The sequence below is a fragment of the Acipenser ruthenus genome, chromosome 7, assembly GCF_902713425.1.
Source record: "Acipenser ruthenus chromosome 7, fAciRut3.2 maternal haplotype, whole genome shotgun sequence".
In the NCBI taxonomy this organism is placed as follows: domain Eukaryota; kingdom Metazoa; phylum Chordata; class Actinopteri; order Acipenseriformes; family Acipenseridae; genus Acipenser; species Acipenser ruthenus.
The window spans coordinates 32638184-32782362 of record NC_081195.1 but is presented as its reverse complement, the minus strand read 5'-3'; the positions used below and the strand labels follow the sequence as shown (position 1 = coordinate 32782362).

Sequence of the window (144179 nt, the reverse complement as noted above, 5' to 3'; positions counted from 1 at the left end):
GCTCAGTGGTCGATGCTCGATGCTTCGGCGCTCGGTGCTCGACGCTCGGTGCAAGTTCCATCAGCGCTTGGTGCTCGGTGCTCGACGCTCGGTGCTCGACGCTCGACGCTTCGGCGCTCGAAGCTCGGTGCTCGGCGCTTGGCGCCTAGACGCACGCACCCTCGGCGCTTGATGCATGCACCTCGGTGCTCGACGCTTCGGTGCTCGACGCTCGGTGCTCGACGCTTCGGCGCTCGACGCTTCGGCGCCTCGACGCTCGACGCACGCACCTCGGTGCTCGACACTTCGGTGCTCGACGCACGCACCCTCGACGCTCGACACACGCACCTCGGCGCTTGACGCGGCGGCGCTCGACGCACGCACTTCAGGTGCTCGACGCTTGGTGTCCGACGCTTCAGCGTTCGACGCACGTACCTCAGCGTTTGACGCGGCAGTGCTCAACGCACGCACTTCAGTGCTCGACGTCAGTGCTAGACGCTTCGGCGTTCCACCATGTCTGGGTTCCAGCGTTGCGTGACCTGCCAGGCCAAGTTGCCTGCCAGCGACCCTCATGAGGACTGCGTCGCATGCTTGGGGCCGGACCATGCCGCATCTGCCCTGGCAGATAGGGCATACTGCCAGCTATGTGCGGGGTTTCAGACACGCACCCTTCGCCAGAGAGCTAGGAAGGCGGTTGGAGGTCGTTCCCCATCCTCGGGCTCGTCCCACACCGTCTCGGCCCCACCGTCTTCTGTCGTGTCGCTGCCGGCGACGTCTCAGCTCCCTCGCAGCCCATCCTCCCAGCTTACAGCTGGTCAGAGGTCTCCAGTCAGGCATGCTCGGGAACGTTCCCGCAGTCCCTCCTCTCGCGGGGCGCACCCCCGTTGGGAGTCTCGATCCAGATCTCGATCGCCTCGCCGGAGAAGGCACTCTCGCTCCCCTCGAAGGGGTAGGCGTTACCAGGACACATCTGGGGTGACTGAGCTCACCTCCAAGATGTCACAGTTCATGGAGCTCATGATGGGACAGCAATCCCTCCTCATGACCCTAGCGAATGTGGCGCCTCGGGCCCCAGAGCTAGTAACCGGACCCATAGCTAGTCAGCCGATGGTTCCTCCACCAGTGCCTCACGGCCAACCCCAGGAAGTAGAGTGGGACGCCGATGCTGTCTCAAGGGACGCATCTGACGCAGACCCGCTCTTTGAAGACACAGAGCCTGAGGTGGCATCCCAGCACTCTGGGCAGGACGACCCTGAAGTGCTGGATACTAATGACCCTATCTGGTCAGTGGTGGAGAGGGCAGCCCGTCACTTAGGCGTGGACTGGCCTGCGTTAGAGCCAACACGATGCTCTCTATTTGAGTTGCCATCGGCTCCGCCCCTTCAGTCCAGGATGCTCCCGGCATTCCCGGATTTTATTAAGGAGGTGCAGTCCACCTGGAGAGCCCCGGCCTCCGCCCCTGCAACTTCTCGCAAGGCTTCGGCTTTCACCATGCACGGGGCGAGCGAAGCTGGGTTAGCGTCCTTTCCGCCAGTGGGCGCCGCGTTAGCCGCGCTAGTAAAGGCGCCGACATTATCGGGGCTGGCTAAGGACCCCTCCTGCCCTAACAGGCAGTGTAGGACTACGGAGGCCCACCTGAAAAAGGGTTATGCCGCGGCTACAGAGGCAGTTAGGCTGTCTAACGTGGCCAGCCTCCTGATGGTCTACCAGGCGGCGCTGATTCGCGATCTGCCTGAGTCCCCATCTGTTGGACTTAGGACCGAGCTGGGTGCAGTTGCGCAGCTTTTGGTTAAGCTGGCTCAGCTGAATGCGCGAGCACAGGGCAGGAGCATTGCTTCCCTTGTGGTGGCAAGAGGCAGCTCTGGCTCTCGCAGGCCAGGGTACAGGAGCCTGATAAGGCCCCATTGCTAGATGCTCCTATATCCCCGGGGCACACGTTTGGCCCAGCGGTGGAGGAGATGCTGCAACGCTCTGTCAAGGCACGTGAGGCGTCGCAGCAGTTGGCAAAGATGTGGCCAAGCAAATCCTTCCAGCCAAGACGGCCACAGGAGCGCCAGTGGCGCAGGGCACCGCCGCAGCAGCAAGCGCACCCACAGGGCAGTAAAACCGCCCCTTTGGGGGTTTCAGCACGCAGCCAACCCGCGTTTGCAAGACCGCAGCGCGGAGGGTGGCGCCCTAGAGGAGGTAGCAGACCGCGTCCTCGTGGCTCTGGCCAGGCCCCTCGTGAGCGAGCGCAGCCTAAGCAGCCCTGAGAAACCCCGGCAGCCGTTAACCCACCCCTACACTGTTCCACAGCTCCTGTTCTGGCAACAATGCACCAACGACATCTGGGTGCGCAAAACTATACTCACCGGGTACACCCTTCAATTCTGGTTAAACCCCCCCCCCTTCAGGGGAGTGGTGGTAACTGCAGTGAAGGACTCGGTTCAGTCCTCAGCTCTAAATGCAGAAATACAGGCATTGCTCAAGAAGCGTGCCATTCAACTAGTAGACCCTGCTCTGACTGACCAGATGCATACTTTCACGTTCACATCTGTCTGGGTCACAGGAAGTACCTACGATTCGCATTTCAGAGCAGGGTCTACGAGTTTTGTGTCCTGCCATTCGGCCTGTCTCTAGCTCCTCGAACCTTTTCGAAGTGTATGGATGCCATTTTAGCCCCCTTGCGGGCTCAAGGCGTCTGACTGCTGAACTATCTGGACGACTGGCTCGTTTGCGCGCAGTCAAAGGAGCAGTTGGCAAAGCACACAGTGATGGTTACAGACCATCTTCAGCGGCTAGGTCTGAAGGTCAATTCAGAAAAGAGCCGCCTTGTGCCGAGCCAACAGACCGAATTCTTGGGTCTGGATCTGGACTCTGTGTCCATGGAAGCGACCCTGTCGACACAAAGAGTTGCCTCGCTGGAGCGGTGTCTCTCCCTATTCAGGTTGAGAGAAACAGTCAGCATGGAGCTGTGTCAGCGCATGCTGGGGTTGATGGCTGCCGCCTCGCAAGCCCTTCCTTTGGGCTTACTACACCAGAGAACTCTGCAGGCCTGGTTCAATGCCTTCGCGTTGCATCCGTGGAGAGACAAACACCGCAGGTTGAGGGTATCCCGAACCTGCTGGGAAGCACTGCGCTGGTGGAAAGTTCCGTCGAACATCCGTCAGGGCGTACGCTTGGGTCCCATCTTCCGAAGGGAGGTTATTACGACCGACGCTTCCAACCAGGGTTGGGGAGCAGTCTGGAATGGGTCGGGGACTCGCGGAGTGTGGTCCGGACCCTGGAGGTCGGCCCACATCAATGCTCTGGAACGCAAAGCGGTGGACCTCGCCCTTCGGCACTTCTTGCCAGTGCTTCTAGGCAAGCACGTGTAGTGGCGTATATCAACCGCCAGGGCGGCTTGCGGTCCCCCGGTCTTCACCGGATGGTAACACGGCTGTTGCTTTGGGCACAACCGCGTTTAGCCTCTCTGCGTGCGGTTCACCTACCGGGCAGAGTCAATTACGCAGCGGATCTCCTGTCCAGAGGAGGTCCTCTTGCAGGCGAATGGCGTCTTCACCCTCGGGTGGTGGAGCGCATTTGGGACTGGTTCGGCACAGCGCAAGTCGATCTCTTCGCTTCGCGAGAGACCACGCACTGTCCCCTATGGTTCTCGGTGAAGGACCTCGACAGCCCCCTAGGAGTCGATGCACTGGCTCACGAATGGCCGCCAGGGCTCCTGTACGCATTTCCACCGATTCCGATGCTCCCTGCCTTCTTGGAGAAGGTCAGGGTAGAGCAAGCGACAGTGATCCTGATCGCTCCTCGGTGGCCTCGGAGGATATGGTTCCCGAGTCTAGTACAGTTGTTGCACGGTCGCCCGAGGGAGCTCCATCTGCGAGCGGACCTGTTGTCCCAAGCCCAAGGAGGGCTATGGCACCCAAACCCCAAACTCATGCAGTTATGGGCTTGGCCCCTGAACGGGAGCGCCTGTCAGCCTTAGGGCTTTTGACGGCGGTTATATCCACCATTCAGAGTGCGAGAGCGCCCTCTACTCGGTCGCAATATGTGTATAAGTGGCAATTGTTTCAGAGTTGGTGTCTGGCTGAGGGCCATGACCCAGTCTCCTGCCCTATGGCAGTGATATTACAGTTTCTGCAGAAGCTGCTAGATGAGGGAAAGTCTCCCTCTACACTTAAAGTGTATTTGGCCGCTATTTCGGCTTGCCATGTACGCATTGACGGGTTATCACCTGGTTGCCATTTTCTGGCATCTCAGTTCCTAAAGGGCGCAAGACGCTTGCGGCCTCCAAGGTCGACCAGTTTACCGTCATGGAGCCTTGATGTGGTGCTAGAAGCCCTTACCAAGGCACCGTTCGAGCCTCTCCACAGTGTGGATATGAAGTTCGTGTCTATTAAGACTGCGTTTTTGCTGTCAGTGGTATCAGCAAAACGTGTGGGCGAGTTACATGCACTTTCGGGGCATTCATCATGTACTCGTTTCGCAGGAGACGGTTCTAAGGTCTCCATGCGTCCAAATCCGGCCTTTTTACCCAAGGTCATATCCCCGTTTCACATGAACCAACCAGTCGAGTTGATGGCGTTCCATCCTCCTCCTTTTTCTTCCCCAGAGGAAGAGCGGTTACACATGCTCTGCCCTGTGCGGGCATTGAGGTGTTATATTGACCGCACAAAGACTGTGAGGCAAACAGAACAGCTGTTCAAATGCCATGGTTCTAAAACTTTGGGTCAGCCGTTGTCTAAGCAACGCCTTTCTCATTGGATAGTGGATGCTATTCAGTTAGCATATGATTCTATGGGCCTTCCGCCACCAGGGCAGTTGAAGGCACATTCCACTAGGGGTATGGCAACATCCTGGGCCCTCTTTAGAGGGGTGCCGATGTCTGACATTTGCGCTGCAGCCAGTTGGGTTACACCGCATACATTTACGAGATTTTACCGGTTAAATGTTCTGGAATCCTCTGCTCCATCATTTGGAGCATCTGTGTTGCACTCTATGACGCCTCAGGTTGCGGACGTGTAGAGTGGTTGACAATATGGTGTGACTATTCCACCTTGGGACAGGTGTCATTGCGAGCATAGACGCTGAGGCGCAGCTCCGCATATGTGTAGATGTACTGCCTACGCAGTTGCGTTATGACGTAAGTCTGTCCTACTGCCGAGAATCCTCCCTCGCGACGGCTTGGGTACACTGTTCCCATACCTTGATGGTTATTTTCGACTTGAAAGGGAACGATAGGTTGCGGATGCAACCCCGGTTCCCTGAAAGAGAAAATAACCATCAAGCTGCGAGGTCGCTCTGGAGGCCTTCACGGCCTGAAGGGCAAAAGAGGAAGTGACTCTCCGCGCGTTGCGTATAGTAAGCTCCCAGGGGGGCAGGCTTAATCGGCAGCTTGCGTGGAGGCCTATCGGCAGCTTTGACATAAAGCTCAGCCAATCACTACTGCCTGACGGCAATGTCCCATACCTTGATGGTTATTTTCTCTTTCAGGGAACCGGGGTTGCATCCGCAACCTATCGTTTTTCCACATCACCCGCAGTACCCTTTCTGGCCTGAGTCCTGGAGGCACTGTCGTCCGGTTCTGACACCACGTGTCACAAAGACGGCCGGAGTGGGTGGCGTCAGACCAGATCCAGGAAATAAAACGACAGAGACTTGGGGTTTTGGTGAAGCTCACGCGCTCAGCATTTAATAATTAAACAGAATAGGAAATAAAAGGTTTTAAACACAAAACAGGAAACATGACACGGCACTTCACGCCAAAATAAAGAGACAAACAAAACGGACTATACAGTAAACAGACAGACACACAAACAAACACGGTGAGTTTTAAATAAACAAGTATCGTGCTGGTCCTACCAGCACGTAATAGCAATTGATATTTAAACTTTTATTTCTCCTTCTCTCTCACCCGTTCTCCACTCTCGAACACCCAACCCCGAGTGAATGAAACGTGCATCTATATATACTGTTGTGCTTGGATTCAATTACTAATTAATTATTCACTTGAATCCCAGCACGTGAATTAATTCTGTGCAACCCCGTGCTCACATACTATACTTTAAATGCATGTGCAGTGATGTGCAATCCCGTGCCTAAATACAAATATACAATTTAAATCACACGTGAAACACAGACCCGTTTATATCCCGTGTACCAATCTCTAAACACCAACATTAACACACGCAACATACACCATATAACACACACATGCACACAGGGGCGGGGCACATTGCCACACCATGCAATGCAAAAGGCTGCTCGATATTGATCTCTAAATTACAAGCCTCTGACCAATGGTAGTAAGGAGAACATTAACTCCAGATGCTGAGCTTTAAACAAGAAGTGGTTGTCAGTGTTAAATAGTACTATATGAATGCGTGCCTCACTCTTACTGTTCTGTACGTTCAATCCTGTGCACTTAAAACAGGATCCCAGGATATGCTGTTCTGGGCAAACACCTGGTTGGTTTTAATTTTGTATGGTTACATATATCTTACTTTTAGAAGAATAGGAGACTCTTAGACCAGACAACCCATCTCGAAACACACAGTCTCTAATCTGGAATTGATTTTAGTAATTACTAACATTTTACCAGCGTGATTTATAGCGGATTCTACAGTATTTTTTAACAGCTTCAATGAAGATTTTAAGATTGTATTTATATTTAATATCATTATATCATCTACATTTACTGTATAAGGCAAAAATGAATTACATGAGAAGCCTGTAGACATAGAAATAATGGAAAGATGTCAGATTGATATGAGGCTCTATTGATTGTTAAAAGGCATGACCTGCATATTAAGCTGTCTTTTGATCTTCGCCTTCTATGTGAACCCCCTCACATAGTCCTAATTGCTGCTTCCAACACACAGATGGTGAACATACCTGTTTCTTTGTAGGTCAAAAGCAGAGCACGGTGGCTTTTTAGTTATAAAACAGGGGAACGCTATGGGGTAACCCATTTAAAATAAATGATCAAGAAAATGATATCTCTAAACAATTCATTTTGCTCAATTGTCTGCCCAATTCGAAAGCCCCAATTTGCATGTTCCCTCACTGCTGCAACCTTTTTAACATTTAGCAGGACTGCAGATCACCCAACGACCGCTCACTTTAAAGAATCACATGTACGTAACCCAGCAGACATGCTTCCGTATATACAGACCCACCTACAGCGCCTATTTTCAAGACTCCCCCCATGATGTCATATAGAAGAGAAAAGAATATAAGAGAATATGTGGTACACTGTGCTATTCATCCTTCGGGGGAACCTTCGAAAGGCACATATCCATGTAATAGACCACGATGTAATACCTGTAAATATATTCATTCTGAAACAGAGATTAGAGGCATTAAATCTTCATTCATGAACATTTTACATGTACATCTAAAGCAGTGGTCCTCAAAGTGGTGCCCATGGGCAAATTCGTGCCTGCGAAGCCAGGCCATCGTGCCCGCGGCAGCTGTTCTTAAATTATGGGTCGTGAACACATTTCTGGCGGGTCGTAGCGTGGGATCATAAATAAAGCTTTAAACACGTTTTCCAACAAAAGCGTCACAGCAGTCTGTTGACAGTGCTGCTCGCTATGCTGAGCTTGTACGTACTCGACTTGTTTTTTTTTTCCTGAAGGGCCTCTGCGATACGATCAACCAACTGAATATCTGCATTTTCTCTGCGGTAGCACAAACAGAAGTTTGCTGGGTGGGGCATAAACTGTGTCTGTTTCAGTTGCAGGTACTGACGGTAAGTTTAACCAATAGGAGAGTCAAATATCTGCCAAGCTGTCCAAACATAAGCAAGCACAGTATTCTGCATGAAAATTGGCGAGTAAGTAGCCAATAGGAAAGTGAAAGATCTGACAGCTGTCCAATCATTCGTGAGCAGAAGCTGGATGTTAATATGCCGTCTAAACACTGAATTTCGCCGAATGTTATTGAGAAAAATAATACATTTCAGTATTTCGAATTTAATTTTCTATCTATATATTTTTTTAATTTCAACAGGCATGGGAAATGCCGTAGTAGATTTAGTTACGAATCCACTTTCTCTGAATAATTGTACTGGAGATGAGCGATCTTTAAACGGAATTTTGTCAAATTGAAACATAGCGAGACGCTATCTATCCTCTTTTACTTTAGTTTATTCATGGTTATCTGTGTAAACATAATATTTAAAAATATTTGCATTGCGTATTTTATATAAATTATTTAAAGAATAAGCGCAGCACACACAATTACTGTCTGAGACTTGGCCTTATCAGAGTGAGCCAAGAATAACTCCCACTAAATCTCTGGGTAAAATGTATTATTTTTCTCATATATATATATATATATATAAATAAATAATGTCGGGGGAAGGCAGTTTAAGATAAGAACCTATGCAATAGTCAGCATGCCCGCAAACAGCCAAGTAAGATCAATTTATGCCCTTGCCCAAATTCCTTTGAGGACCGCTGATCTAAAGGAATAGCTTACTGCATTATCTGAAAGAAATGCAATAAATTGTATTTTGGGGAAACTAAACAGCGTTTAGCAGACCGGTTTGTAGAACACTTAAGAAGCATTCACATTAACACCACTGCATTTCCAGTAGCCCGTCACTTCAACAGTGATGATCACTCTGCTGAAGACATCACAGTCTGTGTGATCAAGCAGTGCTATGGAACAAATGTTGCTCGGAAACAAAAGGAACGCGAGTTTATTTCAAACTCGGAACTTTGGAACCCCTGGGAATGAACATTCTATTCTAATAATCATGACACCATGCACAGAATTTTTGTATAATTACAAATCTTGAATAATAGAAGTATATAATATATTTACTGCACTGTGTTAACTTTTTTTAAAAATTTTTAAACAGCTGAAGAAGGGCTTTTACCCGAAATTTCCTGAAAATAAAATATTTTTTAATCTTTTAAACTTTTTGTGTACATTTTTGAAAAATCTTTTCTTCCCTATATCTTCAGTTTTGTACACTGCATATATATATATACACATACATATATAAACATATACACATACATACATATATGCAATGTATATACACAAGTATTATAAATTGTAATGAGGTAGAAAACCAGTATTCATATTAAGTCCTTTGTTTTTTGAGTCCAGGAATTTTATAAATTTAAGTTCCCAAGTTCTCCTGTCTTGTGTGTTTTTGAAATTGCCCTTTAAAACAAGAACCGTCAGATTATGCAGAGAATGGTTCGGCATGTTGAAATGGTTGCCAATAGGAGTGCTCTACTCTCGTGTAATGGAAATCATGAAGATCTGGATACGTCCAGTGACTGCTGTGAATAGTGCAGCTGGCAACAAGGGAAAGACCTTGTGACAGCCTGGAGAGACAGCTGACAGGAGGAAAGAGACCCCATTGGGGCTGGTAAGGGTTAGCTACCCTTGTCGGCAGTATCCAGCTCTGTGTTTACAGGATGCTGGAGACACCCGCCCAAGGCTTCTAAGAAATTAAAGAGAAAAATACCCCTAGAGTCTGCGAGAGCGGGGGCGGAAGATGACTCAACGTTGGACAACACGGTTAACGACTTAGGAACGGAAACGGATATGAGTATGGAGAGTACTTCACAAAAGACTAGTTCAAGATCTGCAGTTAACAAAGACATGGAACTCCAGGTTTGTGTCTGCGGCTGGAGCAAGGTGACAACGGTCAGGGGTTTGAAGATTCATCAAGGGAGAATGAAATGCTTGAGGGAGAAGGGACAAGGGCCTCGCATTGATCAGTACTTCTTACGAAGTCAGTCAAGTCAGTCGAATGAAATCCAGCGACAGGAAGCAAACCACAGTTCGCAGGATATCAGCACCCCTGTCATAGATGTGAGGAGGACTTGCATGGACACAGTTAGTGATGAACCTAATGATCCTTGTGAACCCGGTCAGACAAACCAGCATAAGAGAGAAAAGAACCTCAACGGGCACAAGCCTGGAGTTAAATGGCCAAGAGCTTGTGAGAAAACTGCATGGGACACAGTAAACACAGATCTCTGCGTTGCATTGGAAAGATTAAGTGGAACAGTTGAAAAGAAGCTGGATAAATTTGGGGACATCATCTACGCATATGGAAGTGAGAGGTTTGGAGTTGAAAAAAGGAAGGAAAAAGTACAAACTATTCCTGGAAAGTCTAGACGGCAGCAGGAGATTGAACGCTTAGTTAGAGAAAGGAGACAGCTGAGGAACCAATGGAGAAGAGCAGAACAAAGTCAGAAGGAGGGACTCAATCTCTTACAAAGGGTCATAAAAGATAAGCTTGCAACATTGCGCAGAGCTGAGCGTCTACGGAAACGCTACAAAAAGAAGGAGCGTGCGAGAGCGAACTTTTATAAAGACCCATTCAAATTTGTAAAGAAGTTATTCACCAGTGAGAAGAATGGCACACTAAAAGCATCTAAGGTTGAGCTGGAGAGATATTTGGAGGAAACACATACAGATTCAAAAAGGCAGGAGCCTATGTCAGTTCCGTCAGACATCCCACCTATCAATCCACCAGAATACCAAATGGAGGACTGTGCACCTAAGTGGAAAGAAATAGAGCAAGCTGTGAAAAAAGCAAGGGCTTCATCATCTCCAGGGCCTAATGGAGTTCCGTACAGAGTGTACAAGAGTGCTTCAGGAGTTCTACGAATTCTGTGGAAATTGATGAAAGTGGCATGGGAAAAACAGGTTACCAAGAGCATGGCGCCGAGCAGGTGGAGTCTTTATACCTAAAGATAAAGATTCTACAAGCATCAGTCAGTTTCGTCCCATTTCCCTATTAAACGTAGAAGGCAAGATTTTCTTCAGCATTATTGCTCAGAGATTGTCAGCTTACCTATTAAAGAACTGCTTCATTGACACTTCAATACAAAAAGCGGGCATTCCAGGTTTCCCAGGTTGCTTAGAACACATCAATGTGATCTGGCAACAAATTCAATCAGCTAAAAAGGAGAGGAAGGAGCTCCATGTGACATTCCTGGATTTGGCTAATGCATATGGTTCAGTGCCACATGAACTACTTTGGGCAGCATTTGATTTTTTCAGTGTACCGATGACAATAACAAATTTAGTGAAAGCCTATTTTGGAGATTTGCAATTCAGTTTTTCAACTTCAGAATTCAGCACTACATGGCAATGCCTAGAGGTTGGAATAATGGCAGGATGCACCATTTCTCCACTGGCTTTTACCATGGCAATGGAAGTAATCATTAGGGCATCAAAATGGGTAGTAGGAGGAGAGCGCTTGGCTTCTGGAATGCGACTACCACCAATTCGAGCATACATGGATGACATGACAACCATGACTACAACAGTAGCCTGCACTAATCGATTATTGGGCAAATTAACCAATAACATTGAATGGGCACGAATGCAATTCAAGCCCACTAAATCAAGGAGCATCTCTATAATTAAAGGCAAAGTAGTAGATAAAACATTCTTCATTAATGGTGAGGCAATACCAACAGTGTCTGAGAAGCCAGTGAAGAGTCTTGGGAGATGGTACGACGGGGATCTAAAGGACACAGTTCATGTGGGAGAAGTTAGACAACAAGCAGTGGAAGGGTTGAAGAGCATAGACAGCTGCGCTCTACCAGGTAAACTAAAACTCTGGTGCTTTCAGTTTGGTCTACTGCCGAGGTTGCTGTGGCCACTGACTGTGTACGAGGTTTCTTTGACAACAGTAGAGAAGCTGGAAGCTTTAATCAGTTCATACATCAGGAAATGGTTGGGAGTTCCACGCTGCCTCAGCAGAGTGGGACTTTATGGTAAAGGAATACTGCAGCTACCAGTCTCTGCTCTAACCGAGGAGTTTAAGTGCGCCAAGGTCAGACTGGAAATGACATTAGTAGAGTCACGCGATAAATGCGTAAGGGAGGCAGCACCTGTGTTGAAAACTGGAAGAAAGTGGGCGGCAAAGAAAGCTGTGGAAGATGCAAAGGCTGCCCTTCGAATTGGTGATATCATGGGGCAAGTTCAGCATGGAAGAGGGGGTCTTGGTTTCAGTTCAACTGCTCCTACATGGCACAAGGCGGCCCCAGCTCAAAGGAGGAAGATGGTAGTCAACGAGGTGCAAAAGCAGGAGGAGAGGATGAGGTGTATAAAGGCCATTTCCCAGGCCAAACAGGGAGAATGGATGAGATGGGAGAGTGTGGAACAACGCAAGATTGGCTGGCAAGACCTATGGTCAATGGAACAGAGCAGGATCAGTTTCCTCATCAGGTCAACATATGATGTTCTCCCATCACCACAGAACCTAAACCTCTGGGTAGGAGAGGATCCCTCATGTCCTTTGTGTTCATCACCTGCAACATTAAGGCACATTTTGACAGGATGTAAGGTGGCTCTTAGCCAAGGACGGTTTACTTGGCGCCATGACCAGGTGCTGCAATGTTTGGCCTTAGCATTGGAAGACAAGCGTAACATGACCAATAAGTTGCCACCTGTTCCATCAAAACATTACACACAAAAGACAACATTCCTCCGCCCAGGAGAGCAACCACCAAGAAAAGGTGTTAAAACCAATCCTCGCCCAGGACAACTGGAAGCTGCTAGAGACTGGAATATGCTGGCAGATGTTGGTCAACGGCTTATTTTTCCACCTGAGATTGCCACCACTAACCTTCGACCAGATATTGTCTTGTGGTCTGGATCAGCACGCCTTGTTCACCTGGTAGAGTTAACAGTGCCATGGGAGGATGCTGTAGATGAGGCGTATGAGAGGAAGAAACTGCGGTATGCTCAACTAGCCACTGAAGCGGAACAGCGAGGATGGAGAGTTCGGGTTTACCCAGTGGAAGTGGGTTGTCGAGGATTTGTGGCACACTCTACAACCCGGTTTCTCAGAGACGTCGGATTCAGTGGCCAAGAGTTGCGTCGCACAGTGAAGAACTTATCTGAAGCAGCAGAGAGGAGCAGCAACTGGCTGTGGTTGAGACGGAAAGATTCTGGCTGGGGACAGGTAAGTAAGCTGGGCTGAGTTGAGTGGGGGACGGAGGGGGGTGATGCTGGGACGCCAGAATCACCGTCGAGCCCTCTTGAGGTGTCGTGGGCTAGTCGACGAAACACTGAGGATGGAAGGTGCCCACTTGAAAACCCCAGAGATGTACCCTACTTAGCTCAATCCAGACGGTTGTCATGCTGATGCGCTGGGGAGGCCGCACTTTGGTTGATCCCCGGAGCCAGCATCGCAGCCGTTGTGTGTGCTGATGCGCCAGGGAGGCAAAATAAGCTGATCCCTGGAGCCAGCATTACACTTCAGCCATTAACACCAGACAGAAGGATATCTACATCATCATATGGAAGGAAACGTAAATGGAGGGAGACACATATGGATCACATTAGTTTACTGTAAAGCTACGTCTTAGTTGGTGCTTATCTTGGCGAGAGCCGAGTTCAAATCAGCATGAAGTTTTAACATCTACTCTCGTGTAATGGAAATCTGGTAATTTTGTTGCTGATGGTGTGTCTGTGTAGATTCATCCTTGTCCGAAGATGTTGTTTGGTTTCTCCTCAGAGCATTTGCTACATTTAATCATGTAGATTAGATTTTTGAATCTGCAGGTAAATGATCCTTTTATCTCCAGTTTCCCTTGTGCTGTGAGGATGGTATTCTGTGTAGAGATATGGGGACAGGTTGTGCATTGTTGGTATTGCAGGGTTTAGTTCCATTGTGTGCATTGTTAAGGTCAGTTGGTAGTTTGCTCCGGATGGTAAGCTGGGATAGGTTAGGTGGTTGTCTGTAGGATAGGAGAGGTGTTTCCAAGAAAATATTGGAGAGGGTGAAATCTTCAGCTAAAATTGGGTGTAATTCTTGGATGATTTTGTGGAGAGGTTGTAGGGATGGATTGTACGTAACAACTAAGGGTACTCTAGTAGATACAGATTTTACTTTGTATTCCAACAATTTTTCTCTTGGTATCCTGATGGCACGTTTCATTTCTTTGTCAATCTGTTTTGGAGAATATTCTTGTTGGATGAAAGTATCACTAAGTCTGCAAAGATGTTTCTGTCAATAGTTTCAGAGCAGTCCTGATGGTAGTGAATATCTTGACTGTAAATGACAGATTTGTTTGTGTGATGTGGATGGAAACTAGAGATGTGTAGGTATTTATGGCTATCAGTGGGGTTTTCTGTAGATGGACAAAGTGATATTGCTGTTTTTGATGGTTATTGTCATGTCTAAGAATTGTATCGTTTCTTTTGAATAATTCATTGTCAGTTCAATGGTGGGATGGTAATTATTGAGCATGGTTGAATTGGTGTAATGAGGCCTCACTTTTTGTCCAGATAATAAATATGTTGTCTATGTATCTTAAGTAAAATTGTGGTTTGTAGGGATGTTGCTCTAGAAATTCTTTTTCCAAATTGGCTATGAAGAGATTAGCGTATTGTGGTGCCATTCTGGTCCCCATAGCTGTTCCCATGATCTGTTGCTAATATTTGTTTTAAAGGTGGAATAGTTGTGCGTATGAATACATTTAATTAGTTTGCCAATGATGTGAGGGGGAACTTTAAGATCGTTGGCATCTTTTTCTAAGAATTTTAGACAGGCTGATATATCATCGTGATGAGGGATGTTGGTATACAAGGCCTTTACATCCATAGTAACTAGTATAGAATTTTGGGGTGGTTGGCCAAGTTTTTTTAGGAAGTGTGTAGTGTCCTGGATGAAACTATCTGTTTTTGTCACCAATGACTTAAGTAAGGATTCTATAAATTCAGAGATTCCTTCTGCAAGTGCTCCTATGCCAGACACAATGGGTCGTCCTGGATTAATGGGTTTGTGGATTTTGGGAAGTAAGTAAAAAGTATCTGCCCTAGTTGTTTCAGGTATGAGATTTTGCAAAGTATATTGAGTGTCATCTGGCACTGATTTTATGATGGTAGTTAGTTTTTTTAATATATTCTTTAGGAGGATCTTCTAAACGTTCTTCATAATAGAGTTCAATGGGAAACACTTCACTCACGTTTCCCGTCCTTGTTTCCTCCCATTAACCACAACAAAGGAACCGACCACGGCGTCACGCCCCCCCCCTAAAGTACCCTAAGCCCTGCCCCCTTCCGATAGCTAGTTCAATCACGTCTCCTCCAATTCATGACTGTAACTCCGCTCACCGTATTAGGGCGAGGACTCCTGGTACCGTGAAATGGCCCCCTTCCTGAATGGCCGGCTTCTGACTGTCGAGAGGGAGATTCAAATTCATTCGCTGTCTGTCACAGGGATCTTTTGATGTCAAGTGAGAAAAAAATCCAGCCCCATTGGCAAAATTCCTTACTGTTAGGCAATAAATGATATCCTGATTAAATGTGTGTGTGTGTGTGTGTGTGTGTGTGTGTGATCATATATTCATAGTGTCTACATCCGTGAGTCGTTATGACAAGCTCATGATGTCAGAAATAGGGTTTAACCGTGTATAAATTTTGAAGATCGAACTTTCTTTAGAATTAAAGTGGACAAAAGAGCTTTGAGATAAGCTTAACATATATAGAGAAGCTTGTTTCTTTGCACAGGCCTTGACTTAATTAAAAGCTTTTTTTCTTCTCAAATTATTTGGAACAGGCTGAAAAGAAGATAAAGCATTTTTTCTGCCAGTTCAAGTCTTGGAAGGATGGCCCTGGATTGTAAATCAAGAGGAGGAAAGAAGCTATAAACTAAGAGAAGACTCCAGTTTATAGAACATTTTATAGATCTTGTCTGTAAGTTATTTTTTTCTTCATGTTACTATAAAGTGCCTATAGAAAGTCTACACCCCCTTGAACTTTTTTCACATTTTGTTGTGTCAGTGCCTCAGAGTTTCATGCATTTAAATGAGGATGTTTTCCACTTATCTACACACCATACTCCACACTGTTAAGGGGAAAAAAGTTGTTATTGGGAAAAAGATTATATTAAAAATACAAAACTGAAAGATCATAATTGGATAAGTCTGCACCCCCCTGAGTTAATACTTGGTGGAAGCACCTTTGGCAGCAATTACAGCTTTGCACACCTAGATTTGGCAATATTTGACCATTCTTTACAAAACTGTTCAAACTCTGTCAAGTTCCTTGGGGAGCGTTGATGGACAGCAATCTTCAAGTCATGCCACAAATTTTCGATTGGATTTAGGTCAGGGCTCTGACTGGGCCACTCAAGGACATTTACCTTTTTGTTCCTTAGTCACTCCAGTGTAGATTTTGCTGTGTGCTTTGGGTCATTGTCATGCTGAAAGGTGAACTTCCGTCCCAGTTTCAGGTTTCTTGCAGAGGCCATCAGGTTTTCCTCAATGACTTTTCTGTACTTTGTTCCATTCATTTTGCCTTCTATCCTGACAAGTGCTCCAGTCCCTGCCGATGAGAAACATCCCCATAACATTATGCTGCCACCACCATGTTTCACAGTAGGGATGGTGTTCTTTGGGTGATGCGCTGTGTTGGGTTTGTGCCAAACATAACGCTTTGAATTTAGGCCAAAATGTTACATTTTAGTTTCATGAGACCACAAAACTTTTTGCCACATGGCTACAGAATCACAGTGTTTTTTGCATACTTCAAACGGGATTCAAGGTGGTCTTTCTTGAGTAAAATACAACCAGATTTGTGGAGTGCTTGGTATATTGTTGTCACATGCACACTTTGACCAGTCTTGGCCATAAAAGTCTGTAGCTCTTGCAAAGTTGCCATCAACCTCTTGGTAGCCTCTCTGATCAGTCTCCTTCTTGCTTGGTCATCCAGTTTGGAGGGACGGCCTGATCTAGGCAGGGTCTTGGTGGTGCCATACACCTTCTACTTGTTAATAATCGTCTTGACAGTGCTCCAAGGGATATTCAAAGCCTTTTATATTTTTTATACCCATCCCCTGATATGTGCCTTTCAACAACTTTGTCCCGGAGTCCTTTTGAAAGCTCCTTGGTGCTCATGGTTGAGCCTTTGCTTTGAAATGCACTACCCAGCAGAGGGAACCTACAGGAACTGCTGAATTTATCCTGAAATCATGTGAATCACTACAATTTAACACAGGTGGAGGACATTTAACTTGGTGTGTGATTTTGAAGGCGACTGGTTACACCTGAGCTAATTTAGGATTGCTATTACAAGAGGGGTGGACATTTATCCAGCTAAGCTATTTCAGTTTTTATTTTTAATTAATTTTCTACAAATTTCTAGAATATTTTTTTCACTTGGAAGTTGTGGGGTAGGATGTGTAGATAAATGAAAAAATATATATATATTTTGATGCATTTTAATTCCAGTCTATAAGGCAAAAAAAGGTGAACATTTTGAAAGGGGGTGTAGACTTTCTATAGGCACTGTATATATATATATATTTGAAAGGAGGTGTAACTGCAGTGTAAAAAATGAATACAAATGAAAAAAGGAAACCGTTTTTTTTTTGGATGTACACAAAAGGTTTACATGATTAAAAAATAATTTATTTCAGGACGTTTCGGACAACAGCCCTTCTCAGCTGTGTAGAAAGAAAAGTAAGCAGAATAACAAGTTAACTGCACTGTGTTAACTTTTCTTCCTATGGAGAAGGGCTTTTATCCACAACATGCTGAAATAAATGATTTTTTAATCATTTAAATATTTTGTGTATATCCCAAAACAACTTATATGTGTGTGTGTGTGTGTGTGTGTGTGTGTGTGTGTGTGTGCGCGTGTGTGTGTGTATCTATTCCTAGAGTTTGTTATAATACATTTGAATGGGATTGTTCTAAAATAATGAAATCATATTTAAAACTTGGGTCTTAAAGGTACTTTTATAAAAAATGTTATAGAAGTTAAAAAAAAACAACAACATTTAGTGATAAAAGAAAGAACAAACTTTTAATTTAATGATAATTCAATGACATTGAAGCCCAGGGGAAATTATTTTACATACATTCGAATGTACATTGTATTTGTGGTTACTTAAGACTTGGTATACTTCAAAATGATACATACAAGTACTCTATAATATAAATAAAAATACTTCTTAGTTTAGTTTAAAGGGACATTGCAGGTTATACCAGCTGCCTTTAAAATGTGATTTGAGTTTTCTTTTTAAATGTCAAATAACTTAATTTATGTTTAAAAGCTGACCAGCATGTCAGAGCAACCCAGAAATACCAGAGGTGAAAGTAAAAAAAACTTATGGCAAAATTATTTTTTTAATTGGAAGTTCTCCAATTCAATAAACTCTGCAGTTTCTAAGTGTGAAAACTGGCATAAAGATTCATGACTAGCAGTGAATGCCAAAGGATTTGAATGGGTGTATTAATTTTGACAAAAAATACTAAGCAAAACATGTTCATCTGTAGTTAAGAAAAGTATTAGATATGTTGGACATTAAGATACATAAATATCACTGTATCCCCCCTTAGACATAAATAGATAAAGACAGTCAGGAAGATAGGTACCACTCGTAAATCGTAGAAGCACAACTAATCCTGTATATCAGTAGAAGCAGACATACAGACAGACAGGCTGGCAGGCTGGCCGGCACACAGACGATAAAAGATAATAGCACTGTGTAAGTTGACAGCATTACATTACCTTAGCTTAGCCTTGTCCAAGATCCATGACAGTACCATTAAAGCTAGAAGCTCATCCTGACTGAATACAAACCTGCAGCTGAAAGCCAAAACCACAACATACAGGTATGTATTCTTCTCCCTAGAATACGAAACAGTTTGAGGTAAGCAAAAGGTGAATTGTGGCCAGTAAAAGAGAGTGCAGTCGGCCACAAGGCTACCACTGAAAAGCATCATCTACTTTATTATGGCAATTCCAGCATTAAAACCGAACCCACCAGCAGATATTTTTGTCTGGGTGGCCATTTAACCATGGACTAGAATCCTTCATTTTCTTAACAACTCCCTTGGTAGTAAATACTTGCTACTAACCACTCCAGCAGTTCACTATTCATTGCGAGAAAGTCTCTATTTGCCAAGAGCATTGTCTAAACCAATTAAGGTCCAGCTCTTAATGTACATTCCAATTGGTCTACAACATTGTGGACCATTACGTACCTGCAGGTTTGAACGCTGGCAACTGTGCGTTCGCCAGTGTGTGAAAAAGTAACGACACAATCGGACCTACATTCGGGTATTTGTTTACGGGGGTGATTTGGACAAAATAAGTAAAAAAAGCTGACTGTTTTTGTGCATGCTGTGCTCCGTGCCAAACACAGTAATTTACTACAAATCTAAACCAGCTTTCCTGGCAGATATTAGGCGCCGAGTTCTCTGCCAGGAAAAATAGTTTGTTTTTTACCTGTTTATATTCAGGTAAAGTAGACTGCAGAATGGAATTATATGAAGTATTTTTTTCCAGGTCAATGTGAAAGCATTATTTTCGATGGGAGTTGGAAATTGCAAAAAACAGACAATACAGAAGATGATGGGAGAGGAGAGGTATACGATTGCCTTTACATTACAACCCTAAATAATCTATTCCAACCACTAAACACTTTTAAAATAAGTGCCACTTTAGGAGCTAATTTGTCACCTACTTAACCTATTTATTATACACACATTTTGTTTTTGGTTTTTATATATATATATATATATATATATATATATATATTGTAAACTGGCCGGCACTCACAGTCGTTCGTTGCCCCTTTAAAATACTGACCCAGACACAAGAAATGGATTTTTAACTGCGCTGACACGTTATTTTTAATAAACCAAACACACAAACAGAATAACCAAAACAAACATCTAGCTCTTGCTTGAGCACTAAACTAAAACACCAAACATGAACCTAAACTATAAACAGGACAGCTAAGCTGTTTACCTGTTGCCAAAGAAAACAAAACAAAAGGTTTCACACTACCTTTCTCTTTTGGTACGCCTGCACACACTCGCAAGCGGGCTCTTCACACAGCAGCCCCAAACATACGTGGCTCTAATTTACAATGCTAGCCAGGTGCAGGGGATCATTACTAATTAAACCATTAAACAAATTAAAGCTGTTCTCTTCTGGGAGATGTAGTCCTATTCCCCCAGGGCTACACTATCCCACTATATATATATATATATATATATATATATATATATATATATATATATATATATATATATATATATATATGGGTTGTAGGGAGATATGCAAATAAGGCATTACAAGAGCCAATCAAATCACGTGAAAGTTGCCTAATGGCTTCTACATTCACAGCGTTTTAAAAGTCAAAATACAGTAGCTGCATATATATATATATATATATATATATATATATATATATATATATATATATATATGAAGATGTATAAATACAGAAGACTATAGTACTGTACATATTCCACGAATGAGAATAGCCAAATAACCCGGATGGGGTCGAGTGGGCTGTTTTCCCGGCTAGTCTCATCTGTGAAATAACCACAGGACTCTCTGAACATTCATGCACTATTCTGTTTATGTAACAAGTACTATGTTTAAAAGTATGTTTAAACCTGAATAAATACAAGATAGATTCTAAAATGAGATCCGGTAAGAAAAATATTCATTCAGGACCACCAACTATGAAAAAGTTATTCAATGCTACATATCTCAACACTTGTATAAATATTACTACATCCCTGCATATACATAGATAGATAGATACAGTAGTCAGACAAGTACATAGGTAGCACGCCTTAGAAATACAATCTATTAAGTATCTTAAGAAGTCTTTTTACATCCTGAGTGAGGTTGCATACAGTTCGCAGTTTTTGTAAAAGCGTCCCCAGGTGTCAATGGCTTGGTTTACATGCACTTAGAAATCGACTCTACAGTCATGACTGTGTGACGTTGTCACGTGAATACAGAAACAGCAAAGGATGTCCTTTTGGCAGCACGACTTTAAGGGCAGGGTCCAGGCCCACAAAGAGGGTGGGGAGGTCTGGGAAATTTCCCCGGGGCCCAACGCCCTGAAGGGGCCCTGATGAAGGGGAATTTTTTTTATTAATATATATAAAATATCAAAACAACTTGCCTTGCACAAGACCCTTTGCGTTCCCACCACCACATTAAAAAGAAAAACTCCCGTACTGCACACCAAGCTGATGTGCTTCTGTGGTGTAATGATTGTGTATCCAGGTGCTGTCAAACACTTCCTTTCACACAATGATTTGAACTTTCGTATTTCATATTTTACTACACATATATACCACAGTATATATACTACACATATATACCACAGTATGAATTATTATAATTTTAAGATTTATAATTAGCTCAAAACAACATGGTGCAGCAGTTTGTTAGAAAAATTGTTTTGTGTAAAATAAATAAAGTACTTTCTTCAGCTGGTGGTAAACACAATTAGAGAATGATCCATTATATTGCTTAAAATACAAATATATTTACCAATACAGGCTATTAGTTAAGAGCAGAGATGAGTGGTTTATTTTTGGCACGGGATAAATAAAATAGTGTATAGCAACACCATTAAAATGTAGTTTATGCTAAAAACGTATGTTATTTGATGTTAAGTAAGCTTCCAATTAATGACTATTACACGTGGAGTTTGTACAAAAAAAAAAAAATTATTCAGTTACCTAAAAAAAAAGTTTTAATACTGTAAATAACTTAAACATAACTCAAATCCCTCCCTCCTCCTTCCAAAGCAAAAACCTCTGTTCTGCTATTCAAGAGCCCAAGACAGTACAGTCTCTTATTCAAAAAGAGATTAAAAAAGGATTTATGGTCAGCCAGTTTGCAGTTCCCCCGTTTCCAATATTCAGGATTAACCCCATAGGCATCGCCACTCGGAAAATGTAAGGAAAAAAGTGTCTCCTCATTGACTTGTCAGCACCACAGGGATCAATCACCAGTAGCATCAACTCGCTCTGTCCTCACGATCAATTTTCTCTACAGTATACCATATCAGATTCAATTCATTCAATTAAATTTGCAGGTCGTGGCACCTGGTTAGCAAAATCAAATATATCAGACGCATTTAAAGTAATGCAAATCTATCCTTCTCTTCGCCACCTATTCAGGATATGCTGGGAAAGAAATTCTACTCAGTTACCTTTCGACTGCCGCAGCAGCCCTGAAATATTCAATACTCTCGCAGAGGCGTTATGCTGAATACTTCTCAATTCATATCATGTTCCATTTCTGCTCCACCTACTTGATGATTTCCTCTTGATCTCTCCTTCCTCAGATCCACCAGCAGAAGCGATCACCAATATTAAAAGTTTATTTTCAGAGGTTGGTGTCCCGCTTTCAGAAGAAAAAACAATCAGCCCCCTTCATTCACTGGAATTTCTAGGAATCATACTGGACACAGGTTTGAAGCCATCCTCCCCGTATCTAAACTCAACCATATTTGTTCTCTTATTCAGAACTTTCAGATCAGCCAAACGATCAGGAAATGTGCACTGCTCTCTTTGCTGGGACATTTCAATTTTGCAATTCATATTATCCCCCAGGGACGGACATTTAATGTATATCTCGATTACTTGCTCTTTCATCGACAACAAAAAACTTGGACTCCTATATCAATATTTCATCAGAAGCTAGGAAAGACATTAAATGTGGTCTGCTCTCATACAGCATTGGAAGAGCTTGTCTATATTCTATGATGATTTAATTTCTGCACCTCCCGACCTGGCTTTATTTACGGACGCTTCATTCACGGGATTCAGAGGTTTTTTAAACAATCAATGGTTTTCTAGTGCCTGGCCAATTGAAATTGAAAACCTGCATCTAAAATCCACAGCTCTTCTCGAAATGTACCCAATAGTCACGGCAGCACATCTATGGGGTCATCTTTGGTCAAAGGAATCAATACTTTTCTTTTGTGTTAACAAATCTACAGTTCAATCAATAAAGGCCCTTCCAGTTCACCTCTTATTACGAAATTACTACGATGGTTAATATATCAAATAATTTTCTAATCCAAGCACGCCATCTACCGGACATTTATAATAATGTAGCTGATGCACTTTCTCGTTTCCAGATTTCCAGATTTCACAGTCTGGTCCCTACAGCTCAGCCAACTTCAGCAGTGACACCCCACCTAACTTTCAACTGAACCCAGCTATCAGCGGACTACTCAATACAGCTCAAGCATACATGGCTGCAGCACTCGCTCCTTCCACCAGATCTTCTTATTTCACCGGCTGGACCACCTATTTGACTTTCTGCTCTCAAAGCAGGATTAATGCGACCCCATTCAACCAGGACTGGAATATGGCTTTTATATTACATGCAAATGACTCTTTACAGCTACAATCAAATCCTATCTGTCAGGAATACAATACCAATTTCACTTGATGTCTATTACCTCCGCAACTCTCTTATTAATACCTGCTGTCCGTCTCCTCCTGCGCGGAATCTCTAAGAGCACTCCAACCGCTTCTCCTTCTCGCCTGCCTATCTCTATAGTTATTCTGAGCAATTTGATTTCAATTCTCCGTTAGGCTGCTTTTCTACATTTGATGACTTAACAATGGAACGATATGCCTAACTGCATTTTTTTTGTTTTTTTTAAGATGCTCAGAATATGCAGTTCCTTCTATTGCCAGCTTTCCTATGCTGGGTATTCGCTGTAGCGATCTCACACTCATCCTAGATTCACACTTTATACTATTCATGCACATTTCCAAAACGGATCAGCTTCGGCAAGGTCAATTTATTCAGCTATCAAAAAATTGACTCTCCTCTATGCCCATATGCTTCCATGCAGAAATATATCGCAGAACGCAAATCTATTTTGAATTCTGGCCCCCTGTTCATCGCTTCAAGCGGGACTGTTATATCCAGACATTGGTTCATATCTCATCTGTCTACGTTGGTTCACATCTCATCTGTCTACGTTGGTTTCCAGAGCAGGACTTCCCCCGCAATTCTAGACTCATTTATTCATAATAGGGGCAGCCACATCAGCAGCAAGAGCAAAGATTAACCAGCATATAATTAAAAATATGGGGCGCTGGACCTCATCAGCAGTTGAATCATACATATGTTCTTCCCTGTCTGTGATATCTTCTGCACAATAGTCTATTGCTAGCATGTCCGGAGTGGGGACGACCCTTCTGCTGGGACCACCAAAGGTTTTCCCCCTAAAAGAAAGTTTTTTTTTTCCTTTCCACTGAGCGGAGGGTCTTCACATAGTCAGTAGGGAGACAGTTACTAACCTTCTTTGTTATGTTAAAATGTTTTCTTTCTTTTTTTCTTTCTTTCTTTATGCATTGGCAGTTCTCTTGTTTGTCTGCACATATAGGATTCTTTAGCGGGGAGCCGGGGGTTAGTGATCTCACTTTCTCCAACCTTTGGTTAAGCTCTGCTTCCTTTACCTCTGCAGGAGGGTTCTCCACGAGTCAGAGGGGACCCCCAGCCAAACCCATCCATTTAGCATCTCATGATCTATCACTACCCTCGCTATCTGAGGGGCTAAGCTTATTCTTGCTAAACTTTGCTGTAGGAGCTCTCCCTTCGTAACACAAGGCTCTCTTGTGTTCTATAATTCACCTCATTGAGGGCAGCTCTCCGAGCCCCATTTCTTCCTTCCTTTCAGGTTCTTGAGCCTCTATGTACACCCCCCCCCCCAAGAGACAGGGACCCCTCTCGTAAGTCAGATCACACAAGAGATGGGGATCCCTTGTGTATGTATTCAATCTTTACTAACTCTATGTCCCTGAGGGTGCCGTGCGCCCAGCCTTGGAGGTTGCCTTGCCACGATGTGGTCCTGCCGAGGGCTTGGTCCTAACTGTGGGCGGCTCTCTGAGAAGTCAGGTGACGTCACTAAAGGAGCCTGGCTCCCGCTACTTGAACTGTCTCGGGCACCCTTTATAGCAGGACTACACTCACTTACCAGAATGCATTGGGGTGTGAGTTGAAAAGCCTGAACTGCCCAAACTGTCCTAGTGTACATGGAGTCATATGGTAACCCTACTCAATGGTGACAAACTACACAATGCCCGTCACTGCTCACTCAGGTTTGGTGGGCAGTTCTTTGACCTAATAATTGTATGGCTACAGGCTTGAAACTTGACTAGCCCTGCACCCAGTACTTGTTTAGGTATATTATTGCCTTTAGTAAGTTTCATCAGAATTGGACAAAAGGTTCTCTAGAAAAAATATAATTTAAATGCGATATACAGATAGAGAGTGGGTTGGACAGACAGAAAACTTTTCATACTTTGATACCATCAATAACCTCTCTCTCTCTCTGTCTCTCTCTCTCTCTCTCTCTCTCTCTCTCTCTCTCTCTCTCTCTCTCTCTCTCTCTCTCTCTCTACCTCAATATTCCCCCAGGTGATATACTAAATACATTGTGAAGAAGGTCTTCAGCTAATTTCATCAAAATTGGATAAGCCATTCTCTTGATATATGCAATGTGAGGGCTCCTGTTTATTTACTGTACTACATTTCATTAGGGGCTGTTCTGAAACCCAGGACTGGATGCAGGGTTAGTGTGTCTTTCGGTCACTGGTTTGACTCTGTTAGAAAGATTGAATGTACATAGCTGCTCCTTGATTTAGCTATCCTCTTGCTTAGATTTCAATGAAATGCTTGATCTCTCTCAATTCAGCTATAAACATTTTTGTGTCTACTTGCTATTTGTTGACACAATTCTATGTGAAAAAAACAAGCAGTTATAATGGGAGCTGTCTTTACATTGATAAGAAAAACACCAAATAGTTTTCAAATTAAATTCAAATTAAAACACAAGAAGTATTTTTTTTACATTGGTAAAGTTAGGTTTGGCTGTGTACTGAATAGTTTCTAGATGATTACTGAAGTACTACAGTATGGTTATTGAACCTGAACCTTTACTCAGAAGTTTTGATGCCTAATTTAATTAAAAATGAAAGTTAATAAGATCATGCTGTTTTAATGGCCTTTAAAATGCTCAACCTTTTGAAAATAATTTGCCTTTAATATGGTGACTTCAGGATGATGTGTGAACTGGAAAACAGTTTTTATATTAAGACCAAACTTGCAGCGTTTATGCAGGAATTTCAAGGCTGAAATCAGGATAAAAGATGTCGGTTTGGGGAAAAAATTTGATTTGGAAATTGGAAATGGAGAATAATTCCCAAAACATAAATAATCATTTCCTCCCTCCTAATCAGACTGCAGTGAAAAATCAAGACTTTATAAGTGCAGTGTAATTGAAGCAATTGTAGTTAATTTGTGCTAGTAGAGTATAATGGTTAGTACAGGTCTTTTTTTTCAGTCAGTTTAAACAGTCACTTTAAAGCATATTTGTGAGAAAACCAAGTCATTAACTGTACATGTTTTAATGCTGTCATAAGAATATAATTTTATCCTAAAATATCATTATGTGGTGATTGCTTACTACATTCTTCAATAGCTTAGTATAGATGCAGGCTGTATATAGATTTAGTGGTTTGAACATTACACAATGCTGTATTGTTTCAGTATACTTCAATGTACTTTTCATGCTTACTGTATGCAATAAAACTCAATGTAGTGCTATATTAAAATGGTCCAAAATACTCAATTAAATACAGAAGCTGTAACACTGCAGCATATTTTGTAAAGGCCATATACAGATTGATAAACATGCACAGTGATTGTAGTTCCCCATGCTTTGGTGCCATTGGCTATACTCTTACCATGGTACAGCGAAGTCAGCTCTACCCTACATGGTGGACCTTTTGTTGTGCTCCAATGGCGCCACCTTCTTGCCACTGATTTACCAGCTTGTTTTCCAATGAGCTCCCAGCCAGATGAGAGATGGAGCCAGATCATGCTAACACATTCCAATAAGAGCCCTGCTCAAACCTGCACACCCAGCATGCTTCGAGCCTTGTAATCACTGCTGCTCGAGCTTGAAGAAAGAGCCTTTTCCAAGGCACAACCCAGCTGCTAGGAAGCCACTACTCCAACTACAATTAATAATACTTTAAAAGAAAGCTTTTTTTTCGTTTTCCTTATGTTTGACTAAGAAGTAAGTACTTGGAGTTTGAGTCAAGAACTTTAAGGGAATCAAAATGGTTTGGTTGGGGCCATGCCCCCAAACCTAAGCATCAATAATATAGTCATACTTCTGGGACTGACATTCAGTATGCTTTATTTTATTTCAGACTGGAAACTCTTCTGAGATTTTACATCTTTTTGAGGGAGAAGACAGAATTGGCCAAAAAGTTTTACCGCAAAAAAGTAAGTGGCTTGCTTTATTTCTGTTTCATGTTTGACATTTTGTTTTGGATTCATCAGTGCTAATTGATCTATTTTGTATTCATGTGCCTTAAATATAACATAAACATAGTACTTGCAGTAAACACTGAAACCCTAGAATGACAGACATATGTTGCACAATGAATGTCTACTACAGTATAAGAATGGGTTTAGCAATTCAAACATTAAAAAGTCAATACATCATTGTGTGTAGCTAATACTTTAGGAATGTTATGAGAAAATAGTTATTGCAAGAAAAAAAACATATTGGGTGGGCTTTTTTTACGCACACATATAGAAATTGACATATAGAAAATGCACAAATTAGATACATGTCTACAACGTTCAAGTTTTGGGCAAATGTAGCTTTTAGTAGCATAACAGTGTCATTTATTTTATATTATATATATAAACTTTATTAAAATTAAAATGTGCATTTTTTAGGATACAGGATTCATGATGTACAGTGCAATATGTACAGTATATATACAAGACTTGTTTTTTCTAATTTTTCAGATTTTAAGTTCCAAAATGCTTTGTACTCGAAGATTGTTCCAACAGTGGAGTTTTGCAGTGCTGCTTCTGAGTTCTTCTGTGCCATGTCAAGGAAGACCTATTGATGCTGTCAGCAGCAGAGTGTAAGTCCTAAGAATTATTGCTTAAAACATTATTTTCTATTTTTTAATTGAAATACTACACTACCTGGTGCCTTTTATCATTCTCTACTCCATACAACACAGTGTGAGGATTATATATATATATATATATATATATATATATATATATATATATATATATATATACAGACGTGCTCAAATTTGTTGGTACCCCTCCACAAAAAACGAAGAATGCACAATTTTCTCTGAAATAACTTGAAACTGACAAAAGTAATTGGCATCCACCATTGTTTATTCCATATTTAATAGAAATCAGACTTTGCTTTTGATTTTTTATTCAACATAATATTGTAAATAAGAAAACAAATGAAAATGGCATGGACAAAAATGATGGGACCGCTAACCTAATATTTTGTTGCACAACCTTTAGAGGCAATCACTGCAATCAAATGTTTTCTGTAGCTCTCAATGAGACTTCTGCACCTGTTAACAGGTAGTTTGGCCCACTCTTCCTGAGCAAACTGCTCCAGCTGTCTCAGGTTTGATGGGTGCCTTCTCCAGACTGCAAGTTTCAGCTCTTTCCGTAGATGTTCGATAGGATTCAGATCAGGACTCATAGAAGGCCACTTCAGAATAGTCCAATGTTTTGTTCTTATCCATTCTTGGGTGCTTTTAGCTGTGTGTTTTGGGTCATTATCCTGTTGGAGGACCCATGACCTGCGACTGAGACAGAGCTTTCTGACACTGGGCAGTACGTTTCGCTCCAGAATGCCTTGATAGTCTTGAGATTTCATTGTGCCCTGCACAGATTCAAGGCACCCTGTGCCAGGCGCAGCAAAGCAGCCCCAAAACATAACCGAGCTCCATGTTTCACTGTAGGTATGGTGTTCTTTTCTTTGAAAGCTTCATTTTTTTGTCTGTGAACATAGAGCTGATGTGACTTGCCAAAAAGCTCCAGTTTTGACTCATCTGTCCAAAGGACATTCTCCCAGAAGGATTGTGGCTTGTCAATATGCATTTTAGCAAATTCCAGTCTGGCTTTTTTATGTTTTACTTTCAAAAGTGGAGTCCTCCTGGGTCTTCTTCCATGGAGCCCACTTTCGCTCAAAAAGCGACGGATGGTGCAATCAGAAACTGACGTACCTTCACCTTGGAGTTCAGCTTGTATCTCTTTGGCAGTTATCCTTGGTTCTTTTTCTACCATTTGCACTATCCTTCTGTTCAATCTGGGGTCGATTTTCCTCTTGCGGCCGCGCCCAGGGAGGTTGGCTACAGTTCCATGGACCTTAAACTTCTTAATAATATTTGCAACTGTTGTCACAGGAACATCAAGCTGCTTGGAGATGGTCTTGTAGCCTTTACCTTTACCATGCTTGTCTATTATTTTCTTTCTGATCTCCTCAGACAACTCTCTCCTTTGCTTTCTCTGGTCCATGTTCAGTGTGGTGCACACAATGATACCAAACAGCACAGTGACTAATTTAATTAAACTTTGCATATTATTGTATTTTTGAACAAGTGCAAAACAATGTGAGTGTCTCCAGGTTTTGAACGGCTACTCAATGTTGTATATGCTTGCTGTGTATTCGTTTGCCTGCAGTAATGCTAGAATAGAACCTTCCATGGTGATCCTTAATTTTTTTACTTTAAAGTTTGCAAAGATGCTTTCAAATATATTTTAATAATGATGCTTAAGGTTATAACGTTTGTTTATAAGAATTAACTAGTAGGGGTATATGTTTCAGTTCACGATTCCACATTTGTATTATGCAGTTAGGATGACAGTTTATTGCAAGTTGAACATTGATTTTAAAGCACCCTATTCTGGTTTATTTAAAAAAACTGCTTGCAAACATGTAATAAACGTTTTAATATTTCTGACATCTTAAAATACACCTCAACAGTCATTTTAAAAGTTTAAACAAATATATGTGAAAGCTAAAAGCAGCCACCAAGTGTAGACTTTTCAGATGTGTTTCTCTGCTAGGAATTTCGCAGGTTATTACCTCAGACTGTCTACTAAAAACACAAATAAATTATTTCTTTGTTGAGGAGATGAGTGCTAACCTAGCTAGATTTTGTATTTATTATTTATAGTCTCAAATGTGATGAAAACAAAAGGTGGGCTAAAACTGGACCAATAAAGGTGTACTGTAAATAACTGTCTTACTAGTTTAACTACTGCCTGTAGGAAACACAGTTGTCTACTAATAAAACCAGGTTAGGCTACCATATATCATTTTACAAAGCTATTCAGTGTTTAGGTATCCAATAAGCAATCTGTAGGCTTTGGCATGCTCTCTAATTAGAAAGGAAAGTGAAGTTAGTGTTCAGTATTGGAAATATCTGGGAGTTTTTGAGTCTAACTCACAGTTTAAATTGGGATAGTTAATGAGATTATGCTATAACTATCGATTCTATAAAATGTGCACCTGAAAGACAGTAACATTGCGACAATGCTCAATGACGTTCTCAAAGAGCAAAGCCAAACAATGAAACAACAGCTTGTGGTTCCTGTAATTCTTTCCGTCATTGGTAGATTGTCTGTGATTTTGGGCCCTATTTATTTTCAGTTCAATAAACTTTATTCAGCTGTTTCAGGAGTAAGTTTAACCCTAGATAATGTTTATAATCACTCTTAAAAAAACATTATTCGAAATGTTATGAACAATATTTTTTTTACAAACTGTTTTGATAAATTAAAAACTATTTTGTATGAATTAAGTTCTAGAGTGTTGTCATCGAATCGTAAAAGTAACCAGAACAGTTATTTTATTTAATCAAATCAATACAGTAGTAAATATTGACACCCTATATTAATTTGAATATTAATACATACTTTGCCAAGTAATTTAGAAGTTGCATTACATAGTATTGCTATTTTGTGCTTTTGGTAAAAGTCTTTGAAAAAAGTTTCCTTATTAATAGATCTGGTGAACTGAATCAATATCCTGCATCCTGCGCCACCAAAAGAAAGTGTTGTCCCGGGCCTAAAAAAACAATGTAATATTGTTAGAACACTTGTCCTTTGAAGTTCTGACAATATTTGTTCATGAATTTCTAACTCTACGGTATGATTTTGTCTGCAATCAAATCATACTATAAACTTTAAAACTTTTTTGCTGAACGGTGATATAGTTTGTGTAGAACAGGTTTGCTACAGTGTGCGCTCGATAGACCTCACTGCGGGTCACTCATCATTATGCAGTGCACAAAAGGTTTAGGTATGAATGGAGGTTAATGGCTTTTCAAAAATGTATCACCATATATCTGTCTCTCAAAATCAGAAAAAAAGGGTGAGAAAAGAATAGGAAACAGAACTGAGAAACGAGCAGCTTCTTAAGTATTTTTTAACTCCTGCAAATCAAGCCAAAAACGACTTCCTCTCACAAGGAGAATTTAACAGCAGGTCTGCCTGGTCATATACGCGGTTTTATGTCTCTGTTGGAATCTGACAGTCACTCACAATTCAGGGACAGTCCAGTTCCAAAATGTTATGAGTGACATGTGTCAGTCAAATGACCCAGGTATGTTACCAGAAAAAATAACAGATTTTGAGAGGCAAAATATCATCAAATGTTGTCTGACAAGCATAGTCCTTTAGCACCACGCCATTAGAATATTCATGTTACATTTGTCTGTCACCATCACCTAGTAGAGCAGTTTTTAAAAACAATCTTTAACCCACCTAACTGTATAACAGCATTATATTCTTGACAAAAACTTTTTCAGCTTAAGTGAAGTTCTTCAATTTGACTTGAATTCTAGAGTGGTTTCTGGGTAACTAGAGATTAATTGAAGGTTAAAACAAACTCACGGTGAATGTACATTAAGATTAATAAACAACACAGAACTTGTTTCAGGCAGAAGTGTGGAGTAGTGGTTAGGGTTCTGGACTCTTGACCGAAGGGTCGTTGGTTCAATCCCGGGTGGGGATACTGCTACTGTACCCTTGAGCAAGGTACTTTACCTAGATTGCTCCAGTAAAAACCCAACTGTATAAAGGGGTAATTGTATGTAAAAATAATGTGATAACTTGTAACAATTGTAAGTCGCCCTGGATAAGGGCGTCTGCTAAGAAATTAATAATAATAATAATAATAATAATAATAATAATAACTTTTCAGTGACATTGGGATTTGTGTATTTGTTTGTTAGAATAACTAACAGCAGACATTTAGGCTTCTGATGTATCTGTGCAGAAGAAAACCATGACTCTTTGTTTTTGCTTATTTTATCCAAGTTGCTTTTATAAATCGCTAGGGGGAAATCTTACATATGGTGTATGAGGGTCATATATTTTAATTGTGAGTCTACAGCTCTGGCCAAAATCTAACCAATTTAACAAGAAATTTAACAAGAAAATTTGTACTACTATTATGGCTTCCGGTAGACTTTTACAGTATCATTTTGTAGTTCCTGTGATTATATTTATGATATATTTAAATTATGCTCATATAGGTTTTTTTTGTTTGTTTGTTTGTTTTAATTATGTCTCCAAAAATTCTAGTAATACAAACCTTTTGGTCATAGCTGTATATAATGGTATGATGATGTTCACAGTATATATAAATCATTAGAAAATAGGTTTACTGTATTTTAACCAAGCTGGACATATATCTTCTTCATGAGTGACAAGTAAAATGAGAAAAAAAAAACTAGAAGGGTGTTTACAGGGCAAATCCTGTCAGTGTGTGCTCGCTGGATTGAGGGGGATATACATTTGTGCGTTAATGAGAAAAAATGTCTCACTTTTGTTTTTTTAGGTATAGTGAAACTTAATAAACTGTACATAACAGTAAACTCTCAGTGGTTCAGTATTTAACACAAAGGTGCTAAGGTTAGCTAAACCGTACTATGAAACATTGTGAAGGCCTACTTCTTTATGTCCAATATGTTGTAATCGTTTCAATCTAGTAAAGAACACATTTGACAAATGTATAAAATCTCACATGGAAACGGTTATACAATGGACATGCATATTAAACATAATGTATATCTTTCTTAAACCGACTTAATCAGCACACTATTTAGATTTAGATACAAAATACAGTTACAGAATAAATTAACCAAGCCCAAACAGACACAGAGGAATCAATTCACCTGGCCTGGTGCCCAAGAAGATTATGAGTCACACAAACATTTTGCTTGATCACTTGCCAAGTTTGTTAAAGCTGTGAAAATAAATGAACCAGGAGTTGACTGAAATGACATGTATTGTGGTTTGGTTAATGATAGAAAGCAGAAGTGGAGAGAAACAATTAACTTCAGGTAGGCCAAATGAAGAGACTTTTGTTGGCACACTGCCTTGCCAGGATGTTTCAGTTTTTTTTTTCTTTTAAATAAAAAATTCTGGCCGCAGGGAATGTATAGGGAGAAGTATGAAAGGTTCAATGTGTTATATTACTTTTCAAAGAGGTTTTATCCCTAGTTTTTATAGACGAGGAAGTGACTATTCTACTAAAACTTTAGCATTTTTCTTTTTAAGTGCTGTACATAAAAGTTCATTCATATTTCAATTTCTTCTGAAATATCTAACAATTTTAACCACATGTAAAGCCCAGGTAACAGCAGTGTTTGAAATTACAGTACAGAACTTTTTTCCAAGTTAACCTATTAATAGCCTAATCCAGTTCTTAAAGCATTCTCCAAATTAAAAAAACAGCTAACCCCTAACAAATACATGAATGCAGAACAACTGGGGGTGGGACATTTATTTAAGCAATAGAAACCTTATTCAAGGGAGTTACCATCTAATGCCCATTTTTCCCTTTGCCAACCATATACTGTATCCCTCATAATTGGAGCCTAATTAACTATTAGGCCAAAACAACTATTCCTTCCTCAGGACACAGACATTTCTTTCTATAATTCTGTAACTGATATATATCCTAGATACAGTGTTTCTTTGAGGTACCACATTAGTAGTGTGTAAGTAAATACTTCATCTATCATCTACAGCAGTGGTTTTCAAACTTTTTAGGCCCTGTACCTCTTTCCAAATATAATCTAGTCTACCACATACCCCCATCTAAGATAGGGTCATAATATACCTATGAAAACATATAGTCTTTTCTAATTACTAGATTAAGTACTGTAAATAGAAAACTGCTGTTAAAAACTAACAAAATCAAATGCAATTAGTTAACCATGGATTTTATCATTGAACACTTGAGATGGGACAATGTAAAATGACTTTTAGCAAAATGCTTATGTGTTAAAGTGTTTAGTGCAGTAGCCTGTTTGTGGGCACTCGCTGTATGATATGAACGCACTCAATAGGTCTGGAGTAGGGAATCCAATTCCGGACACTTTTCTCAATCCCAGGATTTAAGGATTGTTTTTTTTTTTAATCCCAGGATTCCACTGTTGTAATAATAATATCATGTTTTTGCTTTCATTAATAATTACTGGTGTGGAGGCGTAGGGTAATGCACTCACATGACAAAGGAGTTCTTCAACCAATTAATTAATAATGAAAAAACACTTACAAGCATTGCAAGTAAAGATAACAGTCATGTCGCTCCAGCTCCAGTACAGAACAAGTGAGTGATTTCACTGTCTAAAGTAGGGCGGCCCAGCTGCCTGCTCAACTCAATAAAGAAAGGGGCTTGTGACCAGGAGGTTTCAGGTTCAATCCCAGCCACTGTCTCACTGTGTGTGACCCTGAGCAAGTCACTTAAACCTCCTTGTGCTCTGTCCTTCGTATGAGACATAAAACAAACAAGGTCCTATTGTAAGTGACTCTGCAGCAGCAATTGTGATGCATAGTTCACACTCAAGTCTTGAAAGTCGATGAATAAAAGCTTTGCTAAATGACTTAATAATAACAACTCAATAATACAGTTATTTAAAAACATAACACGTAGATAAAACACTGAACTGATTAAACTATTAACACTGAACATTCTTTTGATAATTTAAATATGTAAATTAGCCATGTGAGCGCTCAACGCTCACTCACTCAGCAGCCAGCTGGTGTTTATTAACCTTGCCCAACAGAAAGGACGGCTGTGGTTTTATTTGAAAGGAGATTCAACATTGTTGATTTGATTGCTAAGTCACAAAGTACTACGAAGTTGAAAAAAAAAATGTCCAGCATTACAGGATATTTTTTTGCGTACTCCCTGATGAGAGCTTGTGTACCCCAGTTTGAAAACCGCTGATCTACAGCAAAAGTCATTGGTAACATGATGGAATTAGCATGTTCTGCTAGTATTGTGTTCAATAATCTAGGAGACTCGCTCTTCCAACAGTTCTGTATCCATGTCATTAAATGTAGCTTTTGTAACTTCACAACAATTTACAGACTATTCACGGAACAGGAGCAAGGGCTGCGGGAGCACTTTGCCATCCCCCTCAGGAGAGGGTTAGCAGCGAGGATAGACGAGAGAGGAGGGGGAAGAAATATATAACAGACGATAGTGGTATTGACTGCCAGCAAGATATGCTTTGAGGATACCCAGGGAGAGGTGAGATTGCCTTTTGCGTGAACAAAGAAAGACAAAAGTCGTGGTTGAAAGGTGAAATGTTGGGTAGGAGGAGCGGGTGGATGGAGCAAGGGCAGCGTCCATATAGTCTTCAGATGAAGCGAGGAACCTGTGAAGAGATGGAGATGGAGGAGCCGGAACGAGAAGCAGTCACGAGTGTGAAGCAGGGTGGGTGCTGCTGAAGTGGCTCATTGGGGGAGGGAGGGCTGCTGGTTCCAGGCGAGTAATCCTGTTATCAAGCACATCCATGCGGTCAGAAACTGAAGAAACGGCAGTGTTGAGAGGATGAATGAGTTGCAGATGAATGAGCAGATCGGAGAAAGATTCTAGATTAGGTAAAACATCAGTCTGGAGGGTTGAATGAGAAGGAGCAGGATGGGGAGTTCGTGAAATCATCCGTCTGGAGTTAGAGACAGTGGGGCAGGGATATTCACTGAGTTGCCTGGTTCGCTGGACTGATGTTTGTGGAGGAAAGACAAGATTGGTTGAGGTGGATTTTAGAGGTGAGACGATACACTAAGCTCACAATATGATACGTATCACGATACACAAGCCACGATATGATAATATATATATATATATATATATATATATATATATATATATTTGTTTTTTTGTAAGTACTTTCTCTAAAGGATTGTTAATTATTAAAATATTTAATCCTGAAGAAAATTAGTGAATACATTTTATCAACAGGCTTCCAGTTTCTTTTACTCCCACGAGCCAAATACAGGATAACATACTCTAATAACCCAAAACACAAGTTTTATAAATCTGTAGACTCCTAAATGAAAAAAAAGTTGAAATATCTGCCTTGTTCAGTGTTATACGACTCCTATCTTGAAACGACTGTTGGCAGACAAAGTTTCACTTTGTTATTTACCCTTTAGGATGAAATGTTTTTCAGTGGAATGCTCCTATAAAAACCACTAACAATCTATTGTTTACAGTAGCATCTTGGAATTGGTGTCGTTTTTTACACAACACTCTGGGCAACATTCTAAAGTACACACAACACTTTCTGCATTTTTTTTCAATACGATATTTCTTTTTTCTTTTTTCTTTTAAACATTAAATATCTTTGTATTATGCATTCTGCTTGGAGATACGTGTATAAAAACGTGTTATGCTATGACCCAAGGGCCTTGATACTTCCTGAAAGTTTTGTTGAAAAATATTGATGTTTGGGTAAATGCAATGACACCTTTATTCTCAGGGTCTTTATAAGTAACAATGGGCACTTCTCTTGCTTATTTTCTCAAAATAAATATTTATAAATAAAATAGTTATTTATTCCATTATTATCAGTACTGTAATAAGGAAAATAAAATGTACTGATACATTAAGTTCATGAAATAGTATATGCTTATATCCACACATTTATTTTTTTTATCTTGGTTTTCTCCCCAATTTGGAATGCCCAATTATTATTTGTATCCCGGTTCACTGCTGCAACCCCTGGCAACTCAGGAAACGAAGGCTGGGACACGAGTCCTCCAAAAACGTGTTCCTGCCAATCCATCATATTTCGTACTGCAGATCCACAGCGAGGCTACCAGACCTTTTGGTTGCACATTTTAGCTGCACAAAAACCAGGACTGGATGCAAGACAAGTAGAATCCCTTTGACTCTGAAAGGATCACGTATTTATAAAATCAGAAAAGAAACAATACCAATAATACATTGTAATAATAATCCACCAGAGGGCAGTGCACATTTGATTATTTCACTCCAGGTATTTGTTACAGACCGGTTCTAAATTGTCTAACCAATTAAACCTCCATCAAGGTACTAACGTAGTTCACTGGAGTTACACATCCCTGGACAACAGTTTACAGTGGCGCACTGCGAGGGCCCTTCTACACCAGTTATTTATTACAAACATGATTACTTAACTCAAACAATTACATGTTTATTAAGGCATTCCTCTGTTAATTACTTCATTTGTAACCTCTGAAATCTGATGCGGAATGGCCCTCAAGGCTTCGAGTTCTGCACCACTCACTGATTTAGCAGATCTGTTTGGGCTGGATGAAATTCCCTTTTCAATATCGCCACCTGTTGGTGAACAGATATATGTATAGGCTTCAAAAAGAGCATTTGTGAAGTGCCTGCCAGCAGAGGTATCTATTTTCCAACTCCACAACATGTATGGACATATTTTCAAAGCATTTTTAACTCCTATTTCATGACAGAAATAGTAAAAAGTAAAACAGTAATACAACTCAATTAAATAAGCACGAATCATGAGTGGTTTGCTGTAAAGGCTTGTAACATTAACACAACATTTTCTCCTGGAGTAAACGCTTTGAAAATGTGGTCCAAACTGTCAATTGCTTTATTGATCAGCCACTAATTAGAAGAACATTGAAAATCTGTTTACAGGAAACAAACATTATTTGATTTGAATTGATTTTCCGATATCAATTTCTTAACCTTTAGAACAGTAAACTGGAAACAGCTGTTGAACTGGAAGAAGAGTCTCTTGAACCAGCATGACCAGTCCCCAATAAAAAGGTGCAGATCATTGTTTAAAACTCCAACAAAACTAAACCTAATTTGTTTTTAAATCACTTATGAGAAATAAACCAATAGCCTTAAGGATATGTCAGAATTCCAGTACATCTAATATAACTTAATATGTGTTGTTTACCCTGTCGCTTATTGTATTATTATTGTATAGTGTATTCTCGTGAGCACTTTGGGTAGACCAGATGACAGCAAAGCTATCCCATACTAAATATATATATATATATTTTAAATATATTTTTGTAAACATATTATTCATATAAAACTCATAGTCTTTGGGAATGATAAAATATATGGAAAAAAAAATATATATATATATATATATATATATATATATATATATATATATAATGTATGTAACGTTATATAAAATATATTTAACATATTACAAAATTGGCCCGTTTTCATCATGTGGAAAATATATTTACAATGTATTTGCTTAAACATATTTTAAATATAATTTCAGGTAACAATAAATCAATTATATTGTCCATGTATTTTTTAGAAATGTATTATTCAATATATTTACTAAACATGTATTGTATAATGTATTCACAATATATTACATAATGTAAAGTGCCTGGACACTCACCATATTTTGCATGTGTTCCACCAAACAGATATGAAGCAAATAAATAAGAAAGGAATGGAATTCCGCAATTTCACTTAAAAATAACTACTATCTTTAAACATAACGGAATATATAAACATTTTGTAAAAATTCAGTGTATATAAAACACTCAAGTACAAAAATGAAAAGCTTTCAACATATGCTAAAAGGGTGTTTGCATTACAAGAGGTGTTTGGGCTGCTTCTCTGTAGACCTGCTAACATTGTTCTTCTGAAACTATGAGACGTTACAAAAAACTGCTGCTTCCAATTAAAAATTCATTAATAGTTATGGAATTGTTGCTGAAAATAGAGCTATGAAAGTAAAAAAAAAACACTAATAAACTGGAAATACATTTTTACAATTTAATTATTTTTTCATATTGGTGGGCATACAGTTTAAATATAAGGTGACTTAAAGTATGAACAGCCTATTGTGTCCTTGATTGTTATTGACCTCTCTTTTTTTCTTCTAAATACTAGGCTTAGCCCAGTTATTTTTTATGAGGTATCTGTAACACTTCGGTATCTGCAGAAAGATTGATTAACGGCCATATTTGTTCCGTCAAGAATAAACTTATTTACCAAATTAAAATCACAGTGTCTGTGTTTTTATCTGTTGTACATGGATAAACTTATGAAGCCTTCTTGTTTTAAATTTAGTGCTGCCTGACCGTCGCAGTCTCCCATTATATGCAATATATAAATATATTGTTTGAAAACACTGCATACACTTTTAAATATATTAATGTGAATATATTTATTTACAACACATTTTACAATGTATTTTGAATATAATTTAGAAAAATAAAATGTATAAATGTGAATATGTTGATTTACAAAATACATTTATAGTATATTATAAATATATTTAGCAACATTTCATGTTTAAGAAAATATATTATAAATACATTTCAGGTTTAAAAAATATATAATTCCATATATTAAAAATATATTTATTTTCTGTATGGGTAATATGTACAGCTACACATACTAGCTTAGAAATGGTGAAATTAAAAGAAAATAACACATTACATAGTTGATTCTGTTATTAGAAATGTTTTAATTAAAATAACACATTACATAGTCGATTCTATTATCCATGTCTTTAGAATGTTTTGTTAGTGGTAGATACGGGAATGTTCAGAGCTCTGGCATTTTGATTGGGTGAATGTCACTTCCTGTATTAATAAACTAGAGAATAGATGTCATCTTGTGCAAAGTTCTTAAGTTAAAAACACTTTTTTTAACTTAAGTAGTTTGTGAGTACAGTATTCATTTTGTGATTTGTAATAAGTTAATGTGTTGTGTGTTAGGTTTCTAGAACAGAAATCATGTCACACAGTTTGTGCAGCCAGAACGAGATTACATATTGTATAACAATAGAGACACTATACACAACACATTCACTTACAGCATTACTAATAATGTTATTACTTGAAGTTATGGCTATACTGCATTATTTAGCTTGAATCCCAGCAGTTTTACTTGAACAGGGGACTTTTTTAGTCGTTTGCTCCACTTAACTAGAAAATTGTTTTGAAAAATGGCTCAATGTGGAACTCAGCATCTGTGTTGGCAATAGATTTAGTAGTTAGTCAGGAATCATGCCAGCGCTTTCGCTGAAGGTGTTACTGGACATTCTTGATTTATTTTAGTTAGGTGTGTGAATCTGGAACTTTGCTGATTTAAGGTAAATACAATATCTAATAGGGACTGGTTGCTGGCCAGGTTTTTACAAGCGTTGATTACTTTATGTAAAAACACATTGGCACAAGGTGACTCGATGAATTAACACAGTTATCATTGCAGTAATTTAAGGGAGGCGGAGAGCAAGGGGTAATATAATTATCTGGAAAAGTAAGCGTTTCCACACAAACTGAAGGGAAAGTATTCAGACCCATTTGGATCCCCACAGTGGCTATGCATTTCACAAAGCTCTCACAGTAAACTAACAACAAAAATGGAACCAGATTGGTAAGAAAATATTAGACTGTGTGGAAAGCTTGTGAAAGAATATGCACAGTGCTTTTTTCAACGGCTCTGCAATGACAGCAATCTGATTTTGTAATATTTGGCTCTTTAAAACATCAGGATGCATGATGGACTAAAACATAAATATCACAATTTCCACGATATGTCCTTATCTGAACAGTTAAGCCTGTGTCAAAGAGTAGAGTTATTGCTGCAGCTTATACCTAACATGTCATAACATAATGTGATGCCCTGTAGAGAAACAATGCATTTCAATGCTGGCTCTATGCTTTTTACACAAATAGGGCAATAGTGCAGTCTTAGATAAGCTGGATAATAATGTATTTTTTCTGTAGGTCAGTATTGATTGATGTACATCCCTTTCGGTCACAGTTTTTTATTTAAATTTATAGACATTTTGAAACAGTTTGTGAAATTGCCCTGCCAAAACTTTGAAAAAATATATGCATTGTAAAATAGATACAGATGGGAAACATAACATGCAGTGACTGAGTTCTTACTGAACAGTATATATAACGTATTTGTATATTAACATAAAACCAGATAACATAGATTTTCAGTATCAAACAATTTTACTGTATTTGTCTGGATTATAAATGTCCTTTATTCCGGGACTATAAAATTAGTTTTCTGCTTTATTTTTTTTCTCCCTGGTTAAACTGTACCGTAATGATTGTAATAGCAGCTCATTTCAAAATGTTAATACTGTGAAGAAGGCACTGTTGACATGTTACATATCCCATTGCTTTACTGTTATAACACTTTTACCTGAACACAAATTGTAGTAACATGGTTAAAAGGCTATGTGCTTCATTCATGACAAAGTAACTCTTTAGCTTGGTGATTATTGTTACAGCATCTGTGTCAACAAGTACATGCGTTTATATACCGACACAGCATCTATGTCAGTGAGTACAGGCGTTTATATACCGACACAGCATCTATGTCAGTGAGTACAGGCGTTTATATACCGACACAGCATCTATGTCAGTGTGTACAGGCGTTTATATACCGACACAACATCTATGTCAGTGAGTACAGGCGTTTATATACCGACACAGCATCTATGTCAGTGAGTACAGGCGTTTATATACCGACACAGCATCTATGTCAGTGTGTACAGGCGTTTATATACCGGCACAGCATCTATGTCAGTGAGCACAGGCGTTTATATACCGACACAGCATCTATGTCAGTGAGTACAGGCGTTTATATACCGACACAGCATCTATGTCAGTGAGTACAGGCGTTTATATACCGACACAGCATCTATGTCAGTGTGTACAGGCGTTTATATACCGACACAGCATCTATGTCAGTGAGTACAGGCGTTTATATACTGACACAGCATCTATGTCAGTGAGTACAGGCGTTTATATACCGACACAGCATCTATGTCAGTGAGTACAGGCGTTTATATACTGACACAGCATCTATGTCAGTGAGTACAGGCTCCACACAGTCTCCATCTTAATGTACAAAATGACCAGCGAGCTCCACACAGGATTCATCCTCTTCTTCGTTATTTAACTCTGATTGTGTGTCATCCATGTATGTGGGCCTTCTGGTTTTGGTGCTGCTGTTCCACATGTTGATGGCATCTGTGGGTTCAAACTCAGAAATACCTGGACTCTCAAGCTGTACCAACAGTAGATCAGACAAGTGCCTGTCAGTAAGCCTACTCCAGTCATTCTTCACTAACTTCATCTGGGATATTCTGCCTCCACTGAGCTTCCAGGTATATACAGTGCCTATAGAAAGTCTACACCCCCTTGAACTTTTTTCACATTTTGTTGTGTCAGTGCCTCAGAGTTTCATGCATTTAAATGAGGATTTTTTTCCACTTACCTACACACCATACTCCACACTGTTAAGGGGCAAAAAGTTTTTATTGAGAAAAAAATTATATTAAAAATACAAAACTGAAAGATCATAATTGGATAAGTCTCCACCCCCTGAGTTAATACTTGGTGGAAGCATCTTTGGCAGCAATTGCAGCTGTGAGTCTGTTGGGATAGGTCTCTATCAACTTTGCACACCTAGATTTGGCAATATTTGAACATTCTTCTTTACAAAACTGTTCAAGCTCTGTCAAGTTCCTTGGGGAGCGTTGATGGACAGCAATCTTCAAGTCATGCCACACATTTTTGATTGGATTTAGGTCGGGGCTCTGACTGGGCCACTCAAGGACATTTACCTTTTTGTTCCTTAGCCACTCCAGTGTAGCTTTGGCTGTGTGCTTTGGGTCATTGTCATGCTGAAAGGTGAACCTCCGTCCCAGTTTCAGCTTTTTTGCAGAGGGCAGCAGGTTTTCCTCAAGGACTTCTCTGTACTTTGCTCCATTCATTTTCCCTTCTATCCTGACAAGTGCCCCAGTCCCTGCCGAAGAGAAACATCCCCATAACATGATGCTGCCACCACCATGCTTCACAGTAGGGATGGTGTTCTTTGGGTGATGCGCAGTGTTCGGTTTGCGCCAAACATAACGCTTTACATTTAGGCCTAAAAGTTCCATTTTAGTTTCGTCAGACCACAAAACTTCTTGCCACCCTACCATACAGGCCAGATTTGAGGAGTGCTTGGGATATTGTTGTCACATGCACACTTTGACCAGTCTTGGCCATAAAAGCCTGTAGCTCTTGCAAAGTTGCCATTGGCCTCTTGGTAGCCTCTCTGATCAGTCTCCTTGCTCGGTCATCCAGTTTGGAGGGACGGCCTGATCTAGACAGGGTCTTGGTGGTGCCATACACCTTCCACTTCTTAATAATCGTCTTGACCGTGCTCCAAGGGATATTCAAAGCCTTTGATATTTTTTTATACCCATGCCTTTCAACAACTTTGTCCTGGAGTTCTTTTGAAAGCGCCTTGGTGCTCATGGTTGAGCCTTTGCTTTGAAATGCACTACCCAGCAGAGGGAACCTACAGGAACTGCTGAATTTATCCTGAAATCATGTGAATCACTACAATTTAACATAGGTGGAGGCCACTTAACTTGGTGTGTGATTTTGAAGGTGATTGGTTAAACCTGAGCTAATTTAGGATTGCCATTACAAGGGGGTGGATACTTATCCAACCAAGCTATTTCAGTTTTTATTTTTAATTAATTTTCTACACATTTCTAGAATATTTTTTTTACTTGGAAGTTGTGGGGTAGGATGTGTAGATAAATGAATTTTTTTTAATGCATTTTAATTCCAGGCTATAAGGCAACAAAAGGTGAACATTTTGAAAGGGGGTGTAAACTTTCTATAGACACTGTATATATTCAGTATAAGACACTGAAACTACTTCATTAGTTTGTGGCATTAGTTAAAATGCCTGGCCAGGTAACTTCTTAATTATGGTATCTATTTAATTAAGGATTCCCCTTTCTAGAAGGCTGAACTCCCATGAGCCTTTGTTCTTTTTTAACAGGTAGATGGGGAAGGGAGGCAGGTTTTTGTGTTCTGGGTTCCTCCATTTTGTGGATGGCGGTGTGGTTTGTGTGCAGGTATTGAATGGGTTCCAGTTTTTTGTTCAGGATTTTGTTTACAAGAAAATTATATTAAATAAGAACTATGCTACCTTGGAGCATCTCTTGGACAACTGGTTGCTGTTGGACTGCCACTGGAACTACATAATAAGCATCAACAAACAAACAAACAGTCGGGTGAGATCATTCTGGGTTTTTTTTCCATTTTTTGCATTTTTGATTTGGATTTGTTTCTTTTTTGCTCGGTTGGATTACTTGGATTATTTTTTGGACTTGATTTGTTCAGGACATTGTTTTGCATGCCTTACCCTCTACTATTTGTGTGTTTCTTAAATCATTTACGATTCACTTGTGTATAGTTTACTGGTGTGCGTGGCATTAAATTTGTTAATTGAGGACCCTCGTTTTTTTTTATTTTATTCGCTGTCGGCTGAAGCTTTTAGTTTCAAACCGTTACAGAATTGGTGGCCCGTACGGGGACAACTTAAAAAGGCATATTGGAATTACCACCACACCTGTGTTCGATATACTTGAATCCCATCATATTTTTATAAAATGGAGGGTCCAGATAGCATCACCACAAGTCCTCAGGACAGTAGTAGGGGTATGTTAGTGGATCTAGACTTCACAGCTGATCCATTTGTTACACACAGAGCCACTGTAAATGAAGTAACCCAGTTGTTGAGTGGTTTATATGTGATTGAACCTGAGATTGATGCGGAGGTTGAGAATGATGATAATGATGTGTATGTGACTCAGTCTGATTTAGTAAAAGTTAATGATGTTCTAAATAAACACATTACAGAGTTAGAGACTGATTTTACTTCCTTTCAACAAAGTAGCATTAACAGAGAGGAAGGTTTGAGGAAACACCTTGAACAAATGTATAAAGAGCTTGAAAAGTTAGTTTCCACAACCGCTGTTTGATTGTTTCCAGCGTCAGGACATTCGATGGCAGAATCAGCTAATTAAAGTTTCAAGAAAGACTAGTATGCCTAAAATAAGATTTCTTAATTAAGTCCCTGGTCTGGATCTCAGTCCTGATTTTGAAGGCTCATTTGCAGGCTTGTCTATGGCCCCCATGGTGACACAGAAAGTGGATAGAGCTGTAGTTTCAAGTAAACTTCCAATTAAAATTAATTTTCCTGAATTTGGGGAAGGTGAAGGTAAATTAGATGCTGTAAATTACCTTGATCAATGTGATGAGTTTTTAGCATTGAGACCCATGGAAGAGCAGGAAATAATGGCTACCTTGTCTTCAGTTTTAAAAGGACATGCTAAAAGTTGGTGGATTGCTGAGCGACAACATATCCATACCTGGGTCCACTTTAAACCTGCTTTTCTTAAAGCTTTCCTGCCAACTGACTACTCGACCGAGGTTGAAGACTGCCTAAGACAGCGTGTCCAGTTGCCAGCTGAATGTATACGCGATTTTGCTTATGACTACCGCGCGCTGTGTGTGCGCTGGAGACCAGACATAGAGGAACCCGACCTGGTTAGGAGGATTTTAAACAATGCCAACCCTAAGCTCGCTGGGAGTTTTTATGGGACAGTGAAAACTGTGGCTGAGCTGGTCAGAGTTGGAACCATGGTGGAGAGGGACCTGTCTAGTATAAAGGAGTACTGGGCTAAGGTCAATGTACAAACTCCCGGAGAAAAGAAGACCATGAAAGCCCCCACCAAAAGAAAAGCTGAAGTCAATGTGGTTCAGGTTAAAAGACCCAACCCGGTAAAGGAACGTCATTCTCATCTTTCCCTTTTAGTGGTGAAGATTACAGTGCGAGGAGAGCGGAGCCCAGCTCTATTCGACACTGGCAGTACCAAAGGGAAAAGATTAAAAGACTAAATGAACATTTGATCCCATGTGATGAGCTAGCTTTTACACTGGCTGACAGACAGTCTTACAGATCTCTGGGAAGAGTGACAGTTACTTTCGAGTTTCATGGGGGGTTTTGGTCATTAAACATCTTTGTCATGGCTAATCAATATCTGGCATTTCCTTTGGTCTTAGGGCTAGATTTCATGGAGAAAGTACAGCCGCAGCTGGATTTTGCCCACAGGCAGTATGGAGTGAAATGCCAAGATAAACCTAGGGTGAATGTGTATTTTGCAATTCAGAGCAAGCCAAGTACAAAACCTGCTGAATTCAAAGGGAAAGAAATTGGTGAAGTCCAGAGAAGAGATTGTAAATCTTTATCTTCACAGTTGATTTCACAGCCTGCTGAGGTGCAACATCTTCTGGACCAGTGGCCAACTGTTTGTTCCCCACACCTAGGAATGATGACTGTCACCCGACACTCCATTTACACAATCAATGAAGTACCAGTGAGAAGTCGGGCTTACAGAGTATCACCCCTGAAGCGCTCCATCATCCAGCAACATCTTGAAGAGATGATTAAGGATGGGATTATTGAACCATCCTCTTCAGCCTGGTCTTCTCCGGTGGTCTTGGTGGAGAAACGTGGAGGATCATATAGGTTTTGTGTTGATTATCGTCAACTTAATAACAAGACCCATTTTGATGCCTTCCCAATGCCTCGGGTTCATGAGATCTTGGAGTCTCTCCAGGATGGCTCCGTGTTCAGCACTCTTGACTTAAAATCAGGATATTGGCAGGTGGCGATGGATCCGGAAAGCATTCAGAAGACAACATTTATTACTCCTTTTGGTCTCTATCACTTTAAAGTGATGCCCTTTGGGCTGAAGAATGCCGCTGCAACTTTCCAGCTCTTGATGCAGCAGGTGCTTGGTGATTTGAATGGACAGTGTTGCTTTGTATATATAGATGACATCATCATCTACTCCTCCAGCAAAGCTCAACACTACAAAGATCTTTCTCTTGTCCTCGATCGTCTTCACAGTGCCAATCTCACCCTCAATCTGAAGAAGTGCCACTTCCTCAAAGACTCTCTCAACTTCCTTGGACATGTCGTTTCAGGGGAAGGGGTCTCTCCTGATCCTGGAAAAATCAAGTCATTTCGGGACTATCCTGCGCCTTCCAATCTGAAGGAAGTTCAGAGGTTTCTAGGACTTGTGGGATGGTACCATAAGTTCATCCCACATGTTGCTGACCTTTCTGTTCCTTTGAACAACTTAAAAAAGAAGGGTGTATCATGGGAGTGGACTGAAGCCTGTCAGGACAGTTTCAATGCCCTTAGGAAAGCTCTGTTAACACCACCAGTGTTAGCTCAGCCCAACATGGCTCTACTCTTCAGGGTGAGCACGGATGCCAGTGAGGTAGGGCTTGGAGCAGTGCTTTCTCAGCAAAAGAAAGAGTAATTGCCTATGCTTCCCGGATCCTCAATGCAGCTGAGAGTAATTACTCTGCCTCAGAGAAAGAGTGTTTGGCCGTTGTGTGGGCGTTGGAGAAATGGAGGCACTATCTGGAAGGCCAGCAGTTTGAGGTCGTCACTGATCACGCTGCTTTAACTTGGGCCTTTAATACCCCCAAGATGTCATCCAGACTAACCAGATGGACCTTGAGACTCCAGCAATTTTCCTTTACAGTTCACTATCAGAAAGGAAGTCTCAACGTTGTCCCTGATGCCTTATCCAGAGCACCTTGTTCAATATCACCCACGGTAGCTGTCTATGCTGGTAAGAAACAGGACTGCAGCCTAGAACTTCCTACAACCTTAGACCAGATTGCCACTGCTCAGCTCAAAGAGCCATACATTCAAGAAGTAATCTCCAATTTGCACACGTCCACACAAGGTTCTGATAGGATCACCTTCTTACAACAGCAAGGGCTGCTATATAGAAAAGTTCCTGTCTCTGGGATCGGCCACAAGTTCCAGCTAGTGGTACCCCCTGAGCTGATTCCAACATTCCTTCTGTACTTCCATGATAATCCTCTAGGAGGTCATATGGGGCGTCTTAAGACCCTCATAAGAATTCTGGAAGTAGCTTGGTGGCCATCAGTCAGGAAAGACACCTGGCAACACACAAAGGAATGTACCATCTGTCAACAATATAAGCCCTCTAATACTAAACTATCGGGTCTCCTACAATCTACTTCTGTTACAGAACCTGGCGAGATGTTGGGACTTGACCTCATGGGGCCGTTTCCCAAGAGCAAAAAAGGCAACGTCTACCTCCTGGTGGTAGTGGATTACTACACCAAATGGGTTGAGATGTTTCCCCCTAAAAAACAGCAAGACTCCCAAGATCGTCAGTCTCCTTATTCAGGAAATATTTACCAGGTGGAGCACTCCTCGCTATCTTGTTTCGGACCGTGGACCTCAGTTCACAAGCCGCTTGCTAATGGATGTTTGTAAAAACTGGGGAGTAGTACGCAAGTTAACAACCAGTTACCATCCCCAGACTAACTTCACAGAACGCATTAACCGAACTGTGAAGATAATGGTTGCATCCTTTGTTGGTTCACAGCATACTACGTGGGATCAATGGATCGCCGAGTTCAGGTATGCCATTAACTCCGCTAAACAAGAGTCCACCGGCTATACCCCTGCTGAACTGGCATTAGGACGCCACCTTAAAGGACCTCTTGAACGACTAGTAGCTCCAGCTCCATCCACTCCTCAATATGCGCTCTTAGAGAAGCAACAGCAAATAGCACATGAAGTTAGGCGTAATGTAGATAAAGCTCAGGCCAAGCAGGCTTGCCCATCGAAAAAACCTTCAGTTACAGGTCGGTGACATAGTCTGGGTCAGAGCCCATCCTCTTTCTGATGCCTCCGCTCAATACTCCACTAAACTAGCCCCTAAATGGGTAGGGCCGGCTACAATCCTTAAGAAACTTGGTCCAATTAATTATCGTATACAGCTGGACGATCAGAAAACTGATACGGTTAACACAGTTAACCTCAAACCATACTATGGTATGGTAACCCCAGCACCTCAACTGGGGGGGGGACTATGTGGCACTAGCCACACAAGTGTTTAAATAAACACTCCCTTTAGTTAAAATGCCTGGCCAGGTAACTTCTTAATTATGGTTTCTATTTAATTAAGGATTCCCCTTTAAGAAGGATGAACTCCCATGAGCCTTTGTTCTTTTATATACAGGTAGAGGGGGAAGGGAGGCAGGTTTTTGTGTTCTGGGTTCCTCCATTTTGTGGCTGGCGGTGTGGTTTGTGTGCAGGTACTGAATGGGTTTAGTTTTTAGTTCAGGATTTTATTTACAAGAAAATTATATTAAATAAGAACTATACTACCTTGGAGCATCTCTTGGACAACTGGTTGCTGTTGGACTGCCACTGGAACTACATAATACGCATCAACAAACAAACAAACAGTCGGGTGAGATCATTCTGGGTTTTTTTTCCATTTTTTGCATTTTTGATTTGGATTTGTTTCTTTTTTGCTCGGTTGGATTACTTGGATTATTTTTTGGACTTGATTTGTTCAGGACATTGTTTTGCATGCCTTAGCCTCTACTATTTGTGTGTTTCTTAAATCATTTACGATTCACTTGTGTATAGTTTACTGGTGTGTGTGGCATTAAATTTGTTAATTGAGGACCCTCGTTTTTTTATTTTATTCGCTGTCGGCTGAAGCTTTTAGTTTCAAACCGTTACAAGTTATCCTAGTTACTTTGGGCTGAAAGAAGAGGTTGTTTATGTTTTATATTGTTTATAACTCCCATGTGAATTACCTGTAAGTGCAGTAAAGAAAGCATTTGAAACGGGTCCGTTCTGCTTCTATTTCTGAGGTGTCAACACCAGCTGCATGCAAGGCAGACCTTTATGTGTTGCACACAAATGCTGCATGATCCTCTCCAAAATCTGCAAACATTAAATAATCATACAGTAATTTTGAATCAATTACAGGCAGTGGCGACTCGTGGCTTGGAAAACCTGTGCCCCCCTGTGGCAATGTGCCCCGCCCCTGTGTGTATTTTGTGTGTTATGTGTTGTATGTTACGTGCGTGTGTTAATGTTGGTGTATAGAGATTGGTACACGGGATATAAACGGGTCTGTGTTTCATGTGTATTTAAAAATGTAGATTTGTATTTAGGCACGAGGAGGGCACAAATCACTTCACGTGCTGGTTAAATGTAATATGTGAGCACGGGGTTGCACAGAATTAATTCACGTGCTGGGATTCAAGTGAATAATTAATCAGTAATTGAATCCCAGCACAACAGTATATATAGATGCACATTTCTTTCACTCGGGGTTGGGTGTTCGGTGAGTGGAGAACGGGAGAGAGAGAAGGAGAAAATAAAGCAAAGTAAAGTAATTAGAAGTGTTTTCACTCACCGTGTTTGTTCGTCTGTCTGTTTAAGTGTAGTACGTTTTGTTTGTCTTTTTATTTTGGCGTATAGTGCCGTGTCCCGTGTTTTGTGTTAAAACCTTTTATTTTCTGTGCTGTTTATTAAATGCTGAGCGAAACCATTCGCTCAGCTCCACCAAACCACACCTCTCTGTCTGTTTATTTCCTGCTTCTGGTCTGACACCACCCACTCCGGCCGTCTTTGTGACACCCCCCCCAAAGAACTAATGAAACCGCACTCAAACTCGCTGCTTTTAACCATTTTTATGTAAACATTAAGCTAGCTTTCTAACATTACCAGATCTTTCATCACAAACAGTTCTACGCCTGATTGTCACAATCAAGAGAGCTGCAAACAACACTTTACAGGCAAGGGTCTCTTATCGACAGCTGCACCTGCACTCACCTGAGCGTTTGAAATGGAAGTATCGTCAAACTCTCGTGCTGTTAACATTCTGAACTACAGAAGAGTCAGGTTCGGTTTCTGTTGATGTCTCTAGCGTTTGTGGTTTAGCTTTCTTGTTGCAGAAAAACTCTAAATGTAGCTGTCCTTTTGCCATTTTCAAATTCACTCCGTTTTTAGCACATATTTTCTCTGACTGAAAAAGTGAGTGTCTCACACAAGAACAAATTTAACGGTGAAGGGTCTCAGACACTCTTTGGTTATGTTATTAACCCTTTGCGGTCCATTGTCGGACTGGGTCCGACATTGCAATTATTCCTTACAGGTCCTTTGTCCCACTGGGTCCGACATCATTATAACAACGCAATAAACAGGTGTCTAGTCGTTTTTTCTCCGGAAAAAGCCAAGAAAACCATTCAATTGCCGAGTGGGAGCGACAGGAGCCGAGACAAGTCGAAAAAAAAAAAAAAAAGGCGTATCTCATGAATAGTCATACATGGTATCAGGTATCAGATAAACGGGGGCGGACATAAGTAAACAAGTTGGCTGACTGAATCAGTGCACAGAAAACACTGACATTTGCAGAGCTTTTTTGAGATGTTATAGTAATAAAATAATGACTTGGATCGCATTATTGAGGAGTTTGGTGATAAAACGAGTGATCCAGAGATGATCGATCGGTATGTACGACTATTATTTATTTCTGACATAGGTGAACGCTATAGCAAACGAAAGGGTGGGGCGGGGCTGGAGATGCCTAGTGAGTGCTTTGTTGATATGCAGGGCCATTTAAACCCGTTTGACTGTGAAAAAAAATACTTTTAAACAGCGCGTCTAAAATTAACTGCGCGTGTGAAAATTAATTAGACCTGGCGTGCCTGATGCGCGATTAATAAATGGACCGCAAAGGGTTAAGGTTTGAAAGTTTGAAATAAACTGCGCACCTACATATTCTCTACCCACTTACGAAAAACATGAAAATATATATTTTTATTTTTAAATAATAAACCCTGGCAGCAGTGGCGTAGCCAGGTTTTTTTTCCGGGAGGAGGAAGAAATGGTAATTTTTTTAAGGTGAGTAATCACAGTGGTGCAATTGGCAACCCGATTTCTTATTCGTGCATTGACGTTTCATTTTCGAAAAATAAAGAAGAATCTTTTTTTTTCTTTAACATTAGATCCAATAGCCAAATACACTGTTGTGCAAAATAGTTAAAAAAAAAAAAGATTCAGTTTAGAACACTTCCGATTAAAAACAAAAAAGGAAATACAAAGCAAAGGACTTGAACTTTTAATTTCAGATGAGATTTAAATTTCACATTATGATAATAAATAAAAATAACTGATATATATATATATATATATATATATATATATATATATATATATATATATATATATATATATATATATACAGTGCCTTGCAAAAGTATTCAGACCCCTGACCAATTCTCTCATATTACTGAATTACAAATGGTACATTGAAATTTCGTTCTGTTTGACATTTTATTTTAAAACACTGAAACTCAAAATCAATTATTGTAAGGTGACATTGGTTTTATGTTGGGAAATATTTCATTTTTTTATTTTTCTTAAATATCTTGCTTGCGTAAGTATTCAACCCCCACACATTAACATTTGGTAGAGCCACCTTTCGCTGCATTAACAGTTTTAAGTCTTTTGGGGTAAGTATGTACCAGCTTTGCACACAGTGTCAGAGTGATTTCGGCCCATTCTTCTTGGCAGATTTGCTCCAGGTTGTTCAGGTTGGTTGGACGACGCTTGTGGACCGCAATTTTCAAATAATGCCACAGATTCTCAATGGGATTGAGATCAGGACTTTGACTGGGCCACTGTAGGACATTCACCTTTTTGTTCTTGAGCCACTCCAATGTTGCTTTGGCCTTGTGCTTGGGATCATTGTCCTGCTGAAAGGTGAATTTCCCCCCAAGTTTTTTAGCGGACTGAAGCAGGTTCTCTTGCAGTATTTCCCTGTATTTTGGTCCATCCATTCTTCATTCAATTTTAACAAGATGCCCAGTCCCTGCTGATGAGAAGCATCCCCACAGCATGATGTTGCCACCACCATACTTCACTGTAGGGATGGTGTGTCTTGAGGCATGGGCAGTGTTAGGTTTGCGCCACACATAGCGCTTTGAGTTTTGGCCAGAAAACTCTATCTTGGTCTCATCTGACCACAAAACCTTTTCCCACATTGCAGCTGGGTCACTCTCATGCTTTCTGCCAAACTCCAGACATGCTTTCAGATGGTACTTTCTTGCCACCCTCCCATACAGTCGAGTGTTATGCAGAGCTCTTGATATGGTTGACTGGTGCAACATTACTCCACTCCCAGCCACTGAACTCTGTAGCTCCTTCAAAGTGATTGTTGGCCTCTCTGTGGCTTCTCTCACAAGTCTCCTTCTTATTTGAGCGCTGAGTTTTGAGGGACGGCCTTTTCTTGGCAGTGCCTGGGTGGTGTGATGCAGCTTCCACTTCCTGATTATTGATCCAACTGTGCTCACTGGGATATCCAAACACTTGGATATTATTTTGTACCCTTTCCCTAATCTATGCATTTGTATTACTTTATCTCTAACTTCGGTAGAATGCTCTTTGGTCTTCATTTTCCTTCAGATTCACAGCCTGACCAATGATCCTTCAACAGTGGGGTTTTTATCCAGAAAATGTGACAGCAATTTCAATGGTTCACAGGTGGAGGCCAATGGTAAGGTAATTGTGTCCTCGTTAGGGCAATTTCTTTCATCGGTGTAAACTGGGAGCTTCCACAGCACAGGGGTTGAATACTTATGCAAGCAAGATATTTCAGTTTTTTATTTTTCTTAAAAATATTTCCCAACATAAAACCAATGTCACCTTACAATAATTGATTTTGAGTTTCAGTGTTTTAAAATAAAATATCAAACAGAACGAAATTTCAATGTACCATTTGAAATTCAGTAATATGAGAGAATTGGTCAGGGGTCTGAATACTTTTGCAAGGCACTGTATATATTATGCAAGTGCCTTGCATAAGTATTCACCCCCCTTGGACTTTTCCACATTTTGTAGTGTTACAACCTGGAATTAAAATGGATTTAATTTGGATTTTTTGTCACTGATCTACACAAAATAGTCCATAATGTCAAAGTGGGGAAAAAAATCTACATATTTTTCAAAATTATTTACAAATAAAAAACTGAAAAGTCTTGATTGCATAAGTATTCACCCCCTTTGCTGTGACACCCCTAAATAAGCTCTGGTGCAACCAATTGCCTTCAGAAGTCACATAATTAGTTGAATGGAGTCCACCTGTGTGCAATTAAAGTGTCACATGATCTCAGATTAAATACACCTGTTTCTGGAAGGCCACAGAGTTTGTTAGAGAGCATATCTAAACAAACAGCATCATGAAGACCAAGGAGCTATCAAAACAAGTCCGGGGTAAAGTTCTGGAGAAGCACCAATCAGGGTTGGGTTATAAAAAAATATCCCAAACTTTGAACATCCCCCGGAGCACCGTTAAATCCATTATTAAAAAATGGAAAGAATATGGCACAACCACGACTCTGTCTAGAGAAGGCCGTCCACCAAGACTCAGTGACCAGGTAAGGAGGGCATTAGTCAGAGAAGCAACCAAGAGGCCAATGGTAACTCTGAAGGAGCTGGAGAGATCCACAGCTGAGATGGGAGAAACCGTCCATGGGACAACTATAACCCGGACACTCCACAAAGCTGGGCTTTATGGAAGAGTGGCGAGAAGAAAGCCATTGCTGAAAAAACCCATATCAAATCCCATTTGGATTTTGCCAAAAGGCATGTGGGAGACACAGCAAACATGTGGAAAAAGGTTCTCTGGTCTGATTTAATTCCAGGTCGTAACACTACAAAATGTGGAAAAGTCTAAGGGGGGTGAATACTTATGCAAGGCACTGTATATATATATATATATATATATATATATATATATATATATATATATATATATATATATATAAAAAATGTAAGGGTGTTTTTAATATAATCAGTGCGTAAATGAACAGGAGGCCTTACCCGATGTCCTCTATGGTGTTATAGAGGTTTCAGCGGCCTGGGTTTTGGTGTATCAAATTAGCTTGGGAGCACGGTGCCTCCAGGAGAATATGGGTTCCCCTCCTTTCTTATCCAGCTTTTATATAGAAAGGGTTTGTTGCAGCAACACAGTAAATAGTTCACCTTTCAATATTAACTAAACTAAAATAATAACCTGTAGCAATAGTTCAATACATGTATGCATAAAGCTACACAGGTAAGTATTACTAGAATAATAGTATTACTACTATGGTTATACACATTGTACTATCTATGCAAATAACATGACAGTGTTTTACTATAATAATAATGACTGGAATTATTATAGTAACATAGAACTAAGATACCAATAAATGAATCCATTTTCACTTTCAAACGATCAATACACAATTGCTTTGTATTGCTATTCAGTCCATATCCCTCCCACTGTGCACATTTATCTATTGTGTTTAGTTATTGTTTTGTTTTTCGTTGGAGTACTCTTATTTTCCAGGAATGTATATTGTATACAGACATATTTTCCTTTAAACGGGCGATTATGTATTCCAAGTAGATGTATTTTATTAGTGCAACTTCACCACGTAGTATTGGTATAGTTTCATTAAATCGGGTTAATGATAACTCCAGACTAACCTGAGATCTGTTTTTCTACTGCGAGCTTGGGCCCCGCGTCTGCGAATGCTGCTTCTGATACTTCAACGTGACTGTCCTCCTGTGTCTGCGGGCAGGCAACGTGAGCAGTGTGGTTGTATTGCGCTGTACTTTTTGTTGAATCCAGTGATTTATTCAGGAATATATACAGATTTAGGAAACCTGCTAAAGGGTATTTGGAGTGAATAACGTTCCTTCAGTGCCTGATCTGATTTATTTCTTTTATTTGTGTCTTCTGGGAGCTCTGATACATGTGTAATTCTGTCTTGGTTCTCCTTTCTCATTTTCTGTTCGGTTCTCACTCACACAAACCCATGATGCACACCCTCCCTCTGCGTGCTATGCGTCAAATCAAGTAGGTGGAAACGCGGATTCCGCAGCGGTCCTAGAGAGCTCACGTTAAATCAGCTATACTAATAACCCAGTTTGTGTCAACGGGGGTTACATTCTCCCATCTTTAAATGCCTGATGCCCCCATCAGCTTAACTTCCATCAATTTATTGTATTTCACACAATCCCGTGTCCGGCTACACCTGGTAAATCTCTTTAGGATAGTGATCTGGTCTGGCCATGATCCAGTAGGAAGTCCCATGTGCAGGTTTTCTAATGACATGTAGAGGTTAATCTCTAGAAGTACCTGGAGAATCATAAGTGAGACGGACAATCGGCTTCACGTCACAACCACTTCTTCTTGCCTCAGTGAACTCTGGTTCTGAAACTGAGGGAATCCTCCTCTCTTCAGGCTCTGTGTCCTGTGTAGGATCTACATCAACAGGTTCCAAACCACTTTCAGATTCACCATCTAGATGCACGCTAATATATTTAACTTCGGGTCGTACTTCTGTCTCCGCTGGCAAATCTACATCGGTCTCCATCATATCCTCCACTGCAGCATAGGCTTCTTGGCACTTGGGTTCATCACTCCAGGAGAAATCAAAGATTTGAGTGAACTCTTCTTCCTCTGATTCTGCATCAGAACTTGAATTTAACTGTTCAAGCGGAGATTTGTCTTGGCTAGTTTTCCGAGCTTGATCTAACAAACCCCTAGTCACAGATCTAGACACAGGTTTCCTAGTTTCAGTTTCGGGAGGAACTGTTACTAACTGCCCAATAGGTAGTAAGTGATTTCTGTGAAGCACTTTTAACTGTCTTCGACCAGTCTCCTTCTTGAGCCGATAAACAGGTATGTTTGGCAACTTTTCAGTAACCATAAAGGGTTCAGCATTCCATTTGTCACTCAGCTTATTTTTTCCCGGTACACCTAGACTTCTTATCAACACCCGATCCCCAGGAAACAACTCTTGATTTCGGACTCTGAGATCATACCTGGCTTTGTTCTTCTGAGCCATCTTCTGTGCTGACTCAACGGATAGACGGTAAGCATCTTGCAATTCTTGTTTCAGTTTTCTAACATACTGAAGGTAGGTTTCTGTACCAGCGCCATCCGAGCTGTACAACGCAGAAAATTTTTGCAGTATGTTTTGATATCTTTCCTTTGATGGGACCAGTAGAACCGTTGTCTTACCTGGTCCAAAATCTTGTCCACTCCAAAATGTCCACTGTCGTCGTGCATTGCTTTCAGAACAATTTCTCTATATTCCTGGGGTAACACTAGTTGTTGGAGCTGCTGAGGACTCCCCCCTTGAGCACGAGCTTGTCCCATTCCCTCAAAAGGAGCTTGGTGTCAGGATGATCAATCTTTACCCAGTGAGCAGGCTTATCCAGGCTCTTCGCAAGTAACAGTCCTTTTAGGCAGGGTTCAGTTCGTTGAGCTTTCTGCAGATCTCCATGAGTCAGTCGAGGAAGCGATGTTATTTGCAGCTCACAAATGTAGGCATAGGCATCCGGGATTCCAGCAGGGGGTGCTCCAAGGGTATCTACAACCCAAAGATGATTCTCTGTGGCATTCTTCGGTTGCATTTCTACCATTTTATACATGGCCCGGATCCCAGGTGCGGAGATCTCAATCCACTCATCGTCAACTGGTCTGTTAGGGTGAGGCCTTCTTGATAATGCATCTGCATCAATGTTATGGCGTCCGGCACGGTACAAGATTCTAAAGTCATATACTGCTAAGGAAGCAAGCCATCTGTGTCCAGTTGCATCCAATCGGGCTGACTTCAATATATAGGTCAGGGGGTGGTTGTCTGTTCGTATGGTAAACTTGGCTCCATATAGATAGTCGTGGAAACGGTCGACAACTGCCCACCTCAGTGCCAGAAATTCCAATTTGTGAACTGGATAGTGTTTTTCAGAGACTGATAGGCTCCTGCTGGCATATGCTACTGGCCTCAACCCTTCTGGGTACTCTTGATATAGGACGGCTCCAAGTCCCTCTATACATGCATCGACGTGCAGGATATATGGCTTTGTGGAGTCAGCAAATGCGAGTACCGGGGCATTAGTCCGTTTTTCAATTAGGGTTCGGAAAGCATGTTCACAACTTCCTGTCCACCTGTCAGCAAAAGGCTCCTTTTCTTTATAGTACATCCGCTTGGAGTTTGAAAACTTTTTATCCTTTGTAGTAGGTGGATAGCCTTTGGTCAGATCATGGAGCGGCCTACAAATGGAGGAGTAGCCCTGTACAAAGCGTCTGTAATACCCACAGAATCCCCAAAAAATCTGTAATTCCTTCAAATTGTTCGGTCTTGGCCAGGTAGTGAGAGCATCAATTTTGGCAGGGCCTGTGGCGATGCCTTGCTTAGACACTATGTGACCTACATACTTGACGCTGGGTTGGCAGAACTGGCACTTATCCAACTATAGCTTTAGGCCTCGTTCCTGTAAGTGATCTAGCACTTTGAGGAGACGTTCTTCATGCTCTTCAAGTGTCCTTCCAAAAACTATGAGGTCATCCAGATAAACTAAAACCTCCAGGAGATTCATATCACCAACAGTTCTTTCCATTAGCCTTTGGAATGTTGCTGGTGCTCCAGATATTCCTTGCGGCATGCACTGGAACTCACAAAATCCCAAAGGGCAAATGAAAGCCGTTTTCTCCATGTCTTCAGGGCCCATCGGAATTTGGTAGTATCCACTCCGTAAATCAAGGACAGAAAACCAACGGCTTCCTGACAAACAGTCAAGAGAGTCTTCCCCCCGAGGCATGGTATATTGATCAGGTATGGTTCGCTTATTTAAAGTGCGATAATCAATGCACATTCTTACATCCCCATTTTTCTTTCGTGCTACAACAATGGGAGATGCATAAGGGCTTCTAGACTTTCGAATTATGCCAACCCTTTTCAAATCCTGAAGATGTTTGCGGATGTCTTCCACGTCGGCAGGTGCAAGGCGTCTCGATCGCTCTCTCTCAAGCGAATATGATGCTCTACTCTACAAATGGGAACCTGGACTTTAACAGATGTCTTGTGGCACGTCTAAGCAATTCCCCTTCTGATCAGAAGACCATTTGGCAGTCGGTCATCTTCTGGAGCTTCAACTAAGATGAGCTGATTTATTACATCTTCAGCAACTTGGGCTTTTCCTTCAACAAGCTGTACTGTATCAGGGGGTATAGTCACTGGAAGAGAGCCCAGCATCTGGATGGTTCCTATTGGCCCTCTAGCTGTCTGCAAGAGTTCTGTCTCCTTCTTGATGTAAGCGTTGAGGCACAAGGCATGAATCTTTAGTTTCTTGGCATAATTGTCTCCTGCTCGGTCATGACATATGCGAGCCAGTATGCCAAATATTGCTGCATTTGTCCCTATTAAGCAAGGAACACTGTTAGGGGAACCCTTGGAAGGACAGACCAGAGCTAGTGTTTCTAACGGTTGTTGGACTCCCACAACATCTTCAGGGAATTCCATAAATACTGAGATATAGCCCAGATATGGATACTGATCCTCTCCGAGGCCCCAGATAGCACGGCCGGTAAGTGGTTGCAATGGTAGGTGACTGAGGTGCTTCCAGTAGTAATTTTCAAAGATTATTGTCACTTGCGAGCCTGTGTCCAGGATGCCACGGCATAGTTGACCATCTAATCTCACAGTTACTTCAGTTTTAGGGCCACACAGACCAGTAGGCCATTTATTTTCTGGTGCATTTTCCCCAGCAGTAGTTTTCATGCTTAATACTGCTCTTGACTTGGAGTGCACTTTTGAAGACAAGGACCCAGGGCACTCCCTCACTGGGTCCGTCTGTAGTTTTCCGCCTGCTTCCCATACAGTGCTTCAAGACGTTCAGCAACCAACGTAGCATTTCCAGGGTTGACACGCTCCTTTATCTTATGCCCGTCTACTCCACAACGGTAGCAAAAGGATCTGAATTGAGTTCTGACAGCAGTTGGTGAAGGCTGCCCACATCTTTTAGCATGGTTTGGGTGTGTGCCATCTTGTTCTGGCCTTTCTGCTGCATCCTCTCCCCGAGAGAATGCTTGGCGACCTCTGGAGCGGACATCTTGACGGGGTCGGGCTTCTTGATAACGGAGTTGCTGAACAGTCAAGGATGACACTTGCTTTCTAATTTCCTGTAGCTGCTCTACTATATTGAAACTTCTCACATGTGTGAGGAGGCACTTGAAACATGTGACCAAAGATACTCTATTGGTTTGATTTTTTTTGTTCTCCTTTACCCATATCGTCCAAAACGATTTGGTTGTAATTATTGATTTGATATTTTTCTTCTGATCCATTAAAAAACAAGTTGGCTTTATAATTTATTTTTATTTTTATTGAATTATCTCCACTACCCTTACAACACACGTAATTGTGTTAGATCTAATTACATTTGATTGTAATTGTTGGTAACATTGTATTTTGGTGTCCTCATCCATTAAAAAAAATATATAATAAATACATGGAAGGAGTGGATAGGTCAGCCCAGATGCTGGAGCTGTACAATGCGGCAAGGAAGACCATGGCATGGTAGAAGCTTGGCATGTACACAGTCCAGATCTCATTGTACAATGACTATGTAGTGTACATGAGTACGACACCAGAGAATCGGCTCACATTTCTGGACTTTCAGACCAGTGATCTCCAGCTTTGTGTTTGATACACAAGGAGTACCAGAGACTGAAACTGTGGCAAGGCTTAGTGAATGGCATTTTATTCAAACGCTGCCACAGTCTGGGAGAAAAGCCAGGTCACAAAAAAGGTGCTATGTATGTTCCCACAAGGGCATACGGAGGATACATGGTACTACTCTCAATGCTGTCCCTCTCAGCCAGGCTGCTGTTTGGAGAAGTGTTTTGAAAAGTACCACACAGTATATGGCAGTGTTTACATGCAAATTTTAATCGCGCTACTATAGTGCATTCATGACATGTCACGCACAAATGACGCATGATTGTGCTCGTTCCAAAAGTGCACGGCAAAAAAAGTGTGTGACTCAAGTGTCATTACACTTTGGTAAAGCATGGTAAAGTGTGCGCTAATTGGCCTAATTAGTCCCAATAACACAATACCTCCTCCACTTCCCCTATGTAAAAGAGCGCTCTTCTCTAGGATACGGTCTTTCTGTCCTCCTCTATAGCGTAAGTAAGATTTTCCTTATCCCAGTCTTACTAATACAAATCAGTTAACTATCCATCCATCCATTATTATCAATCCACTTCTCCTGATGAGGGTCGTGGCTAAATTACATATAAATTGCATATAGAGATGTTGATTTATACCATTATTTATTCATTTCAGTGTATTATGAACGATGCATGATAACTACTAGATTGTTATGACCAGCATGATTATTATAATAATAATACTACGAATAATGTAGCTTTTTTTCCTGCAGGATGTTTCAAGCTTCCACCCCTTCTGACAGCAGCAACACCAGGTCCGCTGGACGGATGAGGAAACTCGTTCCCCCCTCCAAATTATTGCGGACCTGGGGGTTATGGATGAACTGGATCGACCTCACCAAAGAAATGCCACCATTTTCACCAGTATTACCAGTGCTCTGGTTGAACTTGGTATAAATAGAACGCTCCTGCAGGTACGAGATAAATTCAAGAAACTGAAATATCTGTACCTGCAGGAGAGAAAACGCCTGCAGTCCTGCGGTCGAAGCTCGAGGTCCCAATTTCGGAAATGCACCGGTTAATGGGTGACCGGCCAGTGGCAGTGGCATCGGACCATTTGCTGGATTCCTCATCATTCCACACGTCCTGTGAAATACCAGCCCCATCAATACAATATGGTAACTGCACCAGCCATCATTTACTTTTCTAAACTAAAATATGCTACCGCGGCAAATTTGGCTTGACGTTTGATATTCGTTTGATATTCGACTCAGGCTAACCCGACATGAATGAAAAGGGCTTTATCTCCTCAACCACAGTAGCTAGAGCGTCCAAACCAACTTTAATGTGAAGAAGACCAATTGTGAATTGTTTCACAAACTCTCCTTTACATGTGAATCAAACAAATAAATTGTGAAAAACAATAACATACCGGTTATACGCACACAGCCTACCTGACACGCGTAAAATGGCTTTATCTCCTCCACCACAGAAGCTACAGCGCACAAACCAACTTTAATTTAAAGGATGCCAAATGTGAATTGTTTAGCAGCTTCTGTTTTACATGTACGCCGAATTTCTGCGCACAATACGATTCCTTTCCTGCAAACCCATTGCATGGGACTGAAGGAGTTCTTCCCATACAAGACTCAATCTAGCCAGGGTTTGTCTGCGTCTTCTCCATCCATCCATTTCTGTCGCAACTACGTTGTAAGTAGGCCTATGATTTTATATACCCTTATAACTAATTAGCAAATACACACAAATTATGTATTTATTATATTAACAGCGTTTGTGTAAGTTTCCACATTTTCTGCAGAATTAATTTTAATATTTCAACAAAGTACTTGTGTTTGAAACCAACACATCATGAGTTGTTTTTAATATATTTGTTCCACATTAACACATATGTGTGATTATTGAACACATAATCCTTTTGTTTAGCACATTAACAGTTACGCAGTTGGCTAAGACTAATATATATGGGCGTGTGAAAGGACATCAGTAGAAACATAAGAAAAGCAGTAATGGGAATTGGTGAGTGCTGTCGGTTTTTGTACACATGATACTTCTACCATTTCTAGAACAACTAATTCTCAACAATAATAGTAATAACGATTATTATTTTCTTCTTCTTGGCAGCACGAACCGTTTTAACTGCAAGCCCTTTGCATTCTAGACAGATGGGGGTAACCTTCTCTTCATCGCTGCCTAGCACATAAAGCCTCATGTAAACCCCTATGCATTATTTGAACGATATCCTTTATCGCGCAGCATCTCTTTTCAGCGCATTTGGTGATTTTTAAATAAACCCTCCCATTATTTTATTATTAATGAGGTTGTTTGCATTTGGATGACTAAATTCTCTCTCTAAAATAAACTCTCATGTAAACGTGGAAGCAGAACTGTCATGACCATAAAAGCGCGAGAGATGTGTTGTCACGCGTTTCAGTTTTTGCTTGTAAACTACCCCTATGAGTACTGGAAGGTCTAAAAAAACCTTCAAAACAAACCAGCATAACCAAAGGTAGTAAAAAACACTTGTTTTTATTTCATGCGGCAACATTATCTTGGGGTCCATAAGGATTATGGGTAACAAACCATTGAAGGGAGATGTTATGTTACCTATTTCTAAAATCCTTATTTTGTGCAGATTCAGAAAATATATACTTTTATCAGGGTATCTCGTTCTTTGGTGGTGTACTGGGCACATGAAATCGGGGTGGGTGCTATAGTCTGCATAGTTCAAAGCAGAAAAGTCATGATCTTCAGCAGCAATGTTTAATTTCAAGGCTGCAATGTCTAACTGCTGTGCTTGCTGGATCACCTTTTCAATCACTGGCAAGCTTGAACTCCATCTTGTAATGCAGTCTCTCTGAATCTGTACTGGTTCAGATCCAGGTTCAGCCAGGCACACCTCTGAATAGGCATTCCCAGCACTTTTAAAAAGTGTGGCTGTGGATCGACATCGTTCAGTCACTGCAGATATTTCCTCTAGTAACACTTGCTTTCCTGGACAAAGCAGATTCAGGATCTTTCTGAAAAGATTAAAGGTTATGTCAATAACTTTGAAAAATGTTTTATGCAATATTACTGCTAGACAAACAGTGCCTTTACTATTACAAATAATCATGAAATTGATGCTTAGAATTGTTTTATTTTATAACTTTGGTTAAAAATATTATAGTTATTGCTCAAAATCTGTGTACATTTTAGAAAATGAAACTACAGTACATGTGATTTTAAATAAAAAGTTATGATGAACAAGTTATTCAATACCTTAATAGTCTGATTACTTTTTTACAATGCCAAATTGTCAAACCTAATTGCCTTTAATATGTTTTAAAGTAACCTAAAAACATATTTTAAACTGATATTTTAAAAGGTTCTTAAGTATATGTAAAGTAAAAATAGACAATTGGAAATAAATGTAGCTGTTAAAACAGAGCCAGGACATATTATTTCTGAAGAACTAGTTCATAATAGGTGGGAAAATATAGTATATTGGCAAATTCTTTTAGTAATCTTGAAAATTCTATTATAGAAACTTATAGAACGTAGTTCTCTATAAACCAATGCATTTTACTTTTTGAATAAAGTGCTTTTATTTATGTAAAATTAAACTATTTACACACGTACAGCACTATTTGAGCATTTTCATTTTAATACAGTGTATTATGTATTAAGTAGGGTCTATGTCAATTTGTTTTACTGGTTTTAATAATGCATAATATTTTATTACAAAAATACAATTTTTAAGAACAGGTGTTTTATACCTTTAAGACTTCTTACATAATCTGTAAGTAATACTACAGTGATGTATGTTTTTTTTTAAGAAAGAGAATTAAATTGTGTATACAATCCAAAAAATTCTGAATTTGATTTCATCATCATTTTTGTTATTAAATTAATAACCTTCTAGGCCCTGTGCATATTTGTATATGTGAACTGATATCTGATACCTTATACAGCAGTAATGTAGATGTATTACTTATGAACTAAGATTTTATCTCAACTTACAGTTTGTATATCACTAAGCAAAAATATTTATAAAAAAACAGTGCTCTTTAACTTTAACTTCCAAAATCACAAAATTCTTGTAGCACAGAGCATCAAAAGAGCCTCAGCAGACAAGGGGTTCAATAAATAATTATTTAGAACAAGGGTGCCCAAACTTTAATACCTTGTGGGCCATTTGGCAGGTTAGACTGAAACCGGAGGGCCAAACACTTTTCGAACTTGCTCAGACCAATAACATTGGATTACTACTACTGTCATTTGCAGGTGTAAGGTTATATATTTACTCCATTAAGCTTTTGCATCAATATAAACTCTGCAAGATATTTAAATAATAAAGATACAAATAACAGATATACATATAATCCCCAATGTCTTTTAGCCGTATTCCTAGTGGCTGCAGTTAGTGCTGTGACGCTGTGCCTCTGTCCCAGCTCGTACTGACGTTGCTGCTTTCTTTGCTGCTCCAGCTTTTTTAATCCTGGGGAGCCCGTTAATAAAGTAAAATAGACAATTATTCACACACCCCATTACTCTCTGTCACTCCTCTTATCTCCAAACTTTTCATAGGGCATTCTAAAACACTTAACGTGTTTGAAACCAATCGTTGGAAAACGTCTGACACTTCCCACTGCTAATCAAAAAAAAAGTTTTAAAATGAATAATGAATCCAACTAGTTTAGAGAGAACCAAGCTGTGTAACATGGTATTTTTTTTTTTTTTTTTATGAAAGTCTCATTGTTCACTGAGGTTACGTTTCACTCATGTAATGTACAATGATCACGTCACAACTTTTCTAGGGATCTATCCACCTTCATCCTATTACAACAACAATATAATTTCTTATGAAGTTTTTATTTTACTATGTAAACTACATATACCAGTATTAAAAAAAACACAATCAGCATCAGTATTTTAATATAAGTAGCAGTATTGTTATAACTATAAGAATAAGTATTTCATTTTAATAGTGATACATACCTGTCAATGAGATGTATGAAACTGTTCCTTCGACCTCATGATTTTCTCCACGTCTGGTCTCAGTTGGCTTACGGACAAGCGCAACACATCCTGCAAGTGGGAATCGCTAAGGCTCCCTCTGAGTCGAGACTTGTTCAGTTTCATCAAACTAAACGTTTGTTTGCATATGTAGGTATTTCCAAAAAGAGAGAACATCCTCTGAGTGTGCTTTCTTATGGCTGGGTATTTCTCCAAATAAACATATTTGTAGACGTCTTGGAGGGGAACAGTGCTGTATTTTTCTTTTAAAACCGAGTCACACTGCAATTCAATGAGCTGCATTTGAAGTTCTTCTGGCACATCGTCCACTTTGCAAGAAAATGGATGGGAAAATAATGAAAAATCATTTTCACTTGCACTAAAATCTGAAAAACGGCTTTGAAATTCCTGCAACAGGTCTCTGACGAATACTGCATACTCTGAATTTTTTTCACGTGCAGCGCTGTTTGTACCAGTGTCCACTTCTTTAAGGCTTGAAAAGTGAACGAGATTGCCAGCTTTTAGTTGACGTTCAAGAAGCTGCAGTTTCTGTTCAAAGGCCTTAATGTTGTCATACAGTTGATACACAAGATGGCAAGTCTACTCCTGCTGCCAACCATTGCCGGTGCCCCATCAGTGGTAATCTTTTCCCATGCCAGTCCATATTCATCAATTACCCGTGCCACGCATTCAAACAAATCAGCTCCCTTTGTATGCCCACGAAGGCTCTGCATCCCAGCCAATTCTTGTGTCACTTCAAATTTTTCATTAATGCCCCTTAAGAAAATCAAAAGCTGCACAGTACCGGATATATCAGTGCTCTCGTCAAGAGCAAGAGAGAACTCTGAAAAATCTTTAGCTTTTCTATACACTTGTTGTGAAATGTCATGGGACATGTCTTCAATGCGCCGAGTGACAGTGTTTCTTGATAGGCTGATGTTTGAGAAGAGATCTTTCTTAGCTGGGCATATATTTTCGGTAGGCAATGTAAGGCATTCTTTCACAAATTCGACCGTGGCAAACGGTTTACCACTCTTGCAAATTAACTCGGCAATGCCATAGCTTACACGGGTGACATTTTCCTGCACTTGTGATCCCCTTATAAGCACATCTTGTTGGACATGTAACTTCTTTTTCAGATCACTTGCTTTCTCATTTCGTGCGAGGCCTGTATATTTGCAGTATGACGATGCATGTTTTGTTTCGTAATGTCGTCTAATATTATACTCCTTCATTACAGCAACGGCTTCTTGGCATATTAAACAAACAGCTCTTTCTTTAACTTCGGTAAAAAAATAGCACTCACCCCATTTGTCTTGAAATTGCCTCTTTTCTGTACTCCACTTTCTTTTTTTTGACCAACCACTGTCCATTTTGAAACTATCGTACTCTCGCTCACAATGCACATATGCGCAGCGCGATCTTGCACACTCTGACAACACGTGACATTAGCAGTCAGAGAGATTCTATTGAGAGGCTTGGTGGTTAAAAGAAAATGAAAAGCTACGAGAAGTTTATGAAAAAAGAGAGCATTGTGTTCCAAAACGGAACTAGGTTTTGTTTTGTGTACTGTTTATTTTGTGTATATATTGTTTACCTGCCGAAATAAAAGTTGAGGTACACCCTGTTAAAACTCATTGACTGCGTCTGCTATTGTAAACACAAACCTCACTCATTCACAAAAAAACACTTTAATTTTTTTGTCGTCCACTTTCAAAGCGGAAGCAAGCAAATAGCATTTTTGTGTTATATACTAATAATATACTAATAATGTGCTTTATTCAAAATTAATTTTGTATTTGTACCCTTCCGCAGGCCAAATCAAGTACGACCACGGGCCAAATTTGGCTCGCGGGCCATAGTTTGGGCGGCCCCGATTCAGAAAAATCTTACAGTTTTATCTTAGAATTTGGATTGAATGTTTGACGTTATGGATCCTTATTATAATACCTTTGCTTGTGAGTTGATCTCTCTCCTGGCTTGCCCCTCAGGAGGAGAGCAGTATCAGAGCACCAGTTATTGCATGACAAGGGCCGGTCCTTCCAGGAGCTGCAGAGGCGGATCTGGCTGCAGAACCTTCTCGGTGAGGTGCACACTGCAGAGATCCGGGAGCTGCCCAGCCGTACCACCAACCCCAAGCCAGCGGACAGCACCAAGAACTACCCCATAGGCCTGGGTGTGGAGGAGGAGGGCACTTACCTGCCGCAGGAGACCAACAAATCGCAGATCTACAAGGACCAGCCCATCAAAGCCAATGGCAAGAAGAAGAAGGGCCGGTCAGGGAAACGCCGGGAAAACGACAAAAAGAAAAGGAGAGCGCGCTCAATAAGTCTCCGGGAGCCTGGCAGTGGATACAACCTGGAATGGGCCCCATACTTCAGCCTGGGAGAGCTCTGATGAAGGTAAGCTGCTGACTATGGCCAGAACATTAATGTTTAGTAAAGGTTGTTTTTGGCTGGTTTGTGTGAAAGACATTGAATGTCCATCACTGTGCAGTTAAACGTTTCCATACATTTCCTTCTAAAGATACATGACTATAGAGCAGTCCTCCCTTCCATGTCAGTCCCACCTATTTAGAACTTCACTACACATATAGTGGACTCTATAACGGCTGGTTTCACAGACCCTGATTAGTACTAATCTTGGACTACCTTAACTAAAATAACATTAGGTGCTATAGTCCAAGATGAGAGCTAATCAGGGTCTGTGAAACCAGACTTAAGACTTTTTTCCACTTTACTTTTAGAAAGAGTGTTAAAAGACATTATATTTAACTACTCTGTTGCTTGGTGTTTAGTTTTGTATAAAATAATAGATATTTTACTAATTTAAAAGGGAACATTCTCTCTGAATGTTCAGGGAGAGGTGCACACCCCTAGATAACAAATGCAAAATTGTAATATTATGACTTTTAATAACCCAATAAAATGCTTGAATAAAAAACTTTTAGAATAAGTGCTGGTATGTCACCCTGCTTTACTGAAATTGTGGGACAGGTGAATGACTCTATATCAATTATAGAGAGTCTAATATTTATGGTGTTCTATTGGGTTGTACCTTCTGTGATGTTGCAAAGTTAACCATTTTTATTAGAAATAAAAAGGTTTAGCAAAGAAAGGTAAGGCTAACAACACCTTTTGGTTTTTGGTATTAGGTGATCATCCCGGAATGCTTGCCTTGCATTGTCAAGCTGCTGTCTGTTACTGTGGTATGATTCTCATTTGCATAATTATAACCATCTGCAGGAAGTCTTTGTACTCCACGAATCCTCACAGCCCAAAATTCAAATGTCTTTAAAACAAGGACGAGAATCCTGCAGCAGCCTTGCACAGTATCATAATTTGAACCAGATATGGAGGCACAGTATTGTTTCAGACGTTTGAATGAGTTCAAATGTAGTAAACAGTTTTAATACTGTCATACAGGACCAAACTATAACTCATGGGGGTTTTACATATAGTAAGCACTGCATGCACATATTTTACATTATAGAGAAATATGTGTGTGGCAATTCTCATCAGCAATGTGTCTTTTTTTCTTTTTTTGCTTTGACTGATCCAGTTTCTTGAGCAGCTTTAGTTTTACAACAGCACCATCTTCTGGGACAAAACGGTATTAGCTCCATGTAAGTCATAAGAATATATTTTAAGATCCAACATAAACAAAGGCTAAGATTCAAACCCAATTCCAATCCTAAAACCTCAGGAATTGATTTTATTGGTAAAGCAGTTCAGCTTGTGGTTGCGTGTAATTTGTTTAAACACTGGTGCTCTCCCCTTGCTCAGATACTTAATGATTGTATCAGTGAAAATGGTCAGAATCATAATACATGTATGTGGGCCAGTATGACTGAAAATGTGTTTGAATCACACTTCAAGACAGATTTAAATTCCAATAGAATACACTTGCAACAGTGCTGATGCTCTATACACTAAAGCCACAAACTGAAAGTTTAACATCAATTCTAGTTCACCCCTTATAGAAGTCTGCATGGTAAAATGTAACAAAGTATATTAAACCAATGCATGGGCATGGGTTAAAAAATGCTAACCAATGCACTGACACTACAACTTTTGTATCCTAGTGGACAATAGTAGCAGCTGAGATGGTAGAGTAGTATCACTTGGGTCTTATTTTGATATTTGAACCTGCATAAGTACGATAAACATATAACCTACTTGACTTTTTGAGTCTAACTAACCTACTTGACTTTTTTGAGGATGCAACATTGAAAATGGATAATTGCAAAGCATACAACATGGTTTATTTAGATTTCCAGAAAGCTTTTGACAAAGTCCTGCATAAAAGATTAATTCTCAAACTGAACGCAGTAGGGATTCAAGGAAATGCATGCACATGGATTAGGGAGTGGTTAACAGGTAGAAAACAGAAAGTACTGATTAGAGGAGAAACCTCAAAATGGATTGAGGTAACCAGTGGTGTACCACAGGGATCAGTATTAGGTCCTCTGTTATTCCTAATCTACATTAATGATTTAGACTCTGATATAGTAAGAAAACTCGTTAAATTTGCAGACGACACAAAAATAGGAGGAGTGGCAGACACTGTTGAAGCAGCAAAGGTCATTCAAAATGATCTAGACAGCATTCAAAATTGGGCAGACACACGGCAAATGACATTTAATAGAGAAAAGTGTAAAGTATTGCATGCGGGCAATAAAAATGTGCATTATAAATATCTTATGGGAGATAGTGAAATTGAAGAAGGGAACTATGAAAAAGACCTAGGAGTTTATGTTGACTCAGAAATGTCTTCATCTAGACAATGTGGGGAAGCTCTAAAAAAGGCTAACAAGATGCTTGGATATATTGTGAGAATTTAAATCAAGGGAAGTAATGTTAAAACTCTACAATGCATTAGTAAGACCTCACCTAGAATATTGTGTTCAGTTCTGGTCACCTCGTTACAAAAAGGATATTGCTGCTCTAGAAAGAGTGCAAAGAAGAGCGAACAGAATTATCCCGGGTTTAAAAGGCATGTCGTATGCAGACAGGCTAAAAGAATTGAATCTATTCAGTCTTGAACAAAGAAGACTACGCGGCGATCTGATTCAAACATTCAAAATCCTAAAAGGTATAGACAATGTCAACCCGGGGGACTTCTTTGACTTGAAAAAAGAAACAAGGACCAGGGGTCATAAATGGAGATTAGATAAAGGGGCATTCAGAACAGAAAATAGGAGGCACTTTTTTACACAGAGAATTGTGAGGGTCTGGAACCAACACCCCAGTAATGTTGTTGAAGCTGACACCCTGGGATCCTTCAAGAAGCTGCTTGATGAGATTCTGGGATCAATAAGCTACTAACAACCAAACGAGCAAGATGGGCTGAATGGCCTCCTCTCGTTTATAAACTTTCTTATGTTCTTATGTTCTTATGAACCGTAGCACCCGAGGCAAGGGCCTTGGTTAAAATCATACTTGTAGTTATTTATTTAGGCCTTTTATACGTTGCTTTGACGCAAATAAAAACGCATTTCATGCCTTGTTATGTGCGCACATTAATTCCCAAGTCTCTGGGCTCTTCATAATCTTTACCACCACTGCAGACTTACAGCGACACCGACTCTATTTTTATTAAGAAGTGCGTCTGAATTTTGGCCCTTGTAATAGTACTAGTATGAGGACAGTGTGCTGCTGTATCCGCACCACTGTGCAATATTTGATATTTTAAATGAACTGTTGGTAATGATATGGTCTGCCAATGGTTCTGTTAGGGTTTATATCAGGTAATACGCTGATATTATGACATCTGTATCCATTCTAATGTAAATGGACATTAGTGTTTTCATGATAAATCCACACTGGTAGTTGATGTTTGGTGATGGGACCTAAAATGTCTCCACCTAAGCGTAATCTCTAGGTTTGATCTCCAAAAAAACTACCATATGTGTTTTATAATGAAACAGCCTTAACTGGACTGAGTTTCAGTGGTATTGTTCTTTTAAAAGTGTACCATGGTAAAGGACAACTACCATCAGGTAGATCTACAGAAATTAAGCTGTCTATTATCACATTCTTATTTTTTTCATGGTTATTGAATCCTTGTGCAGTATTGCTTATTTTAAGTAAAATGTTCTTGCTTTGCATCAGTTTTGAATATGAATGCCACCTATAAAGTATCATCTTGTAATATTAATCACATCATAATTATAAACAATATACTGGAGACTGATATTGTTTAAAAGTTGTGCTTACGTTAAAAACTATTTAAAATGAACAAATGGTCCAACAAAAGATTTTATATGGGGGGGAAGAATGTGGTTATATTATTATTATTATTATTATTATTATTATTATTATTATTATTATTATTATTTATTTCTTAGCAGACGCCCTTATCCAGGGTGACTTACAATCGTAAGCAAATACATTTCAAGTGTTACAATACAAGAAACGTTATAGAAACATTTATTTCTGCAAATATACCCTATGGCATTAAAATTAAAACTGCTTCCAGAGGAAATATTTCATTTTTGGTCATCACTTTTTGGCACAATTCCCCTCGTATAGACCCTTACCCTTTGCACAGTAAATGTGCCCATACTTCTACAGAAGGTTTGACATGGTTAACCATGGTATTTTCTGTGACAAACATGTTTAAATTACTCTCTGACAGATAATCAAGGTTTACATTAATATATTTTACTGTATAGGGAGATATTTGTTTGGAAAATACCAGAGTAAAAATGTATTGCATTTTTTCTTTTTTTTTTTTTTTTAGGTATTTGAGTATATTTCGTTGGGAGACCTCAAGAAACCTGTTGCAGTCTTCTGTAATTACTGACCATATGTAAAGTATTAGGGAAAATATTTATTATCTGTACATATTTGAAATGCACCAGAATATTAATTATGATATTAATAAAAACTTTTGCATTGCTCCATTGAGCTGCAGATTTTGGTCTTTTTTGTGAATATTTTTTTTTCCCCACAACTAAGCTGATTATTAATGTCAGATTTTCCATATTTATTTTGTTTGAATGGTGTATTTATTTTGTTAATGGTGCTGCTGACCTATATTTTTGTAACCTAATGCACTTTATATATATATATATATATATATATATATATATATATATATATATATATATATATATATATATATATATATTATATATAGATAGATAGATAGATGACTTTTGTTAATGAACTTATAATAAAGTGTTCTCTTTTTGTGGTTGACTGATGAATATGAAAATAGTATTATCCTTTTTCTGTCTCTCTCCAGCTTCGCTAACAACTTTACAAAAAAACTGATTTTGACACACAATAAATTGTAGTTTTGATTGTGTTTTTTGTGTTCAATTACCAGTGTTGAGGAGTAACGCATAACATGTAACTCATGTAATCTGATTACATTTTTCAGTAACTTGTACTTGTAATGGTTCCTGTCTCAGAGATTAAATGTGGTAATGCATTACATTCTACATGAAAAAGTAAATTGTAACATGGACTATGACTAATGCATAACATGGAAATCAGAAAGTGCTCCAGCAGTGTTAGCCAAACCTTACATGTTACATGAACAAGCTTTTCATATCATCTTGATAAAAAATAGGAGGGAACGAGTGAGTTCGATAGCTGGGTAATAATATTTCACGCTGCAGACTGAACAAACCGAAAAAAAAAAATCTCTGTAAAGTGTAAACTGTGCATGAGAAGTAACTATTTGTAATTGTAACCAGTTACAATTTTTTTCAAAGTAATAAGTTACTGTAAGTTTTTTAACTTCCCCAACACTGTAAATTATCAAGTGCTTCACATTCATATATTTTTTAAATAGTGCATTGACATAGCGATGCAACTTATTGGGCTCTATTCACACTTTGATTCATTACTTATTTAAAGAATGCTTTTTCAAAGTCTGTTTTTATTAATAATAAATTAAGAATGTTCTGGACTGTTTGCGGTTTCGTTAGCAACAGTAAATAACAGTCTCATGGAAATCAAACTTTATTTTATTAAAAACAAAAGCATTATTTTAACAACTCTTGAGTTAAAGCTCTATGAATAGAGCCCACTGTTTCAAACATACAGTACACATTATGACCCATTTCACAAAACCTTAGGAACTGTTTATTATAAGCACTCCTAATAAATCAACAGATGTTACAAATGTGTTTTGTAAGTCATGTGAGAGTGTTTAGAACTGGCCAGAAAAATATTTTGAATGGTGCTGAAGCAACTGGGATAGCTGTGACAATACCCTAGAGTTCCCCTACAGGTCAGCCCTGGATATGTAGTCAGGATAGTTTCCACCATCCTTTATTCTAACTTGGCTGGAGTGATGGACGGGTGTCTCTGGATACCAAAAGATGCAAACCACTCATAAGAAATAATAATTTCAGATTCATCAAACAGACTATATTGAAAACTTTGTTTATCAAATACTTCTAATCAATATATTTTATAGGTTACAAACCGGACATGAAAATGGATGGGGTAAAGTCAACATTAAAGTGTATATATGAAAATGTGTTTAGAATTTGTAAAATGTAAATTATTAAACGCTTGTAGACTACTCATATCCTATTTGTGCTGTCCTTACCGCCCATGGTAACCCTACATTGACAGTGTTATGGTAGGTGGACATATTTATCTCTTAAATGGCTACCAGCTTTGAAAGTTAATGACACAGTTTACACATGTATTGTCCTTTTAAGGCTATACTTCAGAACATTATGGATATTATATTTCTCACCTCATTGACTCCCTGCCTTGATTGCATTGTATTGAGTGCATGTCCAGTCTTACGCACCAAAGAGCTGCAGAGCGGTCATTGCCAAAGTCTCAGATGTGTAATCTGCAAATCAAATGCATAATCATGGTAGCAGACACATTGCTAAAAGTATATAGCCCCTAATAATCTTGTATGACTGTCTTTCTGTGCCAAAAAGAACCTCTATTTGGAATTCTGTAAAGCAGCAGTGACGCCTGTGCGTCTCTATATAAATGAATATGTGCTTCTTTTCTGCCAATAATGCTTTATGTATTGCATGGAAGGGCAAGATGCCCCCCAAGCTCCTATAGCTCCCTATAATGTTAGTATTTAACATTCATGGTGGCTAGCAGCTGTACCCTTTGTTTAGAGGTGACTTCAAAAAATCAAAACTGCATTTTTTATTTGAATTCCTGACACTGCCATAAATTATGAGTTACAGGATGCAAAAGCTCAACTATAACTGATAAATTACAATAGTGAGGGGGGAAAAAACTATTAAAACGACATGTGAAGCTACTTACTCATTAATAGAGTTATACTCAGTGTATGCATTTTACTTGTTACTGGTGCAAATGTCTGAGTGATATGGTGGCATTTTTTTTAGTTTTGGCAACAATATTTAGTTTCAACTGCATTTTATTGACTGAATCATCTGTGAAGGGGGGGTGCAAACTGACAGACTGTGATAAACAATCCTTTTCTGTGTTTAAATTTAAACAGTGCAGTCATTTACTGAAGTCAGGATACAATTGGTGCAAATTAAAGTGCTATTGAGTCTAATCAACTTGCTTTCCCTAGTTTATCTCATTCCCTACAAGTATGCCAAGTCATGAATATCCAACAAGGACAACAAGAGCAATATTTGTTTGACTTTTTGATTGCCTATCTCTCTTGATATATCAAATGAAATATTAAAATATCACTGACACAACTGAGACAGCTGTAGCAAAAGCCTACATTTCTCTTACTGGTTTTACAATAGTTAATGTTTTACAATAGTTTGTCCCTGCTTTACTGTGCTTTCATTATTGCTTTTCCCATAGGTATAAACGTTAAACAGGGTATAGCCTAGTTTTGCTGTCATTCCTTTGAGATGAATATAGGCCTGCAATTTCAGCTCACAAAGCAGTTTGAGTTTGTGGACTTCTTCATTAAAGTCTGGAAACGATGCTGGTGCTTTAGTTTCAGTGGTGCATGAGTGATTTGCAAATGATGCACAGTGTTTACCTTTCTGATGCAATACTGTGCTAAAAGGAATCACTCACATAACCTGTTGTAAAATTACAGGATAAAACCTTTAGCTCTGTGGATCTACAGAAGACGTTTATCACTATAAAGGGATGAAATGGTTTGGTTTTGAATCACTGGGAATTTTCAGCAGAAAACCCTTACTGGTATTTAGTATACAGTTTTTCTTTCTTTTTTATGGAAATAGTTTATTTGTTTTTTGCAAATGTAGAAATGGAAACTGGATACCAGCTGAATATCTTGTAAGACTTGTATGGAAATGTAGCTGAGGTGGCTATTTTACCATCTGCATTTATGTTAAATCAGTATCTTGAGACACAGAAACCACTTTGAGCAGTGCCTGCAATTTGTTTCAGTTTTAAAGTGGACTATGTTTATCTTTTTTAGTATGGTTTAGTATAGTTTATTCTGCTCCCCGGTGAATGCTAGGAATATTTAATATAAATCTATTGGACCATCACTGGGATAGCAGTGTGGAGTAGTGGTTAGGGCTCTGGACTCTTGACCGGAGGGTCGTGGGTTCAATCCCAGATGGAGGACACTGCTGCTGTACCCTTGAGCAAGGTACTTTACCTGGATTGCTCCAGTAAAAACCCAACTGTATAAATGGGTAATTGTATGTAAAAATAATGTGTAAAAAAATATAATTGTATGTAAAAATAATGTGATATCTTGTAACAATTGTAAGTCGTCCTGGATAAGGGTGTCTGCTCAGAAATAAATAATAAATAATAGCAAAACTTTGTTTGACAAATAGTGTTTAATTTCACCTGATAGATACAGTAAAGAGGCAAAAAAACTACAGTGATCATGCAGAGTCTTGTCATTGACTAGGAGCTCATATTCGCTTGTACCTGCGGTGTGATCTTGGGGATTGGGTTCTGCGTCAACCTTCTGGTGTTCCTGCTCTTCGCCAGATACAACTCCTTCCTCAAGAACTGCCTCGACTTGCTCCTGTTGAGCATGGCACTGGCAGACTTCCTTACCCTGCTGCTAGTGCCCTTCACGCTCCAGTCTGCCGTCAGCTACAACTGGTCACTGGGGAACACCTTCTGCAAGATCCACCAGTTCATCCTAGCCTTCTCTCTGGCAGCCAGCACCTATTCCCTTTGTGCCGTCTCCATCGCTAGGGCCATGATCATCATTAAACCCCATCGGCCCCCTGAGATGAACCTGGTCATCTTCATGTTGGTCCTGGTCTGGGCTTTGAGCTTCTTCATTAGTTTCCCCCTCCAGATCTTCGCCACCAAAGAGACAGCAGCCATCAAGAACACCTACTGTCTGCCCACCATCCAGGAACACCACTACCAGTTGATCTTGAGCCTGTTTACTCTCTATTATTTGCTGCCCATGCTGGCGATTGCCTTCAACTACATCCGCCAGGCTCTCTTCCTCCACAAGAGTCCCATGGTGTCCCTGGCCAGCTCCAGGAACAGCCCATCTTGATCTTCCTTGCTGCCGCCACCTTCTCAGTATGCAGGCTTCCAGGCTACGTGCTGGAGCTGTGCATCTATCTAGGACTGTACCGCCACAGACCAGCCTGGGACATGTTCTACTTCATCTGCACCGTCCTCCAGAATCTACACCCTTGTGTAAACCCGGTGCTGTATGTCCTGCTGTCCAAGCGGTATCGGCACAAAAGGGTCAGATGCCTTCTGAACTGCAACAAAACCAAAGTGCAGCCTCACATCATTAGCGTGACAGAGAGCTTGCAGACCAACTGAGCACACCAAAAAAGATTTATGGACAGTACCACACTATTTATTAAACTTAGTACTACGAAGCCTTTAGGTTAAGTAATACAGTGCAACTAGAACTTGAAAATGGTTCCATTTACACCACAGTATCTAACTCATGTATTCTACAGACATGTATGTATGTTCTATGATCAGAAGCATAACTACCGAGTGAATAGCTTCAATGTCTTCAGTCGTTAAAATCATTAATCATTTTAATATACTGTAACCTGTGTAAAGATGCCTTGAGCTTCTAAAGCCTTTTGTAGTATGAAGAAAGCATTGCATTGTCTTGGAAGCATTTGTGTATTTGCCTGTTAAATTCTCTATGCTGTAAAAACATAACTGTTAGCAGGTATTAACTGGTATTAAGCAAAATTTTGTAGAGTCAACTTATGACTGTAAATAAAACAGAGACTTTGATTCAAAGGCTGTACAATTACTTCTATGTACTTTCTTTATAGGGTGCTCTTTACATCCTAACTTTCTGCATTAAAACATGAGTTGTCCAACGTACCTTCTAATAAAGTCCTGCCATTTTAAAATTGCTATATGTATCTAGTATATTTTTGTCTGTATCCTTTGTGTTTTCTTTCCACCCCAATGGTAAGGTAGTAAACCCAGTATCCTAATAGTTTTCAGCAGCAGTAATATTTATTATATTTTTCATTGCCATTACCAGCTTTGCTACTAAAAGACTTGTAAAGGTGCTTGTGGAAGGGTGGTGGGCAATTCACTGACACACACAGGAGACAGAAGTTTTATTTGAAACACCGCACTGGTGTCCAGTTTTATTACTTTTGGGATATTTTTCTTTTAGCCCGCAGAGGGCGCTGTTGTCCATGGCCTGAGTACCGGCAACGGTACACAGGACCACAGGAATACCAATACCAGTAAACAGTAAAACAAACTGGCGCACTCACAGGTGCTCAAACTAATAATGAAAACCAAAGGAAAATAAAACACAGTAATAAAACTACAAAACAAAAGTGCTGCATACGCAGTGCCCCCACTGACGCTAAGCCGGTCAGAACGGGCCTCCGACCTACGCTCAGTTATCCTATAAACTGGGGTGACCAGAGTTCCCCGTATAGCTAAATACGTCCCCTTGGGTACGTAATTATTTCTTTTATTTTTCTTTAAATTATTTTAAGGCAGACTGTCTCCCCCAGCCGGGCTTGCCTGTTCCTTGTTTTACACTGATGTTTTCTGTCAGCATCACTGTATATTCCCCAACATGATCACCCAAATGCACAACCAAGCGCAGTTCTTATGGGTCGAGCAATCTCCCAAGGCCCACCTCTCAGCCACTCAGAGAGCGGGAAAGCCAACACACACCCTCTTCTCCACATCTCCGTGTCATCACCATGACTGACAGGCGGATCCTATGAGACTGCTGCCCTCTTCCTGCAGTACCACGCATGTGCCAGATAGTCAGTCCAGATCTCCCCTGTTACAGTGCTGAATAGCGAAGAACTAGGATACCCTAAAATACAAATAAGCATTAGTGGCTGCCCATGTCATTGTTGGTGACAGCTAGCAAAGCAAAAATACGGGCATATTTTCAAAGCTTTACAATCTTTTATTGATTAATAGGGATAAATTCTATTTATTTAGCAATTTTTTCTCTGAAAGGAAAAAAAAAACAATTCTAAAAAGATATAGAAACAACTTAACGACTTCAAGCCCCTAAATTAAAGGTCTTAGTTGTGTTTATTTCTGGTTTAGTAACTTTATTTGGAGGTTTTCCAATGACGATACGGATCAAATATCTAGAAATATCGAGCCCATAGTGTGGCTCACCTGGTAAAAGTACCACCGCATGGTTTGCACGATGAGTCATACTGTTGAGGAAGTACTGCTTTGCTTTCTGGCTTTGCAAAGTTGATGATCTTTGCTTGGAATTCCACAGGGTGTGCTGGCTCTGGTGCTTCTGTGGGTTAGGGAGGCAAAACCAGTTGGGACTCCGGGGTGTAAAGAAGCAAAGGCTTTGGCGTGCGACTGAAGGCCACCCGCTGACTTTCAGTTTGTGGGGAATTACTGCGATGAGGGAACATAATTGGACACTCTAAATATTTTTATAAAAAACAAGGACACACACTTTAATATTTTTTTAAGTCAAAATACACCAAGTAACATTTCCTGAGCAACTGAAATCGATGTTTGGATTATGTCAACTTCAGGCCTTACTGCTTTAATGTCATGTCTGGCAACATTCAAGAGCTATCTCAATGGTTCCAGTCAGTTTTATTGCAAAAACCATTGAATGTTTGTATGAAAAACAAATGGACATCTGTGTGACAGAATGAAGGCAGATTGGTTTGTAGCACAAATACTGTAGCAACCGCAGACACAGCAACAGAGACACAGAAACTTCTGTGTTTGTATTTGAATCAATCCCGTTACATTGCTTTTTTCAGTGTGGTTGCTGAGGGAAGAATTGGTGTGCACACAAAGCTCAAAGGATATCAGTCAATAGGAGAATCAGCTGATTGATTATTGACAGGAAATAAAAACAGTGATGTGGTGGGGATAATGAAATGACCCAGGAAGACCATTTAAAAGTATGGCTTGCCAACAGAGATTTATTTAACCTAGTGTAGCACCAGATATCATGTTTATTACATTCAAATACATGTTTGCTAAAAAATATGCAGTTTCTTTCAAAACTGCAAATTTGAAACATATCTAATGAATGTAAGTGCACTAGAGAAAATGCAAATAGAGATAAAGTAAATTGTTTTTTTGTGAACTCTAATCAATAATTCCACTGAATTCTTCTTAAAATAGTCATATATATATATAAGAAAAGCAATTGAAATGTAATATGCCGTTTTGAAAGAAACACATTTTAGCAAACATGAATTTTCATTTTAAACACGATTTCTGGAATTACACTAGGTTAGAAATCTGTTTGCACGCCATAGACTTTTAGAATGTCTTGTCCTTCCTGGGTCATTTCACTTGCAGGGTGAAATTGTCTCCATCCCCTTTGACCAATCAGCTGCTTCACCTAATGACTGATAACCAGTAACATGCCAGCCAGTAACATGCTTTGACAGAGAAGACATTGCTGGGGTGAAATGACTTGCAAACAGAAATTTCTTTAATCTAGAGTAGTATCAGATATCATGTTCTATCACCTGTATTTAAAAACTGCACATGTGAGACCTTTGTAACTAATGAAAGTGCAAAATGGGTAAGATTAATGGATTTTGTTGTTAGCCACAATTACTTTATCCTCCTCAACTTGATGTGAGCTGATCCACATCAGAATGGGGCTCTTATTGTCATTGAACAAGGGTTTCTCTTATGGTGTATGCATATTTTCCTACCATATTTTTGTGTATTGTATCAAGCACAAGAAAAGAAGAAAACTAAGGAGAAGAGATTTCAGCAGGTTTGCTGGGTTTGTTTTATTTCTCCAAGCTCTACACCCCAGGAGGCCAATTCCATGTTTTCTTAAAAAATACAGAGAAAAGCAAATCAGATCAGAGAGTGTAATTCTAATCGAATTATCTTTTTAAAAAAGGTGGGGGAAAATGAAACAAAATCCTTTTTGTAAATATTGACTTTAAGGCCTGAATTAAATCAAAATGATAGCTCTGCTATAAGTAAGCCTGTGATGTCGCCCCCATAATAGGAGAATATTGTTTTAAATTTAAGATTCTTCTGAGATGAATTGGCCATCAAATTACTATTTTGTCAAAATTAGTTAAAAAAAAAAAAAGTTTTTCAGGAATACCCAACATCTCTGAACCAACATCTGTACACTTCTGATGGAATTCCCCAAAACAAAAAACCGAACCTAATTTGTTTACATGGAACTTCTGCCCATGCATGTTAATTAGCGGGATTCACTATTAATCGTACTACCAAAGTTATGTGTAAACGGGGAATTCTAGAGGAATGGCATGTTCTATAGCATGTAAACACAATACACATACACAAAAGTGATTTGTTTTGCAGTTCCATTAGCTACATAGATCTCAAACTGTGCAGTCCCGAAAGAAACTCATGGGATAGAAAATATTTAATTTAAAACAATTAGGGTCAAGAAAGTTCTGTTTCCATGGTTTCCGCTCAAGAAATCTGTTACGCTTGCAGTTGCAAGGTCATTTCAGCTCAGCAGTGTCTTCTGGGTCAAAGCATGTTACTGGCTGAAAGCATGTGAGTCAATAGAGGAAGCATCTGGTTGGTTAATTACAGGACAAGTTGCTGAAGGGGTGGGGGCCAAGAAAATGCAACACTATCTGAAAGCATGGCTTGCAAACAGGTTTTTTTAACCACTGTAGTACCAGACATGTTTTAAAATAAAAATACATGTTTATTAAAACATGTGTTTCTTTAAAAACTGCACTTTTGAGACCTATATAACAAATAAAAGTGCATAAAATGTACAATTATTATTTTGTTAGCTACAATCACTTGAACAATGGGACAGATAACTGAAAGCTTTTGTAGAGATTGAAAGAACATAGACAGCCACTATGCTAACATAATTTCTGGTAAAGACAATAATGATATGACTGTACAATGGTGTGTTTTGGTCTCAACCTCGTGCAGAATATGTTTCAACTCTATTTCTAATGTCCAACACTGAACTAAGATGTTCCTTTAGTTTTACTAACTTATTGTTCGATAAGTTGAAGAAGTTGAAATAGGGATGCAACAGTTAAGATTTTCCCAAACTGAAAATTCCAAACTTAACGATACCAACAAAAGGTAAAACCAAACTGAAAACCAAACCGAAACCAAAACTTGAAAAAGCATTGGCGGTCTCAGCAATACGCTGGCAGCATTTTCAAGAATTCATCACTGACTTTTCTGCATGTGGATGGTTCATATTAACACCCCTTAATAATGTTACTATAGATCAAAAGTTATTTCAAGACTTACCTGGTTGATTATGACAGCCCTCAGTAGCATAAGCATGGCTTCATTCTTTTTAGGTTTGTTGATGAAAGGTGCTGGTGCTGGTGCTGGTGCTGGTGCTGGTGCTAGTACGAGCAAGCATATGCAAACCCTACTGAACTTTTGTTTAAAAAAATGCATCCTAAGTGAAGGGCTGAAGCTGGAAGTTTTTGAGTTAAAAAAAATGTTTAGTCGCGCCTGTTAAATTACTCTGTATAGACCTAATTTAGACTTAATAACAAAAATGTGTAATGATGCCGAACTGACTAAAACAGGCAAATGCAACATAATTGAAAGAAAAGAAAATGTTAGTTGAGGTACCGAACCATTTTTAAACTGGATGAAGCTGCAAAACAAGCAAAGGGGATGCTAGTTTGAGAAATAGCACTCTGGGAAAGTGCAACTATCTGGAAGCTACTTTCAATTAGATGCTTCTCTGAACGGGTCATTTACTGTGCATGTATTGAAATTCGTTTTGTTGGTCTCATTATGTTGTTGCTACATTCAGCATATTGTGCAAGAGGCAAACAAGCACATTAAACGAGAACTTTGTGTATGTTTTTGGGGGTTGGCGGCAGGTCTGAGTTCTAGCATTAGTTTTTTGCTGACATAAATCTACGACATTTTAAATAAGAAATGTTTCCTCATCAGAAAATGCTGCCAAATATCAGTCACTTTGAAGCCAACATAGTGCTTAAACATGAGCTGTAGTTCTACACAGACTTGATTTGCCAACAATGGGGGTATGAGGAAAATAATAAATACAAAAGTTGAATGCAAAAAATGTAATACATTATTTATTCTTTCAACATTGTGTCTAGTTGTGTAATACATTCGTATGAGTGATGCAATAACACTGTATTCAGTTTATTTGTCACAGTTAAATTAAAAAAAAAACGTCACGTTTGTAATATTGGTATGTCCATCTCCATTGGTTGCACAAATTGAGTCCAATTTTTTGGTTTTAGTCTTTCATTTTGGTTTTACTGAAAAACTATTGGATAAAAAAACTGATTGCATCCCTAGTTGAAATTCAAAAATAAGTTGACAAAGTTAACCCTGACAAAGTTAACCCAAAGTTAACAGAGACCAAGACCAAAGGACACAGCTGGAAATTGAGTGAAGAAAGACTTAGAAGAGAGGGGGCACTTTTTTACAAAGTGGTTTGAGTACAGAATGAGTTGCCAAGCCGTCAATGCTGAATCACTGAGATGCTTTAAGAACCAACAAGACAAAGTTCAGGGATCAGTCAGCTGCTAAGAACCAGAGCATTGATGGGCCAAATGACACCTAGGTAGCGCAATGGTAATGCATTACATGTAACCAATTTATTAAGACATGTAAACAAACCTTTGTAGCACCACAGTGACTATAGCGGTGATAAAACATCATGTCAGATTCACTAATAAATACACCTAAATTATGTTAGGTAGGTATAGAGAACAAAGCAACATATTTTGCCCGAATGCCGGAAATCTCCGGAAGGATTCCCACACGTCACAGAATATGTTGTACTTGAGGAACACTCTGTGTTCAAGGCTGGTGGGCAAGGCAATGTCTCTGCTCATGATGTAGATGCCATCTTTGTGTAGGGTGCAGGTCAAGTTGAGTCCTGACTTGGAAGTGTTCTCTTTCAGGTAGAGCCATTCCTCTGTGCTGATGTTGTAGGATTGTACCGTGAACATGTCATCTGTCTGGCTTGTCTTCTTCTTGGGCTCAACCTCATGGGTTTAGCCGCCATCTGCTGTTTGCGGATGTGGACCTCACGTGCCTGGAATACGAACCAGGTATAAGAGCTGGGGCAGTTCCTGTTCATGTTCTTGTCTAAAGGAAAAAAGAGCAGGGGATCAGAAGAGAAACAAATACCTGGCTGCATGCCATTAGCCCTCATTCCAGGAAATGGGAATTTGTTTTGATTCTGGGTTGCTAATGGAAACAGTCAGTGAGTTTAAATAAGGACTATGGATAGATCCTACTCTTTCATTCGAGTTCAACACTAAAAATCTGAATCTGGGGTCTCACTATAGGTTGTATGGCACAGGGCACATGCTATAAAGCATGCAAAGACCAATTTTCCAGATTTTGTTATAAGTAAGAATGTAACGGTAATTTGAAAGATACAAAATGTTGAGAGTGTTTTTATTTTTAAATGCATTATTGTCAGGATGCATAATTCAAATTCAACTTATTTCTTTTACAGGGACAGTGGTCACTATAGTATGAGAAATATTCAATGTTATGCCTTCTTGCTTTGTGTTTCAATTTCAGTGCTTTGCCTGATTAGATTTTAAAGACAAGATGTTACAAATGTAATCTGCAGCATAATGACATTCACAGAGAAAGGTGCAAAACTTGCTATGGTAAGAACACAGTTTTAGAAGGTACTGTATTGTAATTCTAGGAGAAGTTAGCTGACATCTACTTCTTGACATATCCCTTATATAGGGTGGCCCTGAAGCAAATAAAATGTTAGCGACATACACACTAATTCCAAAATAGAAATGGAACACCTAAGTGGACGGGTGCTGGTAGTGGAGGGAAACTGATCTGTGATTGTTCCAATCACTCTACTACTGTGATCCTGGAAAGTGAAGTCTTTGCTATGTTTTTTTTTTTTTTTTGCATTATTATTTTTATTTGAACAGAAAATTAAAAATAGTATTTTAAGCAAAGCTGAAATGGTGTCAAGAGTGTAAAACTGTCTAGTCTAAAAATATTTTGATTATTTACTATTTGTATTCATCACTTAAGTTATTCATCTCTCCCTCAACTACCTAGTACTCGCCCACTTAGGTTTTCCATTTCTATTTTGGAATTAGATTGTATGTCGCTAACATTTTATTTGCTTGTGTTTTGCACTTCAGGGCCACCGTACATGCAGGATATGGCATGAAAAACCATGACCTACAGTATTTATGTCATGGGTGAATGTGATGATAACAAACACGAATAAATCCCATACGCATGGTTTTTCACAACATACCTTGTTAATGCCATAAAGGTTTCCATGTTCTATAAATAAGATATCACTACGAATGCTGCAGCTCCCCAAACTCATTTAAAGGTACTGCATGGTAATGTATTACAAGGCAGTAAGGAGCTCATCACTTCCGTCAGGTGAACTGGGTGTAGAGAAAAGTGCATTCTTCAGAGCCGGTGTCTTGTAAAGTCTTTTTGAAATTCCTATGTTAAAAAAATACCTGAAGTCAGTGTGGAGTAGTGGTTAGGGCTCTGGACTCTTGACTGGAGGGTCGTGGGTTCAAGCCCAGGTGGGGGACACTGCTGCTGTACCCTTGAGCAAGGTACTTTACCTAGATTGCTCCAGTAAAAAAACCCAACTGTATAAATGGGTAATTGTATGTAAAAATAATGTGATATCTTGTAATAATTGTAAGTTGCCCTGGATAAGGGTGTCTGCTAAGAAATAAATAATAAGTCAAAATTAGATTAAAGTTCAATCTTCAGTATTTTGTGAATATCAGCTCTTTGTAAACATAGTTTGTTTTCAATGATACGCTGTATGCTTAGCAATAAAATGTATTTGCAGTGCAATATGATGTCACCATGAAAAAAAAATCTGGTCACTAACTTTTTATGACATAACATAAAAATAGTGAGTGGTATAAAATTACTTTCCAGTTTCACCATGGAATCAACAAGATGGCATTAGTAGATTCTAATCTGTGAAGTCCAGACTGATGTGTTTAATGTATCTCTGTATTGTGATAGTGTAGAAATGGATATTTGCCACTAGAGGGAAAAGGCATTGAGGGAACGGAAGCATTTTGTAATCTAGAGATACTCCCTAATGTGTTGCCTTTAAGAATTGCATAACTAGTTGCAGGCTATATATTTATTCAATGAAAATAGTATTTTCTGTCCAAGATGTACCTGCTGATCTAGAAAAGGAACCACTAACCCATGTACTGCCACACTGCCAGTGGAGGCTGAGCTCTAGAAAAGGAACCACTAACCCACGTACTGCCACACTGCCAGTGGAGGCTGAGCTCTAGAAAAGGAACCACTAACCCATGTACTGGCAACCTGCCAGTGGAGGCTGAGCTCTAGAAAAGGAACCACTAAGTGGTAGGGTGGTGCTGTGTTAATAACCACTGTGTTTAAATTCATTCTCATATTCATAATTACTGTTAGTCACTGCTGCATTTTAATCGTATGTAGGGGTGTTTTGTTAGTTTGTCAATGTTAGTTTATTATTATAGTTTATTAATATATGCTTGCCTACTGCTTTTCTCATACTTATTCTATTAATTTCATATGTTTATGCACGTGCGTCATGACATAAGTAATAAATACATTTGTATTTATTGATTCATATGGTGATTGGACTTGGCATATTGTGTCCAGTGGTCAGCTCTGTCTTAGAGAACACTTCAGCTAAAATAACACTTTGCTTGCTCCCCAAGGGGCATTCTCTTAGCCAGAGACTACTGTACTGGCTTTTAAAGTTATAAGCAATAATATTTTCTTACATTTTATTAATGGTATCAACACACTTTTCATTGAGCTAAAAACCTTTTGGTGCTTCTCTTGTTTTTATTTTTCCTTTAAGTGAATATTATAGATAAAAATTTTAAAAAATCATAATCCCCTGGAGCTATGAAGACAGGTTAATGGAAGTTAATTCATTTAGCTTAGAATATAAAAGAATTAGGGGGGGCTTGATTTAAGTGTTTAAAATCTTAAAAGGAGTTGACCAAGTTAAACCAAATAAGATTAATTCTCAATTAATTCTCAAACTGAACGTGGTAGGGAGTCAAGGAAATGCATGCACATGGATTAGGGAGTGGTTAACATGTAGAAAACAGAAAGTACTGATTAGAGGAGAAACCTCAAAATGGAGCGAGGTAACCAGTGGTGTACCACAGGGATCAGTATTAGGTCCTCTGCTACTCCTAGTCTACATTAATGATTTAGATTCTGGTATAGTAAGCAAACTTGTTAAATTTGCAGACGACACAAAAATAGGAGGAGTGGCAAACACTGTTGCAGCAGCAAAGGTCATTCAAAATGATCTAGACAGCATTCAGAACTGGGCAGACACATAGCAAATGACATTTAATAGGCAATAAAAATGTGCATTATAAATATCATATGGGAGATACTGAAATTGAAGAAGGAATCTATGAAAAAGACCTAGGAGTTTATGTTGACTCAGAAATGTCTTCATCTAGACAATGTGGGGAAGCTATAAAAAAGGCCAACAAGATGCTTGGATATATTGTGAGAAGTGTTGAATTTAAATCAAGGGAAGTAATGCTAAAACTTTACAATGCATTAGTAAGACCTCATCTAGAATATTGTGCTCAGTTCTGGTCACCTTGTTACAAAAACGATATTGCTGCTCAAGAAAGAGAGCAAAGAAAAGCGACCAGAATTATCCCGGGATTAAAAGGCATGTTGTATGCAGACAGGCTCAAATAATTGAATCTGTTCAGTCTTGAACAAAGAAGACTATGTGGTGATCTGATTCAAGCGTTCAAAATTCAAAAAGGTATTGACAATGTCGACCAAGGGGACTTTTCTGACCTGAAAAAAGAAACAAGGACCAGGGGTCACAAATAGAGATTAGATAAAGGGGAATTCAGAACAGAAAATAGGAGGCACTTTTTTACACAGAGAATTGTGAGGGTCTGGAACCAACTCCCCAGTAATGTTGTTGAAGCCGACACCTTTGTAACCTTTCTTATGTTCTTATATATTCTAGATAAAAATATGTCTTTGAATTTTACTTTTAACTCCTCCACAGCCAGATTATGGCCCTTTTTTAAAATTCCCCCAAGACCCCCAACATTCAATGGCTATAACTCTTACAGAGGGCAGATAGGTCCATAGTTAGTATTGACCTTTGACCTTTCAAGAGCTGGATACTGAATCTTGGCAACTTGCCAAAAATAAATAAATAAATAAAATTACTGCTTATAACTCTTTACAGAGTGCTTATTGGGTTATAATAAATATTTTAAACATATAGAAAACCAATCATGCTGTATCCAAAAATCAGCTTGTGTTTGACCTTTGACAGCTTATATATCCTTACAGACTGCACACTGAATCATATTTACTAAACTCGTAGATAAGCAGCAAAGGTCATTCAAAATGATCTAGACAGCATTCAGAACTGGGCAGAGACATGGCAAATGAAATTTAATAGAGAAAAGTGTAAAGTATTGCATGCAGGCAATAAAAATGTGCATTATAAATATCATATGGGAGATACTGAAATTGAAGAAGGAATCTATGAAAAAGACCTAGGAGTTTATGTTGACTCAGAAATGTCTTCATCTAGACAATGTGGGGAAGCTATAAAAAAGGCCAACAAGATACTTGGATATATTTTGAGAAGTGTTGAATTTAAATCAAGGGAAGTAATGTTAAAACTTTACAATGCATTAGTAAGACCTCACCTAGAATATTGTGTTCAGTTCTGGTCACCTCGTTACAAAAAGGATATTGCTGTTCTAAAAAGAGTGCAAAGAAGAGCAACCAGAATTATCCCGGGTTTAAAAGGCATGTCGTATGCAGACAGACTAAAAGAATTGAATCTATTCAGTCTTGAACAAAGAAGACTACGCGGCGATCTGATTCAAACATTCAAAATCCTAAAAGGTATAGACAATGTCGACCCATGGGACTTCTTTGACCTGAAAAAAGAAACAAGGACCAGGGGTTACAAATGGAGATTAGATAAAGGGGCATTCAGAACAGAAAATAGGAGGCACTTTTTTACACACAGAATTGTGAGGGTCTGGAACCAACTCCCCAGTAATGTTGTTGAAACTGAAACCCTGGGATCCTTCAAGAAGCTGCTTGATGAGTTCTGGGATCAATAACAACCAAACGAGCAAGATGGTCTGAATTGCCTTCTCTCGTTTGTAAACTTTCTTATGTTCTTATGTTCTAAAACCTTTCCAAAAATGTCTAACCTGAAAGGTCAGACTATAGTTTACAGCTTACAACTTCTTACATAGTGCAGAATAGAGATCAATTATTATTTTTTATTATTACAAAAGAACATAAGAAAGTTTACAAACGAGAGGAGGCAATTCAGCCCAACTTGCTCGTTTGGTTGTTAGTAGCTTATTGATCCCAGAATCTCATCAAGCAGCTTCTTGAAGGATCCCAGGGTTTCAGTTTCAACAACATTACTGGGGAGTTGGTTCCAGACCCTCACAATTCTGTGTGTAAAAAAGTGCCTCCTATTTTCTGTTCTGAATTCCCCTTTATCTAACCTCCATTTGTGACCCCTTGTCCTTGTTTCTTTTTTCAGGTCGAAAAGGTCCCCTGGGTCGACACTGTCAATACCTTTTAGAATTCTGAAAGCTTGAATCAGATCACCGCATAATCTTCTTTGTTCAAGACTGAATAGATTCATCTGTCTGCATACAGACGTGCTCAAATTTGTTGGTACCCCTCCACAAAAAACGAAGAATGCACAATTTTCTCTGAAATAACTTGAAACTGACAAAAGTAATTGGCATCCACCATTGTTTATTCCATATTTAATAGAAATCAGACTTTGCTTTTGATTTTTTATTCAACATAATATTGTAAATAATAAAACAAATGAAAATGGCATGGACAAAAATGATGGGACCGCTAACCTAATATTTTGTTGCACAACCTTTAGAGGCAATCACTGCAATCAAACGTTTTCTGTAGCTCTCAATGAGACTTCTGCACCTGTTAACAGGTAGTTTGGCCCACTCTTCCTGAGCAAACTGCTCCAGCTGTCTCAGGTTTGATGGGTGCCTTCTCCAGACTGCAAGTTTCAGCTCTTTCCATAGATGTTTGATAGGATTCAGATCAGGACTCATAGAAGGCCACTTCAGAATAGTCCAATGTTTTGTTCTTATCCATTCTTGGGTGCTTTTAGCTGTGTGTTTTGGGTCATTATCCTGTTGGAGGACCCATGACCTGCGACTGAGACAGAGCTTTCTGACACTGGGCAGTACGTTTCGCTCCAGAATGCCTTGATAGCCTTGAGATTTCATTGTGCCCTGCACAGATTCAAGGCAGCAAAGCAGCCCCAAAACATAACCGAGCCTCCTCCATGTTTCACTGTAGGTATGGTGTTCTTTTCTTTGAAAGCTTCATTTTTTCGTCTGTGAACATAGAGCTGATGTGACTTGCCAAAAAGCTCCAGTTTTGACTCATCTGTCCAAAGGACATTCTCCCAGAAGGATTGTGGCTTGTCAATATGCATTTTAGCAAATTCCAGTCTGGCATTTTTATGTTTTTCTGTCAAAAGTGGAGTCCTCCTGGGTCTTCTTCCATGGAGCCCACTTTTGCTCAAAAAGCGACGGATGGTGCGATCAGAAACTGATGTACCTTCACCTTGGAGTTCAGCTTGTATCTCTTTGGCAGTTATCCTTGGTTCTTTTTCTACCATTCGCACTATCCTTCTGTTCAATCTGGGGTCGATTTTCCTCTTGCGGCCGCCCCCAGGCAGGTTGGCTACAGTTCCATGGACCTTAAACCTTAGCCGAGGCGAGAGAGGCCTGCAGATTCCTGGATGTTGTTTTAGGGTTCTTTGTGACTTCCTGGACGATTTTACGCCTTGCTCTTGAAGAGATTTTGGCAGGACGGCCACTCGTGGGAAGATTCACTACTGTCCCAAACTTTCTCCATTTGGACAATATTGCTCTGACTGTGGTTCGGTGGAGCCCCAGAGCCTTAGAAATGGCTTTGTAACCCTTTCCATACTGATAGGCATCAACAACGTTTTTCCGGAGGTCTTCAGGAATTTCTTTTGTTCGTGTCATGATGTGCCTCTAGAACCTGTGTGCTGACAACTTCACTCTGATGGTAAGGGCCAAAGTTAGTCAGATTTATATTGGGCAGGGCTGGCCCAAATCAGGCCTGGTTGTTAACCAAAGTACTCAAACAGCTGACCCTAATTATCCCTTTAATTGGGTTGCGTTAACTAGGGGGGCAATAACTTTTTCACACCTGAAGATTGCATGTTTGATTACCTTGCACACCAAACAAATGAAAGAAGCACCAAACTTTGGTGTCATTTTTTCTCTCAGACTCCCTCTATATACTACGACAACCCACAAAAAAATCTGACCAAATTCAATGTGAAAAATGTGCAAAAATGCAGAAAATCAGACAGAGGGCAAATACTTTTTCATGGCACTATATATATATATATATATATATATATATATATATATATATATATATATATATATATATATATATAAATATAAATGCGTACCATGCTGCACCGTACTTTCTCATCTCTATTTAATGATAGTAGGTATTGCTAGCAATAGATTTTAAATTCTGTACACAAAATAAGTTTAAATAACTCAATTTTATGTAAAGGGCGATACAGGTATTATGCACACAGCTATGAAAATTTCAATCACAACTTTCTTGAAAATGGTTAGTCCTACACAAAAATTGTAAATATCGTAAAATATTAAACTTTACAAGATCTACAACTTTTGTTCATAGCATTTTCCGGCGATTTAGTCATTAGAAAATTGTGTTGATTTTATTTTTTTAGATCATAAAATATTAAATGATTTATTATAGTAATCGTTAACTTTTAACATAAAGATTCGAAAATCTTAAAATAAACATAATAAAAACATGGGAATTTAAATTGCTTTCCAAAGAATCAATTCGTCTGGCCACAAGGTTAAAAAATTATGATAACAAATACAGTTAAATAAAATATTTAGAATGTAAAATGTCTGTACAATAAACCATAAACAAATAGCACTGTATCGAACGAAGCAAGCAAACACGATCACTAAAATAAAGGAAATAAAAACACAGGCAGATTGAAACGGCTTGAAAAATAGGTCACTGCCGAAGAGACAGTGTTCAACTAGTGAAGGCTGAAGACTAAGTGAGTAGTTTGCTAACTGATCACGAGGGTGCTACAATTCATGTCGCTAATGTCGTCGATTTGTACAAAGCAATATCTAATGGGACAAAAAATCTCCGATGGCCGTGCTACCGTTGCTCAGCTGCTACTTAAATATGGAATGGAGGGCCTAAAGGAGGGCCTACAAAATATGAGCCTTATTAGGCTATGGGTTAATCCGACCCTGCTTATAGCAAGGGAGCACTGTAGATATATATTTTAAACAGCAACAGTTTATGAATATGAGTATAACGGATACCCTTTTAAAGGAAACGTATAAGAAAATATACCACTTAATTTGAAATGCAAAGGTGAGTAATAAACTGAATTGTGATTGAGCAGTTGGTTCAAACAATTTAACAGGAAATGCTAGAGTTTTTTCTGTCTAAATGTGTAAATAAATATAAAACCATAAAGAGGGACCAACAAAATGAATCCAGAAATAAGGTCAAAGGTTTTTTTTTTTTTTATGATGGGCTGTTTTTATAATAATATGTTTGTTAATAATAAAACACATTTGAATGAGATGGACACAGTAATTGTATCAATTAAATATGCGATTACAACCAAGATAAACTGAGAATAAAAATTTTGCTCTCTTGACAGGCCTACTTCTGTTAGGCACACTGGATCTGCAGGGCGGTGCTAGTAGCCTTCATCCTAGTCTGCGAAAGGACCCTCACAGAACAGTTCAGTGAGGTGCATGTCAGATATATATATCATCAAATCGATACAGGATCATCTAGACCTGTCAAGATGGGCCCTAGGAGAATGCCGGTGCACCTCCAAGAAGAAGTTAATATCCACCTGCAAGAGATGCTGGACAGTGACATCATTAGGCCATCACACAGCCCCTGGGCGGCTCCAGTGGTGCTGGTGCGGAAGAAGGATGGGAAGCTCCGGTTCTGTGTTGATTATAGGAAGCTGAACGAGGTCACAGTAAAGGATGCATATCCCCTTCCTCGAATAGATGACACGCTGGATACTTTGGCCGGAGCACAATGGCTTTCAACTCTCGACTTGGCCAGTGGTTACTGGCAAGTCGAGATGAACCCCCATGATCGGGAGAAGACTGCCTTCTCCACTAGGTACGGCTTGTATGAATTTAACGTCTTGCCTTTTGGCCTCTGCAACGCCCCGAGCACGTTCCAACAGTTGATGGAGCTTGTGCTGGCTGATTTACAGTGGACCAAGTGTTTGGTCTATTTGGACAATATCATCGTTTTCAGTCGGACTTTTGAGGAACACCTGGCGCGTTTGGGGGAAGTACTTGGGAGCCTGAAGCAAGCTAACTTGAAGGTCAAGCCAAGCAAGTGTCAGTTATTTGCTTCTGAAGTCAAATACTTGGGGCATGTCATATCAGGAAAAGGGATTTCAGCTGACCCAAGCAAAGTTGACGCTATTCAATCTTGGCCTGTACCGAGAAACTCCACTGATGTAAGGAGTTTTCTTGGTTTAGCGTCGTATTACAGGCGTTTTGTCGCGGAATTTGCTGCTAAAGCCCGTCCTTTACATCGACTAACTGACAAGGGTGCAAAGTTTGAGTGGACTAAGAACTGTCAACAAGCTTTTGATGAACTGAAGCAATGCTTGACCCACTCCCCTGTCCTGGCATATCCTGAAATGAACAAGCAGTTCCTGTTGGATACCGACGCTAGCAATATGGGCATTGGAGCGGTGCTATCCCAGATGGATGGAGGTCATGAAAGAGTGATAGCTTATGCTAGCCGTGCCTGGACCAAACAGGAACGCAATTATGCTACTACCAAGAAGGAGCTGCTAGCTGTAGTGACTTTTTGTGAGTATTTTCGACACTTCTTGCTAGGGAAGGAGTTTATTTTGCGAACTGATCATGGGTCATTGCGATGGTTGCATAATTTTAAAGAGCCTGGCCAATTGGCACGGTGGCTGGAACGATTAGCACCCTTTCACTACTCAATTATACATTGCCCAGGGCGTCTTCACCAAAATGCAGATGCGTTGTCGCGTCGACCATTAGAGGCCATTGTTGCCCCAGCTTGTGTAATCCAACTGGATGAGGCTTTGCAAGCAAACCAAGATACAGGAGATGTTCAAGAAGCCCAGAGGGCTGACCCTGATTTGTGCAAACTCTTTAAGTGGAAGAATGAACGCAGAGAACTGCGCCCAGAGTTGCAAGATCATCCTGAGCTGGGAAGGTTCCTTGGGGTGTTGGGACAACTGATTATACAAGATGGCATCCTAAAGAGATGTTTGGGAGATCCTAATCAATTGGCTTCTGAGTACCGGGTTGTATTACCAAGGTCATTAATACCGGTGGCCTTGCGGTCTCTCCACGATAGTATTACTGGGGGTCATTTGGGGATTGCAAAATTGAAGGAGAAGGTTAGGGAACGGTCCTATTGGCCGGGTTGGGTGAAGGATATAGAGGGCTGGGTGGGAAAATGTGAAGCATGTAACATTTTTAAAACTACAGGTACTGCCCCACGTGCTCCAATGTGCCCTGTTCAAGCTTTTCGCCCCTTTGAGAAAGTGGCTATAGATCTAGTAGGGCCTCTCCCAACTACCTCTAGTGGCCATCGCCATATTTTAGTAATCATGGATTACTTCTCCAAATGGGCAGAAGCTTTCCCAATTCCTGATAAAGAGGCTGGTACTGTAGCAAAAGTATTGGTTGAACAGTTTGTATTGCGATTTGGGGCGCCACGCACCATTCATACAGATCAGGGTAGAAATTTTGATTGTAGACTTTTTAAGGAAGTTTGTAATCTTTTACAGATTCATAAGACTCGTACTACCCCATATCATCCCCAGTCTGATGGCCTAGTAGAGAGATTCAATAGGACATTAGGAACCATGTTATCAGTGTTTGCTAATGAGAATGAGAATAACTGTGATGAGTTACTCCCTTATGTTCTGTTTGCATACCGTAGTAGTGTACAAGCTACTACTAAGTTCACTCCCCATAACGTATTGTTTGGTCGAGAGGTGGTTATGCCAGTGGACTTGCTCATGAATTTAGAATGCCCTGAGAAGTATAATTCTGTCCCAGAATATGTGCAGGTTCTAGCAGAGAGGCTGCGCTCAGTACATGGTGCTGTGCAACGTCATCAAGAAAAAGCCTCAGGGAAACAGAAAACATTCTATGACCTGAAGGTGAGCATGCAGTACTATTCTGAGGGTGAGAAAGTCTGGGTTAAAAACACCGCTCGGAGGAGAGGTAAGTGTCCTAAGTTTCGGAAGCATTTTTTGGGACCTTATACTGTGAATAAAAGGCTATCTGATTAACTGTATCAGCTGAGTGGGCATGATGGACAGATGCGGGTGGTGCATTATAATAGATTAAAGCCATGTTTTAGTAACTCTGTTGTTGCTTCTCAGAATCAAGCATGCCGTGATGATCAGGTCCAGTATTCCCAGCCTACTGGAGGAGGGGCAGAAAGTAGGTTGGGGCGTCGCCCAACCGAGGAACCCTCTGGTTCTCATTCTCGATCTTCCGGGCAGCCAGTAGGTGATATCCCTAATACCTGGTGGGTTTACCAACCGGGGGTAGAATCGGGTTCATTACTTGGAGCAAACAACAACCTGCCTGTTTCATCGCACTCAAGCAATGAGAGACCAGTGGTTTTCAGGCCCCCTAGTAACCTTGAACCGGTTCCATTGCACTCAAGCCACGAGAGATCAGTGGTTTCCAGGTACTCTAGTAATTCTGAACCGGTTCCATCGCACTCAAGCAACGAGAGACCAGTGGTTGCCAGGCACCCTAGCAACCTCGAACCTGTTTCATCGCACTCAAGCAACAAGAGACCAGTGGTTTCCAGGCACCCTAGCAACCTAGAACCTGTTCCATCGTACTCAAGCAACAAGAGATCAGGAGTTCTCGGGCACCTTAATGACGTCGAACCTGTCTCATCGCATATGAGCAGTATTGAACCTACTCCATTGGCCACAAGCGATAGTGGACTAGTTGTTTCGACGTACCCTAGTGGTGGTGGAGTAGTGTCATTGCCTATGAGTAGTGGAGGACCAGCTATTCCCTTGCATCATAGCAGTAGTGATTTGGTGGTCCCATCTTCTGCTAGGAGCGGGCTGACTGTCCCAGGATTGGGTGGACATAGCTCAGTACCATCTGGTGGACTGTTAAGGTCGGGTCGGCAGCGTCGACCGCCAGTGTGGCAACAAGACTATGTATGCTTTGTGGCTGATTGGTTTCAGAAGAATGTCAATGTATGAATTTTGTACAAAACAGATTGAGACATTCTTTTCTTTTTTTTTTCTTCTTGAGACTGAGACGCAGGGACGCGTCTTTTAGAAGGGAGGGGATAGTGTAATGTCTGTCACCTGTTTTGTATTGGCTTGATAATTTTAATTAATCAAGTAAATTAGTTGCTTGTTAGGAGGGGAAATAAAGGTATAGGAGGATGGGAGATAGGGTTGCGAGGCGAAACGGGAGCGCTGAGTTAAGCGCCGCTCGAGAAGTAAAGAAAGAAAGAAAGAAAGAAAGAAAGAAAGAAAGAAAGAAAGAAGTAAAGAGAGAAAGGGGTTCGAGAGGTTTTTTTTGTGGTATACTACGCCACGGATTTTGGAAAGTTAAACCTGGACGTTTGTGGTTTGGAAGGTGTATGTAGTATCAAAAGCGAACTTGACCTGAATTGGCTGTTTCAACTTGCCGCAGATGACGTGCAGGTTCACCGACCAAACTAAGTAAGACAAAACCTTCTTCCTTCAGCGGTTGTGATATTTTCCCTTCGAATAGTACTGCATGTAAATTATATTTTAAATATTAATTATAATTATGTTAGTTTAATGGGGTGGGATATTAGAACTGAAGGATTACGTTATAAAGTATTATTGCAGTCTGCTTGTAGTATGTTATTGAAATCTAGAGGGGGGTGTGTTGATTGCTGACTGGGTTGTTAGCACAGCCTACAAGGGTTTTGCAAGTGTGTGGATTTATTATTGAGTTTATTTTTATTGTTGGTTTGTTATTGCACATTGAGTTTTATGATGTTTTTTTGAGTGTGTGAGTTTGATTTGATGTCTTGCAGTTTGATTATTATTAAGCACTTTAGTTTGGAGTTCTTTTATTATTTGATTATTTGTTAAACCCCTTCTAGGTGTGTTCACATTTATTGTGCGCATTTAACCCCCCCCCCCCCCCCATTCTACTAAAGCTTTGATTGCATAACGTCACTTTATCCTGCTGCTATTGTTTGTAATTACTGAAAGATATGTAATTCAATATGATTTTAATTAGACTAGTAAATAAATATCATTGGTTTTTATTTCTTGTGTAAAATTGGTATTCTTTGAGCTCCCCGGTTCCTTTGTGTTTTTATTGCTAATATCCAGACCTCACTGGACAACAAAGGTGGTGGCAGCGGTTGCGCTACCCGAACCCGAACTTCGCCTGTAGACAGGGAGTGAGTGTTACACATGCTCACCACTCTTTAATTTCAAAGAAAGCTATTGCTTCATCAGTACCTATTGACAGGGTCTGTCCTCAAAGGACACTTGTGTATTGTCTTGCGGCTATTTCGACACAGCCAGAGGCAACATTTTTCAATTAAAATGTCTTTGAAGTTCAATTTTTTTGTTTTGGAACATACTCTCTCACAAGCTACAGTAAGTGATGATAAAATAAATAAATAAATAAATAAATAAATAAATATTGCAAATGAAGTGCTTGGAATCCGGATGTGATTGTCTACTCTTTAGAGGGAGAGATTTTTTTTTTTGGCTTTTAGGGACAGGAATGTCAACGTAATCAAGTAAAGAACAGACGCTCTAAACGTGTCACTGCTCAGACCTCACGTAAAATGCAACACATCGTATCGGTATCTTGCGAAAGAACATAGCTGTTATTGATTTTGTCAAATAAAAAGCATGATTTATATCTCGTATTTCTTCGCATCTACCAACGATGGTTGCCACAAGGAGAGTTTTGATCATTGTGTGTTTTTTATGCAGCACAGGATCAATGTCCACCGACTACTTTTTATAAGAACTGCTGGATTCGCCGTTTCCCTGGGATTTGTATTGATGTAATTGAGTCTCAATGGAAAGGCGCTCAACTCCTGAAGTTTTACCACGAAGATACTGCACAGATGTGCAGTAGGACATGTTGCCTTGCTAGAAATGGTGTCATGGACATGACGGTATTTGAGAATATGTACAGTTCGTATGGTTTTGTTTCTTCCATATTATAAGACAGATATTTGAGTATACTATTTATTTTCTATAGCAATTGTTACCTAGAACTGCGTTGAGCATATTTGTCAGACGGTTTATGCTGGTTGTATTCAATTAAAGTAGATTATAAATGGATCGTTTGTTGTGTACAAAAAAAAAAAAAAACATATTTTAAAAAACTAAAAGCCTAGTCTTTAACTAATTTTATTTCCTGTGTGCGTTCGTGCATGCAAATCGATATTCATTTTTTTCACGACCCGATTAAAGTTTATTGTAAGTGCTATTGGTTAATTTCAAAATACAGAATGTATGGCCAATCAGAAACCAAAGTATTGCCATGCAGTCTAATTTGACCAGCCGTTACGTCTGGTGTTAGAGTATTTAGCTTTCAATCCAGTGAAAAAATTGTTGGCTCAATACTAGAACATTATTAGCAAAGGGCGATCAAGACGAAATACCGTAGAGGTTAAAAACGCCAAAAATGTCTTGCGACTGAAGCGCTCTCCATTTTCCCTGCCATCACTGATACTAGGTAAGCGTTTTATTTTTTAATTAGCATCAGTACTGTACGTTTTAGTCACCATGAATTTAAAAATTCCAGTAATATGTTTTCGTAATGAGGTCAGCTGTAGAGATGTGTGGATAGTGAACTTTTCTTTGCCTTCTTTTCTGTAAATTTATTATTAATAAAAATACATGATTGCCACTTGCTATCATGGAATAGTCCCTTGTCATTTCTGAGTGATTTGAGGCTAGCACGGAGGCTTCGTTGATTTCATTAATATTTACAATAAAATGATGTTGATGTTTCCAACAACTCGAAACCTGTTTGAGGGACTATTTTTATCCAAAAGTAAATATAATATTTATTTTTCGTTATAATACTGTAACTTTTATAATTGTATCCATCACACACTCCAAGGCTTGTGTGTTTTGTTCTATCATGTTATTGTACAGACCTTTTTTCTGTTTTCATTTTATTATGACTCTATCTCAGATGGGGGTACGCGGTGGATTACATTTTTTGGAAAGTGGTACACAGCTTAAAAAGATTAAAAACCCTGTGTTCTAATGTGATTTGGTACAATGAATGTCCTCTACAGTGATACACCAGCATCACTGTGACACATTTCCCAATATTTTCCCCAGAAGTGACAGTGAGTATTTGTAGAGACACCTTGGTTGTATCTACATCTTTACAGTTTTATTTTTTGTTCTTCAGAAACAAAAGGTCAGTAAACTCTGTTGGCATACCGGTATTTAAAACAAATAAAAACAAGAAATGGTGGTTGGTTCTGAATCAAACATATTGACCCCCTCACTGGAGAAAATGACCCCCTAAAATTTTGAAAAGCCCTTCATTTTTTATCATTTTACCTGATCTTGGATGATTAAAAGTTTAAAATTACCATCTGGTGGGTTAGATAACCATGTAGTTTTTATCCAATTTTGGACTGAATGAATGAACCAATCTGTCTTTAATATTCTTTGCACGTTGGAAGGCAAAATAAGGTTGTTCTTCTATTATCAAATTCAAAGATGTGTCACTCCTTAATATTCAGTTTCAGAACTATCCCTTTTATATCATTAGACTTATAATTCAATTGTATTTTTACCTTTCTTTTTAAGGAGTATTTCACAATCACATTCTTTGGCTTTGTACATTGATTCTTTAAGAACTCGTTCATCATAAGAATGTCGTTGTCAAATTTAGAGTACATTTCATCCAATTTTATCTTGAATTGTATTTCTGTACTGCAATTCCTTCTTACTCTTAAGAATTGACCTCTCGGTATATTTCTTATAAGTGAATGATGATGTTGACGTTTTGCTAAAAGCAACGAATTCCTATCCATTGGTTTGTTGAATATAGTAGTTTGAAGTGTGTTATTCTCCCCTTTCAAAATTTCAAGATCCAAAAAATGTATCCTATCTAGATCAAATTAGGGATGTACCGAATTCAAGTTTTTGGGATTCGGCCGAATACCAAATCCATCTCAAAAGATTCCGAATACCGAACTGAATACCGAATCTACAAAAACTGTCAAGAAAAAACTGAAGGAAACTGTTAAATGAAAAATAGAATGGCAGCTACTTACAAGGCATGCGCACAACCCATAGTTTTGAGTCTTTTAGTTCATAGTATTTTTAAATGTCCCTGAATAAGATTTCAGTTTGAAACTTGCACAATTTATCGCTAGCCCCCTCCCCCCACCCAGAGATGTCAAAATACAGAACTGTTCACTTTACCTTTACAAGAAAGGAGAGCTGCATCTTTGCCTAACCCTCTATTTTCTTTAATGGCATTTTAACCTGTGTCTCCTGATCTGAAAGCTATGAGGAAAGAATTACAGTGATGAGTGACCTGAATCTCCCTGCGAAATAAAACCCACGTTGTTTTAAATGCACCGTGTGTAACACATATCAAATAGGCTACAATATAGTTTAAAAAATATTTTAATAAAACACAGCAGTTCCCAAATGGTTCAACTTGTATTGGCACATTACAATAATGTAATTAATTTACTAAAGCATATTGTTCAACAACATCTGACAGTTGTAAAGTTATACAAAAAAAATATATTTCTGTGCACCGATTTTTTTTTTTATCTCAGTATGATCTCTAGAACACGCCTCAGACAAAGCAGTAAAGCACAAAAGTATACAACAGTTTGCCATTACTATATATTACAGGTTTATTGCATAACTTTACTCCATGAAAAGTGTGATATGACTGTGCTGTTGCATACAGGGGTATGTTTGCATTCAGCAGCTGCGTGACGTGTTTAGTGCATGCGCCACCAGTAATTTAGGGAGTTGAGAGTTCATCAATCATGTTCTTGTTATTAAATACAACAGTTACGTTCAATACCGGATTCGTGTCTTTTATTTAAAGAACTGCACACATTGGGGGGGGGGATGTATCAAAATGGATGTGCGTCTGGGCGGATATAGGATTCGGATTCGATTCACAGAATTCTAAGTACTTGGCCGAATCCGAACCCTGCTCAAAAAGTAAGTATTCGGGCCGAATCCGAAACCGAATCCTAGATTCGGTGCATCTCTAGATCAAATTCACATTTAAATTTAAAATGACTATTTGCAGAACGAATGTACATCACAAACTGATCAAGTTCATCTTTTGTTCCTGACCATATTATTAGGACATCGTTAATGTATCTAAGCCAAAGAGAAATCAGTGGTAGAAAAATAGTCATTATTGTAGATAAATCTCTCTTCCCAAAATCCCATGTACAAATTGTCATAATTTGGGGCAAATGCTGCACCCATTGCTGTACCTTTAATTTGAGAAAAATATTGCCCCTTAAACACGAAGCAATTAGAGTTTAAACACAATTCAAGTAAATCTATAATTCATTGAGAAGGTGGGATGGCTTCAACAGGTCTAGATTTTAAATAAAAATTAACTGCATCAATACCTCCTGTATGTGGAATGTTTGACTACAAACTGCTAACATCAAGTGTAACTAGAAAATTGGAGGGGATCACTTTCATATCATTAATGTGGTTAAGAACATTACATGTGTCAGATACAAATGAAGGTAGTTTACAAACAAAAGGTTGTAGATAAAAATCGATGTATTGGCATAGTGGTTCAATAACTGAACCTATAACTGCGACAATAGGTCTTCCGGGAGGATGTATTAGATCTTTATGGATTTTAGGAAGACAGTAGAATGCCGGTTGGATGGGATGTTCGACTTAACATATTCAGTCTTTCTAATCCATTGTGGCAAAGTAGTTAACAGTGTGCAAGTGCAGGTGATCAATGAACAGACAGACAATTATAATCCAGGTGCAAAGTTTGTTTAATGATATTTAATAAATTATGTTAAGTAATACAGCAGCGTGTATTACTTATATTGTAATCCCCGGGTTTGTCCCGAAATAATAGTCCCGTTTTTATTATACACCCACACAAAACACAAAACACAAGTCTGTTAGTGCATGAATTAGTGTTAGTGGTGCAAATACAATTATTGGTGATACGAGTGCAGTGCTGTTCCGGGTTTGTGATGGCCTCTGGCGACAGCTCCGGAACATGTTAGCTGTCTAGTGATAGCAAACAACAAATACTCACGATATGGATACATGAAACACAAGTCCTTCCAGGTCACTTCGTAAACCAAAACGAAGGAATAGATTGCATCACTTCGACCCCTATTTATTCCGTGACTCATGATCCCTTGGTAAACGATTGCAGCCGCTCCTCCAATCCGCGGCTGCCACATAATTTCCCTTCCGGGTCGATGAGTTAGTGTACCGAAGCTCTGCCCCTTTTCTACATGACCAACTTCCCTTTAACCCTCGGAACGAAGTGTCAGGCCAAGTAGCCCAGGGTACTCTGTTCCTGTTACTTATCACCCTCACAGGTCAGGAGGGAGATTCACCACCAAGAATCATTGTCTTTCTGTCACATATCCCACCTCTCAGACTGGAGCCGAAGGAACACTCGGCTGAATCTACCTGTCCCATTACTCTCCCCTCCCAGGAAAAATAATCTGTATTTTGGTGGTCTTTCCCAGCACGTTGTACCATATGGTACATGAAGGGCTGCAATGCCAGATACCACGAGTTATTCAGGCATTTCTGTCCTTCATTGTGCTTAACCACTTGAGTGGGGCGTGGTCAGTGATGAGATCAAATGAGTGCCCCAGCAGGTAGTATCTCAAAGATTGAGTAGCCCATTTGATGGCCAAATACTCTTTTTCAACGACGGAGTAGTTGCGCTCCCGAGGGAGCTTCTCTTTATTGATATACAATATCGGGTGTTCTACTCCGTCAACCTTTTGGGACAAGACCGCGTCCAAACCCACATCCAACGCATCAGTGTGGAGGATGAATCTCTTGGTGAAATCAGGTGTGATGAGAGTGGGGGCCTGGCAGAGTCTTCGTTTAATAGTATCAAACTCCCCCTGACACTCTACTGACCATTTAATTAAATTTGGTGCACTCTTTTTGGTGAGGTCAACTAAAGGGGTAACCACTGTGGCATACTCAGGGATAAAGCGGTGGTAATAACCGGCTAATCCCAGTAGCGACCTCACCTAAGTCTTGGTTTTGGGGATTGCCGCATCTACCAAAACCTGGATTTTGGTGACAACGGGTTTCACCCTTCCATTCCCCATTAAAAATCCCAAATATTGAGTTCAATTGAAGGAGATAAGCATTTAGTCTTTTTTTCTAAACTTATGCGTGTATGTAAATGCAGTATACTGAGTACAGTTTTGAATTCGGTTGTGGTAAACTGTTGTGTACATGTACATTATGATATCGTCAAAACTATTGAGCTTTTGATCTACTGGTAAAAACGAATTGTGTACAAACTGTAACATGATGAATTTGTATTATATATTGAGATGAAACACAAATAGGATAGATGTGCTAGTAGTGATTGTACTAGAAATATGTTAATGCCAAAAAATTGTTTAAATAATTTCTGAAAACTGGCTGTTCTATCTTCAGCTACTCTCATTGCACACTGCTAGTCAAATATCTTACACAGATATGGAAAATATTGCTGAATGGCTAAATCTCATCAAAATGCTTCAGTTAGATATGGGTAAAATATATGACGTGTTTTTAACATTCAAACAAATTCTACATGCGCTCGAGACAGCAGATGATTGGAAAGTGAAGAATGCTCCTGGTGGTGTCATTCGTATTGAACTTACCTGCAGCTACTGGATATGTTGAGCGCATATTTTCCCACATGCTAAACAAGTGGAATGATAATCGCAACAGATGGTCTGTAGAACTGAGAAAGAGTGAGCAGTTTGTAAGTCTGAATTTGGATCTGGGCTGTGCTGACTTCCACACAATGGTTCTAAAGGACAGGGCTCTTCTTACTGCTGCACCAGGAAACCAAAAGTATTTGTGGAAATCTGCTCACAATAAGTAATCAAAAAACTTTATTATACCAGACAAGCCAATTGAGAAGAGATTCTAATTTACTGTGAATTACAGTCAATTCACAAAAATTACTAATGTTTTGGACTTACTAAAGGACAGTACTCCTTTTTGGAAATATGTTTGTGCCAACTTTTGTCATTTAAAAACAGTAAATTGTGTAATGTAATGTTGTTATTAGACAAACTTTCAATACTTTGCTAGGGATTTCAGTAAAATTTGGAGAGCAAGTTATAGACAGTAGAAAAGGCTTAAAGACATACTGTGACATACTGTGTCCATTGTAACTGATTGTGGCAAAGTGGTGAGTGAATACAGGTGCGTGTAGTGCAGAGTGGATACAAAACAGTCAGACAACGAGTTATAGGTGCAAGGGTGTTTATTGATCTCAATGTCCAGAGCCTTACGGCAAACAATTGTAAATAATAAATGTTGTAAAGTGATACAGCGGCGTGTATCACTCTGTTTGTAATCCCCAAAAGTCCCATTTACCAAGTGTCATTCGATCTCTGTCACACTGATACATAAATGTTGTTTCATTCTATGCAGTCTCCTTAAAAGATGTGCCAAATGTAGTTACTCAGTGGAGTTGTGCAAAGTCCTTATAGGTAATGGTTAAATCCAAATAAAATGGCATATTTTCTTTGCCCCCACTTCCTCCACACCCTTTACCTCGACGACCCTCCGCTACCAACACCCCAACCCCTCTGACTGCACAAAAGCGTTCCTTATTTTGCAGCTGTTAAGGTGGCAACCCTGCTTACAACCCAAACAGTGGTCATTGAATTTGAGCTTCATAATGGAAACACATCTAATGTACTTAATGTAATTGGAGTGGTCCTTAGCCCACTACTAATTTATTTTCACACTATTTTGCACATTTAAGGTTTGTCTTTGTTTTCGCCCTCTCTGGGTCCCTATGCACACAATCATTGAATAATGCGATTCATTTGTACAAGTATAAAACCTCTGTTGTCTCCAGTTAGGCGGGTGGCCACCTGCCGATCAGTGCAGATGAGGGGACTCCAAGGGTGGGAGTGAGAGCGAGAGATTCAAGGAAAAGGAACACAACTGTAGTGATGCAGGGGGTAATAGGTAACAGCAATTGAGATGCTGAGACCTTAAAAAAAAACTCTTCCACTCTCCTGTACTAATCAGTAGTTTGTGTGTGTGTGTGTGTGTCTCTTTTAATAGAACAGATGTTAAGATTTTGTAGGCAGTAACAGTCCGTGCTGGACCATTTTTAATTATCAATTCCCAAGGCAGTGGGGAAAAAGCCGGACCAACACAAAATTGCCCGGATGGCCAAACACAGAATAGTCATTTCTTTTGTCTGATATTCCTTCAGATCAATTTTTTCTAAATTTGTTACAATCAGTTTATTTTAATTTAGATTCTCACAAGTTTCGTTGCACTATGAATGAGAGCAGAGCTGTTCTTTCAGCACCACAAACTGGAGCTTGCCGGGACCAATGATACACGTTTTCAACTTACAATCTAACACAACAAATACAAATACATACAGACAAGATGTGTTTTGTTTGTTTAGTTCAATGAAATTAATGCAGTTTCAAAGCAAAGACTGATGCACAATGGCCAGCTCTACATTAAAGTTGGTTTGGAAACTATCAAATATCAAATGAATATTGTACGTTAAACCAACTTTAACACGGTGGTTTGGGTGGGGGGTTCTCACGGTAGTAAATGTGTACTCTCTTCTACTGTCAGCAGAAGAAGAGACCTTTGAGGTCTTGAAAGCGTGTGAGTAATTATTGTTCAGTTAGTCCAATAAAAGGTATGACATCTCCTTTTCTTTGTCTATATACTGGTAGTAAGAACCTCCCAAAAGGCTGCTGCAGGAGATGTTCTATTTACCAACCGGGTGTCCAGTTATTAACCGGCACATGTGTTTTCCACAAACGAGCATCCAATATTGGTAGGTTTTAGTTCTGCTTCACTGAAAGAGAGAGCTATGCAGTACCGACAAAAGTAAAGAAATGACCTTTCAACTGTACAGTAATCGGGGGAGTAGTGAAATGCCAATGAAGCTAAGTGGATTGCATTTGAATTTGTGCAGGGAATGAGTGAACATTATTGTCTCTAACTGTTTTAAAGGGCATTTCTGATAATTTTAATAACATTTTGTGAATCAGCTGCTTGGGTTTCTACAGCGTGAGTTATAGGCTGAAAACCATAACTGTATAGTTTCTTAGCTTCTATATTCTTTATCGCTGAATGGAGTTCTTTGTTGAGTCAGCAGGGATTTATATCTGAAATTCTGTCATTGTGTGGAAATTAAGTGAAAACTTTTATTTCAGTTCATTTAGACTGTGGGAAGAACTCATTCTGCACATGTTATTTTATGTTAAGTTTAAGTTTGAAATGGGGAAGTCAACTACTATGGCCAAAGAACAATAGCAAATGTCTGTATATGAATTTATTTATATGAATTTATGTCCAATAAGGGTAAAATATATATTTTTATTTTACCTCTATTTGCATTTTCTCGAGTGTCGTTCCAATAAGACAAAAGGACCTAACATTTCAGGTAATGGCAGTGCATCAGGCCCCTCTCCTACATCTGTGAAATGGGGCAGATTTGTAAAAATAAGCTAATTATTTAGAAGTCAAATGAAGCACAGCGGTCTGTTCCTCTTATAGCATTCTCAGCATTTTTAACAGACTTTATTTTTATTTTGGGTCGTGTGAAGCTAGTTTACTTCCTATGTGGCGTGCTTTGGATATATATTTAAAGCATTTACTTCAGTCTTTTTTTATTAATGTTATTAATTCTCAAATGGTTTGTTTATTAGTTTGTAGCATTGATTTGGAAATATGTTCCTTTATCTTGGGCCAGGTGCCTAATATCTGTTACACAGGAAGTGAATTCATAGTGTGGTGGCAGGATACATTGGTTTGCCTGCTGTGAAGAGCCTTCACCTTCATCTCTGAACACGTGACTGTCACTGTGATCAGTTATCTAGCAGGTAATGACCACTACATTGAATATTAATTAATGTCCTGAGTTGGTAATTCTTTTCCCACACAAACATCCTTTTGATTTTTCATCAGTCTGTTTCTGAGCAAAATATATTGGTTGAAGTGACCTTTTTTAGCTTTTGTTTAGTCCAATAAATATTTCAGCTTTCCATTTTGGCAAGCTCCATCACAAGTGATACGTGTTAAAAACACGAAATCGTTTGCAAGCAAAAGTACAGTATATTCCAGCATCTCGGAAGATACGAAGGGTTCTGTTACTATGCACAGTGCCAGTATTGCTAAAGTAACACAGTGTACAGGTTGCTTCTGAGGAGTCCAGAGTCAGCTGACTCACTCTGCTACACCATGTACAATGGGAACTGCAGGTTCCAACCCGAGTCGCAGAATCCACCAGAACAAATTGGGTCACAATAAGGTTGGTGGCGAGATTTGGAATTTGTTCTAACAACAATACATCTGTTCACCAGCAGATCAAGTTGCCATTGAAGACTATCTACCACCGAGACCACAGGGGTCAAAAACTAGTTAGTACCTGTTTGAAATATATTCAGAATGTGTTGTAAATCAGATTACTAAGCATTCTATTTAAAGTAAACCAAAACCAACAAAATATATGTCTACCTGTATCAATACACTAGCTGTGCTATAGCAAAACACTCAGAACATTTCTCAGTCAGAAAGGTCAAGTTAAACTTTCCAAAACCCAGTCTTAATTAAAAACAAACCAACAGCCTGTTTCAAACTGTTCATGGCGAACAAGATATTTTGATTTAAATATGTTAGGGTTTCAAATATAGACCTTAGCCTTCAATGAATTCACCATCATCATCATCATCATCATCATCATAATAATAGGGGTTATGCAGGTTTTATTATTTTGTAGTAGCTTATTAGGAAGTTATCTGCATAACAAAAAGGTGGCAACATACATTATGCAGTAGTAACTCGGATAATAAAATAACAGTAGTGGAATATAAATTAAACATGCATTGATCGATTAACTGGTGCCATGAATATTATATTACTAGCACATGCAAGTTTTCAGTTGCATTTGAAGGATTTTGTGAAGAGTGCATTTCTTTTGTCTTCTTGCTATTGAATAATGCTCTCAGCGCATTGATTCTGGTTCATTATTACCTGTTCTGTTGGTTGCTGAACCTCTAACATGTTGCTGAATTTTCTATTGCAGTGTCCTGTAACCTGGCAGTCTTTCATTATGAGACCACTCAGAACAGTGTTAACTGCTTTCACTTACACTGCCCAACCCTGGAGAGCTGTGCACGCAGCCAGAGACGCAATACCATTCTTTACAACATTACCAAAGGTAAGATTCAAATCTGGAGGCACAGCATTCTAATTCACTAGCCTGGGTTTGAATCTGGCTGCATTCTTAAAGGAACAATTATGAGGGTGTACACAATGAAAAAAAATGTCCTTGTCCATGTATCATTCATGTTATTTGGTTTCTAATTCTGCTATTGCTTCTGTTTATCATTACATCAATGCAACATATTTTTTTAAAAGTGAGCATTGTTCAGAGCAATATGTTCTCTTCTGAAGACCATTAAAGCATGCTTCCAGGTAGTTCCTTATGTAACCCTGTTACAATTCTTATGTACAGAAGGCAATGGGATTAGGAAATGAGTGTTAACAGGAAGTCCCGCCTTGATTGACGGTAGACACCCTGAGAAGGAGATGAGAGCGTCCATTTTGTAAAAGTCGCATGGGGAACTCGAGATTCTTGATTGCTGGACCAACTAAAGTTTATCTCACTCTGAAAAGCTTTTGAAGAAGTCTTTAGACCATGAGACCGATGACGATTTTCTTTTAAAGAGGGAAAAAAAACCCTGGTCGGGTTTTTTTTTTCTGGAGTTGAATTCTCCTGCAAAGGAGTGGCGAGCCTACCTTATTGAAGATACACTGAAGATTTCTACCCTGGAATTTTTTTTTTCCCCTTTTCCTGGAATTTCTTTTGGATTTCAAAGGAATGTTTCATTCTTCTCGAAGTTCTACAGAGTGGTAGGAATATCGACTCATACTACATACACACCAACAAGGACATTGGTTTTAATTAGAACTTCTTATTTCAAACTAACTATTATTTTAGACAAGAGGTACTGAATATATGTTTATATGGTACACCTTTCTGTCTTAATAAATGTATGCTAGCTGTTAAAAAAAAAAAAAACACACTGAACATTCTTTTGTTAATTTCTCGTTATACTAACCGCTCATACGAATCTAGAATTATAAGTAGCCAAAGGTGGGTTACATAAATTTTGGCGAGCCAGCCAGGAGAGGGTTACTAGAATAATTTGAAGTGTGAATAATTGACAATTGTCAGAAAACATATATGCTCAGTGTGTTTTGCTTAAGCAGCCGACTGACCCTAATATTTGTGCTACTCATATTACATGTGTTACCCTTCTGAAGTGTTTCATTGTAAGGAAACTCACCAGAGGCACAGTTAATTTTGCAATTAATAATATCTAGCTATTAATTAAGAAAATTAATACCATAGATAAAGAGAATATCAAAATCCCTAATTCTGTTATAGTTAGTGGACTGACTAGCACTGATTTGGATGAAGAAATAGCTGATTTCCTAAAAGCTTATGGATCAATTTCAAGAGTAATAAAAGTCACTGATCTTGATCCTGAGTTTAGTGGACAGGTCATTGTTGAATATGAGCATGGGCTTGCAATCCAAGCTCTTGACCCTGATCTACCATGCCACAGGACAAGTTCTATTGATCCATGCATCACTTACCACCTGAGGACCTTGACGAGTGTTTACACCAGTAAAATTGGTGACAATACAACACGATCTTACCTCTGTGAATTACAGGGAATAGCAAAATTGAGTGGTTTAAGTTTTGAAGATGTCCTACAAAAAGAACTAGCGAGGATGCAAGGTTCCATAGGAGCATCAACTGACAGCAGTGAAGAAGCTGCAGTGCATAGCCCATCATCAAAACCTGATGATCTGTTATTGGCAGTGCCACCCAGTGTTAGCCCCCGTGCTGGGCTAACAGCAGTGCCCATCCTAAGGGACCCCCTTATTGATGTAACCCACACTCCATTAAAGCTTGGGGATGTCGCTAATAGACCCATTTTATTGAATTCTGATCAAATGAACCCTCCTGAAGTCCAAAGATTAGCAGTGGAGCATATTGTAAAGAGTGGGGAAGTTGCATCTCAATTCCCCGCACCTACTAAGCTTAGAACCTTCTCGGGCAAATGCCCACGGCCAAACCATGAAGTTGACTATGACACATGGCGCAACAGTGTTGTGCTGCTATTGAAAGACCCTACTGTTTCAGATGTGCATCGAGCCAGAAGGATTTTAGAGAGTCTTCTACCTCCAGCAATTGAAATTGTTAAGCCCTTAGGAGCAGAAGCAACTCCAAGAGCCTATTTAGATCTTTTGGTACTGTTGAGGATGGAGATGAGCTCTTTGCTAAGTTTCTAAATACACACCAAAATGTTGGGGAGAAACCCTCTGATTACTTACACAGACTGCAAACGATATTGAATGCCGCAGTGAAAAGAGGTGGCATTGTTCCAGGCGAATCTAACCGACAGTTGCTAAAACAGTTTTGCAGAGGGTGCTGGGACAACTCGTTTATTGTTAACCTTCAACTGGAGCAGAAAAAAAATGCACCACCTTTGTTTTCAGAGCTTTTGTTTCTGCTACGCACTGAGGAGGATAGACAAGCTGCAAAAGTTAGCAGAATGAAGCAACACCTTGGACTTTCTAGAACAAAAACAATATCTAACCCCCAGTCTGTATATGCTTCCTATTTAAATGAACATGACATTACTGATCATGGTCCCGAGGTCTTTCCAATTGGGACTGAAGAACTAAAGAAACAAATTGCTGACCTTCAGAAACAGCTAACAAGTTTGAAAGCTGCAAATGACGAGAGTTGCAAGAAAGCTTCTCACAAGGCGTCCCAACCCAAGGTGAACAAGCACCAAGAAATGGCTGCAGGAAGCCATGAGCAAAGTGCAGTAGCAGATGGGAAATCCAGACCATGGTACTGTTTTAAGTGTGGGAAAGATGGACACATTGCGAGGTCTTGTAGCGATGTACCTAATGCATTGCTTGTTGAAATGAAAAAGAAGGAATTGAGAGAGAAGCAGCTTTCTTGGGAAGCCCAGCACAGCTTCTCTAACTCTCCACATTTAAACTAGGATCAGTTTCTGTTGAGGGACAAACAGGAACTTGTCAACCATCACGTCCCCACCAAGGAAAAAAACACAGATCGACGATACATTCGCATCTTGCACAGCAAGAAGTCAAACTGCCTAAAGGGTTGGTTGGTCCAAAATGTACAGCTAGTATCCGTGTAGCTGGTGTAGCTTGTAATTGCCTTCTAGATACGGGGTCACAGGTCAGCACTCTATCATTGTCGTTTTATCAGAAGAATTTGCCAAACCATACAATTTGGCCTTTGAACAATCTTCTAGAAGTTGAGGGTGCAAATGGTCAGTCTGGCCCATATTTGGGATATGTTGAAGTAAACATGACATTTCCTAAGGCGATTACAGGGACCGAAACCAAAATTTTAACTCTAGCCTTAGTAGTTCCTGACCTTCGCTCAAATAGCCAACTGCCTATATTGATTGGAACGAACACCCTTGATGTACTATATGAACAGTGCTGTGAAAGAAGAACTATTAAAAATAGCTCAGCTCTCTATGGCTATAAGGGGATCCTGAAAACTCTTAAGTTGAGAAGGAACCAGAACAGCAGTGGCAGACTTGGATGGGTGAAGTGGCGAAGCAACAAACAGAATGTCATTCCCGCAGGTCAGAAAGTTCTCTTAGAAGGCTTTGCGTGTGTGAACCGCATAAACACTGAAAAGTGGGCATTATTAGAACAGCCACACTTGTCTTCTTTACCAGGTGGGCTTTTCCTGAGTAGCTGTCTTCTCTCTCTACCAACACACCCTCCATATAAGTTACCTGTTTTTTTAAAAAATGAGACCGACCATGATGTGATTCTCCCTGCCAGTTGCATCATTGCTGACTTAAATATACCGCACTGTGTGATCAATGGCGCTTTTGATAAAGGAAATCAGTGTAACAAGACTGACGGTTCACTAGCAACCAGTTACAGTGCATCTGCTACAACAAGACTGAACTTACTTTTGATTTTGGTGACTCTCCACTACCTGAAGATTGGAAAAACAGAATTTCACAGAAATTGGGTGAGATGTCTGATGTTTTTGCATGTCATGATATGTATTTTGGACACACCTCTAAAGTGAAACATCACATTAAACTTAAAGATGAGACTCCTTTTAAACAGAGACCACGTCCAATCCACCCACAGGATCTTGAGGCTGTCCGAAAACATCTTCAGGAGCTGCTAGATGCAGATGTAATATGAGAATCTGAATCTCCATTCGCATCACCAATTGTGGTGGTTCGAAAGAAGAACAGAGATGTCAGGTTGTGCATTGATTATAGGAAACTGAATCTACAGACTATAAAAGATGCCTATGCACTACCAAACTTAGAAGAAACTTTCTCTGCTCTAACTGGATCTAAATGGTTTTCCGTTATGGATCTGAAATCAGGATATTACCAGATTGAGTTGGAAGAGGATGACAAGCCAAAATCTGCCTTTGTATGTCCCCTTGGATTCTGGGAATTTAACCGCATGCCTCAAGGAATAACGAACGCTCCCAGTACATTCCAACGTTTAATGGAGAAGTGTATGGGGAACATGAATTTGAAGGAGGTGTTGGTTTTCTTAGATGACCTCATTGTTTTCTCCGAGACACTGGAGGAACATGAAAATAGACTTTACGTGTCCTACATCGTCTCAAGGAATATGGGTTGAAACTATCACCTGAGAAATGCAAGTTTTTCCAGACATCTGTACGTTATTTAGGACACATAGTGACCCAGAATGGAGTTGAAACTGATCCAGAGAAGGTGTGTGCTTTAAAAACCTGGCCACGGCCCAATAACTTGAAGGAATTAAGATCCTTCCTTGGATTCTCGGGTTATTATCGAAGGTTTGTCAAAGATTATTCTAAGATAGTTAAACCTTTGAGTGAGCTGACTTCTGGATACCCTCCCATCAGAAAAGGGAGTAAGAGGACAAAGCCAGGTTGTAATTACTTCAATCCCAAAGAGCCGTTTGCTGGTCGCTGGAAACCTGCTTGTCAACAAGCGTTTGATTCCATCATTGAAAAACTTACCTCTTCTCCTGTCCTTGGGTTTGCTGATCCAAGACTTCCCTACATCCTCCATACAGATGCAAGCACAAGTGGGTTGGGAGCTGCACTTTACCAGGAGCAAGAGTGACAGATGCGTGTCATTGCCTTTGCTAGTAGGGGATTGTCACGAAGTGAAGCCCGGTATCCAGCCCATAAATTGGAATTCCTTGCCCTGAAATGGGCGGTAACAGAGAAATTTCATGATTACCTGTATGGTGCGCCTTTCTCTGTTATAACTGACAATAACCCGTTGACGTATATATTAACTTCTATAAAGTTGGATGCAACCAGTTACCGATGGTTGGCTGCTCTTTCTACTTTTTCATTCAACATTAAGTATAGGACAGGAAAACAAAACATGGATGCAGATGGACTCTCAAGACGACCCCACGGGACCTTGGAGGATGACATTGATTCACAAGAAGAAAGTGACAGAATTCAGCAGTTTACATTCCATCATTTGAGTCCACCAGAGAATGTGAAACTCTTTACGCAAGATGCAATTAGAGCAGTGTGTGATAGACATACCCTTCAGAGAAATGGGGATACAGAAGAAGACAAGTTTAAACTTATCTTAGTTTAATCCCTTGCTCTTGAACCAGAAGCAGTCCCCGATTGTTTTGATCAAGATGGAGTTAGTGATGGACAGATAACTCTACCAAGGATGTCAAATGTAGATTTGGTTGAGCAACAAAAAGAGGACCCAGTTATTGGAAGAGTTATCCCCTTAATTGAGTCTGGGGATATATTTCCCACAACCTTAAAGTATGAGTCCCCTGATTTGCAATTAATTTTGAGACAATGGAATCGTCTGGAATTGAAACATGGCATATTGCATAGAAGACGTCTGGATGGAAAAGAAGTTTCCTATCAACTTGTTCTACCTGAAAAGTTGAGATCAAGGGTGTTGGAGAGCTTACATGATGAAATGGGACATATGGGTATTGAACGAACTCTTGACCTCGTTAGATCAAGGTTCTGTTGGCCGAGGATGGCTGCAGCTGTGGAACAAAAGGTGAAAACTTGTGGTCGATGTGTGAGGAGAAAAGCTCATCCTGAAAAAGCTGCACCTCTGGTGAACATTCGTACCACCAGACCGCTAGAATTAGTTTGTATGGACTTTTTGTCATTGGAGCCTGACAATCGTGACACTAGAAATATCTTGGTCATAACTGACAATTTTACAAAGTATGCTGTTGCCATCCCCACCAGAGATCAAAAGGCAGCAACTGTAGCTAGGAGTCTTTGGGACCATTTCGTTGTTCACTATGTTTTTCCTGAACGTCTACATAGTGACCAAGGACGAGATTTTGAACCCCATACTATACGTGAACTGTGTGCACTTGCTGGAATACGGAAAGTAAGAACCACACCATACCATCCAAGAGGGAATCCTGTAGAGCTTTTAATAGGATCCTTCTGAGTATGCTAGGGACTTTGAAGGAAAAAGAGAAAGCACACTGGCGTGATTTTGTGAAACCATTAGTCCATGCCTATAACTGCACGAGGAATGAGGTGACTGGATTCTCGCCATATGAACTGATGTTCGGAAGACAGCCCAGGTTGCCCATTGACATTGCGTTTGGCCTACAGCCAAGAGGAGTGGAACCCAAGTCACACTCGCAGTATGTTAAAAATCTGAGATCATATTTGGAACAAAGCTACCACATTGCCACAGAGAATGCATCGAAATCGGCCAAAACGAATAAGAAAATATTTGATAAACTAGTCCGAGAGTCTACTTTGCAAGTAAGAGATCCTGGTCCGTAATGTCAGTTTACGTGGAAAACAAAAGATTGCAGACAGATGGGGAGCCGACATACATGTTGTTGTAAAACAAATGGGTGAATTGCCGGTGTATGTGGTCCGACCAGAGAATAAAGACGGGCCTCTCCGAACTCTTCACAGAGATCTTCTGCTGCCCTGTGGGTTTTTGCCTGCACTAGAAGAGAAAGAAACCACCTCTGGGAAGACACCGGTTAGACGACCAAGGACGCGGCAGAATCCTTTCCAGGATGGAGAGAATGAACCGCTACATGTGGAATCTGAGGATGAAGATGAATACCCATTGTATTTGCACAAAAATCCCTCAATGAGAGATATCATTCAAAGAATCATTCAAGTTCATGATTTCTATGACCCAGATAGACCTACAGCTGTACCGATCTCTAGAGAAGAACAAGCGCATGCCGCGGACTCGGATGACCCGTTGCCCTGTACAGGTTCAAGTTTAAACCTGTATGCTGAAAGTTTTCATCCAAATGCTGCTGAAGCGAGAGAAGACATTGGAGACTTACCTGAAGTGAACCCAACTTCTGCTGAAGAGCAAGAAGATGACACCGGAACTTGCATGATATGAATCTAACTAATGATGAGGAGCAAGAAGTTACAGGAAACTCACTGGAAGGCTTAACTGAAGTGAATCCAAGTGATGATGATAAAAGAGAAGAGTTTAATGGAACAAGAAACATAGCCATAGAAATTGAGACAAAGAATACAGAAGAGAATAATCCACCTTGCTGGGACGTTAATGACACTTCTGTACGTCGATCCACGAGGTCGCACAGAGTGCCAGATCGCCTTGAGTACCAACAACTAGGGAATCCCCTTTCCTCAGTCATACAGTGTTTATTTCATGGATTGAGCACAGCTATTATAAACTCATTAAATGGGTCCGAACATCCTACACTTATAAAGAGTCTGATTCCTGATGCCACCCAGGTTGTTTAGGTAATTGCCATGTGAAAATGTGAAGGGACTCACATATATTCAAGAGGGGAGGATGTAACCCTGTTACAATTCTTATGTACAGAAGGCAATGGGATTAGGAAATGAGTGTTAACAGGAAGTCCCGCCTTGATTGACGGTAGACACCCTGAGAAGGAGATGAGAGCGTCCATTTTGTAAAAGTCGCATGGGGAACTCGAGATTCTTGATTGCTGGACCAACTAAAGTTTGTCTCACTCTAAAAAGCTTTTGAAGAAGTCTTTAGACCAGAGACCGATGACGATTTTTTTTTAAAGAGGGAAAAAAACCCTAGTCGGGTTTTTTTTTTCTGGAGTTGAATTCTCCTGCAAAGGAGTGGCGAGCCTACCTTATTGAAGATACACTGAAGATTTCTACTCTGGAATTTTTTTTTTTTCCCCTTTTCTGGAATTTCTTTTGGATTTCAAAGGACTGTTTCATTCTTCTCGAAGTTCTACAGAGTGGTAGGAATATCGACTCATACTACATACACACCAACAAGGACATTGATTTCAAACTAACTGTATTATTTTAGACAAGAGGTACTGAATATATGTTTATATGGTACATATATGCTAGCTGTTAAAAAAAAACACACTGAACATTCTTTTGTTAATTTCTCGTTATACTAACCGCTCATACGAATCTAGAATTATAAGTAGCCAAAGGTGGGTTACACTTACAAGAGCTTTTTGCATCATCAATGTGAGAGTAAAGATAAATTGAGACCAATTAGATTATTAGCCTGACCTTCTACACCTATATGAGCCTCCCTGCTGTCAGTTGCAATGTGACGGGCAGGCTAGTTGAGTTCATTGCTGCTGTTAATAAGATGCACTGATTTTTTGTTCATCACAGGGAAGCTTGCACAGGTCTTGAAGGTGAGACTAATAATCTCTTCCCTTTCATTTTTAGACAAATGGAAGCAAAACAAGAATTAGAAACCAAATAACATGAATGATACTTACATGAGAGAATTATTTAATTGTGTACATCCTTTGGTATGTATCCACTTCACACAGCTGTCTAAATGACTGCTTGAGAAAGATTCAAATCTCATTGAAAATGCACTTCTTTCTAGTCTGTTTTTGTCATGAAGGCAGTATGTGAATGATACAGAACCTCTTGTACTGTGTGCCACTTATCCTGTTGTAATGAAACTTGCTGAGGACCTTCTTCAGCACAAGTTATTAGGTGTATTTTAATCTTGGGGTATGTGGGGGCTGTCTGACTGTCTTTCACATACATGTGTACATGTTTCTACGGAACCCGTTGTCAAATTCTTATGAAACTGAGGTCTTTCTTTAGCATAAGTTAGAGAGTTTCATAATATGGGGGTATGTTGAGGCTGTCTATATGTGTGTCTGTCCATTTTAACGAAATAATTTGTTATCCAGTTATGATTAAAATCACATACTCCTGATAAATTGACTTTAATTTGAAGTATCATAATCTGAGGTACAGTATATGGAGCCTGTCTGTAAGCCACACTAACATATATATATATATATATATATATATATATATTTTTTTTTATATATATATATATATATATATATATATATATATATATATATATATATACAGACGTGCTCAAATTTGTTGGTACCCTTACAGCTCATTGAAATAATGCTTCATTCCTCCTGAAAAGTGATGAAATTAAAAGCTATTTTATCATGTATACTTGCATGCCTTTGGTATGTCATAGAATAAAGCAAAGAAGCTGTGAAAAGAGATGAATTATTGCTTATTCTACAAAGATATTCTAAAATGGCCTGGACACATTTGTTGGTACCCCTTAGAAAAGATAATAAATAATTGGATTATAGTGATATTTCAAACTAATTAGTTTCTTTAATTAGTATCACACATGTCTCCAATCTTGTAATCAGTCATTCAGCCTATTTAAATGGAGAAAAGTAGTCACTGTGCTGTTTGGTATAATTGTGTGCACCACACTGAACATGGGCCAGAGAAAGCAAAGGACAGAGTTGTCTGAGGAGATCAGAAAGAAAATAATAGACAAGCATGGTAAAGGTAAAGGCTACAAGACCATCTCCAAGCAGCTTGATGTTCCTGTGACAACAGTTGCAAATATTATTAAGAAGTTTAAGGTCCATGGAACTGTAGCCAACCTCCCTGGGCACGGCCGCAAGAGGAAAATCGACCCCAGATTGAACAGAAGGATAGTGCAAATGGTAGAAAAAGAACCAAGGATAACTGCCAAAGAGAAACAAGCTGAACTCCAAGGTGAAGGTACGTCAGTTTCTGATCGCACCATCCGTCGCTTTTTGAGCGAAAGTGGGCTCCATGGAAGAAGACCCAGGAGGACTCCACTTTTGACAGAAAAACATAAAAAAGCCAGACTGGAATTTGCTAAAATGCATATTGACAAGCCACAATCCTTCTGGGAGAATGTCCTTTGGACAGATGAGTCAAAACTGGAGCTTTTTGGCAAGTCACATCAGCTCTATGTTCACAGACGAAAAAATGAAGCTTTCAAAGAAAAGAACACCATACCTACAGTGAAACATGGAGGAGGCTCGGTTATGTTTTGGGGCTGCTTTGCTGCGCCTGGCACAGGGTGCCTTGAATCTGTGCAGGGCATAATGAAATCTCAAGACTATCAAGGCATTTTGGAGCGAAACGTACTGCCCAGTGTCAGAAAGCTCTGTCTCAGTCGCAGGTCATGGGTCTCCAACAGGATAATGACCCAAAACACACAGCTAAAAGCACCCAAGAATGGATAAGAACAAAACATTGGACTATTCTGAAGTGGCCTTCTGTGAGTCCTGATCTGAATCCTATCGAACATCTATGGAAAGAGCTGAAACTTGCAGTCTGGAGAAGGCACCCATCAAACCTGAAACAGCTGGAGCAGTTTGCTCAGGAAGAGTGGGCCAAACTACCTGTTAAAAGGTGCAGAAGTCTCATTGAGAGCTACAGAAAACGTTTGATTGCAGTGATTGCCTCTAAAGGTTGTGCAACAAAATATTAGGTTCGCGGTCCCATCATTTTTGTCCATGCCATTTTCATTTGTTTTATTATTTACAATATTTTGTTGAATAAAAAATCAAAAGCAAAGTCTGATTTCTATTAAATATGGAATAAACAATGGTGGATGCCAATTACTTTTGTCAGTTTCAAGTTATTTCAGAGAAAATTGTGCATTCTTCATTTTTTGTGGAGGGGTACCAACAGATTTGAGCACGTCTGTATATTGTAACAGACCAGGGGGAGGAAGGGGAAAGATGTAGTCAAGGAGGGGCCAAAAGACTACATTCCCCAGAATGCCACTGGAGGGAGTCAGGATGGGGTACACCTGGCTCTAATAATAAAATGAATGCCACCTGCCTGCAATTAGCAGGCAGGTATTTAAACCAGGACAAATGTTTGTTCGGGGCAGTCTCCAGTCTGTGTGAGGAGACACGGTAAAGAAGCCTGTGTGGTTTTGTGAAGGTAGTGTGAAAACCTTTGTGTCTGTTTGAAGAATTGTTATAAAATTGGTAAACGGCTTAGCCGTCCGATTTTAGTTAGGAACCAAAAGAAAAAGTTTAGTTAGCGCTCCAAAATGGAGTTAGGTTTTTGTTTGTATTCAGTTATTATTTCTGTAAATAATAAAATTGCACGAAAGTGCTTTAAAACCATCAATTCTTGTGCCTGGGTCTGCATAAAAAAAAGGGGCTACGAACCAAAAGTGGTTCAAGTCTTTCACAATATATATATATATATATATATATATATATGTATTGTGAAGAATGGTCAGGCTATAGTAATAGGAGGGAGTACCAGGGACGTGGGGAAACTGGTATTTCGCCCTCATATAAAAGAAAACAACAAAACTTCAGTTCCCAAAAGCCCGAGCACAGTAGGAGATCAGGTGACCTGGTAGCAGGGGAAATGGACGATAAAAAGGACCCCCAGAGTGTACAAGTGTGGGTGTAGGAGCGTGTAGCAAGGACGCAACTGGACAGGGTTATGAATTACTGGTGATAATACCAAGCAGGTGAAGATGCGCTGTGTATTTACAGAGGAAGATAGTACCCGGGACTTTTACATAACCCTGTGCATATGTCTAGCCAGGGCTTTTACATAGAGAGCGAGTGCTGTGTGAAACGGATACCTGGAAATTACCGTGTTAAGGACTGTGTTATTATTTTTCTTGAACAAACACACAGAAGCTAAAGTTTTTAAAGCCTGTGTTATTATTTCTGGAACAAAACACACAGAAGCTAAAGTGTTGAAGGATTTGGTTTGGAACAAACACTTAGAAACGAAAGTGTTATTATTTGGTTTTGAAGAAACCCACAGAAACCAACACGTTGTAGTTTGTGGTGTTATTTGTGAACACACCAGGCTGTCTGTTAAAAATCACCGCTCCAGGGACAGAGTGGACCACAGGCGGTCCCTCCTTCAGCAAGGGGAAAATTAAAGAACCTGGAGAAGCGGACAAAGGATTACAAAATTGATAATTCATGGAGGGCTGCCAAAACGTGGACACTGTCTATACTTACCTGTGAGGCTGTAACTGTGACCAGTGTCCACCAGACGGCAACTGGGAATACCTGCTGGCCCATTTGAGTTTCACCGAAGTATAGTGAAGAAATATACCAGAGTCTACTGCACTCAGTGGTCTGAACACGAAGTGACTGTTTTTACCTGTTAGAAGGTTAGCTTCTGCAGGGCTAGATAGGGAAAAGAAAAACAGTTCAGTTAGTGCCCAGAGGGCAGGTTTTCTTTTGTTTCTTTTGATTTTTTTCTTTATTCATGTTCAAATAGAAATAAACTTATCAGTTTATTATAGTGCTTTCATCCTGTGTGCTCTCTCCGACTGTCAATTTGGCTTCCACACACATATATATATATATATATATATATATATATATATATATATATATATATATATATATATATATAGAATTTTAAGAGAAGCAATTATTGTATTGTGATGAAATTTGGTTTGGGCATACAGTGCCTTGCATAAGTATTCACCCCCCTTGGACTTTTCCACATTTTGTAGTGTTACAACCTGGAATTAAAATGGATTCAATTGGAATTTTTACCATTTGATTTACACAACATACTTAACACTTTGAAGGTGCAAAATATTCTTTATTGTGACACGAAAGTTAATTAAACAAAAAAAAAACATTTGTTGGTTGCATAAGTATTCACCCCAGTGAGTCAATATTTGGTAGAAGCACCTTTGGCAGCAATTACAGCTGTGGATCCTGCAATTTTTGCCCATTCTTCTTGGCAAAATTACTCAAGCTCTGTCAAGGGACCGTTGGTGAACAGCAATTTTCAAGTCTTGCCACAGATTCTCAATCGGATTGAGGTCTGGGCTTTGACTGGGCCATTCTAATACATTCAAGTTCTTGTTTTTAAACCACTCCAGTGTAGCTTTGGCTGTGTGTTTAGGGTCATTGTCCTGCTGGAAGGTGAACCTCCAACCCAGTCCCAGGTCTCTTGCAGATTGAAACAGGTTTTCCTCTAGAATTTCCCTGTATTTGGCTCCATCCATCTTGCCCTCAATCCTGTCCAGTTTCCCAGTCTCTGCCGATGAAAAGCATCCCCATAACATGATGCTGCCACCACCATGCTTTACCGTGGGGATGGTGTTCTCAGGGTGATGAGCAGTGTTGGCTTTGCGCCACACATAGCGTTTTGCGCTAAGGCCAAAAAGTTCAATTTTGGTCTCATCAGACCATAGAACCTTTTTCCACATGTTTGCTGTGTCTCCCACATGCCTTTTGGCAAAATCCAAATGGGATTTGATATGGGTTTTTTTCAGCAATGGCTTTCTTCTCGCCACTCTTCCATAAAACCCAGCTTTGTGGAGTGTCCGGGTTATAGTTGTCCCATGGACGGTTTCTCCCATCTCAGCTGTGGATCTCTCCAGCTCCTTCAGAGTTACCATTGGCCTCTTGGTTGCTTCTCTGACTAATGCCCTCCCTACCTGGTCACTGAGTTTTGGTGGACGGCCTTCTCTAGGCAGAGTCGCGGTTGTGTCATATTCTTTCCATTTTTTAATAATGGATTTAACGGTGCTCCGGGGGATGTTCAAAGTTTGGGATATTTTTTTATAACCCAACCCTGATTGGTGCTTCTCCAGAACTTTATCCCGGACTTGTTTTGATAGCTCCTTGGTCTTCATGATGCTGTTTGTTTAGATATGCTCTCTAACAAACTCTGTGGCCTTCCAGAAACAGGTGTATTTAATCTGAGATCATGTGACACTTTAATTGCACACAGGTGGACTCCATTCACCTAATTATGTGACTTCTGAAGGCAATTGGTTGCACTAGAGCTTATTTAGGGGTGTCACAGCAAAGGGGGTGAATACTTATGCAATCAAGACTTTTCAGTTTTTTATTTGTAAATAATTTTGAAAAATATGTAGATTTTTTTTTCCCCACTTTGACATTATGGACTATTTTGTGTAGATCAGTGACAAAAAATCCTAATTAAATCCATTTTAATTCCAGGTTCTAACACTACAAAATGTGTCCAGAGTCCAAGGGGGGTGAATACTTATGCAAGGCACTATACTTAAGCACAAGCTATTGAGATTTTCAGAATATAGGGGTGCAACAGGGTGTTTTGTTACTGTGTGGTTATCTGCTGATAGACGAGAGAGACACAAAGGTTTAAGTTGAAAATGCCTCTCATGTCCAGGTTTTATTGACAGAAAACAGGCAGTGCAGTGGTAGGTGGCCACCACTAGTGTACCAGCAGTGGTAGCCCTAGTGCGAGAGGACATACACCCAAGTGTACATGGATACAAAAATACAAAACAAAACACAGTAGGTAAACCAGCTAAAATCAAGTTTGCCCTCAAGTGGCTCAGTGCTGCTCCCGCTAAAAGGGAGGTCCCGCTCCAGAACCTTCTCCCTAACACAAACTCTAAATACAATTATTAGGTTTTGGTTCACTCACCCTTGATCTACACGCAGTCATGAGCTTCACGCTGCTGGATGAAGACCCCAGGACTGACTTTACAGTCCCTTTTTAAAGGCATGTGGCCACCTGCTGCACATGGATTTCAATTAGGCAGGGAGGGAATTTCCCTGCCATATCTAACACAAACTTTATTTCCAAATTTAACAAATGTTGTTTACAAACCCAACAAAAACACATTATTTACAAGTGCAGGGCCTCAGCCCTGCCACAGTGGGTAAATAAAAGCACCTGTCCGTCTGTCTGTATGTCAGATGTACATTTTGACATGTGCATACAGTAGATATTGGCCATATTGATCTACAGTACTTTCTCATGTTTCTGGTAGCATAAGGTTTTTATTTACAGCCATGGCAGGGATGAATGTCACGGAGATGCTGGATATTTGCAGTTGGTCCGAGTAGTTCCAAACGCTCAAATGTTTAGTTTCTTTTTTCTTATGACCTAGGGCAGTGCTTTTAACTGTTTAAAACATGCCCAGCTGGAACTTCTAATATCTCTTGCACTTCCCTATTTCAGTCAGTGGACTCCACAGTGCTGTCACTGTAATACTGCAGACTGGACAAATATCAATGTTGGAGCAATAGCACTCAGACCTATTCAGAATGATTGCATTTATCATAAAAGGGTAAAATGGGGAAAATACCACTTGAAGCTACCTGCTGTTTTCTATATCTGTGTATTCTTACAGGTATTGACCCAGACCTACTTGTATTTGGAAAATACCCCACCTCAAGTCTTTGCCTGTGGACCAACCTGTCGTCTTCAAGATTCAACAGCTCTGATTCCTTCTCTTCTGACAAGAGGCAGTTCCACCGGCTGCCATCCTCCTCCAACCCTGCACAGACCTCCCCTCCAAGTATCCATGACAGCCTCCTACCCAGCACTAGCTGGGAACCAAGCAGCAGCAGCAGCACAGCTTCTACCCCTGTACCTACCATAACTACATGGGCCAGTTCATCCACTACAGTGGTTAGTGTCCCTAACGAGACCCAACCCACAATAGGCTATTCTAGTTGAACCACAACTTCCACTCAAACCTCCACTCCCAGTTCTACTACCCCTACCACTGCCAGCCTTTCTCCGGAAACCCACCCACAGTTCACCACAGCCTCTACGATAACCAAGCCCTTCTCCAACATTGCTGCTATACTGAGTCATTTTGACAGCAGTAAACAGTATCCCAATGAAACCAAAGGCTATGTCAGCAGGAACCACACTTCTGAAGGGGAGCCCAGCACTGTCACCATTCTGGGAGGTGGCTATGGACACGCTGCTCGTTCCCGTGGTGATTTGCTGTGCCATGTTTTTTGTGTGCTGTTGCACCGTACTCTTTGCTGCAGGTCGGCGCAGCAGAAAGAGAGGTCGCTACAAGCCAGTGTGGAAAGCGGATGAGCGTTTGATAAAATACGTGATGGTTAGGGAAAGCCTGTGATTCTAAACTGAAAGGAAGTTGTGCAAAGGAAGGTTGATAATGATTCCCCTTTAACTTTGTCCTTTCATTCACTGTCCCCCTCACTATAAAGAGCCTTGAGATCACATTTTTTGTTTACTTAAACTATTTCAAAAGCGGATTTTTAAATGCATTTATTTAAAAAAGTTGAATCCTATATTTAAGAATAATTTAAAATTTCAAACTGTAAAATGTTACCAGTTTTAATCATTTTGAAGGCAATGCCCTACTTTAATTTCTGTTTCTCTTCTAAATTTGAGAGAGACCTCGAAGATGGTCGATACAGCCTTCTACTGAAGTTAAGAAGTTATATTTGGCTGTGAAACTGAACATCACTGTGGGACTAAATATTATATTACACAATCCCTCCCTTGGGGTGTTTTTTTCCTTCTGTGTAATACACCAGCATAGCCAATATGCAGGTTTGATTGCCCAAAAATGTATCCGTTCAGTAATGGCTTCCCAGACACCCACAGGGGTGTTCCACGAGTTTGTGACAGTCTTTAATGTACTATTTTACAATGCCAAAGACATCACAGGAAAACAAGTTAGAAATGGACATGTCGTGATCAGTCACAGAAGCCAGATTGGAGAGGGTCGAGCAGAGAGTGGTTGGACAGGATAGCAGAGAGCTGGCGGTGTACAGCCCACTCAAGGGTTTTGGAGAGGAAGGGTAGGAGGGAGACAGGACGGTAGCTCTGGAGGGAGGTGGGGTCGAGGGTAGGTTTTTTGAGGAGGGGAGTGATAGAGGCTTGTTTGAAGGCAGAGGGAAAAAGACCAGAAAGGAGAGAGGTGTTGAGAAGGGAGGAGATGAAGGGAAGTAGAGCAGGAGCAGCAGCTTGAAAGAGGTGAGTGGGGAGGGCGTCCAGGGCACACGTGGTGGGTTTGTGACCCTGGAGCAGGGAGGAGAGGTCAGAGTCTGAGAGGGGAGAGAAGGTGGAGAAGGAGGGTGAGTTAGTAGGGGATGTAGTGGGTGTAGGGGTTGGAGCAGGAAGGGGTGCGGGGGAGGGAGAGGTGTTAAAGAGTTTGTGGATATCTGAGATTTTAGAAGAGGCAAAGTCATCAGAGGAGATGGAGGAGGGGGGAGGGTTTAGGAGGGAGGAGAAGGTAGAAAATAGTTTACGTGGGTTGTCAGTGGAGTTTCAAGCCTTAATCACATTCCTATCAATTAATGTTACGAACTTTTGACAGTGTCAAAGTGCTTAACTCAATTAACTTTTAGCTAGGGAAAATGTTTGTAATATAAATCCATGCAATAAATGTTAAACATGTCTATTAATTGATTCATTTCCCAATTCAACTGAAAACTGTACTCGCAGAGAACTTTGGATTTGTCAGAAACTAAAGTGGATTAATTAGAACACAGTTGATACAGTAGTTTGTCAACACAATTTGGCAATGTATTTTGAATCAATATCATGCAATGTTTTAGGTGTTATTGTGTTAAAAAAAAAAGCCACGATTTCTCTTTCCTAACAATTGATTACATACCGACTCACCACTTAACGTTGTTAACCAATTACTTAGAGGAACATAAGAACATAAGAAAGTTTACAAACGAGAGGAGGCCATTCGGCCCATCTTGCTCGTTTGGTTGTTAGTAGCTTATTGATCCCAGAATCTCATCAAGCAGCTTCTTGAAGGATCCCAGGGTGTCAGATTCAACAATATTACTGGGGAGTTGGTTCCAGACCCTCACAATTCTCTGTGTAAAAAAGTGCCTCCTATTTTCTGTTCTGAATGCCCCTTTATTTAATCTCCATTTGTGACCCCTGGTCCTTGTTTATTTTTTCAGGTCGAAAAAGTCCCCTGGGTCGACATTGTTAATACCTTTTAGAATTTTGAATGCTTGAATCAGATCACTGCATAGTCTTCTTTGTTCAAGACTGAATAGTCTTATTTTGATTCATCATCAATGATTTGTTATTATTTATTGCATGAATTTATTTTAGGCAACAATTAAGCAGGGAGACCGACTTCTCTAGCAGATACGTAACTTATTCTTTTGGGAAAACTTATTTTATATGCTACCAAACTAAACCTTGACGGTTCTCAAACAAGCACCTCATTGTTGTCAAATTGTTTTGCACTGCTTATTGCTACAAGTTTACTCAGCAAAATAAAATCACATCTTTAATTTGCAAGTTACTGCCTCTAACAAAAAGTAAATTGGTAATAAAAATGAACACACCTGATTTTAAAAGAATCACACACTGCACGGCTTCAGTATCAAAGTTCACATAGCCAGGAAATTAAGTTTATTATTCTAAAAGGTATAGGAATATATTTACTTAAAACATCAGTAGATATAATCTAGTTCATGATACTTCAGAGTCATCTACTAGACAGTTTTAAAATCTGAGTAATGACAGATTGTTGTGTGTGTTTTATTACTACATGTGTTGGCTGCACAGTTATGAACAATGCGGAAGTACGGCTCTGTGTAGCTTAGGATGAATGATAGGTTTGTATTTATTAAAAAATGTTACAGGTTTTATTTTGTTTAAAATGGCAGTTGTTGCTCAATTCAATGCGATTAGCAAAATAAATATTCAAGTTATGTTTCATCAAAGCAATATTTGTACTTTTTATGGCACATACAGCATAGGTCTGAAATCTACAGTTTTTAAAGAAACATGTTACAGCAAGCATGTCGTTTCATTTTAAAACATGATATCTGGTACTACAATAGGTTAAAGATGTTCTCAGTTTGCTTGCCTTGTTTTCCATGAAGTCTGTTATTGCTTTACATTCTTGGTCATTTCAAATCAACAGTGTCTTCTGGGTCAAGTCAATAACGGATGGAGCTGGTTGGTTATTGACAGGAAAGAATGTGAATAGTGAAGACTATGTATGGAACTATTTTGTTAGCTACAATGACTTTAAATTCTTACTGCACGAGTAGACATGTTATTTAAAAACTTTGGTGTGCGCAATTATTGCAGCAATTCCCCCACAACATCAGGAGAACTGAAGGTCACAGGGCATCTTCTGATCCCACGACCAAGCTAGTTGCCTCTTAATCATCCAGAATCCAGAGGGCCGGGTACCGGCCTCTGGAGGACAAACGCCTGGCCAACAGGGTGCGCAGGAGCACAGTCGCTGTGTGTTTTACCTCCCTAACCCACAGGAGCGACAGACTCCCCCCACCCATTCACCTTCTCTATCGGAAACATCTCTTACCCATTTGTAGCTGGGCAGTTGTTCAACTATTGGTCTACTGCAGCTTATGTGCACTTAGAAAAAAAATACAGCCCACCTACATCAAACATTATGGGATTAGTGACTTTTAAATGTTGCCACATTTTGGAAATAAAAGCAAGTGGGTTAGTTCAGATGACTGAACAGTGTAAATGTTGCAAAGATAAAATGCTCACAGTGGATGTTTTCTCCAGTCACTGAAGCCCAAGAACATTTTAGAAACAAATTGGTGCAGCTGGAATAAAAAAAGGTATCATTCTGAATCTTCAATTGTTTAATACAATTTTTCTATATGTAAACAACATAATGTTTATAAAACAAGCCAACAGGACAAGGGAAATGTTTTGGGTTAACAGTACAGCAATCTTAACTGAGTCATGTTCTGCCAAGGCAATGTTTTACCCCAATCCTATCTCTTGCTAAAAAAACATATACATGTCAACTGACGTCTCATTCAAGTCTTATTTATTTACAAAACTGTACTGCAACAAAAGAACCATCAGAGTATGGTTCCCAGGGGCTACAGCAACCCCACTCATCATACAAGGTCAGAGAGAGACACCTGGGCCCTGCATCCAGGCTTCTGTTTGCTGAGGTGAGGACATTAGGTGCTTGGGACAGTGGTTGCACATCGAGTCAGTGTGAGGTTGCAGTGGTGAGGCAAAATTCTAATCTGAAATTGAAGAAAATGAGTAAAATACATAGACACTGCCTTGACTTTGTTTCTAGTTACTTTATTATGCATGAGAAATGCGTACAAACATTGCTTTTTTAGCCAAGAAGTAGTCCTTTCTGTGCTGCAGATTACAAGCTGAGCAGGTTCTTGACGGACTCCTTGTACTGGAGGAGGGTGCTTTCGCTCTCCCCTGCAAGTTGGTAACAGAGTTTCTGTATTCCTGCATGGGGCTGGAGCTCAGCATCTCCTCTCTGGTTGGAGCCGAGCCCTCCTCAGACCCCTTCATGTGGAGCAGTGTCTCCAATGCGTTTCTCTCAGAGGTGCTGCTCTCCCATAGATACTCCATGTCAGCCTCAGTCTTCTCCTTCTCCCAGGGCTCATGTTTCTGAAAAAATAAATACATTAATTGAATCACCCTGTCATATATGGTGAAAAGGACCGGTTTAAATGGTATTAACTTATAAATAGTCTAAAGCATGGGGCCCATAGTTGCACCATTTATCAATGACAAACGGTAGAATGATCTTGCATTAACAATCCCTGTACACCATAAGATATATTTCCAACATGCAATCCTTGTGGGCTAGAGTCTTATAATACGGGAGAGATTTGTGTTAAAGAACATCAGTACTCAAGTTTGCTGAGGATATGAACACCCCAATTGGTTGATAGGTCTGCAATCCTGAGAACATACAAATTAACTTGTCAGCTTTTGTAACAAATTATTTATAGTGTGCCCAATTATTTTAACCCTGGGTTTTCCGCCAAATTGAGAATGACGAATTAGACTCCGTTACTGCAGAAATTCCCCACAACAGGTCATGAGAACTGAAGGTCAGTCGTGTCCTCCGATCCGAGACCAAGCCAATTGCCCATTTACAGTGGGTGTTGGCAAGTTACCATCCTCTGGAGGACTCTCCTTAAGCTCACCAGGCACCTGGCCAGTTGGGTTCCGCGTCACCACAGTCAGGAGAAACAGTCCCTGCGGGGGCACCAGAGCCAATATAACACTCCCTGTAGAATCCCAACTGAGGATCTGCAACTTTGCACAGCCACAACACAAACCCAAGCTTCTCCTGAGACTCTGACTCACCCTGCACACCATGTTGCTGAATCTTTACCAGGTGAGCCACTCGGGGACCCTAGACTTTTTCTAAGTGCTCAAATTTGTTTTCTTTATGAAAAAAATGACAAAGTTTGACTGTGCTCACTGCATTTGAACAATGACACTTATTTCAGTTAAAAGCTAACAAGAATTACTGCACAATTATGTTGATACTAACTCAACAACATTACTACCCTCAATCAATTGTGTTAAACTGCATTGTGTCCAGTTTCAAGTTTTCTAAACTCTGCGTCATTGCATGTAAAGCAATGACGGAGGCTGCCTTTTAAAGTGCTTTGGAAACAGCAGCTCAAACACTGCCAGAAAGCTGACACTTCTCTTCAGTGGAATTATTCTAGAAAGAGAAGCATTTTGACATCTCTGTCATACAGAAAACAACAAGTGTCTCTCACAGAGATCAAGTTTCCAAGAGGTAACACAAGAGGAACGGCGCACTTGGCTGATGCCGGGGCACAAAGTATCTCTTCATATTTCACCGGTCACATCATAAACTTCACTTACAAAAAACCTCTGTCTGTGCCCTTAAAGCATGGTCGAGCTTCTGATTTTTCCAGCCACTGTAATCAGAACTAATGACCATCATTACATCTATCTCGTCAAGAAAATCCTTATAGTAACCCACATCCTTCTGGGATTTGATAGATACAGGCTGATAAACAGATTAGCTGGTCCCCTGTACCTGCAGTACACCACATAGAGAGACAGTCAAGCTTTAATAAGGTCTGGCAGGTTGAGAGACTAGGATAGACTGCTTTTAACAGCTGGCATTATGAAACACAATCCAATTCATTAAATGGACACGGAAACCAAATTTTGACAATAGACTTCAGATATCTTTTCTGAGATTTGATGTAGTTTAAGTAGTCTTTACCAAACATAGAAACAGTATAAAAGTAATTGTTGCAGTGTTCTAACATTATTTGCGTTTCAAAGAGAACAATAGTAACTAAAGCATTTAATTTTGCGGTCCATTTATTAAATGCGCGTCAGGCACGCCAGTTCTAATTTATTTTCACACGCGCAGTTAATTTTAGACGCGCTGTTTAAAAGTATTTTTTTTCACAGTCAAACGGGTTTAAAAGGCCCTGCATAACAACAAAGCACTCACTAGGCATCTCCAGCCCCGCCCCACCCTTTCGTTCGCTATAGCTTTCACCTATGTAAGAAATAAATAATAATAATAATAATAGTCGTACATACCGATCAATCATCTCCTGATCACTCGCTTTATCACCAAACTCCTCAATAATGCGATCCAAGTCATTATTTTATTACTATAACATCTCAAAAAAGCTCTGCAAATGTCCGTGTTCTCTGTGCGCTGGTGCAGTATCAGATAGCTTGTTTACTTATGACCGCCCCATTATCTGATACCAGGGCCATGTATGACTAATCATGAGATACGCCTTTTTTTTTTTTTCGACTTGTCTCGGCTCCTGTCGTTCCCACTCACTATTGAATGGTTTTCTCGGCTTTTTCCGGAGGAAAAACGACTGAAACACATTTTTTCCGTTTCTATAATGATGTCGGACAGGGTCCAACAATGGACCTGATAGGAATAATTGCAATGTCGGACCAGGTCCGACAATGGACCGCAAAGGGTTAAGAGCGGTCAGAATTAGATTTGCAAGTTACAATATATTTGTATTGGGATATCACTGCAAATCTGTTCCTTACTGCCTCTAAATGTCGTTTAAAATATAAACTCACAGCTGGAGAGTACATGTAGTTCAATGTAGTTCAGAGTATATTACTCGCTGTACTATGGGTGGTATAATAATCAGTTAATATGATATTAGTGATAATTTGATTACTCTCGATTAATTGTTGAACTAGAAAATGATAAAAATCGAAAATCTTATTAAAATCTGCAACAATTTAAGTCATCTAAAGCTAAACAAGACCAGTGCCACTGTTACTTAGATGTTTTGTTCCTCTCTTCCTGCAGACTTGTCCGTAAAGAGTTGCTGGGGGATTAGGATCCCTGCAATTAAATTGGGCATTGAAAAAACTTTAATTCAGTTTGACTATCCCAGATTAGGAAAGTCTTTATTAAAGAAGTTAGCAAGGCTGTAAAATGCTGGTGCACAAGATAAACCTAGACTGAGCATGATGCTTCATGGTTAAGTATAGGAGTAGCAGATATCAAGAGTTGAATGGTCACAAGATCACCTAACCTTACTGTAATCCCATTGTGCAGGTGGGCGCTGGCACGACTGCACACCCTGGTTTATGAGCAGCAGGCAATGGAGGATTAAGCCCTCTATGTATCCACTGATCAGGGATAGCACAGGCTAACATGGGAGCGACCCTCAATCCTGCCCTGGAAGCACCACACTGCTAACCACATTCCCATCTGCGACATGAAACCAGCCTGTAAATCTCATCTCTTTCCAGTGTCAAACTGAGGCTTCTACAATCCAATCTGCAACCAGGCAGTAAACAAGAATCAAATATCACCTGTATGAATCTGTTTTTATATGATTGCTATTTATTAAATATATGACCATTCTACAATATTGATTTCTGCAGTGAGAGATTTAAAACCTGCATTGGTGCTCAGTAGGTAACTTTCACCGTCATTATGAGCTGGAGAGATCACAATCCTACCTGGTGCTGAGGGAGTGCCAATTGAAATCGATTGTTTTCAAACCAGTCCCAGTGGCTAGAGGGTCAGTTAACATGCCCATCCCATCCTTGGCCTCTCTTTGAGACCGTATGCAGGTTTCACATTGAGCCAGTAGTGGTTTTGTGACTATTAATGGGTTACAGAACACTGAGTAAAGTTCTCATTTACATACTTGTTTTAAAACGCTCTGTAACAGGGCGAGCAGCCCTGCACAGGATTTGTTTATTTTAGAACAGGGTTTCCCCCTCCGCCCGTGTTATTTTGTATTTATTTGTTTGTTTGTTTATTTATGTATAAATATGATGGCGAAGCCCTGCGGGTTTGGTTAGTGTTTGGTTATTTATGTATTTAGTGACAGCGTAGCCGAATGTTTTGTTTTTGTTTAGTAGCGTGGATGGGAAGCCCCATCCACACAGTATTTAATGACCTCGTGCAGAAGGTGGCCATCTCCCGAATGAATTAAGTGATTAATTTTGTTGCTAATCGGGAGATGGCCACGGTATAAAAAGCCTGCAGCTCTCCAGCTCGTGGTGGGTGTTAGAGAGGAGAGAGCAAGTAGAGAGAGTGAAAGCGAAACTAAGAAAAACATACAGGAACAGTGAAGGCGATTGCCCAGCCTGAACTGGGTTATTTTTGTGTTCGAGATTTGTTTTGTTTACTTGTTTTATTTTCGTTCTTTTTGTTCAAACCTTTGATTTATTTTTGTATTTAAATAAAACAGCAGCCAGCCGCGTCTTTCTTTTTGAAAACTGCAGTGCCTGGTGTCAGTACTTTAGTTCCTGCTTCTGCAATGACGTCACCGCCCAGCCACCCTGTCACACGCTCTAATGCGTTTCTCTGAAAAATGTGAAATTAGGTCAAATTTACATAAAGGTGAGAGCTGGCTGGTGGCCACAAGGCATTTGCACACTACTGTACGTTGCATGTATTTTCAGCTTCGGTTCATGTTATGTTGCCATTATCTATGTTTTGCTACCCACTGTATAAAAAATATTTACATGACATATTGTGAAGATAAGGAAATGAAGTGGTAATGACGGACGTGGAGGTCCCCATAGGACCCTTAGGTTATGCTTATGATTTTTAAGTAAAGGGGTGGAAAGCCAGTGCAAAAATTTCAATTGCAGACAAATCCACAGGGCAGTTCGGACTGTGCAAACTAAGTTGGTGTAAACTCTTATCAGAGAGATTTTTACCTCGATTGCTTTTGGCGATTGAACAATTAAAATTAGGAGTTTTAATCTATTAACATAACGCTCTAAAATTGATCTACTGTTAATTAAAAAGTAAGTAGCTTCAAATGTAATTTGAATTGCCTTTACACAACTATTCTTACACAAATCAAGCCGAGTGGTTTTGGGTTTAGTTGCTCCTAATTTGAATTCTAATCAATTTTAGATATAACTGCCAGGCTTGCTTTGAACTTGTATGGAGAACTGAACCGACCTCCTAATTCCAATCAAATCACAGGACAGTGTGAAAATGTTAACTCTGGCAGCTGATATTGTCAAATGATTTGAATAGAATGAGGAAGTCTGTTCAGTGCAGGCAATTAGGATCTACATGCAAGCTTTGAGAATGATAAAATAGTGAAGGGGGATGCAAAAAAGCAATTTAATTCACATTAAATCTGCATACTCTTTAACTAAATCGACTTGAGTTACATTAAGTATAGTTAAAGGAAAGCCCTTTATTCAGAGTTTTTTTTTTTATCGATTTCTACAGAAAAATTCTTGGGTTTTACAAAAGCTGTACTGAAGTATGGCCCAATCAAGCACGTGAAAATACTGATTTACACCAAGTAAATCATGTCCTTACATTCAGTATTTGGTTTTAGTGTAATACAGGGCTGTCATTATTCCTATCTTTTTTTAATAAACTGATAAATTCCCAGGAAATTCTATATGAAAAGAAAAACACTTGAGTATTTTGGCTATTTCCTAAAATGAGATGACAAGAATAGCATCTTGTGCAAGAATAGCTGTAAACATGAGACTTTTCCAGGAGGGTAAACCCGTCCTGCATGGGTTCCTCCACTCCATTAGCACAGCACAGTCATTTCAAACAATTTAACCTTGCCTGAATCACCTTTCCTCACTTTAGGACAGCTTAAAGGGTATATAAGGACCTTTTTTATTTTATTATTTAATTTTTTTTTACATTTTGACCACTTTTTTTTAACTTTTAAATGGCATTCCCTGCCTCAAGATGGCTTCCCATGTAGCCGCATGGACCTCTCAGAACTACATTTCCCATCATCCTCCTGCTCACTGGTAAATGCATCTCAGTTAAATGTGTGAGCAGGAGGTCTATGAGAAATGTAGTTCTGAGAGATCCATGCGGATACATGGGAAGCCATCTTGAGGCAGGGAATGCCATTTAAAAGTTTAAAAAAGTGGTCAAAATGTAAAAAAATATAAATAAAAAAATAACACAATACCTTTCGTAAACAGTTGTAGCAACACATGGGAACATGTAACACAATAAAATAAAAAGGTCATTATGTACCCTTTAACTAATGAGCAAACAAGCACTGCCAGAGGAGTCTGGTCTTTAGGGTGTTTAATACAGAGCTCCTTTTCCATTAAAGGTTTCTTTAGGCTGCCAAGAGCAAATCCCTGGGTTTTAGCTGCCAGGCGCCTTCACGACAAACTGTAAAAAAGGGGATTTTAGGGTTAGCTGGTGCAAACCGCTAATTCACTAGCCTTTCAGAGGTTTCACCTCTGCAGTCAAGGGATCGAATCGGCGCACACCCGAGGCTGGTGGTCCCAACCCAGTGGACAGTAATCTGCAACACAAAACCACCATACCATTCAGCACAATCTGTAGCATCTGAGGTGGAAGGTCTTCTCGTCCACACCTTTCGCCAGGGGTGTAACGAATAATCATGCATCACTGAATCGTGATATTTTCTTTACAGGACATATCGACTCGTACATGAATACATACTAACCCTTTCTCATTGAATTTTTGTCTTATCAAAATAGTTCATCGTCAAAATGACAATTATATCTTAAGCATCATTAAGGCCATGATTTTGGCACGGTACTTTTTAGTACATTTCACAGACAAGGAGCGGCAAAAAAACAAGACTTAACAGAAAGTTAACCAAATAATGTAGTTTTAGCTACATCAATATACACAAGAGCTTTTAAACAGTACACCAAAACCAATAATATAAAAGACTACTGACAAGTTTAAATGTTACTTTAGAGTACAAAGCTTACAGTACATACTTCAGACAATTTCTGGTTGGAGTTGAGGGTCAAGTCAGAATTACGTCATCTACAATCTTACAACATGAATTTTTTTTGGAAAGGCGTACAGCCTTAACAGATCGTCAAACCTTTCATCTGTCATTCTAAAATATCTCTCACTGTCACATACCCACATCTCTCTATATAATGTTTGTAATTCTCTGTTGGTTCTCTCTGTTGGTTGAGAGGATGGATGTACCAACAACAATGTACTTGTATAAGGAGGTACAAACTCAGCACATCTACTTCTAGATGTATACATCTAATGTAAATGTATCCAATTTCACGAATGCACTCTATTTAAAAGTATGAACAGCTGACACCACTCTGCGCAGTCAAAAGGGCTGTGACACAATGCGTCCTTTGTACATCAAATAGTGAAGCTGCACAGCTTTTAGCTGTCTGCGCCCAATGTATCACATTCACCTGCGACAGAAGTATGAATCAGGCTTTACAGTTTTCCACGATTCTGAAAAGACAGCCTCTGTAAGTTAGTGTGGCGGAGTGTCCCGTCCCTTTGTTTATTATTTATTTTATATTATGATTTATATGTTTATGTGACGGCGAAAGCCGATATTATTTGTTATTGTTTTGTGTTTTTGATTATTAAACCTCGTGAGGATGCGTGACTGATTAGCTACTGATTATTTAATTAGCTGACAGTCGCGCATCCTTACTAAACTCGAGCAGACTATGGCCGAGGGGGTAATAAGATAATTAACAGCTAGTTAACCCCTCGGCCAGAATATAAAAGCCTGCAGCTGTCTGCGCTCGGGAGGAGAGTGTACAGAGGAGAGTACGAGAGAGCGAGCAAGGAGAGAAATTAAAATAGAAACAATTGCTAAGCGTGCTGGTTTTTACACCAGCATGATACTTATTTGTTTATTTCTGTTTGTTTGGCCAACTCGCCTTTTTGTTTTGTAGTGTTTTGTTTTGTTTAAACTGTTTGTTTTATTATTTAATAAAACACTGAGCGCCGTTGCACTCCAGTTTTGCACTGCCATTACTTGTTTTGGTTTGTGTTCCTGGTCTGTGACGTCATCACACCTGCGCACGGCAAACCACACTGTCACAATTGGTAATTCTGTTCTCCAATGCATTTGTTCTTCTGTCTTCATAGAAACAGCTCTCACAATTTGTTTGTATTTTAGCTGTCACCCATTTACATGATTGCACTCGGCTATCTCCTTCGCGGACCTACACAGCTACACGTAACTGCTGCTACATAAACAACAAAACAATTTACAGATACTCGCAGATTTGTATTTTCAGTGCATGACATACTGCATTTTCTTTAATGAAATAAAGGAAGCGCCTAATCAAATGTGTTTTATATCCATTTCCAAGATTGCACTGTCTTTATTCAAATTCACGATTTGTGTAACCTCCGTGACAAAATCGTAGCCTTATGCATCATACATGTAACCCATCAGGACCATCACATGTATCGCAACCTTAGTGTATCGTTACACCCACACCTTTCATGAAATACAAAATGTTTTGACAAGCATTAAACACTTAGTTGTTACTTCAGAGTTCATTTATTAAAAGCATTAAATACAATACTTTGATTAATGAAATCTGTCCTAGAACATTACTTCCCAAATTGGGGCACACATGGGAAAAGGGGTGGGGGCAGTACATACAAACTATTAGTATTTCTATATTCAGATAAACTAGCTGTAAGAATGTGCAAAAACAGGTCTGTGGACAGTTAGAAAGCAAACCAGGGAGTTACTTAAGTATAGAATTGAACATGATTCTGAACACATCCACTTAAAAAAAAACACCTGTTACGTGTTCAAGAGTTCCTATTCACCAAATTCCTTTTAGCTGGATAGCGCACAAGCCAGAAAACAGTCACGCACTCAGGGCTTCAGAAATCTAAATGACTCCCCTCCTCCCCCATGCAGTTTACCAAGTAGAAGACAGTCAATCCAGACCAGATACTGCAGAATGAAAAACAAGGGCCTGTATTACAGTGCCTTGCGAAGATACCATCAAACTGGTCACTCACCGCAGGGACTCGAACAAAGACTCCTTTGCTGGGTTCAGTTACCCGAGTTCTGTGTTCACTACCTGCTTACAGCATGTTATGCTAGCACTGTACTTGGAAATAATAACCGTAAGGGCATCGGCCATCTTTAACGCACAATTTGATTGGGTTATTTTAGAGCAAACTCATTAAGAAGTACAAAGGCATTTCAGTCTCCAGCAGTGTATATGGCAAGGAATGTAAAGATGCAGCTGTTTGTTCAATTTTAAAAGACTTACGGACATATTTCTAAGGAGTTTACTCCTGTTTATTTGAAAGCAGAAAAACAACCTATGCAATGCTGGGATAAGAAACAGCTGCATTAGTATATGACAGTACCCCAGAATCCACCTGACTTGCATCAACCCCCATTTTTAAGAGTAATCTTTGGATAAACTATGCAGTTGGGATAGGGTTTCTGTAAAATCCTCTTAAAAGATGTCATTACCCTGGCGAGGTATAGGCTGATCAAATCAATTACTTGTTATATCCATGACAGTTTCAAAAAATGAATCCGAAGCAGAAGATCCCAAGCATAGAAAATGTAATAATATTATCTGGAACTGGCAGAAGATATCTATGACAATTATGAACATCTGGCAATATCAGAAGCCATTAGGACAGATTAAACAAAAAACAGGATATTTTGTCTGTTCAACACTGGGTTTCAGTGTGTCTTATGGCAAGCAAGTAGAACAGAAAAACAGCTCCTGAACTAAACTTCACACAGAAAACAGCATTAAAAATTTTTTTAAAAAAAAATTAAATAAATGCAATAACAAATCAGAATGTATTTGTACAAAACAAAATCTAATGTAATTTGAAGCTCTTCTAATTTAAATTCTTCCATAAGTATTACACTCCATAGTGCTTAATATAGAAATACTAAAAGAAACTTGACAAACGTCTTGTTCAAGAGCTCTTAGAAAAGTAATGTCTTGCAGTGGCAGCTACATGTTCAAATGTAGCCTAACACTGCCCCTTGTAGATTCTATTGACAAGCTACCGAGTTAAAAAGCTGCACAAATATATTGAGTAGAGCAGTGGTACTCAACTTGGCCCTCAAGATTCATTCCATTCAGGTCCTAAATGTGTTAATGGCAGCTTCAATTAACTACATTAGAAACTGCTTGGAGTAAAAACCTGGACTAGGAGTACAGGTTTGTTTCTTTCATTGCCTGTACAATAGTAAATAACTTTTTTTTTTTAAATGAGAAAATAATGAGTAAACCAAGTAATAAACATGTCAGTCCCATTCACCCCCACTGCAGCTGTAAATTCAAAATCCAAGCTCCTGTAACATGAACAATGACACCATCCTGATCTACAGTATATCCACTGTATAAAAATGTAAATGTATTCATATACCCACCCAAGTCCCAAAAATCAGAAACACAACCTTAGATTAGAAGTACACTGTTGGTTAATATATGTATTTGTACCAGCTTTCAAAACAGTAAACACATTAGGACTTTAACTGTATTTTTAAATGTCTTGTTTTTTTGTATTACCACTAGGTGGCGAAAAAGTATTCTTAAGGTGAGCATTACCAGTGAAGATAAAAGGCCTGAACCTTTTGCTCTTAAATAAAAGATGTGATGCCTATAGAAGCAAAAACACAAGCAATCTCTCCTGAGTCACATGGTGCAGTGGAAAGTGCCAAACATTTAACACTTTACCATAACAGTCAAGCACAAACAGAAACGCCCTCAGTGTACTATATATCAGATGTGCTACAGCTGTCCAAATCACACAACCCTTCCACTCGGGACAAGACACACCTTCTTCAATCCAACAATGCAGGTATTGGTAGACAGACACTTTCATTTGCAGCCCATCAGTGTACAACTATGGCCAAAAATGTTGCATCACCTAGAATTTTAGGACTGAGACAATTAAATAAAATCAATCAATAAATCAATCAATAAATAAATAAATAAATAAATTTAACATAATTTAGATATTTTATTTAACATCATACAAATCAAACAAAAAACATTAACATTATTCAGCAGGTTTCATTTGACTTTATGAACCAAAATGTGTTATTTCTACATGGTAATGCAAAACATTTGGCCATAACTGTACATTCATACCATAATAAACAACTTGTATAACAAATGTCCGTTCAAATTTCCGTTACATTAAGAAAAATCGGCTTCATTATCTTAACCAAATCGCAACCAAAACCTCTGAATAATAAAAAAAAAAATAAACATGCTGTATATTTTGCAGCAGAGGCAACATTTCTGAAAGGAACAAATCAGAGCTGCTACAACATTCATCACACTGAACTACAATGATAAAAACAGTCAAGTATACGAGAACCAGATACTTCTCAGAAGCAGGCCTGACGTGAATTAGAAATTTTGACAACAAAAAAAGACTGAATTCTATATTTTGGGATATTGAATTTGGTTTAATTTCCCTACATATTTACATTTTAGGATTAAACAGGTTTAAAACTGTTCTATGTTGGATATTGTTTTAACCAATCCAATTAGCCATCACAAGGAGCCCTCCATTAGAGTGCCATTCATTTTGAATGATATACCATGACACACGTGGATGAGACTATAGGAGTACAATATTACTGAGTGAGTGTTAAATAAAGGATCTTACGTGGCACACATCCTGCTATAGAAACACCACAGCTATATCTGACAAACATTTATCAATAGTTAAGATGGCAAATCCTAAACATTTAACACTGGGAAAACTACAAACATCTCACATCTTTACATGAATACTGTATTTATCATCAATCAATCATTTTATTCAGGCTATTTATTTTATAGTTGAGAAACAGCTACTGGTATTTATAAACAAGTTACGGTAGACTTTTTTTCTATAAAACAAATAAAACTTGCCAGTCAGTTATTATTGATAAACTATTTCAGAACATTGGTTGTGATAATAATATAAAGCCTGCATTGCAAACTTTCAACTAATCTTCAACTACAATGCAATGGTAGCACAAATAACAAGCTACAATTACTATTTTTATACAAACTAATATTATTACAATGGTAATCCGTTGCAGGACCACGGTAACACACGGTAACCTGCCATATTTGTTTCACTGTGGTATATTAGTGCCAAATACACTCTGTTAATGTGGTCCAATAATTGTTCTACAGGATAATACACTTGTGTCCAATTATTTTGCCTGCCAGTTATTAAATGATAAAATATTTCAAACAAGATCTGTGACATCTCTACTCTTCGCTACTTGCAGATTTTCTTTCTGGGGAATACAAGGTTAATTATTACTGACCTGAAGCAGGGTTACCCCACTTCATTTGTCAGCTGCAGTTTCTTTCCGCTGACTGAATGGAATATCACTGTCACAGGCTCCAAAACTTCAGCTAGTATTGTCCTTTCTGCAGCAGACACAAGCATACCACTCAGATTGCTTGGTTGGTTTTACAGCACACTGGCATATGACATGCAACATGTCACTAGCTTGTCAGCCAAGTAATTGGTTTCTGGCACATGACTGGACTAGATTGGCCATTGCAGGGTCAATTAGAAACCTTTATCTGGCTGAATTGACTACTGTTCTTATCCTAATGTTCCAAGTTAGACTTTTTTTTTTTTTTTCTTGCCTACATGACCTGCCCAAAGGGAAGACTAAGGAAGGAAAGGAGCACAAACCAAGGTCTCCCTGGCTTACTGAATCATCTAGTTGAGAGAGGTCAGACTCGGCTGGCGCTCTGAGGCTGCATGGAGAGCCTCACGATCTACGCAGGGAGAACAAAAGCACTGGAAAAGAGAAGCAGAAATAAACACATAGAGGACATTTTTTTACATTTTTTTTTTAATCTAACCGCTTGGCGGAGAAGAAAAACTCAGCCTTTTGTGGGAGGAGAAATAGCCCCCACTCCGGGCATGCTAGTAATATTTTGCTTAGTGGAATAATATCATTGAGGAGAGAAGAGTGAATGTAGGATTCCACCACTGAGGAAGGACTGGTTGATTTTAATGTTGGCTGCTGATGTTGCTGCACCTATACGGATGAATGGGACAATACGATTGGGGAGGAAGGATGGCTTAGAATGAGCTGAAGACAAAAGACTGTGAATGTATGACTTTAGTTGAAAACCAGTTCACTGAATGGAACATAAGAAAGTTTACAAACGAGAGGAGGCCATTCAGCCCATCTTGCTCGTTTGGTGTTAGTAGCTTATTGATCCCAGAATCTCATCAAGCAGCTTCTTGAAGGATCCCAGGGTGTCAGCTTCAACAACATTACTGGGGAGTTGGTTCCAGACCCTCACAATTCTCTGTGTAAAAAAGTGCCTCCTATTTTCTGTTCTGAATGCCCTTTTATCTAATCTCCATTTGTGACCCCTGGTCCTTGTTTCTTTTTTCAGGTCAAAAAATTCCCCTGGGTCGACACTGTCTATACCTTTTAGGATTTTGAATGTTTGAATCAGATTGCCGCGTAGTCTTCTTTGTTCAAGACTGAATAGATTCAATTCTTTTAGACTGTCTGCATACGACATGCCTTTTAAACCCGGGATAATTCTGGTTGCTCTTCTTTGCACTCTTTCTAGAGCAGCAATATCCTTTTTGTAACGAGGTGACCAGAACTGAACACAGTATTCTAGGTGAGGTCTTACTAATGCATTGTAAAGTTTTAACATTACTTCCCTTGATTTAAATTCAACACTTCTCACAATATATCCGAGCATCTTGTTGGCCTTTTTTATAGCTTCCCCACATTGTCTAGATGAAGACATTTCTGAGTCAACATAAACTCCTAGGTCTTTTTCATAGTTCCCTTCTTCAATTTCAGTATCTCCCATATGATATTTATAATGCACATTTTTATTGCCTGCATGCAATACTTTACACTTTTCTCTATTAAATGTCATTTGCCATGTGTCTGCCCAGTTCTGAATGCTGTCTAGATCATTTTGAATGACCTTTGCTGCTGCAACAGTGTTTGCCACTCCTCCTATTTTTGTGTTGTCTACTGGTTACCTCGCTCCATTTTGAGGTTTCTCCTCTAATCAGAACTTTCTGTTTTCTACATGTTAACCTCTCCCTAATCCATGTGCATGCATTTCCTTGAATCCCTACTGCGTTCAGTTTGAGAATGTATCTTTTATGCGGGACTTTGTCAAAAGCTTTCTGGAAATCTAAATAAACCATGTTGTATGCCTTGAAATTATCCATTGCAATTATCCAATTAAAATTGGGAGGCAGGTCGGGCTTCAAATCAAACAGATCCAAAATTATTCCTAGGAACTCAAAGAGAGTGAACTGGACAGATGGTTTTCTCCTCTGAGAGGGGGACGCCGACTGCTGAGAAGAGAGACCTGAGTGTGCTTCAGCTGGAGTGGCTGATGGAGGAGATATAAGGAGAAGGCCGTCCAATAATTGAAGCAGAAAGGGGATGCGATTAATATTGAGTAGAATCCAGCAGAGGGCTTTGGAGAGTGAATCAAATATCTTAGGGCTGTTGCGGCATCCGAAAGTTAGTTTAGTAGCAAAGTAAAATTTCCCCTTCCAATACCAAAAAGATGACGGACAGAAGGGAGTATAGGCATGACTTTGAAGGAGTCGGAAATGTCTGCTTTCACTAACCAGGAACCCTGTCCTGATATTTTGATGGAATGGACAGCAACAGATATGGTGATGTAATGAAGAGAGAACTGATCCGAACAAGAGAATTAATGCTGCTGATAGAAGAGCCGCGAGGGGCAGAGAGATTGATGATGAGGCTCGTTTTGCCTGACATTTTCCTTGTAGCTACTCCAATAGGATTAATGCGGAAGTGAGGGAAGGGAGGGGCTGAAAATCGTCCCTCCATGAATCTCTTTGAGATCTCAGAATTGATGAGATAATCGACGACTTCTGGATATTTTATAGCAGATTGGAGGTTTTTACAAGTAATGGAGGAAGAAGGGATGGATTTTAAACCAGAAGAAAAACCATTAGTAAAGCCAGAAACTTGATAATTAACAAAAAAAACGATTGGGTGATATTGAAGAGCATCTGATAGAACTGGGATGTTGATGGGGGTAGAGGCAATTAGTAATGATGAATGGCTTTTAGATGGAAGAGGGCAGATGGAACGTGAATGAGCATCGGCACAGAAACTGCACATATGTAAAAAAAGCATTTTTTTTGGAAATGCAGAATGAGAGTTGAAATTATTGCACAGCTGTCTTCCATTGCTTGTTGAAAAAGCAGGAGGAGCTGAAGAATGGACAGGAGGAACTGCAGACGCATGATTCCTAAAATAATAAGTGCTATCAGGGGAAGAATAGTTTGAGGCTGATGAGGAGACCAAAGAGGAAGCTGCGTTTGGACACAGAGAGGTAGAATGGCCGGTCGAAGCACAAACACCACCAGCATTAGCATGGAGACCACTGAAGAATGTATTAAAGAGATCATGATCGGGTTGAGACCAACCAATCAATGTATTGTCCAATGCTAACGAGATGCTGCTTTGGCTGAAAAGGCTTTATGATACTATAAAAAAGGCTTTATAATACTATATAAAAAAAATGGTACCGCCATATCTAACCGAGAGTGTAACAATGGTAAGTAAATAGGAGTCCAGTTGGTGAGCATAAACTTCACGAAGGACATCGCGAAAAACTGAAAATGCAAGCACAAATTCTCCAAGAGTGAGGGTTTTTTTTTTAGACAGCTGAGGATTCTAAGATTTTAGAGTAACACACAGATCTCCACTGTGAACCAGAAATTCTGAGGTTTCGATAAGAACAGAGACCAAATTAATGGCTTTGCCTTCATTAATATTACGTCTCAGTTGAGGAGAGAGAGTTGCGATGACCAACTGAAGCAGAAGAGGATCCTGAACTAGAGGCAGGTCGCTAGAGTGAAGATTGGCAGTTCGAGGGCAGGTGTGGGCGTGGCTGAAGCAGCGGGAGAAGCCAGCATTGCTGCTGGTGTCCCTGATGAGGATGAAATGCCTGCTGGTTCCAAGCAAGTGATTCTGTTATCAAGCGTAACAAGGTGATCAAATACTGTAGAAATGGAGGTGGAAAGAGGATGAATGAGTTGCTTGATATCGTTAAATCTGAAAACTTAAAAATCAGAGGAAGGATCAGCTGAAATTGAGAGCTGA

The 144179-nt window shown here is 39.7% G+C and overlaps 2 protein-coding genes and 1 pseudogene across 2 annotated transcripts; all 3 read left to right on the top strand.

Moving 5' to 3' along the window:
* Positions 1–27582: 27582 nt before the first annotated feature.
* On the top strand, positions 27583–72020 carry LOC117414548 (parathyroid hormone-related protein-like). The gene is made up of 3 exons (XM_034024319.2): positions 27583–27698; positions 67103–67513; positions 71856–72020. Exons 1-2 carry the CDS (start codon positions 27592–27594, stop codon positions 67506–67508), a joined length of 513 nt encoding a protein of 170 aa, XP_033880210.1. The 5' UTR covers positions 27583–27591; the 3' UTR covers positions 67509–67513; positions 71856–72020.
* A 1541-nt stretch (positions 72021–73561) lies between these two features.
* LOC117414547 (galanin receptor 2b-like) lies at positions 73562–76828 on the top strand (annotated as a pseudogene).
* Positions 76829–95031: 18203 nt separating this feature from the next.
* Positions 95032–123967, top strand: LOC117414546 (MANSC domain-containing protein 4-like). The gene is made up of 4 exons (XM_059027856.1): positions 95032–95080; positions 97605–97775; positions 107947–108081; positions 123389–123967. Exons 1-4 carry the CDS (start codon positions 95032–95034, stop codon positions 123715–123717), a joined length of 684 nt encoding a protein of 227 aa, XP_058883839.1. The 3' UTR covers positions 123718–123967.
* Positions 123968–144179: the final 20212 nt, after the last annotated feature.

Bases quoted from the DNA above. Each gene is read 5' to 3' on its own strand.
- LOC117414548 (XM_034024319.2), top strand. From the start codon at position 27,592: ATGCTTTGTACTCGAAGATTGTTCCAACAGTGGAGTTTTGCAGTGCTG. The intron at 27,699-67,102 runs GTAAGTCCTAAG...CTTGCCCCTCAG, and splicing joins GATGCTGTCAGCAGCAGAGT to GAGGAGAGCAGTATCAGAGC.
- LOC117414546 (XM_059027856.1), top strand. From the start codon at position 95,032: ATGATCAGGTCCAGTATTCCCAGCCTACTGGAGGAGGGGCAGAAAGTA. The intron at 97,776-107,946 runs GTGTCATGGACA...TTTCTATTGCAG, and splicing joins ATGTTGCCTTGCTAGAAATG to TGTCCTGTAACCTGGCAGTC. The intron at 108,082-123,388 runs GTAAGATTCAAA...GTATTCTTACAG, and splicing joins TCTTTACAACATTACCAAAG to GTATTGACCCAGACCTACTT.